The sequence below is a fragment of the Atractosteus spatula genome, chromosome 3 (genome assembly GCF_055471065.1).
Source record: "Atractosteus spatula isolate fAtrSpa1 chromosome 3, fAtrSpa1.hap1, whole genome shotgun sequence".
Taxonomy (NCBI): domain Eukaryota; kingdom Metazoa; phylum Chordata; class Actinopteri; order Semionotiformes; family Lepisosteidae; genus Atractosteus; species Atractosteus spatula.
Genome location: NC_142708.1, coordinates 67,493,700 through 67,634,712, shown reverse-complemented (window position 1 = coordinate 67,634,712; position 141,013 = coordinate 67,493,700). Strand labels below are relative to the sequence as shown.

At 52.2% G+C, this 141,013-nt stretch overlaps 10 protein-coding genes across 13 annotated transcripts in view; 4 read left to right on the top strand and 6 right to left on the bottom strand.

Moving 5' to 3' along the window:
* mink1 (misshapen-like kinase 1) overlaps window positions 1-582 on the top strand; it is a 52,263-nt gene extending 51,681 nt beyond the window's left edge. For all 3 annotated transcript variants that reach the window (XM_088910078.1, XM_088910076.1, XM_088910075.1), the window contains one exon: window positions 1-582. This exon is cut by the window's left edge and continues 4,810 nt beyond it. The gene's annotated coding sequence lies outside the window, so the exon portion shown is untranslated.
* The window catches only part of hsd20b2 (hydroxysteroid (20-beta) dehydrogenase 2), a 16,175-nt gene extending 1,890 nt beyond the window's left edge, over window positions 1-14,285 (bottom strand). The window contains exons 1-12 of one of the 2 annotated variants that reach the window (XM_088910098.1): window positions 13,993-14,285; window positions 8,390-8,436; window positions 7,953-8,028; window positions 7,528-7,638; window positions 6,596-6,663; window positions 6,387-6,431; window positions 6,184-6,218; window positions 5,985-6,066; window positions 5,171-5,236; window positions 4,318-4,467; window positions 3,515-3,687; window positions 1-205 (exon numbers count right to left, since the gene is read on the bottom strand). The exon at window positions 1-205 is cut by the window's left edge and continues 1,890 nt beyond it. In XM_088910098.1, the coding sequence (XP_088766224.1) occupies window positions 3,550-3,687; window positions 4,318-4,467; window positions 5,171-5,236; window positions 5,985-6,066; window positions 6,184-6,218; window positions 6,387-6,431; window positions 6,596-6,663; window positions 7,528-7,638; window positions 7,953-8,028; window positions 8,390-8,436; window positions 13,993-14,164 (990 nt within the window). In that variant the 5' untranslated portion in view covers window positions 14,165-14,285 and the 3' untranslated portion in view covers window positions 1-205; window positions 3,515-3,549. Of the gene's footprint in view, window positions 209-3,514; window positions 3,688-4,317; window positions 4,468-5,170; window positions 5,237-5,984; window positions 6,067-6,183; window positions 6,219-6,386; window positions 6,432-6,595; window positions 6,664-7,527; window positions 7,639-7,952; window positions 8,029-8,389; window positions 8,437-13,992 lie in introns of both variants that reach the window. The other variant, XM_088910099.1, reaches the window with a different exon arrangement.
* Window positions 14,286-25,153: 10,868 nt separating this feature from the next.
* Window positions 25,154-42,891, bottom strand: gnb2 (guanine nucleotide binding protein (G protein), beta polypeptide 2). Its single transcript, XM_088910096.1, has 10 exons — window positions 42,123-42,891; window positions 32,721-32,824; window positions 31,734-31,772; window positions 31,445-31,551; window positions 30,942-31,005; window positions 30,271-30,433; window positions 28,811-28,877; window positions 27,438-27,639; window positions 26,570-26,786; window positions 25,154-26,051 (listed from the first exon to the last, which is right to left on the bottom strand). The coding sequence occupies exons 2-10, from the start codon at window positions 32,775-32,777 to the stop codon at window positions 25,945-25,947; spliced, it is 1,023 nt and encodes a 340-aa protein (XP_088766222.1). The 5' UTR covers window positions 32,778-32,824; window positions 42,123-42,891; the 3' UTR covers window positions 25,154-25,944.
* Window positions 42,892-49,808: 6,917 nt separating this feature from the next.
* Window positions 49,809-59,821, top strand: actl6b (actin like 6B). Its single transcript, XM_088910092.1, has 14 exons — window positions 49,809-50,088; window positions 52,022-52,098; window positions 52,575-52,740; window positions 53,304-53,404; window positions 53,692-53,789; window positions 54,133-54,227; window positions 55,120-55,226; window positions 55,467-55,556; window positions 55,750-55,811; window positions 56,812-56,926; window positions 57,067-57,147; window positions 58,576-58,671; window positions 59,075-59,161; window positions 59,364-59,821. Exons 1-14 carry the CDS (start codon window positions 50,064-50,066, stop codon window positions 59,442-59,444), a joined length of 1,281 nt encoding a protein of 426 aa, XP_088766218.1. The 5' UTR covers window positions 49,809-50,063; the 3' UTR covers window positions 59,445-59,821.
* A 4,123-nt stretch (window positions 59,822-63,944) lies between these two features.
* Window positions 63,945-65,510, top strand: LOC148838365 (SPRY domain-containing SOCS box protein 2-like). The gene is made up of 2 exons (XM_088910105.1): window positions 63,945-64,665; window positions 65,353-65,510. The coding sequence occupies exons 1-2, from the start codon at window positions 63,945-63,947 to the stop codon at window positions 65,508-65,510; spliced, it is 879 nt and encodes a 292-aa protein (XP_088766231.1).
* Window positions 65,511-66,819: 1,309 nt separating this feature from the next.
* Window positions 66,820-90,514, bottom strand: gucy2d (guanylate cyclase 2D, retinal). Its single transcript, XM_088910110.1, has 19 exons — window positions 89,704-90,514; window positions 85,569-85,870; window positions 84,641-85,004; window positions 84,015-84,099; window positions 83,247-83,343; window positions 82,870-83,001; window positions 82,315-82,398; window positions 80,362-80,538; window positions 78,876-79,032; window positions 77,979-78,128; window positions 77,523-77,671; window positions 76,572-76,735; window positions 75,824-76,016; window positions 74,883-75,057; window positions 73,873-73,971; window positions 71,625-71,719; window positions 71,340-71,425; window positions 70,726-70,819; window positions 66,820-70,621 (listed from the first exon to the last, which is right to left on the bottom strand). Exons 1-18 carry the CDS (start codon window positions 90,512-90,514, stop codon window positions 70,735-70,737), a joined length of 3,405 nt encoding a protein of 1,134 aa, XP_088766236.1. The 3' UTR covers window positions 66,820-70,621; window positions 70,726-70,734.
* Window positions 90,515-99,983: 9,469 nt separating this feature from the next.
* cntrob (centrobin, centriole duplication and spindle assembly protein) lies at window positions 99,984-124,035 on the bottom strand. The gene is made up of 21 exons (XM_088911755.1): window positions 123,734-124,035; window positions 122,650-123,097; window positions 122,113-122,197; window positions 121,390-121,468; window positions 121,139-121,295; window positions 115,324-115,440; window positions 114,763-114,879; window positions 113,431-113,529; window positions 112,201-112,416; window positions 111,508-111,654; window positions 111,136-111,269; window positions 110,498-110,623; window positions 109,919-110,078; window positions 108,537-108,747; window positions 107,992-108,354; window positions 104,554-105,452; window positions 103,659-103,758; window positions 103,069-103,200; window positions 102,809-102,947; window positions 102,537-102,624; window positions 99,984-100,112 (listed from the first exon to the last, which is right to left on the bottom strand). The coding sequence occupies exons 1-21, from the start codon at window positions 124,033-124,035 to the stop codon at window positions 99,984-99,986; spliced, it is 4,248 nt and encodes a 1,415-aa protein (XP_088767881.1).
* LOC148838363 (uncharacterized) lies at window positions 118,337-121,107 on the top strand. Its single transcript, XM_088910148.1, has 8 exons — window positions 118,337-118,472; window positions 118,721-118,861; window positions 119,108-119,167; window positions 119,352-119,501; window positions 119,665-119,805; window positions 120,172-120,291; window positions 120,354-120,443; window positions 120,953-121,107. The coding sequence occupies exons 1-8, from the start codon at window positions 118,337-118,339 to the stop codon at window positions 121,105-121,107; spliced, it is 993 nt and encodes a 330-aa protein (XP_088766274.1).
* A 2,498-nt stretch (window positions 124,036-126,533) lies between the features above and the next one.
* LOC148838361 (uncharacterized) lies at window positions 126,534-131,074 on the bottom strand. The gene is made up of 3 exons (XM_088911231.1): window positions 130,065-131,074; window positions 128,698-128,874; window positions 126,534-127,486 (listed from the first exon to the last, which is right to left on the bottom strand). Exons 2-3 carry the CDS (start codon window positions 128,722-128,724, stop codon window positions 127,067-127,069), a joined length of 447 nt encoding a protein of 148 aa, XP_088767357.1. The 5' UTR covers window positions 128,725-128,874; window positions 130,065-131,074; the 3' UTR covers window positions 126,534-127,066.
* A 4,911-nt stretch (window positions 131,075-135,985) lies between these two features.
* eif4e2rs1 (eukaryotic translation initiation factor 4E family member 2 related sequence 1) overlaps window positions 135,986-141,013 on the bottom strand; it is a 5,946-nt gene continuing 918 nt past the window's right edge. Inside the window, exons 2-7 of the mRNA XM_088910983.1 lie at window positions 140,579-140,687; window positions 139,829-139,963; window positions 139,587-139,691; window positions 139,346-139,498; window positions 138,188-138,324; window positions 135,986-136,378 (exon numbers count right to left, since the gene is read on the bottom strand). Coding sequence (XP_088767109.1) covers window positions 136,339-136,378; window positions 138,188-138,324; window positions 139,346-139,498; window positions 139,587-139,691; window positions 139,829-139,963; window positions 140,579-140,687 — 679 coding nt within the window. The 3' untranslated portion in view covers window positions 135,986-136,338. The remainder of the gene's footprint in view (window positions 136,379-138,187; window positions 138,325-139,345; window positions 139,499-139,586; window positions 139,692-139,828; window positions 139,964-140,578; window positions 140,688-141,013) is intronic.

Sequence of the window (141,013 nt, the reverse complement as noted above, 5' to 3'; positions counted from 1 at the left end):
GAATCAGTCCTGCCATCAGGAATTCTGGACCCAGTCCCTGCCCTAAGCTGGGAAAGGTCTTGGAATTTGTGATGGTTTTTTTTCCAGTTTGGGGCGAACTCTTGTCTGCCTGTCTGTGCCGTCTTGTGTGCCCGGTGGGAACCGTGGAGCCCAGGCCTGGCCAGTGTTGAATGTAAATGATGGATTTCAAAATGATCTCTGCAAACTGCTGTAATGAAAAGAGAAAAGAGATAATGACATAGATTATATATATATATTAATACAAATTAAGCTTGATATTTTGTAAGTTTACAATCTTATGTGAATGGATATATGGCGTTTTCTGTTTTCTTTATTTTAAAAAAAATCTTTTTTGATGTTCTGTTGTGAGCCAGGACAGAGGTCAAAGGTGAAAGTTGATATCCTTCTTTCTTTTTTAAAACCAGAAAAAAAACTTTGTAGTAAAGAAGAAATCTTTTTTAATGTAATTGTTTTTAGTTCTTTGATTTTTTTGGAGGGGATACTTTAACGATTGTGTTAAATGGACGAGCCAGTCTTAAGATATTTATGCAGAAAAATGAAAAATATATATGTTCAAAATGTTTGATTGTTTTTTTATATACACATAACTCTTAAAAGACCATAGTTCTAACAATGCATAAACACATGGATTACAACAGCACACTGGCCACTACAGTCCATTAACACTGCACTGAGAGAGACGGAATCAGGCAGGAATTATTTAGTCAGACAGACACAGAGAAACCCAGTCACGGTACAGTGACTCTTATTGCTCTGTGCCATGGAGTCTCAGTATATGATCTGGGGCTCCTCTTTATGTTGGACACCCAAGACTGAGCACAGGAGCTGCACAGGCTCAGGGGTAACGAGAGTGAAAACCTGACTGAGGGCGTTTTGTCATCTCATGTACATGGGGGGCTTCAGTTCGACTTCAGTTCTTCACTGGTGTACAGACGCCTACTGACTGTGCGAGGGTTTAATCCAGTCAGTGCTTAACTGTGCATTTCACACTGTGTGTAGAAAACTCTTTCACACCTGAATTTAAAACAATGCACCCCTCACACTTCTGGGTCCTGCAGTGTTTATGCCTGCTCTGTTTTGTGCTTTGTATTGTGTGATACACTTCATCTCTGTTTCACAACACCTTCGACAGGGCTTCATATTCCTGTTCCGTCTGCAGTGTGTTTCCTACTATATGTTTAACAGAAGAGGGTTGTGCACCATGTGCATGAATAATCTACTGCACTGCTCAGTGCAGGTAAACGCATTCAGACGAGGCCAGTAGTACCGCTTGGAGCAAACTGCTAGTCTCGAGCAGCTGGGAAATGGCTATAAAAGAAGCCCCAACTCTGTCCTTTGGGTCTGCTGTTAAGAGAGGCATGGTTACTGGTGACATGGCCACCCTGTTGGGAAGTCCGGGGGTTCGGGGAAGAAACAGAATACCCGAAGGCGGCAGACGGAGTTCTCTGACACACGCACTTGCTCCTTCAGGATAAAGATGCTGGAAAAAAGCAGAGTTTGGTGGCGTCCATATCACAAGAACACGCCATTGGAAGGAGCCTTTCGGCCTGTCAGAGTTCTGCCTGTTGTGAAAAGGGCGATGCTCAAGCTGAGCAAACTCCCTCGATCGCTGTGAAAAAGGATAGGATGTGTTCTGTCCTGTCTGGATGTGTAAATTCTGGAGCCCTTGTTGGGAACTGTTGAGGAATTATGAGCTACAACATGTACTGGGGGGTGTTGGCCTGGTTTGATTGTTCCCTCTGCAAGCCGCTGAAATTTGTCTAAAATTGGACATTTCAGCAAGAAAAGGATCCAGCCCACATGTCCAATTTCAAGTGGACAAATCCATGGTCAGCTGCACATGAAATCAATGACCAGAACAGGAGCCCGTGCATGCATTTTCATGCAGAAAAGTGGATTCAAACAAACACCTTCTGTGTCTGCTCAGAAATGATAATATGTATAGTTTGAGAGAAATCAGATAGGAGTTCCTGTATTGTTAATTTGTAAAAAATCTAGTTTGGGCTGTGAAAAACTGAGGCTAATTGATAGCACCCATGTGGACAGTTTGAGCAGGCAGGATTCACTAAATAATCTGTGAAAAAATACATTTCCAACATTCAATTTGTACCAAACTCCTCCCTGAAAATGAGGAATCCAAATAAAAGGTCAAACCCCAACAGACAGCATAGCACAGCAGTTCTCTATGAAGCTGCGACACTTGGATTATCGCGTCTCCTACCTTGCTAATGTATTTCTGGAGGAAATTTTCTCCAGCACAGGTTACTGAAACACTTTTTTTTTAAATGGCACACAACATAGTGAGAATACCAGCTTCTGGCCACCAGGTGTCACTGTTTGTACATGAGAAAAAAAATGCAAGACAAAAAAAAATGTCTTCAAGGATTTTAAGATTCACCATCAAGAGATAATGATTTAGACACAGCGTGTTAAGAATAAAGGAATTGTTTTTTTTTGTCATCAAGCAGAGCTTACATCCTTATTTCCATCATCACCACCACACCATACATCAGATCAGAGTTCAGACCCCCCCCGGGGGAAACGACTCGTGTGACTGGGATTACCCCAGCCTGAGCACCAGAGACGATCGACTGGGACAGACAGTAAGAGCTCTAAGTGGTGCGGCGCCCCCGCCTGGACATGTGCAGGCGCACAGTGCAGTCGGTGAGAGACACCACTGTCCTCCAATCTGCGCTGGTCCTCTGGGAAAGGGTGGAGGAACCTGGGATGTGTTTCAGCCTGTGATTGGCTTGAGGGGTGGCAGGATGGGGCGGGGCTTAGCAGGAGTCACTCTCCCCTGTGTGCAGTCACAGGGTTCGAGGAAGAGGGCCGAGGTGTAAGAAACACAGTTGATGCTCCCAGACTGGGCGCATGCAGCACTAATAACTAGAGATTCTAAGCTTCAATAAAAAGCACCGCTCTTGAGGATGGGTTATTGATTTTATTAATCTCAGTGCATACCTCTAGCGGAACATTTGTAAGGATTTGGTCTCTTGCATTGGGCAGATCCAGACCTCATAAAGCAAGGCCTCCTAGCCCACCAGCCCGCCACCAGGGCGGTGCTATTGCACAGTAAGCCAGGACTACCCTGGCATCCGACCACCTCGTCACGACTCAGTCGAGGCTGGTAGAAAGTTTGAAGGTGCCTTCTGCTTGTCGTGGGGGGGGGGGGCTCCTAGTGCAGGGCTCCCCAACTCTCCTCCACGCAGCTGAAGCTGATAAGAGCAGAAAAGGAGGGACGCACCAGTCCTGCAGGATCAGGACTGCTCTGACTGGCCTCACATCCCATCACCGTGATCTCTAACACAGAGCTCATCCTCACTCACAGTGGCAGGCTGGGAAAGCATTCATACAGCAGGGCATCGACCCCAGCGACCGGAGTGCAGCTCCTGGAGTCAGCCATCTGGGCACTGAACCCGAACCCCCCCACCCCCCCTCAGCCCCTCCCCCTCGCAATGCCCTTGCAGAACTGGTGCAGGTGAGCCAGTCTCACCCCAAGGCTCCAGCCGGTCTCCTGCGCTCCCTCCATCACTCCTCTTTCTTCGCTGTTTGAACCATCATCTCCTCGATCGACCGCCGCGCGCTGCTGGCGTAGCTCTCCGTCAGTCTCATGCACAGGCTGGACAGCCGGTACCATCCAGGGAAGAAGATGGACAGAGCAATGTGCTGCAGGGAGAGAGGGGTTAATACAGACACACTGGACACTACAGTCCATTAACACTGCACTGAGAGAGAGGGGTTAATACAGACACACTGGACACTACAGTCCATTAACACTGCACTGAGAGAGAGGGGTTACTACAGACACACTGGACACTACAGTACATTAACACTGCACTGAGAGAGAGGGGTTAATACAGACACACTGGACACTACGGTACATTAACACTGCACTGAGAGAGAGGGGTTAATACAAACACACTGGACACTACAGTACATTAACACTGCACTGAGAGAGAGAGGGGTTAATATAGGCACACTGGACACTACAGTACATTAACACTGCACTGAGAGAGAGAGGGGTTAATACAGACACACTGGACACTACAGTCATTAACACTGCACTGAGAGAGAGGGGGGTTACTACAGACACACTGGACACTACAGTACATTAACACTGCACTGAGAGAGAGGGGTTAATACAGACACACTGGACACTACAGTCCATTAACACTGCACTGAGAGAGAGGGGTTAATACAGACACACTGGACACTACAGTACATTAACACTGCACTGAGAGAGAGGGGGGTTACTACAGACACACTGGTAGCGTCTTACTGTTTTCTAAGTCTGACCTGCAGGGCGTGAGACAGACAGCCGCTGGTGAAGGTGCTGTGCCCCACTGTGCTGAGCGCCTCCCGTGCAAAATCGCCCGCGTCCTTCACCAGCATGTTGGGCGGCATGTTGTGGGTCATGTTGGTGGAGACCATGAAGGGGGCAACACACTGGTAGCAGGGAGAGAGGGAGAGGAGGACAGGTGGAGGGTCACACACAGAGGCCTTGCCCACACACTGTTGCTCCGGTCTCCTCCCGTCCAGAACACTCTATTCCCTATAGGCTATTGAACTGCTTTTGTTTTTTTCCACGTTTCTCTGAATTTCTCAGGTTCTTCTTCCCAGCACTGGCTCCCAGTGGATTTCAGAATCCACCTGAAGACAGTCCATCAGGGCCCGGGCCCCCCATGAGCCCCCACACAGCCCCCTGCTCTTCACACGCTGGCCCTCCTGCACCTCCCACTGAGAGGCTCCAGGCACTGGGACACCCCGGGAGACATGGGACACCCCAGGAGACATGGGACACCCCAGGAGACATGGGACACTCTGAATGACCTGGGAGACACTGGGACACCCTGGATGACCTGGAAGAGGACAGGACACTCTGAGTGACCTGGGAGGCGCTGGGACACTCTGAGTGACTTGGGAGAGGCTGGGAAACTCAAAAAAACCCTGAGAGACCCTGTCCTGACACAGCACATGATGAAAGGAAGAGGCCGGGACACTCTAAGTAATCTGGGACACTATAAAAATAAATAATTATAAAATGCCATATAAAATAAATAATTACAATTATTCTTATTAAACCTATGCAGGGAGGCAAATACAGCAGAAAGATGAGGGTCTGTACTGTGACTCCTGTGTGATGGCTCACCTGCACTGTAATACCACGAGACCTGTATTCTGCGTTCAGACCCCTGGAGAAATAGGTAATGAAGATCTGTAACAAGACAGTACAATACATTAATACTGCACTGAGAGAGGGGTTAATACAGACACACTGGATACTACAGTCCATTAACACTGCACTGAGAAAGAGAGGTTAATACAGACACACTGGACACTACAGTACATTAACACTGCACTGAGAGAGAGGGGTTAATACAGACACACTGGACACTACAGTCCATTAACACTGCACTGAGAGAGAGAGGGGTTAATACAGACACACTGGACACTACAGTACATTAACACTGCACTGAGAGAGAGGGGTTAATACACACACACTGGACACTACAGTACATTAACACTGCACTGAGAGAGAGAGGGGTTAATACAGACACACTGGACACTACAGTACATTAACACTGCACTGAGAGAGAGAGGGGTTAATACAGACACACTGGACACTACAGTACATTAACACTGCACTGAGAGAGAGAGGGGTTAATACAGACACACTGGACACTACAGTCCATTAACACTGCACTGAGAGAGAGAGGTTAATACAGACACACTGGACACTACAGTACATTAACACTGCACTGAGAGAGAGGGGTTAATACAGACACACTGGACACTCCAGTCCATTAACACTGCACTGAGAGAGAGGGGTTAATACAGACACACTGGACACTACAGTACATTAACACTGCACTGAGAGAGAGGGGTTAATACAGACACACTGGACACTACAGCACATTAACACTCTGTCGCTCTGGGGTGAGAAGGTGTTTATAGCGCCTCACCTTGGTGGCGGAGTAGAGTGTGAGCATTGGTTGGGGCTCAGAAGCTGCTTCTGATGAGAGGTTAATGATCAAACCTCGACCTCTGTGTGGACACAGTGAGAGACAGAAAGACGTCTTGTTCTGGCTGGTCAGACCTCTTCTACACGGCCAAAGTTCAGATATTTATTCATGCATAGAAATATATGATTCCTTAAAGTACCTCTCAACCATCTGTGGAAGAATGATTCTGGTCATCTGCAGAAAGACAGAAAGGCAGTCAGAGAGGCAACCATGGTGTCAGGCTGACAGAGAGAGACAGGGACTCAGGCAGGAATTATACAGCGAGACAGTCAGAAATCATGGGAGACAGAAGTACACAGACAGGCCGTCAGAGAGGCAAAGAATTACACAGACAGGACTCACCTGTGTGACTGACAAGATGTTACAGCTGATGACATCACTTATTCTCTGCAAGAAAACAGTGGAGAGTCAGTAACACTGAACAGAGAGCAGACTGACAGAGTCACACTGCACTGCACAGTCAGTCAGGGACACAAAACAGAGAGCACAGTAATAGAGTCACCCAGCACTGCGCACTCTGAAGTGTCCCCGATACTGTGAGCAGGACTTACCTGTTCAGGATTGGGAACATCCAAGAAGTGAACCAGCATTCCAGCATAATTCATCCCAACGTTGTTCACTATGAGATAGGGAGGGATATTTAAAGAGAAGCAAATTGATCTCAGGGTGAGCATGAGAGGAGAGGGACAGCAGTGGCTCTAGCAGTGTCTACAGTACAGTCAGGTGTGACAGTGTGTGTGTGTGTGCTGGTGAATTCAGGGTGAGTGTGAGAGGAGAGGGACAGCAGTGGCTCTAGCAGTGTCTACAGTACAGTCAGGTGTGACAGTGTGTGTGTGTGCTGGTGAATTCAGGGTGAGTGTGAGAGGAGAGGGACAGCAGTGGCTCTAGCAGTGTCTACTGTACAGTCAGGTGTGAGAGTGTGTGTGTGCTGTTGAATTCAGGGGGAGTGTGAGAGGAGAGGGACAGCAGTGGCTCTAGCAGTGTCTACAGTACAGTCAGGTGTGACAGTGTGTGTGTGCTGGTGAATTCAGGGTGAGTGTGAGAGGAGAGGGACAGCAGTGGCTCTAGCAGTGTCTACAGTACAGTCAGGTGTGACAGTGTGTGTGTGTGCTGGTGAATTCAGGGTGAGTGTGAGAGGAGAGGGACAGCAGTGGCTCTAGCAGTGTCTACAGTACAGTCAGGTGTGATAGTGTGTGTGTGCTGGTGAATTCAGGGTGAGTGTGAGAGGAGAGGGACAGCAGTGGCTCTAGCAGTGTCTACAGTACAGTCAGGTGTGACAGTGTGTGTGTGTGCTGGTGAATTCAGGGGGAGTGTGAGAGGAGAGGGACAGCAGTGGCTCTAGCAGTGTCTACAGTACAGTCAGGTGTGACAGTGTGTGTGTGTGCTGGTGAATTCAGGGGGAGTGTGAGAGGAGAGGGACAGCAGTGGCTCTAGCAGTGTCTACAGTAAGGTGTGACCAGCAGCAGCAGGGTTGAGTACTGACCCAGGATGCCGATCTCCAGCCCAGTCAGTTGCTCACTAATACCAGGGTAGATGGTGGCCCCCTCAGTGAAGTCTGCCTGGATGACGCGTGTCTGTCGGCCAAACTGGGCTTCTGAAAGACAGACAGGTCCTTCTATCCTCTTCCCACTCCCACACTCCTTTACCCCATCACCAGCCCCGCCCTCCCCTCCCTCCATATCTCCATCATCCCCCCATCTTCTCTCCCCTCCCTCCGTCTCCCCATCATCCCCCCATCATCCCCCCATCTTCCCTCCCCTCCGTCTCCCCATCTTCCCCATCATCCCCCCCTCCCCTCCCCTCCTTCTGTCTCCCCATCATTCCCTCTGTCTCCCCTCCTTCTGTCTCCCCATCATCCCCTCCGTCTCTCCCGTGACCCCCCCCCCCCTCTCCTCCAGCCCCCCTCACCTATGTGTGTTGCCACGGCCATTAGCTTCTTTTCTGACCTGCTGATCAGAACCAGGTCCAGACCCCTTCTGGCAAGCTGACCAAAACACAGCACAGTTCAAGCTCACTCCACTTCCCACACCGGCATTCACACTCAATTCACTTCCAAACTGAATTCCACATTCCCACTTTCACTGTGATTCATATCTGAAACAGATCATGCCAAAGACTGAGACATGGCTAAATACACGGATACACAAACACAGAAACACACACACAGAAACAGCCAGGGACAAGAGTGTCTGTCAGCCTGTTTCAGTGTGCCAGCCTGTCTCTCTGTCTGTCTCTGTCAGTCTCAGTGCGTCTGTCTGTCTCAGCCTGTCTCTCTCAGCGTCTGTGTCTCTCAGCAGTTTATCCTCAGCGCTTGCTCTCGTTGTCTTGGTGAAGGGGATGCTCACCTCGATGGCGTAGGCCTTCCCTATCCCCGAGGTTGCTCCGGTTACCACTGCCAAACAACAACAACAGCAGGAACAGGATTATCATTGGAGCAGTGCAGCCCTGGAGGCTCCTACTGTTCCAGGAAAATCCCACTGGCACGGTTTGTGCTCTAACCTCCAGGACAATCCCAATCTCACAGGCCCGACTCTAACCTCCGGGAAAATCCCACTCTCATGGCAGTCACATACTCTCATAGTCACACACTCAGACACTCTCAATCTCACAGTCAGACACTCTCTCTCACACACAGTCAGACACTCAATCCCACAGTCACACTCTCTCTCACACAGTCAGACACTCAATCTCACAGTCACACTCTCTCTCACACAGTCAGACACTCTCAATCTCACAGTCAGACACTCTCTCTCACACAGTCAGACACTCAATCTCACAGTCAGACACTCTCTCTCACACAGTCAGACACTCAATCTCACAGTCAGACACTCTCTCTCACACAGTCAGACACTCAATCTCACAGTCACACTCTCTCACACACAGTCAGACACTCAATCTCACAGTCAGACACTCTCTCTCACACAGTCAGACACTCAATCTCACAGTCACACTCTCTCTCACACAGTCAGACACTCAATCTCACAGTCACACTCTCTCTCACACAGTCAGACACTCTCTCTCACAGTCACACTCTCTCTCACACAGTCAGACACTCTCTCTCACAGTCACACTCTCTCTCACACAGTCAGACACTCTCAATCTCACAGTCACACTCTCTCTCACACAGTCAGACACTCTCAATCTCACAGTCAGACACTCTCTCTCACACAGTCAGACACTCAATCTCACAGTCACACTCTCTCTCACACAGTCAGACACTCTCTCTCACAGTCACACTCTCTCTCACACAGTCAGACACTCTCAATCTCACAGTCAGACACTCTCTCTCACAGTCACACTCTCTCTCACACAGTCAGACACTCTCAATCTCACAGTCAGACACTCAATCTCACAGTCACACTCTCTCTCACACAGTCAGACACTCTCAATCTCACAGTCACTCTCTCTCACACAGTCAGACACTCAATCTCACAGTCAGACACTCAATCTCACAGTCACACTCTCTCGCACACAGTCAGACACTCAATCTCACAGTCACACTCTCTCTCACACAGTTAGACACTCAATCTCACAGTCAATTCAATTTAATTCAAGGTGCTTTATTAGCATAACCGATGGGTACAATCAGTGTTGCCAAAGCAAATAAAAATAATAAAATTAACATGTAACAAAACAACAAATAAAAGTAAAATAAAATCTACAGACATATTACAGACATCTACAACAGAGACATATCATAAAATATTTACATATACTGTAAACATATGGAGCATTATTGGGAGACAGACTCACTGTTCCTCAGGCTGTGACAGGAGATCACATACTGGGCTGCCAGTTCAACTGAGTTCCCTCCTCCCTCTCCCAGTAGGATTGGGACCTGTCCTGATTCTGGCAGGAGTGGGAATTCTGGGATCCGATTTGTTATTTTAGGGAAGACTGTTTCTCTAATCCCAGAGTATCTGTCACAGTGCAGTAGGAAGTGCACCTCTGTCTCTAGTTCTCCCCGCTGGCAGTGGGAGCACAGCCTGTCCTCTCTGGGCAGCCAGGTCTGCCTGTGTCGCCCAGTTTCTAAGGCCAGGTTGTGGTCACTGAGCCTGTACTTCGTCAGTGTCTGTTTCTTTTTGCTGTTACTTATGTTGGTCAAATATTCGGCTAGTGTGTATTGTCTGTTAAGGGTTCCGTAGCATTCCAGTTCATGTTGTGCTTGTGTGTGTGTCCCAGTGTGTGAGATATTGCTGTTTGATCTGTGCTGTGATGTGCTTGGGTCTGAGTTGTGGTGCTCTAGCAGTGCTGTCCTGAGGCAGGCTGGTGTCGGTGATCCTCAGGACCAGCTGGCTCAGGGGGCTCTGTTTTGGCGGTAGGAGTTTTGGTCGCTGTTTTCGCTCTCACTTGCGAGGTGTTACATGCAAGAACAAAGTAGAAACATAAACTCTCCTTTATCAGATCTCACAAAGAGTATGCAGCCCTCTCCCTTTTTTCACTCTCCGACTAATCTCTGAAGTGCAAACTGAAAGACTGCTATTGGCATGACTCATGAATCACAGGGCTGCCAAACAATTAGTTAAACATTTACAGACACTCAGCATAATAACCTGATGATGATTATTATTAACAACCAAGATATATAATAAGAAGCATTGTTGTCTCACCAGTCAGCAGAAAGTACTTGTCATGCCCTCTCTGACTCCCAGTGTGATTTCTCTCTATCTTTTCTGCCTCCTATCTCCCTAGCTCTCCAGCCCTCCGCTCTGTTCTCCGTCTCTCTTACCAGCTCTCTCGGTTCAATTCAAGGCGCTTTCTTGGCATGACCAACGAGTAAAATCAGTGTTGCCAAAGCAAAACAAACACAATTAACACAAAACAAAAATCTACAGGCATTTACAGTCAAGGCACAATCATGAAATATTTACATATTAAACTATCTCTATATAAAATCTCTCTCTCCGCCCGTCTCCAGCATCGCCGCTCGTCCTGTCCCGCGCGATCCGTCTCGGGCAGCGGGGGCGCGCGTGTACGCCAGTCACGGGCGCGGCTCGCGAGCGGAGTGCACTCTCTCTTTATTTTCAAACTTTCATTCAACATCAAATAGTAAGAACAAAGAAAAAAGGTATTAAAAAATGTAAGGTAACAGAAAAACCACACAAATCAATACGCTGGCATAGGTATTTAGGAGTTAGCACACGGTCAGTTCAATTTTTTCCGTACATCACGCGGAGTTCACGCCCGTTTTATCTCCGTGACGTCAGCCGGTGAAACCGCGACTCCAGCGTGTTTACAACCCATATTGACCGCGAATCGTTTACACTCACAAATGTGCTATTTCTCCTCAGAAGATCTGACAGAAGGATAACCGCCAACAAACGTCTTCCCAAAGGCTAAAGAAGACGAGGCCCAGCTGACCGAACGGTTCGACCGCGCGGGCGTGTTGTTGAAGTTGTTGTTGCCAATACTCTGGCTGCATTCCAGATACAGCGGGTGGGGTCCTGCGATTAATTAACTACTAACGCACGGGATGGGTCTCACGGCCTGTTCTTGTGTTCTCTCAGAGGCTCCTGCAGGCCGGGCCGGCAGTGATGTCAGTGTGAGACGTGCCCAGCTCCTCCAATCGTCTCTCGCTCTCCTGCGCGTCGCGGTGGGGCTCTCTGCGCTCACTGAGGGGACTGGCTCCGCCCTCCTCATTCTCACCCCATACGGCTCTGGGAATCACAGTGAGCGGTTCTGTACCAGGCGGGTCCAGGAGTCACAGCACATGGTTCTGTACCGGGCGGGTCCAGGAGTCACAGTGAGTGGTTCTGTACTGGACGAGTCCAGGAGTCTCCGTGAGAGGTTCTGTCCTCAGCGGGTCAGGGAGTCACAGTGAGAGGTTCTGTCCTTAGCGGGTCCAGGAGTCACAGTGAGTGGTTCTGTACCGGAAAGGACCAGGAGTCTCTGTGAGAGGTTCTGTCCTCAGCGGGTCAGGGAGTTACAGTGAGCGGTTCTGTCCTCAGTGGCTCCAGGAGTCTCTGTGGGAGGTTCTGTCCTCAGCGGGTCAGGGAGTTACAGTGAGCAGTTCTGTCCTCAGTGGCTCCAGGAGTCTCTGTGAGAGGTTCTGTACCGGGCGGGTCCAGGAGTCGCAGTGAGTGGTTCTGTCCTCAGTGGGTTTGTAAAAGCTGTATTTTCTCCCGGGCCCGAGCACCTTCTCCCTCTGTTCCTTTAAGAATGTTCTGTTAGCGTGTCCTGTTAGCGTGTCCTGTTTAGCGTGTCCTGTTTAACGTGTCCTGTTTAGCGTGTCGAACTGCTAGCAAACAGGTGACTGCAGCAACACCGGCTGTTTTATTCCAGTTTTATTTTTAACGATTGAGGTTAAAAGATTAACCTTAAAGGTTAAAAATTAATTGAAATGACTGCCGGCGAAACCAAGCCTCAACTCAACTCCACTCAGACTCTGAGTGTTTCTGTTCCTGGAGGCAGTTATAATCCAGACCGGAGGCCGGGGCTGGAAGAAAGTGCCGCTGTTACTGCAGGACAAGAGCACCGCCGTGTTTTGGCCCACTGTCTCCCCGCAGCTTCTTGAGAAGGAGCAACAGTCCTTTTCTACAGGCTGTCCTCACCCTGCCCATCATCCCCCGCTGTCTCAGCAGCTTCGTGCACCATCTCCAAGCACTCTGTGGGCTCGTTAGTGGAGCGACTGTGTTGCCAAAGCAGAAGCAAGACACGTCACCCGCTGCTCAGACAACTAGAGAGGTGTTAGGACGGTTCAGTCCCCGAGCCGAATCACACCTCCATCAGAGCACAGAGGCTCTCGGTAAACTGCAGTACAGCACAGTGAAATCGGGGCAAAAGCACAGTAAAGTGCAGTACAGCACAGTGAAATCGGGGCAAAAGCACAGTAAAGTGCAGTACAGCACAGTGAAATCGGGGCAAAAGCACAGTAAAGTGCAGTACAGCACAGTGAGATCGCGGGAAAAGCACAGTTAATTACTGTGAAATCACAGTAAAAATACAGTATAATGCAATACAGAACAGTGACGCCAGGATAAAGGCATAGTAAAGTGTAGTTGGAGTAGCTGTGTCAGCATGCACAGGCTGCAAGGCAACAAGTGACTGGAACAAGGAACAAGGAAGAGAAGGTTTATTCCACTCTGAGAGAAGAAAGGAGACACCCGAAGAAGGCTCCACAGCCGAAACGTTGTGTCTCCTTTCTTCTCTTTTCAAGTGGAATAAACCTTTACTTGTTCCATAGTAAAGTATAGTAAACCACAGTGAAATCAGTGTAAAATCACAGTAAATTGCAGTAAATACAGTAAAGGTAGGATAAAACCACAGTTAAGTACAGTGAAATCGCAGTAGAATACAGTATAGTGCAGTAAAGAACAGTGAAAAGGGATAAAAGCACAGTGAAGTGTAGTAAAGCACGGTAAAGTGTGGTAAAAAAATCAGAATCTGTTCGTACGTAATAGAGGCATCACACCCGAAGAAGGCTCCACAGCCGAAACGTTGTTTCCTTTCTTCTCTTTTCTGTGTGGAATAAACCTTTACTTGTACCGTTGCAGCCTACACCTGCTGACGCAGCCCCCGACTTGAACTACTCTGATAGAGACATCATGCACGGAGGGCTTCTGAGCAACAGATTAACCGCACAGGCGCTGTATCGCTTTCTGTGCATCTGACTTTTGTCCGAAACCAGCAATTTCTTTTTAACCATTTAAACATTTTAACAGCAAACACCTTGCTTTCCCAGTCGTTTATTGTCTTCAGTCAGCGCTCAATAACATCTTCACCAAAGCACCGCAGGACCGATCCCTGGAAGACCGGCACTTCCTGACCAGGGTAGGATCATTCTCCCCCTCTCGGTCTGGGTCTCTCCGGCTCCTGGTCACTGGTCACTACCGGGCGAATTAATTCACCTAAACTTCAACAAGCTACAATTCCGTGCGAGCGCCAAGCCTTCTGGAAAAAGAACTGCACTGTGGTCTTTTTAATAGTAAGAAATGCATTCTTGACTCACCTGCCCATTGTCCATAAACTTTGAGATCGGTTTTCCAGTAGGCTGACAAGACATAACTACGGAAACCGCACCAGACACCCCAAGACAATTTCAAAAGCTGAAACGTCACCGTGACAGCGCCTATAGCAGCCAGCACCTGGAGTGACTGACCCGATTCCGTTTCGAAAAACATCCTACTGTTCTTCGGTGAAAACAATTAAAGTGAATAATGTTTTGGTCTTGAAGTTCTGACGGATCGTTAACAATAGATCGGTCGCCACACCTGTTTCTTTCAGAAGTCAAAGTACGACTACAGGACACGTTGTTCTCACTACTTACAGCCTGCCTCCCGCCCCCGTCCACCCTCTCGCTTTCTGATCGGCTCCACGTTGTGATAGACAACCGATCCTGACCACTCACCGAGGACAGGGGTGGGGTCTGCGTAGATGGGCGTGGCAGGACACGCCCCTCCCGGGCTGGCCGTGTCCCTGCGGTTTCTGCAGGTGTCACCGCTCGCGCGTGAGTTTTTTAATTACTATTATTATCCGTCAGTCAAACCGTCCCAGGAGACAACGCGCGGCTGTTTTGATTATGGAGTACACTGTGTTCTTCGGAGCTGCCGTTCTGGGACCAGTGTCCGTGTGACAGGCACAGTAAACAGGGAACCGGTGGTAAAAGCATGGTAAACTGTGAGGAAGTTGTGGTGAGGTTTTTAAGGACCGCAGAAACTCCTCTCCTCCAATATTAAGGACCATAGTAACCTCCTCTCCGTATTAAATAACACAGTATCTTTCTCCTCTCCAACATGTTACAGTGTGGGAGTTGGAGCATGAGCAGCAATAGTGTTGTAGTATTAACAGTTGCTGTAACGTTACGGTTCTCCTGTACTGGGACTGTAGCTCCTATTGGAACAGGACTGTTCTCCTGTACTGGGACTGTAGCTCCTATTGTAACAGGACTGTTCTCCTGTACTGGGACTGTAGCTCCTATTGGAACAGGACTGTTCTCCTGTACTGGGACTGTAGCCCCTATTGTAACGGGACTGTTCTCCTGTACTGGGACTGTAGCTCCTGTTGTACACTGTTCTACTTAACTAAGAGAGATGACAGATCTGTCAGAAAAAGGATGCTAATCCTGATTAATTAATTGAGTAACTAAGTGGTTCTGTGATTGCTTGCTGTACAATGTGTCAGTGTGTCAGGATGTGAAGTGGTAAAGCACTCCTCCTTATATTACTACCAAATTATATTATATTTCTATCAAATGCTTGCCAAAGCAAAAATAATTAACCAATCATTTACAGTAAAAACATTATTGCTCATTTACAGACATCACAACAGTCATCACCATGAGACTGGCTCAGTGGAAGCACTGAGCAGTCTGGACCAGACACAGAGGCTTGGCTCCAACTCTGTTTCTCAAATTTAGGTTCAAGGTCACACATTTCACTGGAACAAGTCAAACAGGTCCTCCGAGAACAGATTAATTTTCACGATACACCCCCACAAAAAGAACAGATAGTCATATCGCTCTCTGTCTTTATCTTTTACCCTCTCCTCTCTCCTCGCTGTGCTTCATGACTCCATCTGCCCCTCTGCCTCTGGAAACAGCACCCTCAGCCTGTCTCTCTGGCCCCTGCCAGGGCAACATTCACTACCAGCAAGCACTTCGATTCCTCTCGCCATGGCGACAGCAGGCAAGCACAGCGTCTCGAGGGGGAAGAGGGGCAGGAGGCACAGAGAGACAGGCAGGGAGGAACAGAGAGGGAGACAGGCAGGCAGGAACAGAGAGGGGCAGGACTGAGAGAGGGACAGGCAGGAAGGAACAGGAGACTGAGAGAGAGACAGGCAGACAGGAACTGAGAGGGGCAGGACTGAGAGAGAGACAGGCAGGCAGGAACAGAGAGGGGCAGGACTGAGAGAGGGACAGGCAGGGAGGAACAGGAGACTGAGAGAGAGACAGGCAGAGGAACAGAGAGGGGTGAGAGACTGAGAGAGAAACAGGTAGGCAGGAACAGAGAGAGAGACAGAATACATTGATGTAATTATGTCGGACACTTTGCCCCCTATGCCACTTTGGAGTAGTTTATAAAACAATCTTTCATGCCAAATCGAGTCAAATGCTTTTTTTTAAATCGACAATGCAGGCAAATTTTTTTCCTTTGTCTTTCTGGTGGACGTGTTTGTCTATCAGTGTGTGTAGGGTGTAAATGTGATCAGATGTGCGGTGATCTGGTAAGAAGCCAATCTGACTCTTGCTCAGGACATCGTGTTCAGTAAGGAAGTGTATTCAGGATTCTGCAGAATACCTTCAAGGGGGAGATACAGAGAGAGAGACAGGCAGAGGAACGCCATTAAAAAACTATAATATAAGAGTAAATGTGGTTACACAGGATGTAAATATCATGTTTGGTGAATTAGCTTTGAAGTCAAAATTAAAAGAAGAAAATCGAAACACATTCAAATGTTGTTCTGAATAGCGTGTGTGAAAATACCAGAAAAGCACTCTGTGAACTTTCGAATCCAAAACACAGACAACCGCACGAAACAGATAAGCTCCTCAGACGCTGCGCGATAGGAGAACACAACAAACACACTCTTAAAAAAATTCAAACACAACACGAACAGAAATCGAGGAGGAGTTAAAACTGTTTCTGGGATTTAAAGTGAAGTACTGTGCTTTAAATAAATCAAAGAACTGACCGTTTGGAACTGACAATGGAAGAGTATCAGAAACACATTTAGAAGTTTTTTTTTTTAGCAAGAGTTTGTTTCCCCAAATCCAGGAGCACGACACCCACAACGTTATGAAAAATTAGCCAAACTGTTGGGGGACGCACAGTAGTAACAGCACACTTACCACAACAGGTCGCCAAATACTACTCTCTGTTATAAATTCCCTGGGGGTCAACTGCAACGACTTTCGGATTTAGCACGCAGCCGCGTAGTACATCGCGGGCTAGTTAATACGGTACTGTCCGGGGATCATCTACAGCTCAGTAAGTGGATATGTAGGCCAGAAGCCATAATCCATACGTTTTCTGTTTCGGTGTCCCTAACTGAAAGTCCCTGGCCATTTCCTGTTAGTTTTTAATTTAAGAACGGCATTTAAAATAGACCAGATAAGCCTACTGTGCGTACTGTAACCACGAATGCCCTGCTCAACTGCAATTAGTCAGGAAAACACACCAGGACAGCAGCCGCGAGTCTGAGTCTGAACGTCTGTTGCAGCCCGTTTGATTTCCATTGATATGATACGGATTCATACGGAGGTCATTCCGACGAAGACGACAGCACATTGCTCTTTGGGTTTTAGGTATAGACCACATCTGCGTGTAAAAATGCAAGTTTTATGCCGTTTCAGGGGCTACATTTGCTGCGCTTAGTCTCAGAGCGTTTTTGAGATAGATGTTATAAGTATGTTGAACAATGAGTGACAAAAGGCCTGTACTGTAAGATTCCTTACAGCGGAGTTGGCAAATCGTTACGAAAAGCACCAGCTGTCACGATCACGGACTGAAATCCGTGTCAGATCTTGTAGAAGACCCTATGCGATGCGGTAAGAGCTGGAGAAAACAGGAGGCGTGGTAAAAGGGAACACACGGGGGTTTAATAGTGCACAAAATAATAGTGACAATCCGTGAGACAGTGAACGGGGAAGACAAAACGGCATCCAAATCCAGACGGGTCCAAGGGCAGGTCAAAGCACAGTCCGAGAGTCCATCAGCGAGTGATCCATCCTGGGACGCGACAAAGTTAAAATCCCCGGGAGGGGGGAGCACACGGACAGACAAAACATGGAGGTCCAAGGGTGACGGGGCGAGATCCTCCAGACCCCGGGCTCAGGAAGCGGGAGGTGTCGGGGATGAGGCCTATGCCCTCAGGAAACGGCCGTAGGGTTTCCTGGTGCTAGGCGGGCCTCGCGACATTTTACCCTAATGATGAGCGCCGAGGACTGGAGGAGCTGGTCTTTAAATAATAACTCTAAAAGGGTACACCTGGAGAGCTTAATCACACGGACAATAATGGGAGCAGTGGAGCGCCCTCTAGGGAGGGATGTCGGGCGTGACACCAGCTAATTGTTACGCCGCGGAAAGGCGGAGAGATTTCACAGACGGCCGCTCCTCGTCGTGCATAACTCGCAACTGACACAGAAAGGCAAAAGGCCGACAAGGCACCCAGGTGCCGTAAAGCGGTGACCCCACCCAACCAAAGTGCAACAGCGTCCTAAACCCCAAACGGACGCTGTGCGCGACATAACACAGTCACAGTCCAGTAGGGTTAGCGATTTGATTATAATAATAATAATAATAATAATTATAACACCTTTTTATTAACCCTTTACAATTTCTTGCATTAGGAATTTGTCTTTTCGCATACCCCAGCTCACTCTCTATGAGGTACACAGACAGGGAGAGCACATGGTGTCAGGTGCAGGGTCGGCCATTGTACAGCACCCCTGGAATAGGTGGGGTTAAGGGCCTTGCTCAGGGGCCCAACAGAGTAGGATTCCTCTGCCGGCCGCAGGATTTGAACCAGCAACCTTCCAGCCACAGCTGCAGATCCTGAGCCACAGAGCCACCACTCCGCCCCTTACCCACTTCCTCCGAATTCGCATTAATGTGAGGTGTGGGGACACGGGAGTGGATTTCATCTGCAAGTAAAAAGACTCATTACATTTGCAGCTCTAGAAAGGTAAGCTGGCCCTCCGGGGGCTCAGATGAGGACCCCTCATTGTCTGGGAAGAGGGGTAGAAAATAAGTTCATATAAAGAAGGACGTTATTTGTTTCATTCGTAGAATGCATGACCGTATAATTTTATTTAGCTTTAGCTGCAGACACTCTGGCTCAACTAGTTTGTACAAATTGTAGTGCATATAAATAAATACCACACAGAATTCAAAATTCCAAAATGTATGATACAAATAAAAAACCCCATAAAGATGGCACAATTGTATGTGCACGACGCGAGAGTTGTTATTAAAACTGTTATTTCAAAAGGGCCTGGTGTAATTATTTCTCTGCAAAGCTTTCAATTAAGGCAGAAAGATCCAGCTTCTGTGCTGCTGTATGTCACAATTAATACTGAGCATAGCGAGGCCACTGAGACGCTCTTGTGCCCGTTGTAGATCGCTGATGGTTTGTCACTTGATTTAGTACACTAGAGGAGCGCTCTCTTGATGCTACGGAACCGGGCAGACATAGAAATATTCGCATTGCAGTGGTCACGTTTGGAAACACACGGTCTCATCTAACAAACTCTAGAATTCGTTCAAAAATCTTCTTCTGACTAGTGCCACGAGTTTTGAGATGTTTGTCATAGATTCGTTTGAGAAACAGCATGTCGTCGACGACGTGCTCCTCAGATACATGTTCTGAATACTTTTGTTGGAAGTTTGTTGATTTTCTGTCATTTTCTCTTAGGCGGGGTATTGAAATCCCACAGAAAAGTGAAAAGAGAACATACTGTATGTTCCTCAAAGACTCAGATCGTCCGTCCACACCACTTCCACTACCATCAGTGAGCACCAAACACACGTGCTTTTGAAACTACTCTTCCGTCTCCTTTTCAGTGGGGAAGGTACGTCTTGTGGAAAACTCGGGCGAGATAGCGATCCTTTCTGCCACATGTTTGCACTCGATCAGGTTTGCATTCCGCTGGTCACGAAAAAATGCCAAACCTCTTTGATAAGGCTCTCCATGTTGTTTTGTCCTTGAGCTCAAGCGTAGCTGTGCACGATTCCAGCACGAGATTCGCCCGATGGATCAGCGTCGGCGACTTCAACCGAACAGATGCCAGCGCCAAACGCTCGAATGTTGACAGATACTTTTCAATCCCACGGATTTCTGTTTTTGGCGTGTGCAGGAAGAGCGAGAGACTGGGCCTCCGCCAGTGCAGCCCGCACTTCTGCGGTCTGGCTTGCGATGGCTTTCACAGTATTTACTTGGGCGCTCCAGCGCGTATCTGATAGACCGTGCAATGACACCGGCAGGTGTTTCTTCAGAATTTCCCACCTCTGTGGAGCACGGCTGAAAAAGTTAAAACGGTTGCCGGATCGTTCCGAAAAAAGTTATCGCTGCCTTGCATGATGCAGCAGAATCAAGACCAGCAAGGCTGAGTGTATGATCACCGCAGCTGGACAAAACGGCAGTGGGCTTTTTGTCCATTAAAACTGCTTGGGCTCCATTGTACCTGCTCCGTTGTCATACCCTTGTGCAGTGCAGAACTGGAAGATGCGGTTTGCAGTGTCTTCTCCTGCTTTTCGTGGAAGTTGTCAACTAAAACCAATCTTTCTTGAATGGTGCCCTCCGGCGCATCCTGCACTTGTGCTTGAATAGCAGAATCGCCTTGTCCCTGGGGGTCGTGTTCGAGACTCAGTCGCTTTCCTCCTGGTTCTGATGGCGATGATGAATCTTCACTCGCTGGACCTGGAGTTTTCTGAGTAAATAAATCACTTATTGGCTTGTAGACACTCAGTGCTTCTTGACTTTTCTTCCTTTTTACACCGTTTATTCGCTCCACTTTCAAAACCCCTTTTCATTTGGGCTTCTGAAGCAATTAAATAAAAATGAGATCAAAAATCACAGAGATGAATAATAAAAAAATTCAGTGGGTGAAGTATCACCTACCGCATAATTGATTGATCAGATACTAAAAAAGCTCAAGAAAAGTCAAAAGAGGTTTCGAGGAAAAGTCATGAACCTCTGGAAGGATCTGAAAGGCTGTCTCATTCAAGGAGGGGTAGTAGACTATCACTATCACTGGGAAGAGACCTACAGTAAGGTCACATTCCATTGGACAATTAGAGAACAAAAAGCAGAAGCCAGGCTGTACTCTTTGTAGCATGAGTCCAGCACAGTATAAGGAAAAGGAGGTTGCAAAACAGAGCAGACTGCCCCCTTCTGTGTGTAATTCCACGTTTTGAGATGTTTCATAAGAACAAAGCATTTAAAAGGTATGCCAATGTGAGCAGGCTTTATGGCGACTGAATTTTTTCACGAGTTGTGAACAGTTTCATTTTCTGACACTCTAGCTAAAAATGGAGATGATGCAGCACGCGGCGTGATTGTTTACTGTTCAACAGTGCTGCACAGCCAGCTACAGACACACGGACAGAAGTACAGTCCTTCTGAGCGTGCGTCCGCTATTTCTCAAAATCATTTTGACAGGCTCTCCGATGGAGCCCAGAACTGTACTGTATTCCTTGACTTTAACAGCCCTGTCGGGTGTTGCAGAAGGGCCGGCGGGTCCGAGCCAAGCCAACATCGTGTTTCACCAACAAAACCAAAAAACCTTTACAGAAAACCGAAAAAAAATCAATCGAAAATAGACAACTGGAGTGTCACAAAAGCGAACTACACCAAGGCCTTCGATCACAAGAACACATTTTTACCTGGTGACGCACTTCAGCAAACTTCCAAAGTGCGTCGACAAGTAATCAATAGGCCAGCAAAACATGACCGCAAAAACCAGCAGAAAGGAATATATCCCATGTTTTTACCATGTCTGGGGCATCCGTAAGACCAGTAATGTATCCACAGAAGGCTAACCTTACTCATCTCCAGACCTGGAGAAAACTGAAGGGTATTATCTATTGAAACTGACCGGCCCAAAAAAGCTGGTCTGACTGGTGAAAAACACTGAGACCTCCTCTGGGAGCCTTTGGCTGCCTTCTACCTGCTTCCCAGCTGTCAATTATTCCACATTCGACTCGTGGAGAAACACAGCCAGAGGGTTCGAGTGGAGACAACGCACCCTTGGCTGAGGTGAGGCCCCCCAGAGAGGTGAGGCCCGGGCCTGGCCCCCCCCGTAGAGCCTGAACGCAAGAGACTTTGTAACAGATCTCTTCGGATCACTCCAGCGCTGCTCCTGTGACCGCGTGAGCCCTCGGCGTTGTAAACCAGCGTTTCGCTCGCCTCTCGTTGGCCTGTGTGCCACGAAGAGCCAGCGCCGCCGCGGAGGCAGGTGTGCTCCCACACGCTCCCCGTCGTCTGGACACGCGGCACACAGCGACGGTTTCACCACAGCCACTGCCCTGAAGAACCGTCAGACATGATCGCTTTTACCTACACGGCTTGCTCTCTGTGCCCCCAACTCCTTCACACCCCTGCTTCCCCTAGAGAACCCCAACCGGAGAGTCCCATCACCGTAAAATACACCAAATCTGTCCATGCAACACACAGACGTGACAGGACCCACCGAGGACTTACGGCCTATTTAAATGTGTCTCTCCTTCATTTCAGCTCGCCGCGCTCCCCAGGATACCTGAACATTCACCCCCGCTTCCTAAAGGCTCCGCCCCACCAGAAAGGATAGACATTGACCTCCCTTAGTGACAAATGACCCTTTTGTCAATAAGCTCCACTATGAATAATCGTGGCGTGACCGGAAGGAAATTTTAGTTGAATATCACAATAACCTTCAAGCAACGGATACTTAGCGGCGATGTTGTATCCACCACTGCGGTGCTTCAGCCAAGGGAAGAGGAGGAGTCTCCTACTTCACTGGCCTCCACAGGGCAGCAGCTCTTCCTCTGGGGTCTTGCAGTTGAGAACAGGTCCAGTTGGGGGTCACGGACAGATTTCAGCCGGCACGTTCATTGCAATCCGTCCTGCAGCTACGGAGCCGCGTGCCGACCCCTGGTCTGATCCGTTAGTGCGCTGGGCTCAGTTCACTACAGCCGACCCTGGGTCACTGAGGGGGAAGTCAGTTTAGGGGTTACAGTGCTCATCTCTACTGGGGCAAGTAGTGGTAAGTGTGAATAAAAAGAGGGGTTCACAGTGACAGTGGAGGCTAGGAGGTAAGGAGCAATAATAATAATAAAGATTTATTTGGGATAATTCGAGCTATTGGCCTATTTATCCATTTCAGATAGGTAGAAAGTGATCGCTAGACACAGACAGATACAGCAGTTTTTATTCGCAATACAAGTCATATCTATACTATTATTAGTACCTTCAAGGTACGTTTTAGGTCTTCTTAATTGGTTCCTGCTTTTTAAGGAGAGTAGCTGATTCAAAATCACTCATTCAATTTTTTCAGTGAATAAATAGTGTCGGAACAACAAGCTCGGTGCCCAGCATCATCATCATCATCATCATCATCATCATAAGCTTTTTTATAGCGCCTTTAAAAGTGAACAATAAACTTTAAAAAATAAACAGTTATAAGGATAGCAAATTACAAAGCAAACCCATATAGAAAGACAATTAGAAGTGCAGCAAAAGGTAGGAAATGGAGCAGACACGTAAAAGCCCTTCTGGAGAAGAAGGTTTTGAGTCTGGCTGTGAAGCGACTCTGGTGTTTTATATTTTGGGGGCTAGATCTCCAGAGTTTTGGGGCACAGCAAGAGAGGGCCCAGTCACCCACAAAGTGGAAGCGATCCAGGGGGACAGACAGGAGGCCAGAGCTGCGCCGCGGGGGGTAGGGTGGTCATGAGCCAGACAGGTGCTGCAGAGCCTTACAGGAGAGCTGGAGGACTCTGACTCTGCGATCGACTCGACTCCGGTCTCTAACCTGTTCAACTCCTGCAGACCGTCACGCAAGAACCTCCTGTTTTGAGCTTTTAGAGGCAAGGGGATAAAATTGAGCTTGTGCTTCAGACCCTGTGTTAGAGCTGTGCTGCTCTCCTGTGCAGTTTCCTGGTCTGAGAGTATCTTTCAGCTCAGCTTGCTGGGTTCTGCAACAGCCTGGAGATCCTTTGGTTCGTGGGAATGGGCGCCTGCTCGTCCCTCTTTCTCCCCAAAACACAACCTTGCAACCCAGCGTTCTCTACCCTACCGTCTGTTCCCCTGGATCTCATCCTCCTGGCCTTCCGGGAATGACCCCAGGGCATCGGCTTCGACTGCATGGCTGGGCAACGTGTTCCACACACCCACCACCCTCTGTGTAAACCGGGGGCCCCTGTCCTGGGTCTCGAGCGGACTCCCTTGGAGTTTCTTCCTTCGGCGTCTGGTTCGTGCTTCACCGTGGACGCTGAAGGTTGGCTTCGGCAGCGAACTGGGGGGGATCTGAAAGGCCTGCAGTCGCTCTCCTCTGCCCAGGACTGGAGAGGTTCAGCATGACTGAAACGATTCTTCCCCTCCGGTTCTCAGAATGGGAGGCCCTGGGGCACATGTCCATCAATCTCCACCCCTCCATTTTCTAACCACGTTATCCTGTTCATGGTTACAGGGGAGCCGGAGCCCATCCCAGCAAGCAACGGGGCACATGGCGGGGTACACCCTGGGCGGGCCGCCAGCCCATCACAAGGCAGACAGACACAGACACTCACGCCAGGGCCAGCTTTCCCAGAAGCCAATTAACCCCCCAGCCTGTCTTTGGACTGTGGGAGAAAACTGGAGCACTAGGAGGAAACTCACATGAACATGAGGAGAACATGCAAACTCCACACAGACAGCAGGAATACTTACCACCGGCTCCAGTGCGTCTCTCTCCATCAAACCCCAGGTAACAGGAATCAGCCTGCTACTGGTGCTGGTTCCGACACAAACGCAGGACATGGTGGATTTTGATAAGGGTTTGATAAGGATTTTGATAATGATGGTTTGTCATTTGAAGTGATTTTCTTACTTTGTTTTCTTCCATCAAGAATGTAACCTATGTACCCGAGTGCAGGGCTTCATCGTTAACAGCAGCTGGTCCCGAACCCAGCTGGAGATGTTCGGGTCTGACCCGGGCCTGCCTCGATGCCCAGAACCGTTTGCGGCAAAGACACTACTCTGGCGCTGAGCTAGGCCCGAGCTGATCGATATTCACATCCCCACAACTCACAGCAGCGGCTGGCTCTTATACAGGAAACACCTGATAGGTGATTACAGATAGGTGTGAATATACAGCACATACACACAGGTATTCACTGTCAGTACCCTCCCTTGTCACCACCATCATCGTCACTTTTCTACTGGAGAAAGGACTTTCCAGTAGACCTCAGACCGCTGTCCTCTTGCTGACTGGCCAGTGCGACCAGTTGTCTAACAGAAGGTGCCAACACCACCCGTGTCCACCAGAGGGCGGTAACACCAGCAGCACACACCTATATTGCCTCTCCCCTCCGCCAGAGGGCGCTAACATCACCAACACACATACAACGCTTTTTACATCCACCAGAGGGCGCTAACATCGACCACACACACACACACACCGCCTTTCTCATTCAAGGGCACGTCTCTCTGAAAACCGGTTTCTATTCAGATTTCATTTTATTTTTTTTTTCATTTAAAAGTGATCCGAGGCACACAGGAAACAGGAATAAAATACCATTAAAAAAAGAAAAAAAACATCTAAAAACAAAAAAATGATTATATATATATAAAACCATAAACAACAAAAAGAATTCAAAACGGGACAAACTGATTAGCTAAGCTGTAGACACAACCAGCTCGAGCTCAAGTTACCCTCGCCGTCCGTCCCCGGTCCGTTCACCCCTCCTCTTCCTCACCCCTCCCTCAGGGGAGCCCGGAGCCCCGAACTGTCTCCCTGCTGCGCTCACGCACAGCGCCCCAACCTGGGGTCTCCGATTCCCCCCGTCGGAGTGTCCAGAGGAACAGGGACACGGTCTGGACCTCGTCCCGTCCTCTGAAAGCCGGAGCATCGCCGAGGGGGGCGCAGAGAGAGGGAGGAAGAGGGGGAGGGAGACCGGAGGTGCTGTTTGTCTCCGTCTGTCCCATCCTCTCCCCTGAGACAGCCCAGGGGTGCTCCCGGCGACCCCGGACTGGCCCGCACGGGTCAGCGTGGGGCGCAGCCTGTCGGCCCAGAACCGGACTGTGCCATGTTCACTGTAGGCGGGCCGTCTGCGCCAGGGCTAGAGAGCCCCCCCACGCTGACCAGGCCCCAGGAGAGGAAGGGGTCCCGAACGTGTCTGCCCTGTGTTAGTTGTGCGTTGGCGTACGGTGTTCCTTGTGAGTGCTGTGGTGTGTCTGGCCTTGCCCCCGCCCCCGTCTCCCCCCCCCACCCCCTCGCTGGCGCCCCCTTTCAGTTCCAGATTTTAAGGAAGCTATCCCATGATCCCGTGCAGACCGCCATGCCGTCAGTGGTCACCCCGAGGCAGCTGACCCTGTTGTCGTGACCCGCGAGGACACCTGAGACACAGACACAAGGAGAGGGAGAGAGAGGTCAGTGCAGACACTCAGGTGGACACCTGGAGTGGATCAGACTGCTGGGCAGCAGGAGTCTGGTGACAGTGTGAATCCTGGAGTGGATCAGACTGCTGTGCAGTGGGAGTCTGGTGACAAGACTGTAAAACCTGGAGTGGATCAGACTGCTGGGCAGCAGGAGTCTGGTGACAGTGTGAATCCTTGAGTGGATCAGACTGCTGTGCAGTGGGAGTCTGGTGACAAGACTGTGAATCCTGGAGTGGATCAGACTGCTGTGCAGTGAGAGTCTGGTGACAGTGTAAAACCTGGAGTGGATTAGACTGCTGTACAGTGAGAGTCTGGTGACACTGTGAATCCTGGAGTGGATCAGACTGCTGTGCAGCGGGAGTCTGGTGACAGTGTGAATCCTGGAGTGGATCAGACTGCTGTGCAGCGGGAGTGTTCTCTACAGTGAGTCAGTGTGGTACATCAGTGTGTACGTCGTGCTGTCAGCCAATCCTCACCCGCGCGATCCCCCTTCATGGAGTCCCAGATGTTGCAGTTGAAGTCGTCATATCCCGCCAGAAGCAGCCGGCCGCTGCGAGAGAAGGCGACGGATGTGATTCCACAGATGATGTTGTCGTGCGAGTAGAGACCCAGCTCCTGGTCGGCCCGTAAATCAAAAAGGCGACATGTAGCGTCGTCACTGCCTGTTGCAAATGCACTGCCATTGGGAAAGAACTGAAAGAGAGAGAGAGGGGTTAATACAGACCCACTGGACACTACAGTCCATTAACACTGCACTGAGAGAGAGGGGTTAATACAGACCCACTGGACACTACAGTCCATTAACACTGCACTGAGAGAGAGGGGTTAATACAGACACACTGGACACTACAGTACATTAACACTGCACTGAGAGAGAGGGGTTAATACAGACACACTGGACACTACAGTCCATTAACACTGCACTGAGAGAGAGGGGGGTTAATACAGACACACTGGACACTACAGTCCATTAACACTGCACTGAGAGAGAGGGGTTAATACAGACACACTGGACACTACAGTACATTAACACTGCACTGAGAGAGAGGGGTTAATACAGACACACTGGACACTACAGTCCATTAACACTGCACTGAGAGAGAGGGGTTAATACAGACACACTGGACACTACAGTCCATTAACACTGCATTGAGAGAGAGGGGGGTTAATACAGACACACTGGACACTAAACTACATTTACACTGCACTGAGATAGAAAGGAAGGTAAGAGACCACTGAAGTTTCAAGAAGACAATCAGATCTGAGAACTGTCTACATCTGTAAGAGAGACTGACAGATGAACAGCTACTGGATAAGTCACAAGATGGTCAAACAGGTACTCACACAGACAGCATTGATGTCGGACTCGTGTCCAATGAAAGTTTGTCGGCACATGCTGTCCCGGATGTCCCAGAGCTTGACGGAGGCATCACATGCACCCGACACAAAACAGCGTGAATCCGGAGAAAGAGACAAGCTCATCACATCCCCACTGTGTCCGGAAAATACTGTCGTCTGCTGGCCTGTTTCTATATCCCAAAGAGCACTGAGAGAGAGAGAGAGAGGGGTTAATACAGACACACTGACTGGACACTACAGTCCATTAACACTGCACTGAGAGAGAGGGGTTAATACAGACACACTGGACACTACAGTCCATTAACACTGCACTGAGAGAGAGGGGTTAATACAGACACACTGGACACTACAGTCCATTAACACTGCACTGAGAGAGAGGGGTTAATACAGACACACTGGACACTACAGTCCATTAACACTGCACTGAGAGAGAGGGGTTAATACAGACACACTGACTGGACACTACAGTACATTAACACTGCACTGAGAGAGAGGGGTTAATACAGACACACTGGACACTACAGTACATTAACACTGCACTGAGAGAGAGGGGTTAATACAGACACACTGGACACTACAGTACATTAACACTGCACTGAGAGAGAGGGGTTAATACAGACACACTGGACACTACAGTACATTAAAGAGCAACTGCAATGCTTCTTTTATATTTTGGGGTTATAAAGAATCATGGATGAGTGCATTTCAACCCACAATAAAAATAAAATGTACACAGTAACTTGTAAAGCCTCCAATTTACATCACAAAACAGACTTAATTTCCAGGTATCCGCAGCGCCATATTCTGCAATTCAGAACGGGGCAACTCAACTGCCGGGGAGGTGAAGCGGCCTTATAACATTGTAAACAGGCAGGCTTGTGAACACACCTCTTTTAATCCAACAGAAACACTGCTCTCTACTTCGAGACACTTTTACAGACAAATACTACTTACAGTACCTGTTAACTCTGCATGCAGACCACATTGGAACATGTCTGCTTCACAACCCGTCCTTATTCGCTCGCACATCACATGCCATTAGTCCTGACAGTGACTAGCGAGCAGGAAGGGCCGCATCACGCCGCAGTTCATGGGACCTCTCGCTCTTGCCCGTGGAGAGACCAGGGCTTGTGACGACATGGCGACTATCCAGTACTTTCACAAAGTTCACAATTTTGTCAAATTTTTCTATACCGTCAATGAATTGATTTTGTTACTGAGATTCAATAAATCATCTGAGAAATTGGGACTGCAGTTCCCCTTTACCAGCAGTATGCAGTGAGAGAGAGAGGACTCGAAGGGCTTTAAGACAGCCAAGGGGAGGGAGTAAGAGGCTGAACTTGGATGTGAACACTCACCAGGTCGTGTCTCCTGAACTTGTAATGATCTGATTGTCGTCTAAGAAACGGCAACAGGACAGATACCCTGTAGGACAGACAGATCATGTCAGGGCGCTCTCTCCCCTCACAGGGAAAGAATGTGAAACACCAGAATAATAAAACACTTTATCCAGAGTGTGTGGCAAAAACAGAGGCTAAACCTGAGACCCTGATTAACACAGTCAACTTGAAGTGCTGAGTCACTAGGCTTATGGGGGCAATAGTCTCTGCCAGCTTCCTCTCCTCCTTCCCAATGTCTTCTCTTCCTCCTCTACCTTCTCTTCTGTCTCCTCCTAATTTACTATTTACTCTGCTTGCTGGACCGACACCTGCTTATCCTGCTGCACCGACACCTGCTGCACTGACACCTGCTCCTTCTGCTGCACCGACACCTGCTCCTCCTGCTGCACCGACACCTGCTCCACTGACACCTGCTCCTCCTGCTGCACCGACACCTGCTGCACTGACACCTGCTCCTCCTGCTGCACCGACACCTGCTGCACTGACACCTGCTCCTCCTGCTGCACCGACACCTGCTCCTCCTGCTGCACCGACACCTGCTCCTCCTGCTGCACCAACACCTGCTGCACCGACACCTGCTCCTCCTGCTGCACTGACACCTGCTCCTCCTGCTGCACCAACACCTGCTCCACTGACACCTGCTCCTCCTGCTGCACCGACACCTGCTCCTCCTGCTGCACCAACACCTGCTGCACCGACACCTGCTCCTCCTGCTGCACCGACACCTGCTGCACTGACACCTGCTCCTCCTGCTGCACCGACACCTGCTCCTCCTGCTGCACCGACACCTGCTCCTCCAACACCTGCTGCACCGACACCTGCTCCTCCTGCTGCACTGACACCTGCTCCTCCTGCTGCACTGACACCTGCTCCACTGACACCTGCTCCTCCTGCTGCACCGACACCTGCTCCTCCTGCTGCACCAACACCTGCTGCACCGACACCTGCTCCTCCTGCTGCACCGACACCTGCTCCTCCTGCTGCACCAACACCTGCTGCACTGACACCTGCTCCTCCTGCTGCACCGACACCTGCTGCACCGACACCTGCTCCTCCTGCTGCACCGACACCTGCTCCTCCTGCTGCACCGACACCTGTTACTAGTGTTGCTGTTACTATGGTTAATAGTTCTGCAGTTCTCTCCTACAACTATTACTACTGCCATTACAAGTGCAGCTCCTGCTGCTGTAGCTGCAGTGCACCGTGCAGCTGTGATGCTCCAGTCTCCTCAGACTCTCTGCCTCCCTCTCCCAGTAGACAAAGACACAAGAAGCTCCAGTATTAATTACAGAGGACTGTAATTAACAGACCTGTGTGCTAATTAGAGGAACAGATCCATCCACTGAGACACAAAGCCTGAACGCCTCCGAGCCCCACTGCCAGCAGCCAGCTGGGAACTGCTCACAGCTCAGGTGTACCTGTGTGCCCAGGTAACTCTCGGCTCACTCGCACGTTGCCCTCGCGCGTCTTCAAGCTGTAGATGGAGCAGATGTTGTCCAGGCCGCCGCACGCCACGTAGTTCCCCGAGGGAGCGTAGGCGCACGTCATCACCCAGGAGGACCGCAGAGGGATCGCATGCATCTGTACAGGGCCGGAGGACGCGGAGACAGACAAGGGGAGACAGACAGGACAACACAGACACAGACAGGGGGACACAGAGACAAACACAAAGACAGACAAGGGGAGACAGACAGGACAACACAGAGACAGACATGCAGACAGACAGGGAGATAGAGACAGACAGGACAACACAGACACACAGGGGGACAGAGACAGACGGCACAACACAGAGACAGACAGGACAACCCAGACACACAGGGGGACAGAGACAGAAACACAGACAGGACAACACAAACACACAGGGGACACAGACAGGGGGACACAGAGACAAACACAAAGACAGACAAGGGGACAGAGAGACAAAAAGACAGACAGGGACCACGAGAGAGACACAGGCACACAGAGACAGATGGCGAAGGGGACAGGAGGACCAAAACAAGAAACAGGTTAATTGTTTTTCAGTTTTAAAGAATTACTCACTATTCCTGAAAGACAGATAATCTACAGAGGCAGGAAATCAGGAGCTTGCCTTGTTAGTGGTGTAGCTGTCCCAGATGATTAATTTTCCATCCTGGGAGGCACTCACAAGCAGCCTGGGAAGGGAGAGACGTTACCAGAGATCATATAGGAGTACACGCGTTACGACTACAGGACAAGAGCATGGCTCTTCTAGTGTATAAAGACTAGTTATATGATGTACACCCAGGCCACGTGTCCAGCTAGGTGTAACACCTGGCAGGTTACAGGTGTGAACACAGTAATCACCTGGACTCGGAGCCCCAGTGCACGTCTCTGATCTAGGACAGGTGTCCAGTTTACTTCACACAGGTTACAGGTGTGAACACAGTAATCACCTGGACTCGGAGCCCCAGTGCATGTCTCTGATCTAGGACAGGTGTCCAGTTTACTTCACACAGGTTACAGGTGTGCACACAGTAATCACCTGGACTCGGAGCCCCAGTGCATGTCTCTGATCTAGGACAGGTGTCCAGTTTACTTCACACAGGTTACAGGTGTGCACACAGTAATCACCTGGAATCGGTACCCCAGTGCATGGCGTAGATCTTGGCCAGGTGCCCTCTCAAGGTACGCCGCGTCCTCATCTGGATCCTGCCCACAGGGTCGAGCCCCGCAGTGATCTGAGAGACAGGCAGAGGGGTGAACAGAACTGAACCTCTTCAGCCTTCGACACAGGAGACAGTGAAAGACACAGGACCCAAACACAGGAGGAGGGGGGGAGGTAGAAGTCCAGCTCAATGTGGCCCCCAGGGCGGGGCAGAGGCACAGGGAGAGGAGAGTGAGTGTGTGTGTGAAAACTCACCTGTGTAAGTGTCGAGTCTCCACATGCTTTCCTGGCATCCTGAAAAAACAGCCAGGACACTGAGTGAGAACTATCCCTCCCCTCACTCTCACCCAACCCCCATCTCTCTCTCTCTCCACCCTCTTCCTCTCCTCCTCTCTCTTCTCCTGCCTCCTCCTAATTTACTATCTTCTCCTCACAATCCCCTTGGCCCCACCTGTCCATCCTCAGATCTCCTTTCTTCATCCCCTCTCCTCTCTCCCTCCCACTCTCCTCCCCTCACCCCTCCCATCCCTCCTTCCCCTCTTCCCTGTCCCTCCCTCCCCTCTACCGTCTCCCCTGTCCTCTCCCTCCCTCCCGTCTCCCGTCCCCTCCCTCCTTCCTTCCCCTCTCCCCTGTCCCCTCCCCCCTGTCCCGTCCCCACTCGCTTCCTCCCCTCTCCCCCGTCCACTGTCCCCACTCGCTTCCTCCCCTCCCCCCCGTCCACTGTCCCCACTCCCTTCCTCCCCTCTCCCCCGTCCACTGTCCCCACTCGCTTCCTCCCCTCCCCCCCGTCCACTGTCCCCACTCCCTTCCTCCCCTCTCCCCCGTCCCCTGTCCCCACTCCCTTCCTCCCCTCTCCCCCGTCCACTGTCCCCACTCCCTTCCTCCCCTCCCCCCGTCCACTGTCCCCACTCCCTTCCTCCCCTCTCCCCTGTCCACTGTCCCCACTCGCTTCCTCCCCTCTCCCCCGTCCACTGTCCCCACTCCCTTCCTCCCCTCCCCCCCATCCCGTCCCCACTCCCTTCCTCCCCTCTCCCCCGTCCCCTGTCCCCACTCCCTTCCTCCCCTCTCCCCCGTCCACTGTCCCCACTCCCTTCCTCCCCTCTCCCCCTTCCACTGTCCCCCGTCCACTGTCCCCACTCCCTTCCTCCCCTCTCCCCTGTCCACTGTCCCCACTCCCTTCCTCCCCTCTCCCCTGTCCACTGTCCCCACTCCCTTCCTCCCCTCTGCCGTTCCCTCTCTCACTCTGATTTGGTTCCTTAATTGCTCCGCCTCCTGGCGCAGTTGTTCCAGCTCACTCATTGTTGATCTACTGTCCAAGTGCCTCTGCAGCCCAAGCAATCGGCAAACTAGAAAACAGAACACATGGGGCAGTTGAAATAAACTGTTTCATCACCATCAGATCTGTAGAGACTGTAAAGACACTCAGTCCAGCTCATCTGTATCTTCACACTCACACTCATCACCATCAGATCTGTAGAGACTGTAAAGACACTCAGTCCAGCTCATCTGTATCTTCACATTCACACTCATCACCATCAGAGCTGTAGAGACTGTAAAGACACTCAGTCTGATCATCTGTATCTTCACATTCACACTCATCACCATCAGATCTGTAGAGACTGTAAAGACACTCAGTCCAGCTCATCTGTATCTTCACATTTACACTCATCACCATCAGATCTGTAGAGACTGTAAAGACACTCAGTCCAGCTCATCTGTATCTTCACATTCACACTCATCATCCTCAGATCTGTAGAGACTGTAAAGACACTCAGTCCAGCTCATCTGTATCTTCACATTCACACTCATCACCATCAGAGCTGTAGAGACTGTAAAGACACTCAGTCCAGCTCCTCTGTATCTTCACATTTACACTCATCACCATCAGATCTGTAGAGACTGTAAAGACACTCAGTCCAGCTCATCTGTATCTTCACATTCACACTCATCACCATCAGAGCTGTAGAGACTGTAAAGACACTCAGTCTGATCATCTGTATCTTCACATTCACACTCATCCCCATCAGAGCTGTAGAGACTGTAAAGATTTACTAGCTCTCACACACAGCATGACGTTAACCTAATCTCTAATCCTAATCTCATTGCAGATCACAGCATTGACTGTGAATAACTGTCAGGATTATATTCTTCAACAGATTACAGCAGATTAAATATTAATAACACTTAGTCAGACAGAAGAAGCTTTTATTAAATAAAGGAACATATGGAGGCCAGGTGGAGGTGAGCTGGGGCAGCAGCTGCTGCAGCTCCACTGATACTGACCCAGAGTCAGACAGCCAATAGTCAAACAGGCACACAGACTGACACACAGGCACACAGACTGACAGATACACACTGACACACAGGCACACAGACTGACACAGGCACAGAGTGACACACAGATACACACTGACACACAGGCACACAGACTGACAGATACAGACTGACACACAGGCACACAGAGTGACACACAGACACACAGATACACACTGACACACTGACACACTGACACACAGGCACACAGGCACACAGGCACACAGACTGACAGACTGACAGACTGACAGACTGACAGACTGACAGACTGACACACAGGCACACAGGCACACAGGCACACAAGCACACAGAGTGACACACAGGCACACAGACTGACAGATACTGACACACAGGCACACAGAGTGACACACAGATACAGACTGACAGACTGACACACAGGCACACACACTGACACACAGGCACACAGACTGACACAGGCACAGAGTGACACAGGCACAGAGTGACACAGGCACAGAGTGACACACAGATACACACTGACACACAGGCACACAGGCACACAGACTGACAGATACACACTGACACACAGGCACACAGAGTGACACACAGATACAGACTGACAGACTGACACACAGGCACACACACTGACAGATACACACTGACACACAGGCACACAGAGTGACACACAGATACAGACTGACACACAGGCACACAGACTGACAGATACACACTGACACACAGGCACACAGAGTGACACACAGATACAGACTGACACACAGGCACACAGACTGACAGATACACACTGACACACAGGCACACGGAGTGACACACAGATACAGACTGACACACAGGCACACAGACTGACAGATACACACTGACACACAGGCACACAGACTGACACACAGGCACATAGACTGACAGATGCAGACTGACACAGGCACACAGAGTGACACACAGATACACACTGACACACAGGCACACAGACTGACACACAGGCACATAGACTGACAGATGCAGACTGACACAGGCACACAGAGTGACACACAGATACACACTGACAGATACACACTGACACAGACTGACAGATACAGACTGACATACAGGCACACAGAGTGACAGATACAGACTGACACACAGACTGACAGATACAGAGTGACACACAGGCACACAGAGTGACACACAGATACACACTGACAGATACACACTGACACACAGACTGACAGATACAGACTGACATACAGGCACACAGACTGACAGATACAGACTGACACACAGGCACACAGAGTGACACACAGGCACACAGAGTGACACACAGATAACACACTGACAGATACACACTGACACACAGACTGACACACAGGCACACAGACTGACAGATACAGACTGACACACAGGCACACAGACTGACACACAGGCACACAGACTGACACACAGATACGGACTGACACACAGGCACACAGACTGTCAGATACAGACTGACACACAGAGTGACAGATACACACTGACACACAGACACACAGACTGACAGATACACATTGACACACAGACTGACAGATACAGACTGACATACAGGCACACAGAGTGACACACAGAGTGACACACAGACTGACAGATACACACTGACACACAGGCACACAGAGTGACACACAGATACACACTGACACACAGGCACACAGACTGACAGATACTGACACACAGACTGACAGATACACACTGACACACAGGCACACAGACTGACAGATACAGACTGACACACAAGCACACAGACTGACAGATACACACTGACACACAGACTGACAGATACAGACTGACATACAGGCACACAGAGTGACACACAGATACAGACTGACACACAGACTGACAGATACAGACTGACACACAGGCACACAGAGTGACACACAGATACACACTGACACACAGGCACACAGACTGACAGATACACACTGACACACAGGCACACAGACTGACAGATACACACTGACACACAGGCACACAGAGTGACACACAGGCACACAGACTGACAGATACACACTGACACACAGGCACACAGAGTGACACACAGATACACACTGACACACAGGCACACAGAGTGACACACAGGCACACAGACTGACACACAGGCACACAGACTGACAGATACACACTGACACACAGGCACACAGACTGACAGATACACACTGACACACAGGCACACAGAGTGACACACAGATACACAGATACACACTGACACACAGGCACACAGACTGACAGATACACACTGACACACAGGCACACAGAGTGACACACAGGCACACAGACTGACACACAGGCACACAGACTGACAGATACACACTGACACACAGGCACACAGACTGACACACAGGCACACAGACTGACACACAGATACACACTGACACACAGGCACACAGAGTGACACACAGGCACACAGACTGACACACAGGCACACAGACTGACAGATACACACTGACACACAGGCACACAGAGTGACACACAGGCACACAGACTGACAGATACACACTGACACACAGGCACACAGACTGACAGATACACACTGACACACAGGCACACAGACTGACAGATACACACTGACACACAGGCACACAGAGTGACACACAGGCACACAGACTGACAGATACACACTGACACACAGGCACACAGACTGACAGATACACACTGACACACAGGCACACAGAGTGACACACAGGCACACAGAGTGACAGATACACACTGACACACAGGCACACAGAGTGACACACAGGCACACAGACTGACACACAGGCACACAGACTGACAGATACACACTGACACACAGACTGACAGATACACACTGACACACAGGCACACAGACTGACACACAGGCACACAGAGTGACACACAGGCACACAGACTGACAGATACACACTGACACACAGGCACACAGAGTGACACACAGGCACACAGACTGACACACAGGCACACACACTGACACACAGGCACACAGACTGACACACAGGCACACAGACTGACACACAGATACGGACTGACACACAGGCACACAGACTGACACACAGGCACACAGACTGACACACAGGCACACAGACTGACAGATACACACTGACACACAGGCACACAGACTGACACAGGCACAGAGTGACACACAGGCACACAGACTGACACACAGGCACACACACTGACACACAGGCACACACACTGACACAGGCACACAGACTGACACACAGGCACACAGAGTGACACACAGGCACACACACTGACACACAGGCACACAGAGTGACACACAGGCACACAGACTGACACACAGGCACACAGACTGACACACAGATACGGACTGACACACAGGCACACAGACTGACACACAGACACACAGACTGACAGATACACACTGACACACAGGCACACAGACTGACACACAGGCACACAGACTGACACACAGATACGGACTGACACACAGGCACACAGAGTGACACACAGACACACAGAGTGACACACAGGCACACAGACTGACACACAGGCACACAGACTGACACACAGATACGGACTGACACACAGGCACACAGAGTGACACACAGGCACACAGACTGACACACAGGCACACAGACTGACACACAGATACGGACTGACACACAGGCACACAGAGTGACACACAGGCACACAGAGTGACACACAGGCACACAGACTGACACACAGACTGACAGATACAGACTGACACACAGGCACACAGAGTGACACACAGGCACACAGACTGACACACAGGCACACAGAGTGACACACAGGCACACAGAGTGACACACAGGCACACAGACTGACACACAGATACACACTGACACACAGGCACACAGACTGACACACAGGCACACAGAGTGACACACAGGCACACAGACTGACAGATACACACTGACACACAGGCACACAGACTGACACAGGCACACACACTGACACAGGCACACACACTGACACACAGGCACACAGACTGACACACAGGCACACACACTGACACACAGGCACACACACTGACACACAGGCACACAGACTGACACAGGCACACAGACTGACACACAGGCACACAGACTGACACAGGCACACAGACTGACACAGGCACACAGAGTGACACACAGGCACACAGAGTGACACACAGGCACACAGAGTGACACAGGCACACAGACTGACACACAGGCACACAGACTGACACACAGGCACACAGACTGACAGATACACACTGACACACAGGCACACAGACTGACACAGGCACACACACTGACACACAGGCACACAGACTGACACACAGGCACACACACTGACACACAGGCACACACACTGACACACAGGCACACAGAGTGACACACAGGCACACAGACTGACACACAGGCACACAGACTGACACAGAGGCACACAGAGTGACACACAGGCACACAGACTGACACAGGCACACAGACTGACACAGGCACACAGAGTGACACACAGGCACACAGACTGACACACAGGCACACACACTGACACACAGGCACACAGACTGACACAGGCACACAGAGTGACACACAGGCACACAGAGTGACACACAGGCACACACTGACACACAGGCACACAGAGTGACACACAGGCACACAGAGTGACACACAGGCACACAGAGTGACACAGGCACACAGAGTGACACACAGGCACACAGAGTGACACACAGGCACACACACTGACACACAGGCACACAGGCACACAGACTGACACACAGGCACACAGACTGACACACAGGCACACAGACTGACACAGGCACACAGACTGACACACAGGCACACAGACTGACACACAGGCACACAGACTGACACAGGCACACACACTGACACACAGGCACACAGACTGACACACAGGCACACAGACTGACACAGGCACACAGACTGACACACAGGCACACAGACTGACACAGGCACACACACTGACACACAGGCACACAGACTGACACACAGGCACACACACTGACACACAGACTGACAGATACAGACTGACACACAGGCACACACACTGACACACAGGCACACAGAGTGACACACAGATACACAGAGTGACACACAGGCACACAGAGTGACACACAGGCACACAGGCACACAGAGTGACACACAGATACACAGAGTGACACACGCTCAGCTCATTTGCAGGAGATCTGCACACCCCGCTCCTCTAGTGGTAAAAGGGCTTTTCTGCTTTGCCTTAACCATCCTGTTCACCCCCAGGACATCGCAAAAGAGCTTTTACACTGCAGAGAGCAGAACAGCTCCTGTTGATCTGCTTCTGCCTGCTGGTCCCCAGGTCTGCCTTCAGCAGAGAGATTTCAGATCTGCGCAGGTGTCTCGAATTTAAGAGCCCCCCCTCCCCTCCCTCTCAGCACTGGGAAGCAATTAGCAGCATCCTTGTTCCCTGAGGGACTCTTCTAACAGCCGGACCAGAGCACTAATGGAGGGTGGCGGGGGAGACATTAGGCAGCAGAATAAAATCCCAACAGGTGGCAGTCTTGGCAACAGAGGGTGCCGAGGGACAGGCGGCATCCTAGTAAAAAAGTGCCTGAATCTCATCGTTGGGCTCTCCTTCCTACACTTCATCACATCTGCGCATCCCTGTCCGTATCGGGTGCTGTGGCTCGCCTGCGGGGACACCCCACCTGTTTCAGAACAGCTCTTGAGGGCTGCCACCTCCGCGCTGCCTGCCTGCGTCTGAAACAAGGCCGCCTGCTTCTCTTGGCAAGTACTGTGATTCCAGAGGTCCTCTCTGGTCAGAGAGCTGCCACTTTGCCAACAGGGACCTGTAATCTGCCTGAATCAGAGCTGCATCCCAGTCCAGAAAGCCTCGAGATCAGCGTCAGGCTCCCCGTCACCTGCGGCTTTATCGAATCTGTGCATCCCCGTCCGTGGCGCGTGTGCGTTACACCGTTATACGGCTGGCTTCTGGGGCGATAGGGGCGCTGTGCCGGGGGGAATCGGGGTCTCGGTGGAGCAGTGGCAGCTCCTGCAGGCAAACGGTCTCGCCAGAAGCTGAAAGGACAGCCCTGCCCTCTCCCTGTCCCACTATGGGATTGTGCCCCCTGCAGTCAGGAAGGCTGCATGACACTGCCCCAGCTGTCCCCACTGCTGCTCCAGCTGTTGACACAGCTGTCCCCACTGCTGCCCTAACTGTTGACACAGCTGCCCCAGCTGTTGACACAGCTGTCCCCACTGCTGCCCCAGCTGTTGACACAGCTGTCCCCACTGCTGCCCCAGATGTCCCCACTGCTGCCCCAGCTGTTGACACGGCTGTCCCTACTGATGTCCCTACTACTGCTCCAGCTGTTGACACTGATGTCCCTACTGCTGCTCCAGCTGTCCCTACTGCTGCTCCAGCTGTTGATACAGATGTCCCTACTGCTGCCCCAGCTGTTGATACAGATGTCCCTACTGCTGCTCCAGCTGTCCCCACTGCTGCTCCAGCTGTTGACACAGCTGTCCCTACTGCTGCTCCAGCTGTTGACACAGCTGTCCCTACTGCTGCTCCAGCTGTCCCTACTCCTGCCCCAGCTGTTGACACAGCTGTCCCTACTCCTGCCCCAGCTGTTGACACAGCTGTCCCTACTCCTGCCCCAGATGTCCCTACTGCTGCTTCAGCTGTTGACACTGATGTCCCTACTGCTGCTCCAGCTGTTGACACTGCTGTCCCTACTGCTGCCCCAGATGTCCCTACTGCTGCCCCAGCTGTCGACACTGCTGTCCCTACTGCTGCCCCAGATGTCCCTACTGCTGCCCCAGCTGTCGACACTGCTGTCCCTACTGCTGCCCCAGATGTCCCTACTGCTGCCCCAGATGTCGACACTGCTGTCCCTACTGCTGCTCCAGATGTCCCTACTGCTGCCCCAGATGTCGACACTGCTGTCCCTACTGCTGCCCCAGCTGTCGACACTGCTGTCCCTACTGCTGCCCCAGATGTCCCTACTGCTGCCCCAGATGTCGACACTGCTGTCCCTACTGCTGCTCCAGATGTCCCTACTCCTGCCCCAGATGTCGACACTGCTGTCCCTACTGCTGCTCCAGATGTCCCTACTCCTGCCCCAGCTGTTGACACAGATGTCCCTACTCCTGCCCCAGATGTCCCTACTGCTGCTTCAGCTGTTGACACTGATGTCCCTACTGCTGCTCCAGCTGTTGACACTGATGTCCCTACTGCTGCCCCAGATGTCCCTACTGCTGCCCCAGCTGTCGACACTGCTGTCCCTACTGCTGCTCCAGATGTCCCTACTGCTGCCCCAGCCGTCGACACTGCTGTCCCTACTGCTGCCCCAGATGTCCCTACTGCTGCCCCAGATGTCGACACTGCTGTCCCTACTGCTGCTCCAGATGTCCCTACTGCTGTCCCTACTGCTGCTCCAGATGTCCCTACTGCTGCCCCAGCTGTCGACACTGCTGTCCCTACTGCTGCCCCAGATGTCCCTACTGCTGCCCCAGATGTCGACACTGCTGTCCCTACTGCTGCCCCAGATGTCCCTACTGCTGCCCCAGATGTCGACACTGCTGTCCCTACTGCTGCTCCAGATGTCCCTACTGCTGCCCCAGCTGTCGACACTGCTGTCCCTACTGCTGCCCCAGATGTCCCTACTCCTGCCCCAGATGTCGACACTGCTGTCCCTACTGCTGCTCCAGATGTCCCTACTGCTGTCCCTACTGCTGCTCCAGATGTCCCTACTGCTGCCCCAGCTGTCGACACTGCTGTCCCTACTGCTGCCCCAGATGTCCCTACTGCTGCCCCAGATGTCGACACTGCTGTCCCTACTGCTGCTCCAGATGTCCCTACTCCTGCCCCAGATGTCGACACTGCTGTCCCTACTGCTGCTCCAGATGTCCCTACTGCTGTCCCTACTGCTGCCCCAGATGTCCCTACTGCTGCCCCAGCTGTCGACACTGCTGTCCCTACTGCTGCTCCAGATGTCCCTACTGCTGCCCCAGCTGTTGACACAAATACTGCATTTCCTACTAAAGCCAGAATCACCGTTACAGCTGCAACTATTTTTGCTGCTACTGCTAATCACAAATATGTTACCGACACATGCACAATGAGCAGACGCGGAGGCACACAGTGTACAGACAGACGGCCGGGGAAGGGGACGAGTCGGGAAAGCGCGATCCAACAGCTCCCGTCCGCGTCAGGCTGTGCGCCCGCTGCTCGTCTTGAGCTTCAGCGAAAAGGGAACGGAATCAGTCGCTTGCGCTACAAGTTGCACAGACCTCCCCCCCTCCCCCGCGTCACCCGTGGCCTCGGCGGCCGTGCGTTTCCCTGCCCGCCGGGCTCGGATGTGCTCGGCTGTGGGGAACGACCTCTCGCTCGGCCGCAGCGGAGAGCGCGCCGGGCTCGCGGGAGGGGGGCGCGTACCTCGCTCGTGGCTCTGTCTCGGCGCCGACGCTCGCGCGGGTGCTCTCCCAACACGCGAATCTCACACGATCACAAAAAAAAAGAAAAAAATTATTCAGCTTTTTCTTTCCAGGGTCGTTTCGTCTGAGACGTCTTCAGAAATCGTTTTCGCCCCTCTACTTGTCGGAGACCAAAAATAAATAAACCCTCATATTCCTCGTCTGGAGACAATCCGCTTTCTCTCCAAAATGTCTGGGTTTTTTTTTAAGTTCTTCTTCCCAAAAGCAGAGGCGCTGGTGTCCGCATAAAACTCCCGTGTAACATTTAACGATACGTTCTGATTTTCGCCGTAGCTACACATACATCATGCTTTTGAAATCTTAATACTTATTTTAAAAGCGCTTCCTGTGTCGTTGCGGTTTTTCTAATGGTGTTTTGAAATTTAAAAAAAAATGTTTCTTTCGCTCGCCCGTTTCCCGTTTCCTCTCACTCTCCGCTCCCGCTACGCCCTCGGTCTTCTGGTACAAAAATGAATTATTAAATAAATTCCGGCCCACAGGAGAAGGAAAGACAAGGCTCACGGATTAAAGACAAAAATACAACTCGGAGCCTGAAACGACCTATCGTCGTGCCCTTTAGCTACAAAAAGAAAAAATATACTGATGTATAGATATCACATATTTATAAATATGTACACAAATGCTTTATCTTAATGATTAAAATCCCCCATTGTAAACCTATATACAGTGTGCAGACGTCGCTTCTCTCCGAAGCAAAGCTCAACCACACCCATTCAACGGGGACTGTACCATCTCCGGACACCGCTTCTTAAAGAGGGGGAAACAGCAATCACTTCAAAAGACAAGTCACATTTACTGTCCTGATCGACCCACGCTAACGAAATTAGGCTTTCAAAATAAGTTCGAATTTCCAATGGGCGGGGGACTCGTTATTATATTTTATATGATTACGTGGATAGCGTCTATAAGGACTTATACCCCCCTCTCGCTTTCTCCCAAGTGAGATAGGCCCATGTGTCTGCAGACCGGAGGTCATGTGACTGATCGCTACTGTACGAATTAACTCCTTTAAATTCGCCAATGTCAGTTTAAATGCATAGATGTAAAAAGATTAATACTACTATATTATTATGGCCTGTATATATATTTCAAGCGTTTAAATAGACGTGCAACAAAATGTAGACACTGCTAGTGCCACTGCTGTCTCTCGCCTCTCACACTCGCCATGAATTTACCAGCACACACACACACTGTCACACCTGACTGTACTGGAGACACTGCTAAAGCCACTGCTGTCCCTCTCCTCTCACACTACCCCTGAATTCACCAGCACACACACACACACACACACACACACACACTGTCACACCCGACTGGACTGTAGACACTCCCAGAGCCACTGCTGTCCCTCTCCTCTCACACCCTGAATTCACCAGCACACACACACACTGTCACACCTGACTGGACTGTAGACACTGCAAGAGCCACTGCTGTCCCTCTCCTCTTACACTCACCCTGAATTCACCAGCACACACACCGTCACACCTGACTGTACTGTAGACACTGCTAGAGCCACTGCTGTCCCTCTCCTCTCCCACTACTCCTGAATTCACCAGCACACACACACACAGTCACACCTGACTGTACTGTAGACACTGCTAGAGCCACTGCTGTCCCTCTCCTCTCACACTCACCCTGAATTCACCAGCACACACACACTGTCACACCTGACTGTACTGTAGACACCGCTAGAGCCACTGCTGTCCCTCTCCTCTCACACTCCCCCTGAATTCACCAGCACACACACACTGTCACACCTGACTGTACTGTAGATACTGCTAGAGCCACTGCTGTCCCTCTCCTCTCACACTCACCCTGAATTCACCAGCACACACACACTGTCACACCTGACTGTACTGTAGACACTGCTAGAGCCACTGCTGTCCCTCTCCTCTCACACTCCCCCTGAATTCACCAGCACACACACACTGTCACACCTGACTGTACTGTAGACACTGCTAGAGCCACTGCTGTCCCTCTCCTCTCACACTCACACTGAGACAGTGCAGTTATTCTGGCCCAGTGAGCTTCCTAGTTATTCCAGGGATAAGCCCCAGTGTAGGAGTTCTAGATCAGAGCACAGGGGCCCTGCCTTTCGGCTGGTGGTTGAAGCTCTCGTGCTGGCAGAGAGCAGGAAATCTCGTCAGGAAGAGAGGAGGGGCGGGGTTCAGCGCAACAGGAAACAGGAAGTCCTTCCTTTCACCCATTCAACCAATGGAGGCCCCCAACTTCCTCCTCCCCTCACCACAAGGCAGGGGGGCAAATGGGCTCTTAAAACAGACATAGAAAGAGGAGACCAGGAAACAAAGAGATTCTCTCGCAGACGTCCTGGAGCTGCAGGGCCTGGGGTCATGACAGGGGCCTTGGCCATCCTTCAGCGGGACTTCTAGACGTGGTCCAAGAACGGTCAATGTCTCCAGAGGTGATGGAGACTCCTGGGAGACCTGCCAGAGTGCGAGTAGCACAGGGAGAAACGGGCGAACTCCCGGCCTGAAGGGGGCGTCGCACTCAGACAGCCTCAGGGAACCACATCTCTTCAGTCTTTGTAGCCAAAGAGACGAAGACGTGAGAGCATTCAGCCTGCAGGCCCTGAGGGCTGATGGGACAGGTGGGAGTGGCCTTAGAATAGCCAGATGAGATCCAGTACAACCTCCCCAACTCTGCCATTGGGAGAGAGAATGGGAGAGAGATCAGGAAAGACATTGGGGGAGAGACACTGGGAGAGAGATTGAGAGAGAGAACAGGAGAGATCAGGAGAGAGATTGGGAGAGAGAACAGGAGAGAGATCGTGAGAGAGTTCGGGGAGAGATCAGGGGAGAAACATCAGGGGAGAGATCGGGAAAGAGATCGGGAGAGGCATCAGGGGAGAGATTGGGAAAGAGATTAGGAGAGAGATCAGGAAAGACATTGGGAGAGAGAGAACAGGAGAGAGATCGTGAGAGAGATCAGGAGAGAAACATCGGGGGAGAGATTGGGAGAGAGATCAAACAGAGGAGCAGGACTGGGAAGCCTGGAGCTCCTCACTCCAGTGGCAAAACCCCTGTGATCCCTGGTGAATCTGGCAGGGAAGTCCGGTGCAGGGATAACTCGCGCGTGCCGGAGTCATAGACAACCGGGATGCGAATTCCGTAAAAGACTGAGAGACGGATCAAGGTATGGAGTCCGGAAGAACTCCCGCCTGAATCCAGGAGGGATTTTAGAGGAGATGCTGGAGCATCAGCAACAAATGGCAACGTCTCTCGAACAGAGAGGAGGGGAGGCTTTGTACCCGGACCGAAACACAGCAGGGCACAAGGACAGATAAATCGTACTGAACGGCCAATCGAGTGTTTCAGTCACAGCAGATCCGTCGTCACCCGCTGGGCCCACAGGACGAGGAGTGAGGAGTGACCAGGGGGCGGCTGCAGAGGTGCACATGGGGGCAGAAAGACGTGTGCGAGGGAGAGAAGGCGAAGACGTGTAGTATCGCTCACTTCTTAGGTGAGAAAATGAGCCCCGACACAAACTCACTGGCAGCTGAGGCCGACTGAGTCCGGCTGCTGTCATTCCTCCCAAACGTCCGTCAGGAACTTCATATCAATGGATCATCACACACAGAAAGAGGTACACAGGCCTCTATATCCCACTGGAGCGCTCAGCTGCAGCCGGCTGGCATGAGTGAGCGTTCAGTAAATTTAGAGGAGGCATCACTGCTACGCCAGTGCAGTTCGACACACAGGACCTACTAACTCAGACAGCGAGCCGCTGCATTTCTGATACGGGGGGGGGGCTTCATGACCACTGCTGTATATGACCTGCCTCTTTGTGTGCATGGCTCCATGAACCATCGCCTCTCCTCTTCAGTGGAGGGGGGCTGGGAAGGGATGAGAAGACCATGTGCAAATGCAGACGGGAGGTAGCTCCTATATTTTCAGAAGCAACACACTCCTCCCCCCTCCCCCCCCCCCTGCCTGTTCAGTAATGGTATGGCCCACCTGCCAAGTTCTCCAGGCTGCCTCATTAGGGAGTGTAGTAACGGAGGCTGGGTTGCCTAGCAACAGCCTTAGCGATGGTTCTAGGCTGGATGGATGGGCAGAGGCTGATGGAAGGAGAGAGAATCAGTCCAACGCGCACAGACACACACACACACACAAGCCCACAGACATGCACACGCACAGACATACACAAGTGCACAGATACGCACATGCAAGCACCGATGTACTTACAGACATGGTCACACACAATGACACAGAAACACAAATTCCAATACACCTCTCTCTCAGTCTACACAGCCTCCCGTATACAGAGAACATAATGTCCAGAGCACACAAGAGAAGGAAGAGGTATCACAGAGCAGCCTTCCAGGAATATGCAGGATTCCTCCTCTGCAGGAGGCGCTATAATCAATTTCCAATTCACCCCATCCCACCTTCACCCGTTTCCAAAGCTGGGGCCCTTCGATAAAGATGGGCTGACTGGAGCAATCAGGGCATCATCAGTAAAACACACGTTAGAGACTCGAACCCGCAACCCTTTGAGTGCCTGTAACTGGAGCTTAACAGAGCGCCCCTGCCTGCAGCACCAGGAGTCAGAGTGACAAGCGTCTGGCTAATCCCGTCAGCAAGCAGAGATGCAGCACAAGTAGAGACAAGGCCTCACCCCTATCGGTCAGACAGCCTTGTCAACCACTGCTTCCCACCCTGCCCCCTACAGGAAAGACGGAGAACAACCCATTGTGTTCACTCTGTGAGACATCTGCTTCCCGTCACACTGACACAGAGAGGTGCACACACACTGACTCAGGCACTGACACACAGACACATGCAAACTGACACTGATATCCACACTAACACAGTGACATGGGTATCAACACACACTGACACAGAGACCAACACAGACACAGAGACACACACACTCACACACAGATACATGCATACACTCACAAATAGATACATACACACACACTGACACAGGGACAAACACTCACACACAGATACATGCATACACTGACAAGTATGAAAAAATAAATACACACACTGACACAGATATATACATGATCACAGTGACACAGACGGATACTGTACATGCACACTGACAAAGATTCACACACACACTGACACACAGATACCATGCATACACACACACAGATATATGCACACACACACTGACACACTGATACCATGCACACACACACACATACACACACTGATACCATGCACACACACAGATTCACACACACACTGACACACTGATACCATGCACACACACACTGACACACAGATACATGCACACACACAGATTCACACACACTGACGCACAGGTACTGTACATGCACACACACTGACACACAAATTCACACACACATAGATATATGCACACACACACAGATACATGCACACACACAGATTCACACACACTGAAACACAGATACTGTACATGCACACACACTGACACATAGATACCATGCACACACACAGATTCACACACACTGAAACACAGATACTGTACATGCACACACACTGACACACAGATACCATGCACACATACACAGATTCACACACACAGTGACACACTGATACCATGCACACACAGATTCACACACACACATAGATACATGCACATACACAGAGATACATGCACACACACACAGATACATGCACACACACTGACACACAGATACTGTACATGCACACACACTGACACAATGTCGATCGCTGGACCCTCAGCTGGAGCAGGAGGGACCCAGAGACACGATCTGCCCCAGCCCGTCAGGGATACTGATGCCCCGGAGCGAGAAAGAAGCCGGTCAGGCCAGGCCAGAGGCGAGGGGCACTCCAGCACAGCGTCGCCTTTTTAATCGGTGATGAAATAGCGGCGTATTTACGGGATTGCAGGACTGGGACACCCTGGCAGAAAATAATACACACCCACCCGAAAATAAGCACCTGCCCAATTGCTCTCCTTCTAATGAGCGCGGTCCGGACACAGTCGGACTTTCCAATCCAGCCGGACGCCCACTCGTGAACAGCAGCGGACAGGTCTGCCAGCGGAGACCGCGGCAGCACCAGTATTGATCCGCGAGTGACTGCGCTCCTCTCGTCATCTCGCTGCCCGGCGCCCGGCGTCTCTTACCTGATCCGCGCCCGTGCCTCTCTCCCTCTCTCCCTCTCTCACACACAGGGGGCCTTTCCCGGGACCGTCCACCCCAGGACAAGAGTGACCGATTCCCCCCCTCCTTCTCCTCCTACCCGTCTCTTCTGGAGCGGGACCGGAAAAAAAAAACACCCACCGCGTCACCTGCCTCCGGCGCCGCAGGGGTTAAGTGTTCGCGGCTCCCCCTCTGCTCCACACTGCCCCCCTCTCCCTTTTCCTCCTTGTCCGCCTCCTCGCGGAGTCTGCCAGGACACGCCCACCAGGACCGCATTGTTCCAGACTGACAGGGGGAATTGTCCAATCAGAGGCAGAGATGACCACTGAGGGGGCGGAATGCGGCTATAGACGTAGAATGTGCCAATGAACCACGCGATGATAAACCAAACTTACTCTGAGCCCATCATGGAGCTGCAGTCCCAGTACAGGAGAACAGTCCTGTCACAATAGGGGTACAGTCCCAGTACAGGAGAACAGTCCTGTTCCAATAGGAGCTACAGTCCCAGTACAGGAGAACGGTCCTGTTCCAATAGGGGCTACAGTCCCAGTACAGGAGAACAGTCCTGTTACAATAGGAGCTACAGTCCCAGTACAGGAGAACAGTCCTGTTCCAATAGGGGCTACAGTCCCAGTACAGGAGAACGGTCCTGTTACAATAGGGGCTACAGTCCCAGTACAGGAGAACGGTCCTGTTCCAATAGGAGCTACAGTCCCAGTACAGGAGAACAGTCCTGTTACAATAGGAGCTACAGTCCCAGTACAGGAGAACAGTCCCATCACAATAGGGGCTACAGTCCCAGTACAGGAGAACGGTCCTGTTACAATAGGAGCTACAGTCCCAGTACAGGAGAACAGTCCCAGTACAGGAGAACAGTCCTGTTACAATAGGGGCTACAGTCCCAGTACAGGAGAACAGTCCTGTTCCAATAGGAGCTACAGTCCCAGTACAGGAGAACAGTCCTGTTACAATAGGGGCTACAGTCCCAGTACAGGAGAACAGTCCTGTCACAATAGGGGTACAGTCCCAGTACAGGAGAACAGTCCTGTTCCAATAGGAGCTACAGTCCCAGTACAGGAGAACAGTCCCGTTACAATAGGAGCTACAGTTCCAGTACAGGAGAACAGTCCCATCACAATAGGGGCTACAGTCCCAGTACAGGAGAACAGTCCTGTTCCAATAGGGGCTACAGTCCCAGTACAGAACAGTTCTGTTACAATAGGAGCTACAGTCAAGTACAGTAGGACAGTCCTGTTACAATAAGAGCTACAGTCCCAGTACAGGAGAACAGTCCCAGTACAGGAGGACAGTGCTGTTATAATAACGGGCAAATTGAAGTCGGGTGAAATTAATTCTTCTCGTTGCCTTGGAGACCAGAACCTTTAAGGTACAGCCTGTCCGCCCACCCATTTCTTCTTGCCAGCCAATGGCGTGCGTCCACACGGCGCTGTGATTGGTGGGCTGAGGAAGAACAACAGCGGGAGAAAGAGCGAGTGTGCTCGTGCATGAGGTGGGGGGGGGGGGCGCGAGCCTCAGCCGTCCAGCTTCGCCTTATTCTGCACAGTTGTCACCCACAGACCCCCGTCCCCCAAATCCTTCCTGCACAGACAGATCTTTTTAATTTCACCCGACAGTTACGCAGTAGGGATATTTGATCAAATCCGTGCTGTCCTGACCTCCTGTCTCTTTTTTTTCAGGGTTCTGTTTAATTGATGTGACAGCTCGTTTTGTGGGGGGGTGGGTCTAGGCGCCGGTATGAGCGGCGGAGTGTACGGAGGAGGTAAGGAGCGACCGTTTCGTCTGCGCGCAAAAACCCGTTTCAGAGACGGGTGACACCTGAGGACCGAGTCTCGGAGATAAAACCCCCCCGTGAGCGAGACAGGGGGTGTGGGAGAGAGCGAGCGGGCGGACGCGAGCTTGGCCGCGTCCATGTCGTGCGACACTTGGCGTGTATCGCGACACAGGAATGCAGACTCGAGAGACTGAGCAGCAGGATAATATACTGCTGAACGCGTCTGCCTCCGTGCCCGTATTTCCATCCGTGTCCGTATCGGTGTTGTCTGTGCGTCTCTTGTCCGGAGCGGTGCTCGCAGCTGCCTGCGCCTTCACCCGTTACCCGTGCCCACGGCCGTGTCTTTGTCCCACCGCCTGTCCACTGTGTCCGTGTGCGTGGCGCTGCTGTCAGCGGGGTCTCCGCCGGTGGCAGGGTCTGTGTCGCCGGGTACGGGGGCGAGCGGGGGCAGCGTGCGGCGACGGGGGGACACGGCGAGGGGATGCGGGCCCGCGTGGGTGACATCCCGTCGCAGGAAAAGCCGGGGTTCCGTGGGGTCAAGTCAATCCCGACACGCGCGTGTGGGAAGCCGTGTCGGGAGGGAATGTCGGCCGCAGATGCGTTAAAGGAACGGAGTCTCTTCAGTTGTCTGCAGCGCTGTAGGAGACTAGGAGGTGGGGCTGTTCACGAATTCAGCTGTCAGTTGCTGACAGCCTGAACCCAGAGCATTGTTCTGTAACAGGAACACGAGGGCACAACAGTTACAAGCATTGTATACAAGCCTGAGAACAGGGAGCACGTCCTTACACAAAGGCTGGTGAGGGTGTGGAACAGCAGCCCCAGCACTGTTGCTGTTGTTGAAGGAGATTCCCTGGAATCCCTCCAAATCATCTGGATGACTTGGGGAACGAATGGCTATTGAGCAACCAAACTACCCCTGTCCCTTGCCCAGCCTGTGACTGTTGCTCCAGTTTGCAGAGGACCGGTGACGAGTGGGAACACTCACCCAGCAGGCTGGGGTCCCTGGGTCCTGCACCCTGGGTAGTAAGAGTTTCCCACAGGGCAGTGTGTTATGGCAGGCAGGATTGGCTGGAGCTGAGCATGGGGCTGATTCCTGTCAGGGTTCAGGGTTCGAGGACCACTTGGTCCCAGCGAGACAGAGAGCTCAGCAGCCACACCTCCTTACCTGCAGCTGAGAGAGGGGTGTCTCTCTCTCCCTCTGCCTGTCTCACTCCTTCTCCCTGTCTCCAGGTGTGCCCCTGTCTCCAGGTGTGCCTCTGGCTCACTCTCCCTCTGCCTGTTTCACTCTCTCTCCCTGTCCACAGGTGTGCCCCTGTCTCACTCTCCATCTGCCTGTCTCACTCCCTCTCCCTGTCTCCAGGTGTGATTTGTCTCTCTCTCCCTCTGCCTGTCTCACTCCCTCTCCCTGTCTCCTGGTTTGCCTCTGGTTCACTCTCCCTCTGCCTGTCTCACTCCTTCTCCCTGTCTCCAGGTGTGCCCCTGTCTCACTCCCTCTTCCTGTCTCCAAGTGTGCCTCTGTCTCTCTCTCCCTCTGCCTGTCTCACTCTCTTTGCCTGTCTCCAGGTGTGCCCCTGTCTCACTCCCTCTCTGCCTGTCTCTCTCTCCCTCTCCCTGTCTCCAGGAGTGCCCGTGTCTCTCTCCCTCTTCCTGTCTCCAGGTGTGCCCCTGTCTCACTCTCTCCCTGTCTCCAGGTGTGCCCCTGTCTCACTCCCTCTTCCTGTCTCCAGGTGTGCCTCTGTCTCTCTCTCCCTCTGCCTGTCTCACTCTCTTTGCCTGTCTCCAGGTGTGCCCCTGTCTCACTCTCTTTGCCTGTCTCCAGGTGTGCCCCTGTCTCACTCCCTCTCTGCCTGTCTCTCTCTCCCTCTCCTTGTCTCCAGGTGTGCCCCTGTCTCACTCCCTCTCCCTGTCTCTCCCTCTCCAGATGAGGTCGGGGCTCTGGTGTTTGACATCGGCTCGTTCTCCACCAGGGCGGGCTACGCTGGCGAGGACTGCCCGAAGGTACCGCACGGCTCCTGCCCGCTCACCCCTCTCTCCGCCCCGGCCATTCCTGCCCGGAGGATAAGCTGAACACTTGCTGGTTTTCCAGTGCCAGTCAGCCCCTTCCAGCACGCAGTGAAAAACCGCTTCCCCCAGAGCAGTGCATCGTGGTCCGTGTAGAACTGGGACTATGAGAAAAGTGGTTCACAAGAGTGCACACCAGGTGGCGCCCCAGGGCTGGGCTCTGTCTGGACGCTGTTACAGCGGCAGGCCCTGTTCGTGAGCCTGAGCTGTCCACGTCGCCAGCAGGGCGTTCCCCATGGCCTCTTGCCATGTGAGGTCCCAGCCCCACTACGCTGCAGTGGTCAGGCTGCCTGGCTGGCCCTCCTCCAGCGGCACTGCAGTTCACCTCGTATCCACTGTCCCCTTCACCCCCTCCCCCTCTCTGTCTCTCTCGCTGACCTCACCTCACCCCCCCCCTCTCTCCTTCTGCCCAGGCGGATTTCCCCACCTCCCTGGGAGTGCTGGCCCAGGAGGAAGGGGGAGCGGAGCTGGGGGCAGACAAGGAGAAGTCGTCGGGACGCACGTTCTACATCGACACCAACGCCTTGCACGTGGCCCGCCCCGGGGTGGAGCTGGTGTCCCCGCTGAAGAACGGCATGAGTGCGTGATGCCGCCTGCCCACGATCCCACTGCAGCTTCATCAATAGGAGCCGTGTACCTTCGAAACCACAGGGGGGCTCCCCCTAGTGGCCAGCTGGGGAAAACACTCTTTCAGAGTGTCGCTCCTGCAGTCTGCACTGATGTGTACTACTCAATATATAATATCATTACATATTAATATATAATTAATATATAAAACATTAATTATATATCAATACATAATGATACTAATATGCTTTGAAACTGATATAAACAGCTACCGATAATATACTGAAAATTATACATACCGATACTGATCTATACTGAAAATTATATGTACAGATACTGATAATACTGCTACTGATCTATATATACAGAAACTGATATGTAGTGATTTGAAATATGATAGCAATACACAAGGAGACTAGTATGTAGAGAAACTGGTATACACCGAAACTGACACGATCGGGTACTGGTAATAAGCTGATGTGTACGGATACTGATACGCTGCAGTACTGATCCAGGCCTGCTCTTACAGCGGTCACACGAATGACACCGGCGCTGTTGATGCTGTTTGTTTGCAGTTGAGGACTGGGAGAGCTTCCAGGCCATCCTGGACCACACGTACTGCAAGCACATCAAGTCAGAACCCAGCCTGCACCCCGTGCTCATGTCAGAGGCTCCTGTGAGTACTCGCCCCACAGGCCCTCAGCCGCACAGCGCCGCTGTTAACGCCAATACTGCCCTCGCTGCCCCGGGAAATACCGCTCCTCAGTCTCATTCTCGTCGCGTCCGGTGCCGCCAGTGCTACCAGGAATGCGGCTGCTTCCGAGAGGACTAGGGCCGAATCCAGTTGTAGTGGCTGACAACAGCCGTGCTGATGGCGGCAGTGTTGGTTGTGTGCTGAGCCTGCGGGTTATGCGAATGACGCTGATGTTGCTGGCTCTGTGTGTGTGTGTGTGTGTGTGTCAGTGGAACACGCGAGCCAAGAGGGAGAAGCTGACGGAGCTGGTCTTTGAGCACTACAATATCCCAGCCTTCTTCCTGTGCAAGACCGCCGTGCTCACCGCGTATCCTTCACTGTGTGACCACCTGCGTCCACCCGCGTTCGTCTGTGTCCAGCTACGTCCATCAGTATCCACCTTGGTTCAACTGTGTCCATGTGCATCCACCTGTGTCCAGCTATGTTCACCTGCGTTCAACTGACTCCAACTGTATCCACCTGTGTCCATGTGCATCCACCTGTGTTCACCTGTGTCTAGCTATGTCCACCTGCGTTCACCTTTGTCCACCTGTATCTATCTGTATCCACCTGTTTCCACCTGTGTCCATCTGTATGTTTAACTATATCCGCCTGTACTCACCTGTGTGTCCACCTGCGCATCAGTCAGTGACTCCTTGACACTGCAGCAGGTTTGCTAATGGCCGAGCGACAGGTCTGGTATTGGATAGTGGTGCCACACACACTACCGCCATACCTGTGCATGATGGGTATGTTCTGCAACAAGGTGTGTATCGTACCTCTCACCTGCACACACTGGCCAACCTACCCAAATGCATGCTAACAAGCTACACTACATCATATACACTGGTAAATTATACAACATGCCACATGGGCAAACATGAACCTCTTTTTACACAGACACACAAATACACACACTGCTTGCTGACTTGTGGTGTAAGTGGTTCGGTGTATATAAGGTGAGTGAAAGAATGGAATGTGCGAGTGTGTCTAGATGTGTGACTGCACCATATATATGACATATCTGACTAGTCCAGGTATGTGATTTATTCTGGTGTGTGACAGGTCAGGTGTGTGACAGGTCAGGTGTGATGTGTGAGTAGCCCAGGTGTGTGACAGGTCAGGTGTGTTGTGTGAGTAGCACAGGAGTGCGACAGATCAGGTGTGATGTGTGAGTAGCCCAGGAGTGCGACAGGTCAGGTGTGATGTGTGAGTAGCCCAGTTGTGCGACAGGTCAGGTGTGTTGTATGAGTAGGCCAGGAGTGCGACAGGTCAGGTGTGTTGTGTGAGTAGGCCAGGAGTGGGATAGGTCAGGTGTGTTGTGTGAGTAGCCCAGGAGTGCGACAGGTCAGGTGTGATGTGTGAGTAGCCCAGGAGTGCGACAGGTCAGGTGTGTTGTGTGAGTAGCCCAGGAGTGCGACAGGTCAGGTGTGTTGTGTGAGTAGCCCAGGAGTGCGACAGGTCAGGTGTGATGTGTGAGTAGCCCAGGAGTGCGACAGGTCAGGTGTGTTGTGTGAGTAGCCCAGGAGTGCGACAGGTCAGGTGTGATGTGTGAGTAGCCCAGTTGTGCGACAGGTCAGGTGTGTTGTATGAGTAGGCCAGGAGTGCGACAGGTCAGGTGTGTTGTGTGAGTAGCCCAGGTGTGTTGATTCCTCCAGGTATCGTGAAGTCACCCCTGGCTGGAGACTTCATCACCATGCAGTGCAGAGAGCTGTTCCAGGAGATGAACATCGATATCATCCCTCCTTACATGATCGCTGGCAAGGTAATCCCATCCTCTCTCCTCTCTCCCTCTCCTGCCCAGCTTGTCTCTCTCATGCCTCCTCCCCTACCTCTGTCTCATTCCTCCTCTTTCTACCTTCCTCTCCATTCTCCTCTGCTAGGAATCTCTTCGTTCCTTGCTGGAATAAGATAGGTGTCTGGAAAGTCTCTGTCCATTTAACAGTTTGTTTTTTTCCATCCCTCTCTCCCTCTGATCTACATCTGAATTTGTCTCTGCACTTAGGAGCCTGTGAGAGAGGGAGCGCCTCCCAACTGGACGAAGAAAGACAAACTTCCTCCGGTCACAAAGTCCTGGCACACCTACATGTGCAATGTAGGGGATCCTGTATATTCACATTGCAATCAGTGTTGCACAGTTGCCCAGCGCAGTGCTCAGTACAGCTCTGACACACAGTTACACAGAGCAGTGCTTAGTACAGCTCTGACACACAGTTACCCAGTGCAGTGCTCAGTACAGCTTTGACTCACTCAGCACAGTGACCTGAGCCCATATTCTGTCTTTTCAGGAAGTGATCCAAGATTTCCAAGCCTCTGTCTTGCAGGTGTCAGACTCCCCCTACGATGAACAGTGAGTGGTGCAGTCTTTGCCAGTCTGTTTCATCCAGGGCTCAGACTCCCCCTGCGATGAGCAGAGAGTGGTGCAGTCTTTGCCAGTCTGTTTCATCCAGGGCTCAGACTCCCCCTGCGATGAGCAGAGAGTGGTGCAGTCTTTGCCAGTCTGGTTCATCCAGGGCTCAGACTCCCCCTGCAATGTGCACAGAGTGGTGCAGTCTTTGCCAGTCTGGTTCATCCAGGGCTCAGACTCCCCCTACGATGAACAGTGAGTGGTGCAGTCTTTGCCAGTCTTTTTCATCCAGGGCTCAGACTCCCCCTGCGATGAGCAGAGAGTGGTGCAGTCTTTGCCAGTCTGGTTCATCCAGGGCTCAGACTCCCCCTGCGATGTGCACAGAGTGGTGCAGTCTGTGCCAGTCTGGTTCATCCAGGGCTCAGACTCCCCCTGCGATGAGCACAGAGTGGTGCAGTCTTTGGCAGTCTGGTTCATCCAGGGCTCAGACTCCCCCTGCGATGAGCAGAGAGTGGTACAGTCTTTGCCAGTCTGGTTCATCCAGGGCTCAGACTCCCCCTGCGATGAGCAGAGAGTGGTGCAGTCTGTGCCAGTCTGGTTCATCCAGGGCTCAGACTCCCCCTGTGATGAACAGAGAGTGGTGCAGTCTTTGCCAGTCTGGTTCATCCAGGGCTCAGACTCCCCCTGCGATGAGCACAGAGTGGTACAGTCTTTGCCAGTCTGGTTCATCCAGGGCTCAGACTCCCCCTGCGATGAGCAGAGAGTGGTGCAGTCTTTGCCAGTCTGGTTCATCCAGGGCTCAGACTCCCCCTGCGATGTGCACAGAGTGGTGCAGTCTGTGCCAGTCTGGTTCATCCAGGGCTCAGACTCCCCCTGCGATGAGCACAGAGTGGTGCAGTCTGTGCCAGTCTGTTGGGATTGATGGGGGGTCATATGAAGTCAGAGTGAATGATTAGACTGCTCCTCCCCTCTCCACTCCTCTCTCACTTCCTGTGTGTCTCAGGGTGGCTGCCCAGATGCCCACAGTCCACTTCGAGATGCCCAGTGGATACACCACTGACTATGGTGCCGAACGGCTACGGATTCCAGAGGGTCTCTTCGACCCCTCCAATGTCAAGGTGCCATCATTATTATTATCATCACTATTGTTGAGGCTGACTGTTCCTCGGGCTGTGACAGGAGCTGTGAACGCCTGGCTGCAGTTTGGTCTACTGAGCTTATTCTTCTTTCTCCCTCTCTGTCCCCTCTCTCTCTCCAGGGCCTGTCGGGAAACACCATGCTGGGTGTAGGTCATGTCATCACCACCAGCATTGGGATGTGTGACATCGACATCAGGCCTGTGAGTCTCTCTTTCACTCTGTGCCCACCTCACCTCACCCCACCCAGCCCATCCATCACCCCATCACTCTCTCCCCTGTCACTCCCTCATCGCCTCACTTTCGCAATTACTGCATCACCCTGTCACTCCCTCTGTCTGTAACATCACCCCATCATCATCTCTCCCTTAGACTTACTCTTTCACTCCATCTTCATTTGTATCTCTCCCTCAGCTGCTCTCTTCCTCTGTCCTTCAGTGTGTCTCTGTCTGCTGTCTGTCTGCGGGCTCTGTACAGTGTCAGTCTGTCTCTCTCTCAGTCCTTCAGTGTGTCTCTGTCTGCTGTCTGTCTGCGGGCTCTGTACAGTGTCAGTCTGTCTCTCTCTCAGTCCTTCAGTGTGTCTCTGTCTGCTGACTGTCTGCGGGCTCTGTACAGTGTCAGTCTGTCTCTCTCTCAGTCCTTCAGTGTGTCTCTGTCTGCGGGCTCTGTACAGTGTCAGTCTGTCTCTCTCTCAGTCCTTCAGTGTGTCTCTGTCTGCTGTCTGTCTGCGGGCTCTGTACAGTGTCAGTCTGTCTCTCTCTCAGTCCTTCAGTGTGTGTCTGTCTGCTTTCTGTCTGCGGGCTCTGTACAGTGTCAGTCTGTCTCTCTCTCAGTCCTTCAGTGTGTCTCTGTCTGCGGGCTCTGTACAGTGTCAGTCTGTCTCTCTCTCAGTCCTTCAGTGTGTCTCTGTCTGCTGTCTGTCTGCGGGCTCTGTACAGTGTCAGTCTGTCTCTCTCTCAGTCCTTCAGTGTGTCTCTGTCTGCGGGCTCTGTACAGTGTCAGTCTGTCTCTCTCTCAGTCCTTCAGTGTGTCTCTGTCTGCGGGCTCTGTACAGTGTCAGTCTGTCTCTCTCTCAGTCCTTCAGTGTGTCTCTGTCTGCTGACTGTCTGCGGGCTCTGTACAGTGTCAGTCTGTCTCTCTCTCAGTCCTTCAGTGTGTGTCTGTCTGCTTTCTGTCTGCGGGCTCTGTACAGTGTCAGTCTGTCTCTCTCTCAGTCCTTCAGTGTGTCTCTGTCTGCGGGCTCTGTACAGTGTCAGTCTGTCTCTCTCTCAGTCCTTCAGTGTGTCTCTGTCTGCTGTCTGTCTGCGGGCTCTGTACAGTGTCAGTCTGTCTCTCTCTCAGTCCTTCAGTGTGTGTCTGTCTGCTTTCTGTCTGCGGGCTCTGTACAGTGTCAGTCTGTCTCTCTCTCAGTCCTTCAGTGTGTCTCTGTCTGCGGGCTCTGTACAGTGTCAGTCTGTCTCTCTCTCAGTCCTTCAGTGTGTCTCTGTCTGCTGTCTGTCTGCGGGCTCTGTACAGTGTCAGTCTGTCTCTCTCTCAGTCCTTCAGTGTGTCTCTGTCTGCTGTCTGTCTGCGGGCTCTGTACAGTGTCAGTCTGTCTCTCTCTCAGTCCTTCAGTGTGTCTCTGTCTGCAGGGTCTGTACAGCAGTGTGATCGTAACCGGTGGCAACACGCTGCTCCAGGGCTTCACTGAGCGGCTGAACCGCGAGCTGTCCCAGAAGGCCCCCCCGGTGAGTGACATCCCCCCCAGCACAGTCTCTCAGCTCCTACCAAGTCTGTCTGTGTTAATCCCCTCTCCTCTTCTTTCCTCCTCACCCTTCTGTCCACCTCATGGTTCTGTGCTGGTCTCCCCCTCTCCCCTGTCTCCTTCTCCCTCACCCTATCTCCTGTCTCTCTATCCCCATCCTTCTCCCTTTCCCTTACGCATCTCTCTCTCTCTCCCCATCCCCATCCTTCTCTCTCTCTATCCCTGTATCCCTCTCCCCTGTCTCTCTATCCTCGTATCCCTCTCCCCATCCTCCTCTCTATCCCTTTCCCCTATCTCTCTCTCTCTCCATCCTTCTCTCTCTCCCCCCCTCTCCATCCCCATCCTCCTCTCTATCCCCGTCTCCCTCTCCCTATCCCTGTCTGTAGAGCATGCGGTTGAAGCTAATTGCCAGTAACAGCTCCATGGAGAGACGCTTCAGTCCCTGGATCGGCGGCTCCATCCTCGCATCCCTGGTGAGACACCGAGGAGACAGTGTGTCCAGCGTGTCTCACACCTCTGTTAGTGTGTCCAGCGTGTCTGTCTCCTGTGTTGGTCAGTGTGTCAGTGTGTCCAGTAAATCAGACAGTGTGTCCAGGCTGTAGACAAGTGTGTTCATTGCGTTAGGGTGTTCATTATGAAGACAGCATGTCCAACAGCATGTCCACTCTTTTCCAGGGCACATTCCAGCAGATGTGGATCTCCAAGCAGGAGTACGAGGAGTGGGGAAAAGAGAGTGTGGAGAGGAAGTGTCCCTGAGCCGTCCACCTCCTGAGCTGCTTGTCCACCACACCCACGGCCCTGCGGGTGACAGTGAGAGGGACAGGGTCCCTCCCTGCTGGAGGAAACACATCACCATGCAAAATAATGGCCATCTTGTCCATCTCACCACCTCTCTCCCTGGACTCTCCCCTCTCCCTCTCTCATTCCTACTCCTCCCTCTGTCGGTGCTCCTCCTTCCTCCTGCTGGTCTATAACTCTACCCTTCTCTCACCCCCACCTGCCCTGACCCGTCCACCCCATCGGTCAGTCCGGCTCTGTGTTGTGAGCGTCTGCTGTCCATCTGCCCACCCACATGACAAGAGCATAGCATCACAAAAAAACACACGTATCAATAAAAGATGAAAGCGTCTGTGAGACAGTGTGTCTGCTGACTCTCCTGCGCTCTGCTGGGCGGCAGCTGGACAGGGGTCAGGCTCAGACACCGCTGCCAGGCCCCACGCTGCCCGCCGCTGGGCACAACACCGCAGCACTTGCAGCACGGCACAGCAGTCGGGGGGCTTCATGCTGGATCCAGGTGCAGGCAAGGGTAGGTGGTCTGCCAGGCGAGAAGCCAGAATGAGACCGGTCCAGAACCACAGTGGGTCAAAGAGAGTGACAGGAGCACACCGAGATGAGCTCAGGATAGCTATGACTGAGCACCACGCAGAGGAGAGTACCAGGAGCACACCGAGACGAGCTCAGGATAGCTATGACTGAGCACCATGCAGAGGAGAGTACCAGGAGCACACTGAGATGAGCTCAGGATAGCTATGACTGAGCACCACGCAGAGCAGAGTACCAGGAGCACACCGAGACGAGCTCAGGATAGCTATGACTGAGCACCATGCAGAGGAGAGTACCAGGAGCACACCGAGACGAGCTCAGGATAGCTATGACTGAGCACCATGCAGAGGAGAGTACCAGGAGCACACCGAGACAAGCTCAGGATAGCTATGACTGAGCACCACACAGTGGAGAGTACCAGGAGCACACCGAGACAAGCTCAGGATACCGAGCTCGGGAGACCAGAGGACACAGAGAGGAAGATCCATATGGCTGGTCTGGGCAGATGTGACATCAGTAAGAGAAGGACTGCCTCTCCAGTTGGCTAACACTGCTGTAGGCGTGGTATGGTATCTGGAATCTCATTCTAAAGAAGAGCAGCTATTTTTTTTAAATGTGTCACTTCACTGCAGTACAGTTCACCCTCATGGCTCCTTCCTACAGCCCCTGGCGTCACCTAGTGGGGAGGACCTGGAATTGCATGCTTTTTACAAAAGGCAACCTTCAGCAACCCCTCAGTGTTGTGCTTCATTTAAGGGGATGGCTTGGCAACCCCCAAGCTTCAGCTGGCTTTTTAAATCACCTCCAATAAGAGCAGAGAGAAACGAGAGGAGGTCGTCACCTGTTAGGAAGTTAGCGGCCAGCTGCCATATCACCCTGCCACTCACAACTGGCAGCCCCACTGAAGCTCAGACAGGTGTGAGCCTGGACAGTACCTGGATGGGTGACTTCGTGGGAAAAACTAAGGTTGCTGCTGGAAGAGGTGTTAGTGGGGCCAGTAGGGGGCGCTCACCCTGCAGTCTGTGTGGGTCCTAATGCCCCACTATAGTGACGGGGATATGATACTGTAAAAAGGTGCTATCCTTCGGATGAGACGTAAAACTGAGATCCTGACTCGCTGTGGTCACTAAAAATCCCAGGGCATTTCTCGAAAAGAGTAGGTGTGTATCCCCGGTGTCCTGGCCAAGCTTCCCCCTTGCCTTTACCAGTCATGGCCTCCTAATAATCCCCCTCTCTGAACTGGCTTCATCACTCTGTTCTCCTCCTCACTGAGAGCTGATGTGTGGTGGGTGTACTGGTGCACTATAGCTGCCATCGCATCATCCAGGTGGGGCTGCACACTGGTGGTGGGGGAGGGGATCCCCATTACCTGTAAAGTGTTCGGAGTGGAGTGTCCAGAAAAGCACTATATACACTGTAAATGTAAGCAATTATTAATTATTAGTAGCAGCTAATTGATCCTAGCATCTCATCAAGCCATTTCAAACATGACTGGGGACCATGTTCCACACTCCCACCACCCTTTGTGTAAAGAGGTGCCTCCTGTCCTGGCTGGAGAAACTGATTTCAGCAGTTCTAGAAAGAAGCCAGGGTATCAATTTCAACATGGTTGGATCGCTCGTTCCACACTCCCACCACCCTCTGTGTAAAGAGGCGTCAGTTAGTCTTGGTTTCAAAAGCACTTGCTCATACGAGTTTCTATCTGTACATACTCCACTGTTGATTCTAATGAATTCCAGTAGGTTGTCTTTGTTTGAGTACTTTAATAACATCCCCTTGTACTCTCCTCTATTCAAGACTAAACAGGTTTGGTTCCTTCATCCTGTCAGTGTAGGACTGTGGTCTAAACACAATTATGTGCACTATTCTAAAAGAGGCCTTGCTTAGTTATTAATACAACTTTATTCATGTATAATCCCTTGATTTTAAACTCTGTCCCTTTAACAGGATATCCTAACTCTCAGTTGGCCTTTTTAAATGCTTCTCTACATTGCCTAGAAGATGTGAATGTGTCGGTATAAACACCCCAGTTTGTTTCAGGTATAGTCTCTTCAGACTGTGTGTCTTTTTGTAGTAGTTTAGAGTACAGTAATACTCTGCACTTGGGTGGGCTATAGAGCACGCTACACTGCATCACTTCCCTACTGTAGTTCATCTTCATGAGCTGTGGTGCCATGTGAACCCTATAGTCCCATGGCAAACTGGTGTACAGCAAACTATGAAAATAGACAGACTATAATTTCACTGACAAGTCCTGGTGTACTGTAATAGTCTAAAACCTTGATAACATAAGATGAAAACATCTTGGTTTTTACAGTACTATAATACTCTAAAAGCCATCACACAGGCTCTTGCCACAGAGCTGTTGAGATGTTGACAAATGAGCACAGCACAGAACCAAGGCAAAATAAAACACGTCATATTGACAAGTTCTGACGTCACTGGCTCCTGGCCTCCTGGAGGGAGAGACCGTTTCCGCTGCGTCATCCCGGTGCACTCTCGCGACCACCCGGCACGGGACAGCACAGCCCGTCCTCTCCCCACACTGACGTCACCTCCGTGTAGGTATCTGCACTCGTGGGAAAAACGGAGAATCTCTCCAAGAGCAAAGAGACCTGTACATCGTCCGAAGAGTATGTTCTGATATACAGATGAAACGTACTTACTGTAACAAGTAACTTAGATATTTTGCACGTGAAAGAAAAACAAATCTCTATTCTATTGAGAATACCATCTCACTTCTCTAGCGACTGGGCCTGTAGCTATGAGTTATGCGAAATATGAATACAATATTAATAAGCCATTTACCAAAGCTGAGAACCAGTGAAACGGAGACCCGTATAAAAAGCCGACTAAGTCCGCACAGGCTAGCATTAAATCAAAATCAGTTTTGAGAAGCACCGCTTTTTTCAGGGTTAGGTGTTTGGGAGCACAGAGAAATCAGAATTAAAGGCTCTTTCCGAGAACTTTCTAGTTGTGTGAAAAGGTTCGAGCTAGTATTCATATACTTCATAATCACACCGCGGATCAAGGCAACTCCGCACGCGTGGGCTCATGTTCAGTTTGGACACTTACGCCGGGATCCGACCTTGACGCAGGGGCTCCGGCTGACGTCACCGCTGCCGGTAGGGATCCTGCCGCGCGGGGCTGGGAGCACGCGCGCTGCAGAACAGCACGCGGAGCCGATAAGGCTGAGTTTAAAACTCACCCTGGCGGCGCACCCGCCCTCAGTCCGGCAGAACCGGCCGAGGTCCTGAACTTCTGTCCGGCCCGACCCCACCAGAACCTGCCGAGCTCCTGACCTTCTGTCCGGTACGACCCGGGAAGTAAAACAAGCCTTCGCTCCACCAGAACCAGCACAACAAAACCGGAAAAGCTCCTGAACCTCAGCAATTCTTCTTCCTCCGCTCGGATAGTGTTTATTTGCCGCTCTCGGTGAACAGCCCTGTGCCCGATATGTGCCCGCTCAGTTCTCAGACAGTCTTTCTGAAAACAGACGGGCTTCAGAGCACATCGGCTTTATAGGCGCAGAGCAGAACCGGAAGTCTCTCAGACCCACTTCCTGCAGGGCTCTCGGTTACACAGCGGGTCTAGTTATTCAATTACCAGCGTGACTATGAAAATGACAAACGGGGCTTGAATGTGCTTGAAGGTAACAGTACTTTTCCTGGATTGCACTCCTACAGTAACCAGCCTGGACCCCGAGAGCTCGTCGTTATAGACGGTTTGATTAACACTCCTGTCTGTAACCAGTAGAGATCCTGTCAGCACAAGCTCTGCTCATTTCTTTTCTTGGGACAGAGCAGGTAGAAGGATCTCCTTGGAGCGGACTGTGTCAGGTGTGCCTGCAGTGCCAGGTGTCCCAGAGTGCCCACTGTACCAGGTGTGCCTGCAGTGCCCACAGTGCCCACTGTGCCCGCCGGTCAGTGTGCTATGGGCATGGCTCTCAGTCGATGGCTCGGCTCCCCCCGGCTTAAGAAGACTGACCTCCAGTCCTGCAAGTCCGCCTCCATGTTTTCCCGCTACAGCACGCCGGCCCCGGCCCGGCTGGCCTGGATTCTGGACTCCGCACCCCTCCCTGTCCCCGGGTCCGAGATGGGGGTTCCCAGCGGCGGCGACTGGAGCCCCCAGCACTGCTCCCCCAACTTCTCCGTCTCGTCCGACGGGCATTGGGTGCGCCGCCGGCCCGCAGAGTGCAGCACCGACGTGGCGAGGGGTTCGAGGGGCTGGGGGTTAGGGCTGCACGTATGGGAGGTGCGCTGGGCCCCCGGGGAGAGGGGCTCCCACGCTGTGGTGGGCATCGCCACTGAACACTGCCCCCTGCAGGCGCCTGGGTACACCGCGCTTCTGGGCCACGATGCCGAGTCCTGGGGCTGGGAGCTCGGCTCGAACGAGCTCCGCCACGGGGCCATGCTGGTGGGCCGGTACCCCTGCACCCTGGGAGAGGAAGAGGGGGCGCCAGAGCCGCCCCTCGCAGTGCCCCCCACCCTGCTGGTGGTCCTGGATGCCGACGCCGGCACAGTGGGCTTCGCCGTGGACGGGCACTTCCTGGGCGTGGCGTTCTGCGGGCTGCCGCGACGACCCCTGTACCCGGCCGTGAGCAGCGTGCGTGGCGACAGCACGGTGACGCTCCGCTACCTTGGGGGAATGCCACGTGAGTGCTGGGCCACATGCCAGACTGCAATGGCAAACCACACTGGCACAACACGTATGCACACTGGCACACTGCAGGGGTTAGACTCCCACTGCACAGCAGTCTGATCCACTCTAGGTCCTGTAGTGTTCTCAATCACACTCCCACTGTACAGCAGTCTGATCCACTCTAGGTGCTGTAGTGTTCTCAGTCACACTCCCACTGTACAGCAGTCTGATCCACTCTAGGTGCTGTAGTGTTCTCAGTCACACTCCCACTGTACAGCAGTCTGATCCACTCTAGGTCCTGTAGTGTTCTCAATCACACTCCCACTGTACAGCAGTCTGATCCACTCTAGGTGCTGTAGTGTTCTCAGTCACACTCCCACTGTACAGCAGTCTGATCCACTCTAGGTCCTGTAGTGTTCTTAATCACACTCCCACTGTACAGCAGGCTGATCTGCTCCAGGGATTATAATGTTCTCAATCAATCACACTTCTACTGCAAACCACAGGGTGTGACAGTGACAGTGATTCTGATGTATCTTGTTATTCCTGTTTCCAGTGTCATGAAGCCCCATGAAAGAGCTCAGCTTGTCAGAATGTGTTCAAGTGCAACTTTCCAAATGCCAACAGGGCTCTAATTAAGACCATTGTTAAAACGAGGTGACCTCTCAGTGGGATTAACTCTCTGCTCCGCTGTTCCCAGGCCAGCCGCTGGCTCTGACCTCGATGTGCACGCTGCGCATCCGGCGGATGGCCGGGAACGACAAGCTGCTCCTCCCTCCCAGACTACGACAACTTGTTCAGCCCTGCTCTGCGTGTCATCAGGAAGACTCTCCTCTCTCTACTGCCAAAACACCCTAATGGTACTGTCCATGGACAGGCACTCCCCCTGCCCTCCCCTCTCTACCATCCGAAGAGCACGGTGGTACAGTCCAGGGACAAGACTGCACTCCCCCTGCCCTCCCCTCTCTATCATCAGTAGAGCACAATGGTACAGTCCAGGGACAAGACTGCACTCCCCCTACCCTCCTCTCTCTATCATCAGTAGAGCACAATGGTACAGTCCAGGGACAAGACTGCACTCCCCCTACCCCTACCCTCCTCTCTGCATCATCAGTAGAGCACAATGGTACAGTCCAGGGACAAGACTGCACTCCTCCTCCCCTCCCCTCTCTATTAGCAGAAAAGGACGATGGTACAGTCCAGGGAGAAGGTAGATGCTCAGGTGGTCGGTGGAGGGAGTCCTAAAAACTCGTGAACATGGGGACACCATGCAAACTCCATTATGGCAGGCCCCCAAGTCCAAAATTCAGCCCAGGACAGGTGCTCATCACCACCGTGCCGTAGCTGGCCCACCTGATTCAGCACGAGCCCTTGAAAAACAGGGGAGCAGCAGAAATGTCACAAACGGTAGGGAGCAGAGGAGTGCCAGTCAGTCCCAGGATCTCATCTAGCTGGATCCCATGGAATCTGTTTTTACAACACAACGATTTTGTTCCAGACTCCCATCACCCTGTCTGTAAAGAAGAGCTTCCCAAATGAATGTCCTCTAAGTAACCCTCTGTAGTAGCCAGTAGCCCCTTGGAGTGACCAATAGGCCACTGGGGTTGATATCATTCTCTAGATTTACTTGTCATTCCATTGATTGGCTTGTTTTTCCCTTGACTGACCTGCAGTTCCCTTGATAGACTTGTATTCCCTTGGGAAATCACACTGGTTTGACTACAAGTTTACTAGTCAGTGTTTTATACTGTGGATCTTTACTGTGCCTTGTGCCAGACACGGGAAGGAGCCTTGAAAACATGCTCACTCGCACAAGAGAGAACATACAAAACTCCTACTCAACTTACACACAGCCTAAATACTAACAACATTATTTCACACAGATTACTAAAGTATCAACTTGAAATGCTTACTGCGTTGATCAGAAAAAGACTGTTCTGTGACTTTGTCTTCTGCATTGTAGATACCGCAGAGGCATTGCAGCGCGTTGCATTGTGGGATGGCTCGCTGTAATCTGACGCCATTTTGTTAAGGGGAAAAGGGGCCTCAGACCCCAGACTTGTATCTTCTCTGGGGTGCAAAAACATTTATAATAGTTTTAATTTCAGTGGGGAAAGAATACAATAAGAAGCATATAAACTGTAAGCTTAGAAGCAAAACCCAGACTCCTCTAAAACAATATTTTATTTACACAAACACAAAAAAAATCTATGCATTTACAATTCTGCCCAAACGATCAACATGTTACGATTTTCCAATTTTTAAAATTTTCTTTACAATATAAAATCTACAGAGATTTGGGACAGTGTTTCTTAAATGACCATAACTGATTAAAAAAAAGTTTCCTCCTTTGTCCATTAATACTGTATTTTGAAATATTCCCTGTCTTATCTTGTAACAGTGAGGACAGGTGATTCCTTTACATATATCCCATATGTAGACATAAATAGAGAGATCAATGACGATTAAAAAAGTACAATGTGGCTTGATATTCACTTCAATAGATGCATACATGACAGAATTAAAATAATGAAATAAACTGAGGAATCAGAGAGAGGGTACCTTTTTTCTTTTTCTTCCCACATGTTGTTGTCATGCTCAGCTCTCTGTCTCCGCTCAAGAAAGACTCAGTCTATCCTGCCAGAAAGCTGAGAGGAATCTCAGATGTGTGGATTTAGGACTTCGGACTTAGGCCATCCTTTAGGCAGAATCATTTATACCAATTTTTTTTTTACACAGCTGTTTATTATAGTGGAACAATTCAGGTGAAGCCCCCTGCTCAGTGGTACAGCAACAGCGTCACAACTGGGATTTGCACCCACAACCTCCTAGTGTCAAGTCCAATCCCCTAATGACAGCTCCACACTACAGCTCTCAGGCCCACCCCAACGGGCAGGCTGGACCCAGGCTAAGGGGAACCCAGCACCCTCTACCTCTTCCTGAAACACAGCGGAGCTGAGCAGTGAGTGTCAGCAAGGGGCTCCTTGCACACCTCCTGCAGTGACACTGACAGATCCTGTGAATCAGTCCCAACACCCTATAAAACAAAAACTCACTATGAATCAATTACAGAACATCAGGAAGTCAGAGGGGCAACAGACACGAGGCAGCAGCCTGGCCCATCCGACTGCCTCTGGCCTGGATTGAAATCCAGACGTCTGCACCAGTAACCCTCATCCTCATGAGGGCCCAGAGCCTCCTCCCACACAGAAGGAACTATGTCCATGTCCAGTTTGTCTTGGACGTCTGGCGCAGGTTCTTTGGTCACGGCAACTGTATTTTACAAACAGACCCAGCCCACAGCCTACAGCTGAAGAGGACAGGGGTGGGGTAAAAGACACCCCCTCTATAAGGATGAGGACTGAAAGAGAAAAAAGTCTGAGATTTCAAGAAAACTACAATATTTCCGAGCAACTTGAGGGCTTTCTAAAGGGAGCAACTTGGGAGCTATTTAAAGGGAGTTAAATTATTAACAAGGTCAGGTTAAAAAATGGGCTCAGCAAGAGGGTGGAATGAACTGTCCTGACAAATCGACAGGAAGTGCTGGCTTCTTGAGGAGGAGATGGATCTCACACTGGGAAATTCGAGATACCATGGGAGTTGGGACCTGCCCTTGAGAGATGAATATTAAGAAAAGAACAAGAAACTTTCATGCTGCTTAAAAGAGACCGGAGAAAGGATAACAGCACAAATAGAGAGTCATTCAGACTAAAGTCATAAGAGGTGTGGCTTTGGACCGTGGCCCGGCTCCCCACCCACGGCTCTTTTCCATTGGTCACACCTCCAGTCAGGCTGCCATATATGCTAGATGACCAAAGAGAGGGTAGAGCCTATCAGGAGAGAGTTTTACAGCAAACTATTTCCAATAAGGAGTACTGGCATACAGCTCTCCCAGACTGCAGCCTCTGAACTGTGTGTGCACGGCCCCTCAGGCCCCTCAGGTTGTAGAGCATCTGCCTGCCCTTTAAACTGGTTTCGATCCCAGGCGGCATCTTTAAGTGAGCCAGGACCGGCCCTGGATGTCTCAGCCCATGGAGGAGCTTTCTTGTTCTTTTGTCCACTGTTCCTGGGGCTCCGCATGGGTGGCTGGAAGCTCTGTGGTCTGGGTGACCCTTGACCTGTCATGCCTACGTCGCCCCCTTGCGATCTGCTGGAGGTACCTGAGAGCTTGCAGCCCTGTCAGAGAGAGCAACATCACTTTGTCAATCGACCGAGCTGAAGTCTGCTTTGGGCACTGTGGAGCTCACATGCAAGAAAACCCAGCTTAGGGCACAGTATTCTCACCCCCCCACAGGGGGCACCACAGGTGACTCTGGCTCCCATTCATGTCTCTGGGCTGACTGGAACAATCAGAGTGAGCGCCTGGATCCAGAAGACAAAAGCTGCAGCCAGATTGGGGACTGTGTGTGCGTGTTTGAGTGAATGAGTGCGAGTGTCTGAATGAGTGTGTGCCAATGAGTGTAAGAGTCCTCTCTGTCTGGTCATTCAGTGTGTGAGTGTCCTCTCTCTCTGATCAGTCAGCATGTGAGTGTCCTCTCTCTCTGGTCAGTCAGTGTGTGTGTGTCCTCTCTTTCTGGTCATTCAGTGTGTGAGTGTCCTCTCTCTCTGGTCAGTCAGTGTGTGAGTGTCCTCTCTCTGGTCAGTCAGTGTGTGTGTCCTCTCTCTCTGGTCAGTCAGTGTGTGAGTGTCCTCTCTCTCTGGTCAGTCAGTGTGTGAGTGTCCTCTCTCTGGTCAGTCAGTGTGTGAGTATGCTCTCTCCCTGGTCAGTCAGTGTGTGAGTGTCCTCTCTCTCTGGTCAATCAGTGTGTGAGTGTCCTCTCTCTCTGGCCAGTCAGTGTGTGAGTGTCCTCTCTCTGGTCAGTCAGTGTGTGTGTCCTCTCTCTCTGGTCAGTCAGTGTGTGAGTGTTCTCTCTCTGGTCAGTCAGTGTCTGAGTGTCCTCTCTCTGGTCAGTCAGTGTGTGAGTGTCCTCCCTCTGGTCAGTCAGTGTCTGAGTGTCCTCTCTCTCTGGTCAGTCAGTGTGTGTGTCCTCTCTCTCTGGTCAGTCAGTGTGTGAGTGTCCTCTCTCTCTGGCCAGTCAGTGTGTGAGTGTCCTCTCTCTCTGGTCAGTCAGTGTGTGAGTTTCCTTTCTCTGGTCAGTCAGTGTATGAGTGTCCTCTCTCTCTGGTCAGTCAGTGTGTGAGTGTCCTCTCTCTCTGGCCAGTCAGTGTGTGAGTGTCCTCTCTCTGGTCAGTCAGTGTGTGAGTGTCCTCTCTCTCTGGCCAGTCAGTGTGTGAGTGTCCTCTCTCTCTGGTCAGTCAGTGTGTGAGTTTCCTTTCTCTGGTCAGTCAGTGTATGAGTGTCCTCTCTCTCTGGTCAGTCAGTGTGTGAGTGTCCTCTCTCTCTGGCCAGTCAGTGTGTGAGTGTCCTCTCTCTCTGGTCAGTCAGTGTGTGTGTCCTCTCTCTCTGGCCAGTCAGTGTGTGAGTGTCCTCTCTCTCTGGTCAGTCAGTGTGTGAGTTTCCTTTCTCTGGTCAGTCAGTGTATGAGTGTCCTCTCTCTCTGGTCAGTCAGTGTGTGAGTGTCCTCTCTCTCTGGCCAGTCAGTGTGTGAGTGTCCTCTCTCTCTGGTCAGTCAGTGTGTGTGTCCTCTCTCTCTGGTCAGTCAGTGTGTGAGTGTCCTCTCTCTCTGGTCAGTCAGTGTGTGAGTGTTCTCTCTCTCTGGTCAGTCAGTGTGTGAGTGTCCTCTCTCTGGTCAGTCAGTGTCTGGGTGTTCTCTGCAGGGTCCCTGAGTGCTGTGACTGACAGAACAGGATCTCTTCTCCAGCAGCTCTCTTCTCCCTCAGATGTGAGTGTTGGTTCACCAAGTAGGAACTGGGGGAACGAGGTACAGATTTTGGGAGTCACAGGACTCCCTAGATTCTTCCTGATCTTCATGTTCACCCAACACCCCTGAACCCTGAGCAGATGACACCTGGGTAGGCGTGCTGCACATCTGGAGAGAAAAAGAGCAGCACAGTAAATACAGCGCCGCCCTGCTGGAGGAGACTGAAACCACAGGGCGTCAAGGCTTGGCTGCAACTCATCTGTCCTGCTTACCTTTGGATCCTATTTCATATTTTTCTGTCGATCGATGAATTTCTGTCTCCGGTCGGCAGGAATCTCATCCAGACTGATGCCGTGATTACTAGCCCTGCATACACAGAGACAGGTTAATGCAGAAACACTGGACACAACAGTACATTAACACTGCACTGAAAGAGAGAGGGGTTAATACAGACACACTGGACACTACAGTACATTAACACTGCACTGAGAGAGAGGGGTTAATACAGACACACTGGACACTACAGTCCATTAACACAGCACTGAGAGAGAGGGGTTAATACAGACACACTGGACAGTACAGTCCATTAACACTGCACTGAGAGAGAGGGAGGTTAATACAGACACACTGGACACTACAGTACATTAACACTGCACTGAGAGAGAGGGGTTAATACAGACACACTGGACACTACAGTATATTAACACTGCACTGAGAGAGAGGGGTTAATACAGACACACTGGACACTACAGTACATTAACACTGCACTGAGAGAGAGGGGTTAATACAGACACACTGGACACTACAGTCCATTAACACTGCACTGAGAGAGAGAGGGGTTAATACAGACACACTGGACATCAACACAGAGAGTCAGGTGTCCTACCCTGGTACAATGTCAGGCGGGATGGGAAGGGGTTTGGTGAATCCTTCTCTCCCAACCAACCAGAATGTGTCCTCAACACCTTTACCCTACGGGAACATAGGCCCAGTACCTCAGATCCAGTTTACCACATGTCTGCCAGTCACACGCTCACACCACCACAGATGACTACACTTCCTGTTCCAATGTGCTCTTTACTATGGATACTACACTGAGCCCTGAGGAAAGAGATGGCTGAGGCTGCAATCAGGATACTGATCGGTATCGATTGACCGCAGTGCCCGGTACCTTGAGTTCGGTCTTGCCCCTGACCTCCAGCCTGTACCCCATTTCCAGACTCTGCAGGATGCTGACGGTGCTCTGGTTCACATGGATTCTGTAAGCTGAGGAAGAGAGAACACAGCTGTGTCCGAGGCTGATGGCATACAGGTGCAGAAACCTGCCCTGGGCACATACAGTAGAGGCCGCTGCTAGCAACTTGTTGCCTCAACTTCCACACAACACCAGGCAACGTTCAATGCACAAGGGCTGTTGCTACAAACAGAGTTAGCCTCTCAAGAATACTACTACCATTATTATTTTTTAATAATAATAATAGTTATTAAATTAATAGGAATTCATTATTAGTAACTATTAAATCTAAGTTATTTAATATAAATTATGAAATTCACATTAAATTATATATTATACAATTTATATAAATAATAATACAGGTGGCACAGTGCAGCAGTGGTGATCATTGTGCTTCACAGTGCTGGGGCACTGGGCTGTCTGTGTGGAGTTTGCATGTTCTCCCTGAGTTTGTATGGGTTTCCTCCCACAGTCCAGAGGCATACTGGTAGGGTAACTGGCTATTCGGAAATGTGGCCCTGCTGTGAGTGTGTGTGTTTGTGTCTGTGAAGCTGTACTGTGATGAACTGGTGTCCCGTCCAGGGTGTACCCTGCCTTGTGCCTGTTGCTTGCTGGGATAGGCTCCGGCACTCCCATGACCCTGAAGTGGATAAAGCGTTAGTACATAGATGATAATGTCACTGTTGTAAAAGTTTACTATGTGCTATTGATTTGGCAATACTAAAATTCAACAGAACCCTTGAATAGGGCTCCTTGAATTGCCTGAATTGAAATTTCAGAGAGGGGTAGAGGGAGTGAGAGAGAGAGTGGCAGAGATGCAGGACAACGAGAGGATGGGGAGAAAGACAGGGTGAGACGGGTGGACAGAGAGATCAGGGCTGGTGAGCCAGAGGATGAGGTAGTAATCTGTGCAGATTGTTGGCTAATTCAGATGAGAGAATTAGAGGATTAGATTGATTCTCAGAGCTGTAAATCTCTCTGAGCCGACCTCATCCACACAACTGCAGTACTGCTGCTCCCCTCCCTGTTTTAACCCCTCTCTCTCAGTGCAGTGTTACTGTACTGTAGTGTCCAGTGTGTCTGTATTAACCCCTCTCTCTCAGTGCAGTGTTAATGGACTGTAGTGTCCAGTGTGTCTGTATTAACCTCTCTCTCTCAGTGCAGTGTTAATGTACTGTAGTGTCCAGTGTGTCTGTATTAACCCCTCTCTCTCAGTGCAGTGTTAATGGACTGTAGTGTCCAGTGTGTCTGTATTAACCCCTCTCTCTCTCAGTGCAGTGTTAATGGACTGTAGTGTCCAGTGTGTCTGTATTAACCCCTCTCTCTCAGTGCAGTGTTAATGGACTGTAGTGTCCAGTGTGTCTGTATTAACCCCTCTCTCAGTGCAGTGTTAATGGACTGTCTAGTGTGTCTATATTAACTCCTTTCTCTTTGTTATGTAAACCCTACGTATGAGCCCTGTGGCAATGACGTCTTTGACTGGTGTTTTGTAATTGTATTCTAAGCTCTGTCTCTGATGATAAAGGACTTTTAAGTGGTTAAATAAATCAGGCTGCTGTAATCAAAGCTGGTCTGTTTCCAACTGGATTAGTCTGGCCTCACCCCAGCCCACACACGTCACTCTCCACTCCCAGCTTCCGGGATAAGAGAGTGCCTGGACCATCTCTTTCCATCTGCCTTCCTCTTCTCTTTGTTTCACCCCACTATCTCTCTGTCCTTGTCTTTCTCTCTTGCCCTCCTGTGGCCCCGCCCACCTCTTCACCTCCTGCCCTCCTCTCTCTCCTGTGGCCCCGCCCACCTCTTCATCTCCTGCCCTCTCTCTGCTGTGGCCCCGCCCACCTCTTCATCTCCTGCCCTCCTCTCTCTCCTGTGGCCCCGCCCACCTCTTCATCTCCTGCCCTCTCTCTGCTGTGGCCCCACCCACCTCTTCATCTCCTGCCCCCTCTCCCCTGTGGCCCTGCCCACCTCTTCACCCCCTTCCCACTTTATCATGTGACCCCACCCACCTCTTCACCCCCCGCCCTCCTCTCTCTCTCCTGTAGACCCGCCCTGCTGCTGCCCCAGGCCCAGGATGCAGACTAGGAGCTGGGCAGGTGATCTCATGGCAGTGCTGCGAGCAGTGCAGTGGGATACTGTATGAAGGTGGCTGCGGTTTCAGGCGACTTGTGTTGTTGTTTGTACTCACGCAGCCCCGTCGACTCCATGCGGGAGGCGGTGTTGACTGTGTCTCCAAACAGGCAGTATCTGGGCATGGTGAGGCCAACCACCCCGGCCACACAGGGACCTGCACAGGCACACACAGACAGACACGCACAGACACGCACACACAGACACGCGCAGACATACAGACATGCACAGATAGACACACACACACAGACACACACACACACAGACACGCGCAGACATACAGACATGCACAGATAGACACACACAGACACGCGCAGACAGACAGACAGACATGCACAGATAGACACAGACAGACGCACACACAGACAGGCGCAGACAGACAGACATGCACAGATAGACACACACAGACACGCACACACAGACACGCGCAGACAGACAGACATGCACAGATAGACACGCACACACAAACACGTGCAGACAGACAGACATGCACAGATAGACACAGACACGTACAGACATACAGACATGCACACACACAGACACAGGCATACACACAGACAGAAAGACAGATACACACTGATTAAAGATCAAAGGCTTTTTTGTAGCTCATCACTCCTGGGGATACATGTGTATTATTTTGAACTCTCCAGCCTTGATCTGATCTTTACGACACAGTAACACCTGCAGCCAGCTGCTGATGCAGTTAAAGGGAATACAGGAATCAAGATGGGAGCTGCTGCACTGACGCCTTTGAGTGATTCCTGCAAAATTCCGATATCCGTATGGAATCTCCTGGACTCGGGGAAAAAGAAGTGCAATCCAACTGTGTTAGACTTGTGTGATGTCTTTCAAGACACTGGCAAAACAATTCCTGCGAGACTGCTTCTGCCAGAGACTGGAAATGGGATTAAAGTCTGGGTATAGGGAATATTTAGCAAACTACTGTTGTGTGTTGTGTTTCAGGGTATCTGGCCACAGTTCGGTGATTCTGTGTCAGGGTGAGTGGAGTGGGTGCCCAGGCCACTCAGGAGCGCCCCCTGTCTGGAGCAGGAGCGCGCGCGTGCTCACCGGAGTGCAGGCCTATCCGGATCTTGACCTTGACGTCCGGCATGTGTCTCATCCTGAAGGCCCCAATGCAGTGCAGGATGTCCAGGGACATGTTGGAGATCTCGGCTGCGTGGCGGTTCCCGTTGCGGTTGGGCACACCTGACGCCACCATGTAGGCGTCGCCGATGGTCTCCACCTGTCCACCGCGCACACAGAGACACACACGCACGCGCACACACACACACACACACACATACTGTGACTGTGCTGAAGATCACGTGAAGCTACTCCCTCTCTCCCACCTCTCCTAAACTCCTCCACTCCTTAACCCAAACACTCCTACCCTCTCTCTAACTCTCCACACACTTCCAGGCTGTGGTCACTGAGCCTGTCCTCTCTGGAGAGCCAGGTCAGTCTGTGTCCAGAGTCTGTGCCCAGGCTGTGGTCACTGAGCCTGTCCTCTCTGGACAGCCAGGTCAGTCTGTGTCCAGAGTCTGTGCCCATGCTGTGGTCACTGAGCCTGTCCTCTCTGGACAGCCAGGTCAGTCTGTGTCCAGAGTCTGTGCCCAGGCTGTGGTCACTGAGCCTGTCCTCTCTGGACAGCCAGGTCAGTCTGTGTCCAGAGTCTGTGCCCAGGCTGTGGTCACTGAGCCTGTCCTCTCTGGACAGCCAGGTCTGCCTGTGTCCAGTTTCTGTGTCCAGGCTGTGGTCACAGAGCCTGTCCTCTCTGGACAGCCAGGTATGCCTGTGTCCAGTGTCTATGTCCAAGCTGTGTTCACTGCGCCTGTCCTCTCTGGACAGTCAGGTCTGGCTGTGTCCACTGTGTATGTCCAGGGTGTGGTCTCTGAGCCTGTACCTCAGGTGGTCTGTTTGTCCGTGCTGTCTCTCGCCCTGGTCAGACACTCGGTCAGTGTGTACTGTCACTCAGAGCTCGGCCCCACCTGTCCCTCTCTCTGCCTCACCTTGTACACATCGTGGGAGCCGATGATTGCGTCGAACAGCGTGTAGAGGTCATTGAGCAGGTCGACCACCTCGATGGGCTCGCTGAGCGCGGAGATAGTGGTGAACCCCACGATGTCGCTGAAGTACAGTGTGACCCCGTTGAAGTACTCTGGCTCCACTGGGGTACCGGTCTTCAGAGCATTGGCAACTGAACTGAGAGAGAGGAGAGAGGGAGACTGATGTGACATGAAGAGAGAGCAGAGTACACATCCTCCATAGAGAGAGAGGAGAGAGAGGAGAGGAGAGAGAGGAGAGGGGAGAGGGAGGTGAGAGAGGAGAGAGAGGAGAGAGGGAGACTGATGTGACATGAAGAGAAAGCAGAGGGGAGAGGAGAGAGAGGAGAGGGAGGTGAGAGAGGAGAGAGATGGGATGGGGGAAGGAGGACAGAGGACAGACAGAAAGTAAGACATGACAATGCACTCAGACTGGCAGACGCACTCAAACAGACTCTCAGATAGACAGACAGGCTGACAGTCTCTCAGACAGACAGAGAGACAGACAGTCTCTCAGATAGTCAGACAGACAGACAGTCTCTCAGACTGGCAGACAGGCAGTCTCTCAGACAGACAGACAGTCTCTTACACAGATAGTCTCTCAGACCGGCAGACAGACAGACAGGCAGTCTCTCAGACAGTCTCTCACACAGATAGTCTCTCAGACCGGCAGACAGACAGACAGACAGGCAGACAGACAGACAGCGTGACTCACGGGGGGAGCATCTGTGTGAGCAGGCGATCGGTCTTCTGCTTCTCCACCTCCAGCTCCTCGGTCCTCTCGCGGATCAGGTCCTCCAGGTTGCTGCTGTACTGCTCCAGCATGCGCAGCATCGAGTCGATGATGTTGGTCTTCTTGCCCTTGTTGATGTTCTTGAACTGCAGGGGGTCAGAGAGGTCTTAGACTGGAGGGGTCTTCTGAGTCTCTCACTGGCCCTCAGATCCCCAGAACCTCACTCCAGTGTTCCTGCTTCAGTAGCAAAGCTGGGCTGCCAGCCGTGACCCCTGGGGTACCCCAGGGAACCCCACGCTCTCGTCTCACTGTCGATCCTGAAGGGCAGCCGGTCACATCGCGGTCTGACCTCACTTCTGGGCTGTGGATCTCCCACCTCCCAACCTCCCTTAGTGTTCCCATAACCCTGAAATTCCCATAACCCAGAGGGCAAAGACACACTGAGAAACTGATGAGCCTGCCTGAAAATGAGCGAATGAGGATTTGTTCAGTCCTACCTCTGTAACTGCTGACTGACGTACTGCAGGCAGAGGGACAGAGGGACAGACAGGCAGGCAGACGGACAGACAGGCAGATGGACAGACAGACAGGCAGGCAGAGGGACAGATGGGCAGACAGACAGGCGGATGGGTAGAGACAGACAGGCAGGCAGATGCACAGACAGGCAGGCGTATGGACTGACAAGCAGACAGATGGACAGACAGGCAGACAGATGCACAGACAGGCAAGCGGATGGACAGACAGGCAGGCAGATGGACAGACTGGCAGACGGATGGACAGACAGGCAGGCAGATGGACAAACTGGCAGACGGATGGACAGATGGACAGACAGGCAGGCGGATGGACAGGTAGACAGACACGCAGGCAGACAGATGGACAGACAGGCAGGCAGATAGACAGACAGGCAGGCGGATGGACAGGGAGACTCCTGACCTGGTCGAAGATCTGCTCGAAGTTGGGCCGCCTCTCGGGCTGCTCGCTCCAGCACTGCTTCATGATCTGAATACACTCCATCGGCGCCTGGTCCACCGACACCGAGGGCCGGCACAGAGGGGGGGGCCTGCGCACCTTCTTAATGATCTCTGAGCACACAGACCGGCAGGCCGGAGAGAGACAGGCACTCAGGCGGGGGGAGAGTCAGACACACAGAGAGACAGACAGGCACAGAGATACAGAGTCAGAGCCGACACACAGACAGACAGAGAGACAGACAGGCACAAAGATACAGAATCAGAGCCGACACACAGACAGAGAGACAGACAGGCACAGAGATACAGAGTCAGAGCCGACACACAGACAGACAGAGAGACAGAAACACAGACAGTCAGAGCAGACAGACACAGACAGTCAGAGAGACAGACAGGCAGGGGGACAGACAGGCAGGCTCACCCTCTGAGGGCATGTCCAGCATGCAGTAGGGGGTGCTGCGGCAGATGACCTCTTGCATGATGATGGAGAAGCTGTAGACGTCACCCCGAAATGTGCCCTTCCGCTCCAGACTGGAGTCCCTGAGCAGCTCCGGGGCAGTCCAGAACAAGTCTGTGTGGACAGAGGAGACAGGAGAGAGGGAGAGGAGGGGAGTGGGGCAGAGAGAGGAGAGAGGAGAGAGGAGACAGGAGAGAGGGAGTGGGAGTGGGGCAGAGAGAAGACAGGAGAGAGGGAGGGGAGTGAGAGTGGAGCAGAGAGAGGAGACAGGAGAGAGGGAGAGGAGTGGAGTGGGACAGAGAGAGGAGTGGAGGAGAGAGGGAGTAGGAGTGGGGCAGAGAGAGGGAGTGGGGCAGAGAGAGGAGACAGGAGAGAGGGAGAGGAGTGGAGTGGGACAGAGAGAGGAGTGGAGGAGAGAGGGAGTGGGAGTGGGGCAGAGAGAGGGAGGAGAGAGGGAGTGGGGCAGAGAGAGGAGACAGGAGAGAGGGAGGGAGGGGAGTGGGAGTGGGGCAGACAGACAATGGGAGAGGAGGAGATGATGGATACAGTGAGTGAGAGAGCAGAGAGAAAAAGAGGTGAGGAAGAGGGCAGCCTGTATACTGTGGGTTAAAGGGCAACTTATAACTATTATAACAGAATGCTCTGTGGCTTTTTTAGTATATCTTTATACATCTGTAAATGTTCATTTAAATTCACACTTGCACGTATACTGTCCCATCCATTAAAAACGTTCTTTCACAGCTGAGACCGTCTCCGAAGGCCTTGACCAATCCGGAGTCTCCCGGTCACGTCAAGACAGCTAGACTCCGAATCCTGATTGGCCTGCTAGCTGGGGAACTGGTCAGGGGGGAAGACGCTCACCCTCCGGCCTGCCGTCTATGTGTGGCATCTTCTGCGTGTCCAGGATCTCGTTGTAGCCGTAGTCGGTGACCTTCAGGACGAAGCGTCCATCCACCACGCAGTTCCGCGACTTCAGGCGGCCATGGACGACGTCGCGGTGGTGCAGGTATTTCATCGCCTGCATCGAGAGGTGGGGGGGGGTGGTGAGTTGCTCTGTGGGGGAACAATTTATGGTGCCCCACCCGGGATAGTGGGACCGCTCAGACTGGTATTGGGCGAAGACTCTACAGGTGCAGCAGGACAGCAGGGGGAACACCTGTCATGGACAATCACTGTGGACACCGCAGAGCGCTGCTATATCCAGGGCCCACCAGAGGGCGCTGCCTTCACTGTGGACACTGCAGAGCGCTGCTATCACCAGGGCCCACCAGAGGGCGCTACCTTCACTGAGGACACCAAAGAGCGCTGCTATATCCAGGGCCCACCAGAGGGCGCTGCCTTCACTGTGGACACCAAAGAGCGCTGCTATATCCAGGGCCCACCAGAGGGCGCTGCCTTCACTGTGGACACCACAGAGCGCTGCTATATCCAGGGCCCACCAGAGGGCGCTGGCTTCACTGTGGACACCACAGAGCGCTGCTATATCCAGGGCCCACCAGAGGGCGCTGCCTTCACTGTGGACACCACAGAGCGCTGCTATATCCAGGGCCCACCAGAGGGCGCTGGCTTCACTGTGGACACCACAGAGCGCTGTTATATCCAGGGCCCACCAGAGGGCGCTGGCTTCACTGTGGACACCACAGAGCGCTGCTATATCCAGGGCCCACCAGAGGGCGCTGCCTTCACTGTGGACACCACAGAGCGCTGCTATCTCCAGGGCCCAGCAGAGGGCGCTGCCTTCACTGTGGACACCACAGAGCGCTGCTATATCCAGGGCCCACCAGAGGGCACTGCCTTCACTGTGGACACCACAGAGCGCTGCTATATCCAGGGCCCACCAGAGGGCGCTACCTTCACTGAGGACACCACAGAGCGCTGCTATCTCCAGGGCCCACCACAGGGCGCTGCCTTCACTGTGGACACCACAGAGCGCTGCTATATCCAGGGCCCACCAGAGGGTGCTGCCTTCACTGTGGACACCACAGAGCGCTGCTATCACCAAGACACACCAGAGGGCGCTGCCTTCAATGTGGACACCGCAGTGCGAAAGGAGAGTGAGGACTGTGCACACCCTCCTTTGACACCCTCTACAGATCATTCACCCTGCGATTCAGCCTGAAAGGACAGACGTGACACATCTCCCACTAACAGCACAGCAAGATGGCAGTTGCCCTTGGCCAGTCAAAGAGCCGGCACTGTGGTACAAAGGACAAGGGCATCGTGGCTGACTCAAACCTTCACCACTCTGGCGATGCTCAACTTGCTGTGATCTGCCACCCAGGAAACCCCAGCATCTGTCCAGGCGCTGTCCTGTCTCTTGTCCTTGAACCCGGCCACGAGTGGTCACCTTGATAAGGTCCAGCAGCAGGGAGGACTTGAACATCCAGTCGAGCTTCATGTCGGTGTTGTGGATGAGGTCCTCCAGGCTGCCGCGAGAGCAGTGCTCCGTCACGATGGCGAACACGCCGCAGTCGTGGAAGAAGCCCAGGAACAGGTTCAGGTTCTCATGACGAAGATCTCTCAGCTGTCGTGGGAGAACATAATCACTGCCATCGCTCTCACCACAGTCACAGCCATCGCTCTCACCGCAGTCACAGCCATCGCTCTCACCACAGTCACAGCCATCGCTCTCGCCACAATCACAGCGATCACTCTCACCTCAGTCACAGCCATCGCTCTCACCACAGTCACAGCCATCGCTCTCACCGCAGTCACAGCCATCGCTCTCACCACAGTCACAGCCGTCACTCTCACCACAGTCACAGCCATCACTCTCACCGCAGTCACAGCCTTCTCTCTCACCACAGTCACAGCCATCACTCTCACCACAGTCACAGCCTTCTCTCTCACCACAGTCACAGCTGTCACTCTCACCACAGTCACAGCCTTCTCTCTCACCACAGTCACAGCCTTCTCTCTCACCACAGTCACAGCCGTCGCTCTCACCACAGTCACAGCCGTCGCTCTCACCACAGTCACAGCCATTGTTCTCACCACAGTCACAGCCTTCTCTCTCACCACAGTCACAGCCGTCACTCTCACCACAGTCACAGCCATCGCTCTCACCACAGTCACAGCCGTCACTCTCACCACAGTCACAGCCATCACTCTCACCACAGTCACAGCCATCACTCTCACCACAGTCACAGCTGTCGCTCTCACCACAGTCACAGCCGTCGCTCTCACCACAGTCACAGCCATTGTTCTCACCACAGTCACAGCCTTCTCTCTCACCACAGTCACAGCCTTCTCTCTCACCACAGTCACAGCGATCACTCTCACCACAGTCACAGCCTTCTCTCTCACCACAGTCACAGCTGTCACTCTCACCACAGTCACAGCCATTGTTCTCACCACAGTCACAGCCATCACTCTCACCACAGTCACAGCTGTCACTCTCACCACAGTCATAGCCTTCTCTCTCACCACAGTCACAGCCATCACTCTCACCACAGTCACAGCCATTGTTCTCACCACAGTCACAGCCGTCACTCTCACCACAGTCACAGCCGTCGCTCTCACCACAGTCACAGCTGTCACTCTCACCACAGTCACAGCCATTGTTCTCACCACAGTCACAGCTGTCACTCTCACCACAGTCACAGCCGTCGCTCTCACCACAGTCACAGCCGTCACTCTCACCACAGTCACAGCCGTCACTCTCACCACAGTCACAGCCTTCTCTCTCACCACAGTCACAGCCATCGCTCTCACCACAGTCACAGTCGTCACTCTCACCTCAATCACAGCCATCGCTCTCACCGCAGTCACAGCCATCACTCTCACCACAGTCACAGCCTTCTCTCTCACCACAGTCACAGCCGTCACTCTCACCACAGTCACAGCCGTCGCTCTCGCCACAGTCACAGCCGTCACTCTCGCCACAATCACAGCGATCACTCTCACCTCAGTCACAGCCGTCACTCTCACCACAGTCACAGCCATCACTCTCACCACAGTCACAGCCGTCACTCTCACCACAGTCACAGCCGTCACTCTCGCCACAGTCACAGCCGTCACTCTCACCACAGTCACAGCCGTCGCTCTCACCACAGTCACAGCCATCGCTCTCACCACAGTCACAGCCGTCGCTCTCACCACAGTCACAGCCTTCTCTCTCACCATAGTCACAGCCGTCACTCTCACCACAGTCACAGCCGTCACTCTCACCACAATCACAGCGATCACTCTCACCTCAGTCACAGCCGTCACTCTCACCACAGTCACAGCCGTCGCTCTCACCACAGTCACAGCCATCGCTCTCACCACAGTCACCCCCTGCCCTGCGCTGCCCGCTCACCTTGCAGAAGACAGTCTTGGTCGTGGGCTTGATCTCCATGTTTTTTCCTCCTACAGGAAACTTCTTCAGCCAGACCCAGTCGCCCTGGAGAAAGGGCAGGAGGTGGGAGTAAAGACCACTGTGCCCCAGGAGCTCAGGGTAACTCTACCACAGCAGCACACAGTACTACGGCCCAGTAAGAGACTCATATTCTCCAGGTGAGGGGATTGTATATAAGCAAATGGACTAAAATACCCTGGGAACAGGGTTCTCCCACCCCAACGACACAGTAACAGATCTATCATCCCCAACAACAGAATATTGTTACCCAGAACCCAAGTATAGTTGGTTTAATGTCCTCCAAAAAGTGTACAATACTCCACAGTATATATACTGTCCACAGTGTTACGGCCTGTTCCCAGCCTGGACAGTCCTATTCCAATGCCCAAAGTACTGTATATACCCCTTATCTTCTTCTGCCACATGACCCAGAGTATTGTACCCTACTCAAAATGTCTCCAGCCACATAACCCAGGTGTTATATCCCCTGCTGAAGGTCTGTCGCCACCCGGTCACCTCGTAGATGGCCACGTTGGAGCTCTCTGGTGTGGCGGCCGTCAGGCTGCGCCCGGATACTGAGTGACGGGGTGTCCTGTTGCTCTTCACATCCGACAGACTCCTCCCGGCCACGCTGTCCTCGTTCATCTTCTACAGCACAGAGAGAGGGAGACAGCGAGGGGTGGGACCAGTGTGAGCAGCACTCTTCAATATGTCTCTCAGTGAGCCAACAGAGCTGTGGGAACAGGTTTCTTCTTCTTCTTGTATAGCAGTAGTATTAGACAGGAACGCTGTCTGCTGCTCAGGCTGTGACAGGAGCTGTGAGCACACAACAGGAAGGAGAGGGAATTCTGGGGTATTATTTTGAGACAGCCCTGCCTCTTGCTCTGACTGACCTTCTTGCTGAGCTGGGCGTTGATGAACACCAGGTCGTCCAGGGTCAGCAGGATCTTGTTCGGACCCTTCATCAGCTGGGACTGCTGGATCCTCCTCCTGCACAGTGAAAATGGCAGCAGTGGGTCTGACCCGGTCCCAGCAGGCCAGCGTGTGTCAGTGGGAGTGTGTCAGCGGGAGTGTGACAGTGTGTGTCAGTGGGAGTGTCAGTGTGAGTGTGTCAGTGTGTAAATGTGTCAGTGTGTGTGAGACAGTGTGTTAGTGTGTCCGTGTCAGTATGTCAGTGTGAGTGTGTAAGTGTGTCAGTGTGTGACAGCATGTGTCAGTGAGTGCGCGTCAGTGTTAGCGTGTCAGTGTGTAAGTGTGTCAGTGAGTGTGTGTGTCAGTGAGTGTGCGTCAGTGTTAGTGTGTCTGCGAGTGTGTGTGTCAGTGTGAGTGTGTCAGTGTGTAAGTGTGTCAGTGTGAGTGTGTGTGTGACATTGTGGCAGTGTGAGTGTGTGAGTGTGTCAGTGTGAGTACGTGTGTCAGTGTGTAAGTGTTTCAATGTGACTGTGTGTGTGACAGTGTGGCAGTGTGTCAATGTGACTGTGTGTGTGACAGTGTGACATTGTGGCAGTGTGAGTGTGTGAGTGTGTCAGTGTGAGTGCGTGTGTCAGTGTGTAAGTGTTTCAATGTGACTGTATGTGTGACAGTGTGGCAGTGTGTCAATGTGACTGTGTGTGTGACAGTGTGGCAGTGTGAGTGTGTGAGTGTGTCAGGGACACCCCTACCTGAGGAAGTAAGCCAAGGCCACCCCTCCTACAGCCAGGCCTGTGATCAGCACAAAGATCAGCAGAACAAAGACTGGATCCACTCCTGGAGAGAGGAGGAGAGGAGGAGAGGGAGAGAGGGAGAGAGACAGGGAGACAGGGAGGACAGAGAAGGAGAAGAGTCAGAGAGACAGGGAGTAGAATGGGAGGAAAGAGGGAGGAGAGAAGAGGTGAGACAGAGAGACAGGGAGTAGAATGGGAGGAAAGAGGGAGGAGAGAAGAGGTGAGACAGAGAGACAGGGAGTAGATAGGGAGGAAAGACAGAGAGAGGGAGGAGAGACAGGGAGGAGAGGGACGGAGAGAGAGACAGGGAGGAGAGACAGGGACAGAGGGAGGAGAAGGGGAGGGAGACAGAGAAACAGGGAGGAGAGGGAGAGAGGAGAGACAGAGAGAGAGGCAGGAGAGAGGGAGGAGAGACAGAGAGAAAGAGGGAGAAGGGAGACAGGGAAGAAAGAAAGGGAGAGCTGAGTTTAATCCGTGTGCTGTGTGAGTGACAGAGACAGAGATGGCGAGGAGGACAAGCCGAGAGACAGAAGGACAGGGGGGAGTGGGTGAGGACGACAGTGGGGGAGCAGTGCGACTCTCACCCCCAGAGCAGATGGTGTTGGAGTCGAACCAGCAGCCGGAGTCGGTGCCTGGCGTGGAGCCCCCAGGGAAGTGCACGCCGCGGCCGGTGGGCACAAGGGACCCGCCGTGAGTGCTGGGTGTGAACGTGTGCGTGGGGCGCAGCGTGCTGCCCCAGCCGTCGCTGTCCAGAACCACGAACCGGGCCCGCAGCCCCGCCCCCTCCTCGCCCACCCACAGCCGCTGGCAGAAGCCGTCGAACTCGAAGCCCCGCGCGTGCTGTGCCACCGACGTGCCGGACACCCAGCGCCCGCTCCGCCGCCCACGCTCCACTGCGTTCGCCACGAAGAGCAGGGAGTTGTAGATGGTGCCAAAGAGAGGCGACACCTAGTGGTTGAGAGGCGGAATTACATCAAGAAGAGAAAGGGGATTCAACTGGTTTTACCGACAGAGAGACAGACAGAGCTAAGAGCTTCAAACACAAGACAAGCTTATTCCTCCAAATGTTCAATCTGCCACAGCGCTGTAACGCTACTCCACTAAGGGGGTGCAGAGTGCAGGGACGCCCCCACACTGTAACATTACTCCAGTAAGGGGGTGCAGTCTGCAGGGACACCCCCACACTGTAACGTTACTCCATTAAGGGGGTGCAGAGTGCAGGGACGCCCCCACACTGTAACGTTACTCCATGGGGGGAGGGGGTACAGAGTGCAGGGACGGCCCCACACTGTAACGTTACTCACAGGGGGGGTGCAGAGTGCAGGGATGCCCCCACACTGTAATGTTACTCACGGGGGGGGTGCAGAGTGCAGGGACGCCCCCACACTGTAACTTTACTTACGGGGGGGGGCAGAGTGCAGGGACGCCCCCACACTGTAACGTTACTCCACTAAGGGGGTGCAGTCTGCAGGGGCGCCCGCACACTGCGCTGGGTCCCCGAGCCGGACTTGCCTGACTGGGGTGCCAGCTGGAGCGGATCTCGTAGGAGTCCTGCGCGTCGCGGAAGGCCTCGGTGAAGGAGCGCTGCTCGCAGTCCACGGTGACGGTGAGCACGGCGTCGTAGGCCTGGCGCAGGGCGGAGTCGTTGGCCAGCAGCGGCTGCGGCGCGGCGCGGTAGGGCAGGCTGTACAGCAGGGTGTCGTAGGGCAGGAACACGTAGCTGCCGTCCGTCATGCGCAGGTCCTGCGCCGTCTTGAGGAGCAGCCGCTGCTCCTGCCCGCCGATCAGCGCCGAGTGCATGCACATGATGATCACTGAGGGACAGGCACACACACAGGCCAGTTACCGCTCACGCCCCCAGGACTTCGCGCCGGAACTGGGCATCTGTGATATCGCCACCCAGTGTGCAATCGCCAGCTCTCTAACTGGCTCCCTGTGCCCTCTCCAGAGAGGGAGGCACACTGACACACCCCTCTCCAGAGAGGGAGGCACGCAGACACACCCCTCTCCAGAGAGGGAGGCACACTGACATACCCTTCTCCAGAGAGGGAGGCACACAGTCACACCCCTCTCCAGAGAGGGAGGCACACTGACACACCCCTCTCCAGAGAGTGAGGCACGCAGTCACACCCCTCTCCAGAAGGAGGCACGCAGACACACCCCTCTCCAGAGAGTGAGGCACACTGACACACCCCTCTTCAGAGAGGGAGGCACACAGTCACACCCCTCTCTAGAGAGGGAGGCACGCAGACACACCCCTCTCCAGAGAGGGAGGCACACTGACATACCCCTCTCCAGAGAGGGAGGCACACAGACACACCCCTCTCCAGAGAGGGAGGCACACTGACATACCCCTCTCCAGAGAGGGAGGCACGCTGACACACCCCTCTCCAGAGAGAAAGGCAGGCAGACACACACCTCTCCAGAGAGGGAGGCACACAGACACACCCCCTCTATAGAGAGGGAGGCAGGCAGACACACTCCCTCTATAGAGAGGGAGGCACGCAGACACACCCCCTGTGTGCATGTGCAGAGAAAACTCCTCAAATTTATGTAGGACCAAATTAGACCAATACCCATAATTAATAAACATACAGAGGAGAGCAACCAAATTCTGGTTACGGAGGAACTCCAAGCACCACAAGGCCCTGCTGAGCCAAGAGCCCCCTCAGCCAGCTGGTCCTGCAGCTCGCTGACACCAGCCAGCCTCAGGGCAGCACTGCTAAAACAACACGAATCAGAATCAACCGAAACACAACACAAGCCGAACAACACTACCTCACCCACTGGGTAACAACACAAACAACACAAACTGGAATGCTACAGAATCCTAAACAGACAATACACACTAGCATAATATATGACCAGGGTATGAAATAGCAAAGAGAAACAGACCCTGACAAAGTACAGGCTCAGTGACCACAGCCTGGCCATCGAAACAGGGTGACACAGGCAGACCTGGCTGCCCAGAGAGGACAGGCTCAGTGACCACAGAGGAGAGCAGAGTAATGAAGCCAATTCATAGATGTCTGTAGATCTGATGAATGTCTGTAGATGATGTCTTAATTATATATGCTTTGGCAACACTGTAATTCATCAGTCCTGCCAAACAAGCTGTTTGAATTGAAAGTGAGAGCGAGAAAGACCTAGAGTGAACAAGGAAAAGCGATAGTGAGGTCAGGGAACGTGAGAGTGAGGTCAGAGAGAGCGAGAGTGAGGTCAGAGAGCACAAGAGTGAGGTCAGAGAGACCGAGGGTGAGGTCAGAGAGAGCGAGGGTGAGGTCAGAGAGAGAGTGATGTCAGAGAGCACGAGAGTGAGGTCAGAGAGAGCGAGGGTGAGGTCAGAGAGAGAGTGATGTCAGAGAGAGCGAGAGTGAGTGAGGTCAGAGCAAGAGTGAGGTCAGAGAGAGAGAGCAAGAGTGAGAATGAACACGACTTCTTGTCATCTAACCCCAACCATATCCCCCACAGAGCCAGACTGACGGTGCCCTGCTGCTTCCTGGGCACAGCCAGCTGCACGACTCCGGCTCAGACTAACCACTCAGGAACCATTTATCCCTCAGGTCCGGGGTGGGCACTGACTCCAGCACATTCCTAGAGCGACTGGGAGTTTCCTAAACTGTGCATCTTAGAAATGATACATTATACAAACACAAATGACCAGGAAATGAAAGGTAGCGAAAGCAGTCATGCTGGCAGTATCAGTCTTCGAATCACCATTGTCAAGGACAGAGGTGACACAACAAGGGAAGGCCAATCATCTCATCCTGCTCAATAGGATGCTAATAGCTAACTAACTGATCTGAGGATCCCAGCCTGCTGGTTCTCGGTTGATCCCAGGGAATTTGCTTCAACAGCATGACGAGACAGCTTGTTTCAGCTGGCAGTACTACCAGTGTGAGAGCAAGAGCCCATGCCAGTGTCTGTAACTGGGCCACAGTGACAATCAGCATCAGCAACAGAGCCAGGGACATGACCGTAATCAACATCAGTATGAGAATCATCATCAGCAGCAACAACACTCCTGTCTGTATCAATAACAAATAAGCGCACTCTCACCTGTATGATAATCAACATCATTTTCCTTAACAGCTGTATTTCTACCAATATGGACATTAGCAGAGTAGCATTGTAGGTAACAGTAGTAGGTAGCAAAATCAGCAATATCATTATCAGTAGCTATATCACTAGTAGTTTAAATGTCCATATTTATATCAAATACAGGTAGGAAAAATAGTTTGTGTAATGCTATCCAAATTAGTAACGATAATGACTCCTAACTCCTAACTGCACATTCTGTAGTAACAGTATCAATGTTATCAATAACTGTAATGGTGATGTCACTCTCTATTGGTATTGGTAATACTATTGGTATTGGTATTGGTAATACTATTGGTATTAATATCATTAGCATCAATACTAACATTTCTAGTCTCAGTCTAAGTGTCAGTGATAAGTAAGAGTGTGCCTTTTAGCAACAGTATCAGTATTAAAATAAATTTCAGTAACAGTGTGCCTGTTAATAACAGCAGCAGTATTAATATCACTGTCAGTAACAGTGTGCCTGTTAGCAACAGTAAAAGCATCAAAATCACTGTCAGTAACAGTGTGCCTTTTAGCAACAGTATCAGTATTAATATCACTGTCAGTAACAGTGCGCCTGTTAATAACAGCAGCAGTATTAATATCACTGTCAGTAACAGTATGCCTGTTAGCAACTGTATGAGCATCAAAATCACTCTCAGTAACAGTGTGGCTTATAGCTTCAGTACTGGTATCAATCAATGTGATCCTTAGTGTGAGAATGTGACACAGATCAGTAACAGTGTGGCTATTACAATCTCTGTCTTAGTCTCAGCATCAGATATGACTCCCAGTATCAGTATCAGTATTAGTGTCAGTGTCAGTTTCAGTGTCAGCACCAGTGGCAGTATCAGTGTCAGATATGAGTCCTAGTCTCAGTGCTGGCATCAGATGAGTTCCAGTCTCAGTACCAGCATCACTCTCAGTCTTGGTATCAGTTATCAGTCTCAGTACAGGTATTAGCTAACAGTCTCACTCTACGTATTGGTATCAGTACCAGTTATTAGTTATCGGTCTCAGTACAGGTATCAGCTATCAGTCTCACTCCAAGTATTGGTATCGGTATCAGTATAGGTATCAGCTATCAGTCTCACTCCAAGTATTGGTATCGGTATCAGTACAGGTATCAGCTATCAGTCTCACTCCAAGTCTCACTCAAAGTACTGGTATCGGTATCAGTACAGGTATCAGTTGTAAGTCTCACGCTAAGTATTGGTATCGGTATCAGTACAGGTATCAGCTATCAGTCTCACTCCAAGTCTCACTCAAAGTACTGGTATCGGTATCAGTACAGGTATCAGTTGTAAGTCTCACGCTAAGTATTGGTAACAGTATCAGTACAGGTATCAGCTATCAGTCTCACTCCAAGTATTGGTATCGGTATCAGCTATCAGTCTCACGCTAAGTATTGGTATCAGTACAGGTATCAGCTATCGGTCTCACTCCAAGTATTGGTATTGGTATCAGTACAGGTATTAGCTATCAGTCTCACTCCAAGTATTGGTATCGGTATCAGTTATTGGTTATCAGTGTCAGTACAGGTATCAGTGGCATTTCTCCCTACCTCTTACTTTGTCAGCCCGTTTGATGCGCCGCAGGGCCTCGCTCGGGCCGTTGCCCTCCGTCTCCATGGTGACCACCACGCTGACGGGCAGTCCGAGATGGCGCAGCGAGGTTGCGAGCTCGTGGCCCGTCTCCACCCACAGGTCGCTGTCGGCGGTCACGATGGCGGCGTGCGCCCAGCGGAAGTAGCGCAGCACGGCGAAGAGCACCTGCGAGGAGAGCGGGAGGGGGCGCAGGAAGGTGGGGTAGCCCCCATCGTGCAGGTCGGGGTTCAGGCAAGCCCAGGACACCACCGGCTTGTTCCAGTTCTTGCCCAGGAGGGCAGCCGCCGTGCAGTAGCCCGGGTTGGTGGGCCCGACGAAGGCGGAGCCGTAGCTCTCGCTGTTGATGAAGGTGGACAGGGCCCGCGAGGTCTGGCAGTCCTCGTTCACCAAGACGTAGTCGTACCAGTAGCCTTTGTTCAGGAAGGGGTCCTTGTTGATTCGGCTGGTGGCCAGCCGGGCGGCCACGTCCGGCAGCGCTTTGGCGAACAGAGGGTCACAAGTCCAGGGCCCCACCACAGCAATCTTGTAAGTGGCCGCTCTGCCTTGGGAGAGCAAGCAGGATGCGACCAGGAGGGGGAGCCACAGCCATTTGCCCCAGCTCCAAGAACATCCTCTGCTGCATCCCATAGCATCCAAACCTGCTCCCCCATTCCCTCTAGCATTCCCAATCCGATTCCTGGTCCTGGCTGTGTCTACGGTTTGGGACCACCTGGGGTGGTAGGATGAGGTCAGCAGAAAACTCCACAAGCCATCAGGCTGGACAGCCATGACCCCACCGCTGGGTGTCTTGCGGAACGGGCTGGGAATTCCCAGGCTTGAGGGGTTGGGGGGTGGGACTGGGCTTTAAGAGAAGGGAAAGAGGGAGAAAGAGGAAGGGTGGTCAGGGATGGAGTGTGGTGTGTGGAGTGTGGCTGCTTAGACCTCTGCCTTGGTGCGCAGTCTGTCCAGCCTGGCAGAGCAGGCACTATTCCAGGGTTGGCACCATATGTGAGGAGCCCACTGTCTCATTGAGCATGATGGGGAGCTGAGAGCTCTGCCTGGAAAGAGAGAAAGAGGTTAATACAGACACTCTGGACACTACAGTACATTAACACTGCACTGAGAGAGAGGAGTTAATACAGACACAGCCTTTCTCCTTCTCTGATCTTGTGAGGAATTAAGTGTGTCATTGTGCGTGTCCCAGCTTGGCTGTGCCTGGCCAGATTATCCCAGGTGGTGTTGTGCTGGGATGTGGGCAGGCGTCACATGTGTCTCCAGGTCCCACTGCTGCCAAAGAACATGAGGCTACATATGGCCGCAGCTTAGCTACTCAGTGACCTTGCTGTCAACTGCCCAATCCAGCCCAAGGAAAAAGGGCTTCCACTCCTCAGCATTTTCTCAAATTGGAACAATTAAAGATGATGTTAATTCAGAACTTCACATCAACACTCATCACCATCAAATCTGTAGAGACTGTAAAGACACTCAGTCCAGCTCATCTGTATCTTCACATTCACACTCATCACCATCAGATCTGTAGAGACTGTAAAGACACTCAGTCCAGCTCATCTGTATCTTCACATTCACACTCATCACCATCAGAGCTGTAGAGACTGTAAAGACACTCAGTCCAGCTCATCTGTATCTTCACATTCACACTCATCACCATCAGATCTGTAGAGACTGTAAAGACACTCAGTCCAGCTCATCTGTATCTTCACATTCACACTCATCACCATCAGATCTGTAGAGACTGTAAAGACACTCAGTCCAGCTCATCTTTATCTTCACACTCACACTCATCACCATCAGATCTGTAGAGACTGTAAAGACACTCAGTCCAGCTCATCTGTATCTTCACATTCACACTCATCCCCATCAGATCTGTAGAGACTGTAAAGACACTCAGTCCAGCTCATCTGTATCTTCACATTCACACTCATCCCCATCAGATCTGTAGAGACTGGAAAGACACTCAGTCCAGCTCATCTGTATCTTCACATTCACACTCATCCCCATCAGATCTGTAGAGACTGGAAAGACACTCAGTCCAGCTCATCTGTGTCTTCACATTCACACTCATCACCATCAGATCTGTAGAGACTGGAAAGACACTCAGTCCAGCTCATCTGTATCTTCACATTCACACTCATCCCCATCAGATCTGTAGAGACTGTAAAGACACTCAGTCCAGCTCATCTGTAACTTTAACAACCACACTGTATGTAATGCATAATGAATTCTTCCTCACATTCATCCCCTCATTCTTCCTGAACAGGGATTCAATTTGAAAAGCACCAATTAAAAAGTTATAAATGTTTTATTTGAAATATAAGACTGTGTGAGGGAACACGTATTGAGCAGGAGAGGTCCTAATGTGCAGAATGAGGCATAGAGCTCAACAGAGGCTCCTGGAAACACATACTGTACACCCCCTCCCCAGCCCAGCAGGGGGTACAGTACAGGTCTCTTCAAACCCCCGCCTCTCGAGATACAGGAGAAGCTGCTGGTTGTCTAATTTAGCAACCTTGCTCAGCTGGGTAGTTCAGAGCTCAGGTACAACGAGGATGGGAAACCTGGCCTGTGAGGACAGGAGCTGGGCCTCTCTGAACAAGAGGACACAGATGAAATGGGCCCATCTGGGCCATCTGATATTTAGTAGCTGATTGGTCCCTGGATCTCACCCAGATGTTTCTGGAAGGAAGACAAAGTATCGCCTTCAACCACATGGCTGGGTAGCTTGTTCCGCTCTCCCACTACCCTTTGGGTAAAGAAGTGCCTATTCTCTCAGTTTTCACAGCACTTCTGCATAGTTTCCACTTGTACCCTCTGGTTCAGGTTTCACTGTCCATTCTGAAGAAGCCCACTGTATTAATTTTGTCAGTAAAATACACAACAGAGAAACTGACACTGTACACCAGCCCTAAAGAGACACTGACACTGTACACCAGCCCTACAGAGACACTGACGCTGTACACCAGCCCTACAGAGACACTGACACTCTACATCAGTCCTACAGAGACACTGACACTGTACACCAGTCCTACAGAGACACTGACACTGTACACCAGCCCTACAGAGACACTGATGCTGTACACCAGTCCTACAGAGACACTGACACTGTACACCAGCCCTACAGAGACACTGACACTCTACACCAGTCCTACAGAGACACTGACACTGTACACCAGTCCTACAGACACTGAAACTGTACACCAGCCCTACAGAGACACTGACGCTGTACACCAGTCCTACAGAGACACTGACACTGTACACCAGTCCTACAGACACTGACACTGTACACCAGCCCTACAGAGACACTGACACTGACACTGTACACCAGCCCTACAGAGACACTGACACTGACACTGTACAGCAGCTCTACAGACACTGACACTGTACACCAGTCCTACAGAGACACTGACACTGTACACCAGCCCTACAGAGACACTGACGCTGTATACTAGTCCTACAGACACTGACGCTGTACACCAGTCCTACAGAGACACTGACACTGTACACCAGTCCTACAGAGACACTGACGCTGTATACCAGTCCTACAGACACTGACGCTGTACACCAGTCCTACAGAGACACTGACACTGTACACCAGCCCTACAGAGACACTGACGCTGTACACCAGCCCTACAGAGACACTGACACTGACACTGTACACCAGCCCTACAGAGACACTGACACTGACACTGTACAGCAGCTCTACAGACACTGACACTGTACACCAGTCCTACAGAGACACTGACACTGTACACCAGCCCTACAGAGACACTGACGCTGTATACTAGTCCTACAGACACTGACGCTGTACACCAGTCCTACAGAGACACTGACACTGTACACCAGTCCTACAGAGACACTGACGCTGTATACCAGTCCTACAGACACTGACGCTGTACACCAGTCCTACAGAGACACTGACACTGTACACCAGCCCTACAGAGACACTGACACTGTACACCAGTCCTACAGAGAAACTGACGCTGTACACCAATCCTACAGAGACACTGACGCTGTACACCAGCCCTACAGAGACACTGATGCTGTACACCAGTCCTACAGACACTGAAACTGTACACCAGCCCTACAGAGACACTGACACTGTACACCAGCCCTACAGAGACACTGACACTGTACACCAGTCCTACAGAGAAACTGACGCTGTACACCAGTCCTACAGAGACACTGACGCTGTACACCAGCCCTGGAGAGAGAGGTATGCTATATACATACATTTGAATGTATCAAATACATTCACTGAGACTCTATGCAAGTTCTGTCCAAAACACTGTCAGAAACCTTATAAAGACCAACACACTGTAAAAACCCAGTAGAGACATAGACACTGTATTCACTGTGCACCCTGATATCATACACACACTTTATATGCACTCTGAAAGTCTGAAGAAGTCCTAGGATGAAGAAATTAGCAGCAGAACTTGGCACTCAGGTGTAACAGTCTGGGCTTACTCCAGTTGGTAGAGGGCAGAAAGAGTCCTCTGGCGCCCTCTTGTGCTCAGATGTTTTATCATTTAACTGCCAAAACCTCTACTGTTCTTCAATAGAGAGAGGAGTTCACTCCAGGTCAGATGCCATTATTATTATCCGTCCATCCATTTCTAAACACTTCTTCCAATTCAGGGTTTGCTGGGGAGCCGGGACCTATCCCAGCAAGCAACGGGTGCAAGGCAGGGTACACCATGGGCAGGACACCAGTCCACTGCAGCCCAGACAGACACACACTTTTCCCAGAAGCCAGTATGTCTCTGTACTGCTGGAGGAAACCGAAGCACCTGTAGAAAACCCATGCGAACGCAGGGAGAACATACAGACTCCACACAGGCAGCACCCAAGGAACTGAACCCAGGGCTCCAGTGCTGCAAGGCAGCAATGCTACTGAATAGGGTGTCCTTGGGGGTGACTCCTGTGCCTTGTTCAGTGCAATGTCACAGTGTCAGGGACACGAGTCTCTGACCACAGAGCCGCGGTCTGTTAGAGTGGACACATCCGATTCTACAGGAAAGACTGCTTAGAGCCACAGCACCAAGAGCTCATGGTTTCTGAGCTGCGCGAAGCACAGGGAACGATCAGCTAACGGCTACAGGGTGTGGATATTCTGTCTCTGGATTATAAAGAGATTATTACAGTAAGCCTGTGTCACTGGTCAGAGGTGTCCACATCACGCTGTTGAAACAGACACAACGTGTCTGCGTGACATCTCCACACACGAAGCCGTATTGCTGGTGGCGCTGGAGACTTTTTTATGCAGAGAAGCGCTCGGGGTTGATTAATGTTCATTAACCCCGGGGTATCGATCTGTCTGTCTCTTCTGGAGGGGCAGAAGTACTCAGGGCCGGGGGAACTGGCTCTGAACCATGGCTTCATTCAGCCCCAGTGAGCCCGCTGTCCAGCTGTTACTGGCTGCGTTCAGCGGAGTCATTTCACGATCGTTTAGAAGAAACGGCACAATCTTCTCCAGGACCAGATTCCTTCAGTGAACCTTCACTTCCTCCACTGATCAGATAGTCAGACAAGTGTTCCAGGGGATTTGGGGTGACCTGTATTAATAGCTGCACTGGGACTCTTCGGGACCAGAGCTGGACATCCCTGTACTGGCCAGACCAGAGCTAGAGACCCCTGTACTGATCGGACCAGAGCTGGACATTCCTGGACTGACCGGACTGGACCAGAGCTGCAGACCCCTGTACTGACCAGACCAGTGCTGGAGACCCTGTACTGACCGGACCAGGGCAGGAGACGCCTGTACTGGCCAGACCAGGGCTGGACATTCCTGTACTGACCGGACCAGGGCAGGAGACTCCTGTAGTGGCTGCACCAGGGCTGCAGTCCCTGGACTGACTGGACCAGGGTTAAAGACCGCCAGCAGCAGGAAACTATCCTTACACGCACAGCGGTGATGTCATCGAGTTGCACGTGCAGGTGGGACCTGCGGTGCTTGTCGTGGTTGACGTCACGCTCCGTGCCCCGTGCCAAGCCAGTGGCCTCGGACCACGACACAGCAGCCGCCATGCGCCGTGGAGAGGGTGGGACCGGCTCCGCTCACTGCGGGGCTGCCACCTCCAATTAACCCGGCCGGGATGACGCCAGACACCGGCGGCACAAGCCGCGGGCCGACGACGGGCCGTCGCGTCCTCTTCCGTGAAACACCCACCCGCGATCGCCACTTCTTCAGTGAAGACCAAGCCCGCCTGTTGCCCTCTCCACAAGTGAAGAGCACCCCAGGGCGAGTGACCCCCCCCACACCCCCACACCGCCGCCCCTCAAAGAGGACAGACGCGGCTGCGATTCCGCCGGGACACTCCACGAGGTGCTGGACACGGGGCGTGGGGCCCCTCTCTCGCGGACAGCGGGGCTGGGCTGCTCTGGGCCGATACTGTGCGTGTATGTGTGGACCGGCTTGAGACCTGGTTGATGTCCAAAGAGCGCCTTGCTTCTCTACACCATTACATCCAGGGCAAGAGTCGCCTTTACAACCCAAAACGTCAAAACATAAAACGGGTGGGAGACGGGACAGGCGCGCTCGCGCTGCGGTGGAAAAACCACCCGTGGGCGCCCCGGCGAGTGTCTTGCGACAAGAGCAGCCTCTACGGGTGCAGGAGCCTGCAAGCAGGGCCACCAACTCACCTGCTGTCCGGGCTGAGCGCGCATGTCGCCCCCGGCCCCCCGCGTCCGGCGGATTCCGCTCCACGGGAACTTCTCAGCGCTGGGGGTAAACTCCCAAGTCACCTCGAAACAGCACAACTCATCAGCCCGACAGCCGCGACCGAAGGAAACAGAAACGCGAGCGCATCGTGCGCTCCCGGAGCCGAGGATAAAACGAAGACGCACTCCTCGTCTCAGTTGGAAAAGAAGTTTGTTTTTTTTTTCTCCGCCGGCCGTGTGGTTCGCCGGCACTCCGAGCGCTGCGTGTCGGAGAGCCGCCGGGAGGTGCGGATGGGAGGTACTGACTCCTCTCGCCGGCTGAGAGAGGCTGCGCTCTGCCTCCGCCGCTCCGTCGCGCGCCGTTCGGACCCACAGCCTCGCTCGGGGACGGCCTCTCGCTGGCGCTCAGCGCGACTGAACTAGAGAGAGGGAGGGGGGACTGGGGACTGGGGAGGGGGGAGGGGGGGATGACACAGGGACAGGGAGAGAGGGAGGGGAGAGACCCGGCCCGGCTGTGTGATATGACTGCGCTTCTACAGACCGTCACGTACTGTACTTTTACCGCTATTCTTTTGTGCTTTACAGCGCTGTACTGCGCTTTTACGCTGATTTCACCGGGCTTTATTGCACTGTACTGTGCTTCAATCCAGATGTCACTGGTCTTTACTTTATTGCACTTTACTGTGTTTTTATTCTGATGTCCCTGGATTTTACAGCACTTTACTGTGCTTTTACCATGGTTTTGCTGGGAGAATAAGCTCTGATAGACGCAGCTCTCACTGACAGCACTGAGAGACCACAGCAGAGTGAGCACTGACTGGAGGAGAGACACAGCTCTCACTGACAGCACTGAGAGATCACAGCAGAGTGAGCACTGACTGGAGGAGAGACAGCTCTCACTGACAGCACTGAGAGATCACAGCAGAGTGAGCACTGACTGGAGGAGAGACAGCTCTCACTGACAGCACTGAGAGATCACAGCAGAGTGAGCACTGACTGGAGGAGAGACACAGCTCTCACTGACAGCACTGAGAGATCACAGCAGAGTGAGCACTGACTGGAGGAGACACAGCTCTCACTGACAGCACTGAGAGATCACAGCAGAGTGAGCACTGACTGGAGGAGACACAGCTCTCACTGACAGCACTGAGAGATCACAGCAGAGTGAGCACTGACTGGAGGAGAGACGCAGCTCTCACTGACAGCACTGAGAGATCACAGCAGAGTGAGCACTGACTGGAGGAGACACAGCTTTCATTGACAGCACTGAGAGATCACAGCAGAGTGAGCACTGACTGGAGGAGAGACAGCTCTCACTGACAGCACTGAGAGACCACAGCAGAGTGAGCACTGACTGGAGGAGAGACAGCTCTCACTGACAGCACTGAGAGATCACAGCAGAGTGAGCACTGACTGGAGGAGACACAGCTCTCACTGACAGCACTGAGAGATCACAGCAGAGTGAGCACTGACTGGAGGAGACACAGCTCTCACTGACAGCACTGAGAGATCACAGCAGAGTGAGCACTGACTGGAGGAGACACAGCTCTCACTGACAGCACTGAGAGATCACTGAGCCACACCGACACTAACCAGCCTCAGGACAGCACTGCTAGAGCACCACAACCCAGACTCAACCACATCACAGCACAGATCAAACAGCAATATCTCACACACTGGGACACACACACACAGACACAACATAAACTGGAATGTTACAGAACCTTAAACAGACAATACACACTAGCTGAATATTTGACCAAAATAAAAAATAACAAACAGAAACAGACCCTGACGAAGTACAGGCTCAGTGACCACAACCTGGCCATAGAAACTGGGCGACACAGGCAGACCTGGCTGTCCAGAGAGGACAGGCTGTGCTCCCACTGCCAGCGGGGAGAAATAGAGACAGAGGTGCACTTCCTACTGCACTGTGACAGATACTCTGGGATTAGAGAAACATTCTTCCCTAAATTCAGAAATCTAATCCCAGAGTTCCCACACCTGCCAGAATCACAACGGGTCCCAATCCTACTGGGAGAGGGAGGAGGGAACTCAGTTGAACTGGCAGCCCAGTATGTGATCTCCTGTCACAGCCTGAGGAACAGTGAGTCTGTCTCCCAATAATGCTCCAGCCGCCTACAGAATATGTCAATATTGTATAATATGTCTTTGTTGTAAATGTCTGTAATATGTCTGTAGATTTTATTTTACTTCTATTTTTGTTTTGTTTCATGTAAATATCATTACTTTCATTTGCTTTGGCAACACTGATTGTACCCATCGGTCATGCTAATAAAGCACCTTGAATTGAATTGAATTGAATTGATCACAGCAGAGTGAGCACTGACTGGAGGAGAGACGCAGCTCTCACTGACAGCACTGAGAGATCACAGCAGAGTGAGCACTGACTGGAGGAGACACAGCTCTCACTGACAGCACTGAGAGATCACAGCAGAGTGAGCACTGACTGGAGGAGACACAGCTCTCACTGACAGCACTGAGAGACCACAGCAGAGTGAGCACTGACTGGAGGAGACACAGCTCTCACTGACAGCACTGAGAGATCACAGCAGAGTGAGCACTGACTGGAGAAGAGGGGGTGAAATGGGACTGCTGACCTGGCTGTTGAAACTGAGGGTGTTCTACTGCACAAAGCAGCCAAAGGTCACACTGACCTCCCCCTTACACACACTCACGCCCACACGGCAAATTAAAAGGGATTATGACTGGCTGTTAAAATACAGGGTTTGGCGGGATTACAGCCGCGGTGATCAGACTGCAGGGATTAGCCAGAAGTGCGACAGAGTGAGAGCTGTCCGGACACGCTGATCTGAGAAACAAGCTCCAGAGCGGACCAAGTCATGACACAGGCTTGCTGTACTGGCTTTGAAAGAAAAAAGTTACTGTTTCATCCTTCTTACGCAGAGGCAGGAGGCAGGTGTAGAGGAGAGAGAATGAAGAGGTCCAGGCTGACAGAGATGTCAGGAGCAGAGCGTCCACTTTGCTATGACTTCAATTTCACAGTCATCTGAAGAGTAAAACACAGCACCATCGCCCATACTGTCACACCTGACTGTACTGTAGACACTGCTAGAGCCACTGCTGTCCCTCTCCTCGCACACTCACCCTGAATTCACCAGCTACAACCCATTTGTATCAAAACTAGATTATTTTATTGACCAATATAGCCTTAAAACACAAACACACATGCAGACGAAAGCTCAAACAAGGTGCGTACAAACAGAAATCCAGGAAAAGGACACCTGCTCTGGATGTTGTGGGTTCAAGTCCGGAATGCTTCACTCTCCGACTGTGACTGGGAATGGAGTGGTCATAGAGACCCAGAAAGGACTGCGCACGCAAGGAGCCTCTTTTCCTTCTTATTAAACATAAGGAAATAAGCACAAGTCTACTTATTCTCAGTAAAAATCACATTTATTAACATTTTAATTACAACTTGCTCAGCTATTATCAATAATTAATGCAGCAGATGAATAAAAAATAGAGATTTCTATAAAACAAGCTACTGAAAAAAGGTCTTAAAAAACTCCCCACCCCCTCCATCCACCGCCTCCTGTTATCTCCACACTGTCCCCCTGGTGGGCTGTCCCATTTTGGACTGGGCCACGGCCTTCCGGACCTGTTTGCTCTGGCCCCTGTCGCCCCCTACTGGTCGAGCTGATGGGGCGCGGCGCGCTGGTGGTGCCTGCAGATCACAGGAGAACAGTAACAGCAAGGTGAGCAAGCAGTGGTGGAAAGCGTGGACTGACCTGCCCGACTGCGCAGGGCTGGACTCCAGGTCTTCTCCGGCCCAGCAGACCTGAGAACCGGGCTGTTGTCTGTAAATGAGGTTATTATTTAGCCGATATGGGCTTCTAGCCCTTAACACAAACAAGAGGAGGGCATTCAGGCCATCTGGCCCATTAGGCAGTTAGCAGCTAAGTGATCCAGATTCAAATCCAGCCATTTCTTGAACGAAGACAGGGTATCGGCCTCAACAGCACCCCTTGTGTAAAAACGTGCCTCCGTTTCTGAGTTTTAAATGCATGTTTTAATAGTTTCCACTGTGTGGGTTGATTGCTGTGACAAACCTCATTCTGATATTATTATACAGTGCCTTGCACTTCTTCAGTCCCATGCACAGTCTTGTTTTATTGCTTTAAAGTTTGTACTCACAGCGTTTTGAAACAGCAATTCATGGGTTGTGTACACAACCTACTCCACACATTTAAAGTAAAAAAAGGAAAATGTATACGATTAAGTTCGAGTAGGGGGCTGCATCAGCAGGTGTAGGCTGCAAAGGAACAAGTAATGTTGTTCCTGTATATGATTAATATGAAGGAAAAATGGAAAAGTCTTTGCCAACACTGTGCTGTGGTAAACCTAAATTAATTTAGGTGCACTTAACGAACCACACAATTAGCTGAGGGGCCGCTGCAATAATCCTGGTTCAGGTGATTTCAGGACAAATGAGGAAGGCTCACTCTCCAGCATCTCGACCTCACTACAGGCCATGCGGAACCCAGAGGTGACCTGGAAGTAGTCCACAGAGAAAGCAGCAAGGATCTGCATCTCCGGTTTGGAAGCTTCTGATGGGAAGGTCGTGAGAGATCGGCAAGGGAAGAGGAACTGAGGGGAACACAGGTGGAGCAGAGTGTCTGCAAGGTCCCTCAGTCAGGTAGCGAAGCTCAACCCTGAGCACCAAGGAGCTTCCAAAACAACAAGGGGTGAAGCTGTAAAACGGTACGGACTTGAGAAGGGTATACAAACATTTCAAAGACCCTAATTCTCCTTGAACACGGTGAAGATCGTCCCCAAGCAGGGGAAGCTATCCAGACCAGGCGAGAAGAGAACGGGCGAGAGACACCCCTGCGAGGCCAACAGCCGCTGTGAAAGATTTAGGCGATGAGATGGCAGAAAACGGCCAGGGGTCAACACCTCTCGGTCACTCCACAAAGGGGCTCGTGTGGAACCGGAAAAAAACCCATCTCAAATTCCTCTTGGCTGAGTGGTCACACAAGACAGACTGGAAATTTTTGGTATGAAGTGTTATGTCCGACACAAACCGGTCAGAGGAGCGGTGGCTCTGTGGCTAAGGATCTGCACCTGTGGCTGGAAGGTTGCCAGTTCAAATCCCGCAGCCGGCAGAGGAATCCTGCTCCGTTGGGCCTCTGAGCAAGGCCCTTAACCCCAACTGCTCCAGGGGCGCCGTACAATGGCTGACCCTGCACTCTGACCCCAAGCTTCTCTCCCTGTCTGTGTCTCATGGAGAGCAAGCTGGGGTATGTGAAAAGATGAATTCCTAATACAAGAAATTGTATAGGGCTAATAAAGCAACATTATCATTATTTATTATCATTAAACCTGACTTGGTGCATCACTCGGTCACGATCACCATACTGTCGAGCACAGCGGCAGCAGTCTGTTCTAGTTCTGCTTCTCATCAGCAGGGCCTGGGAGCCTCATCGGGACTGATGGGAACACAGACGGAGCAAAGTCCTGGCAAATCCTTGAGGCAAACCTGCATCAGACCTACAGCTGGGACAAAACTCACCTTCCAGCAGGACAATGACCCAAAGCAGGTGGCCAGTTCTACACCAGAGTGGCTAAGAACAAAAAAAGCAACTGTCCTTGAGTGACCCAGTCAAGGTCCCAGCTTGAATCCTAGTGAGAATGTGGGAAAAACCTCAAAACTGCTGTCCGTGTGTGATGCCCGAGCAACCTGAGAGAGCTTGACCACATCTGCCAAGAACAGAGGGCACAAATGGCACCAAGCCAGCGTGCAGAGCTGGTAGAGGCATACTCTTAGATATCTTCAGAATGAGCATTCAGGTGGTGAGTGAAATATGATGATAAATGTATATGTATCATTGGGACACAACAGGAAGGATCTCAATACTTCTGCAAGTACTGATTATTTCATATCAGTTGGGATATTAAGGCAAGGATCAAATACTCCTAAAATCTTAAACAGATTCTCAGCTTTCACTGGGAAACGTCTGAACAATCCTGTCCCCACCACCCTGTAAAAAACCTATAATCAGAATTTTTTTTTGTACACTCTCAATTCCAAATTGCCAGCTGTTCATCGATTCGGCTCGTCCCCCAAACATCTGGAAAAACGACTTGCCTCTTTCATCACACCCTGGCTCGACTGGAGGCTGTGGGATCTGCGCGCAGCCGGAAGACATACACTCCCCCCCTCTCCCTGGGAACACCTGCGGAGAGAGAGAGAGCCATGAGCTGTGTGGCTATGAACGTACTGGCTGCCCTGGCGACGCCATCAGTCTGTCCCAGGTCCTGGAGCTGGGACTGCGAACACTGGCTGCTTCCAGGGATGATAAAAGGCGGCAAAATGCAATTCTAAATGCCACCGCAATCAAGAGCCTCCTCTCTTCTCACCTGGCAGAGTCGACGCTCCGGAGGTAAGTGAGGAGGTCTTCCAACGATGGCGCTGCTCTGTTGGGTTGAGAGTGGCACTGTGTCAGGAGGCGGGAGAGCTGTCCAATCTGCTGTGGGGAGAGGATACCATCCACTGGACCTGTAAAAACACCACACACACGCCACTGTGACACTGCAGACACTTACACAGCACTGTGACCCTGCTGACACCAACAGAGAGCCGTGACCCTGCTGACACCAACACAGTGTGTGCGACTCACCAGCGACCTCACGACTGGTCTCAGGAGGGGAGCAGTGTAGTTTGGTCTTGAGGACGCTGGAGGAGGGGTGGAGGCAGGGGGGAGGGTGTCCTGACACTGACTGTCCTGTGGGCTGGGGTCTGACACTGTCCACTGAAGTGGACAGACACAGAGAGGAGGAGCAAGAAAAACAGGGGTGAGGAGGAGGAGAGATTATTATTATTATTATTATTATTATTATTATTATTATTAGACAGGCTGTTAATGGGGGAGGAAGTTTCCTCCCCCATTAGGATTGGGAGCTCCTGATTCTGGCAGGAGTGGGAATTCTGCGATTAGATTAGTTTTTTAGGGAAGAATGTTTGTCTAATCCTGGAGTATTTCTCCCAGTGCATCAGAAAATGCATTTCTCTCTGTGTTCCTCCCTACTCACAGTGGGAGTGTAGCCTGTTTTCCCTGGACAGCCAGGACTGTCTGTGTCCAGTTTCTATGTCCAGGCTGTGGTCACTGAGCCTGTCTTCCCTGGCTGTGTGTCATCCTGGTCTGGATGCATCGTCTTTCAGACAGGAGACCTGACCAGCAGGCTGAGCAAGCAAGGCTCAGCTCTGTACCTGTCTGCCTGCTTGGGGACTCCTCCGCTGTTGATGTCTCTCTCTGTCCTGGTGCGGGCATCACAGAGTCCACTGGCTCTCCAGGCGTGCGGTCCAACAGCTGACAGAGGGACAGGGAGAGCAGGGATTAAACTGTGCCAGGCCTGAGAGAGTCAGGAACATTAACATTGACTGGAAACTAATGAGTCACAGAGTGACTGACAGAGCCAAATCAAGAGGGAGAGAAGGGGTAATAGCACATATACACTTACTGAGCAGATATTACTGCACCATACAAAGAGAAACAGAATGAAGGACAAACACAGAGAGAGACAGGGGTTATAACACATACACACTTACTGAGCAGACATCACTGTACTATACAGACCCACAGAAACAGCCAGTGACAGACAAACACAGAGAGAGAGACAGGGGTTGTAACACATACAGTATACAGTTCCAGACATGTACACATACATATATAAATACTAGAAAACCACCAGTGTTACCGAGTGGAAGCAGTTTGCCACAGAGGAAGGGGCTAAAATTACTACACAGCAATGTGTAGTAATGCAGCTATGGCAGCGAAAGGTGGTTCAACCAGCTACTGAGGGGACATTAACTGTTCCACACAGGAACAAGAAAATCTGAAAAGGGGCAAATACTTCTCCCCAGAGCCATACGCTTACAGCAGGGTGTGTGTACTGCACAGAGAGAGTGACAGAGGGAAAAACACACAGACATACAGAAGCAGGGAGGCAGGGCGACAGGGGGGTTAGTACATGAACAGCCTGGACACTTCACCCCGATTTACTAAAGTCTGAAACAGAACGAGACAGACAAAACCGCAAAGGAGATGGAATGACAGGGAGAGAAAGTGATAAAAGACAGACAGGAAGGCAGGGACAGGCCTCACCAGCTGGATGTAGTACTGCAGCTCGCTCTGCCGGCCCTCCCTGTCCCACTCCAGCAGGGGGCGCACTTCGTCGAGCTCCAGGCTTGGGCCACTAACTCCTGGGGCCCCCTGAGGGGTGAGGACTGAGCTGCAGCCACCCAGCCCCTCCTTGCCGCCTCCTGCCCTGGCCCTCTGCAGGCCCTCCGAGTCTGTCCCGCTGCTGTGTCCACTGAGCTGTTGTTTAATCCTGAACCCACTCTCCCCCTCTCTCTCCCGCGCAGTGCTGGTCCCACTGTGCCCCTGTGTCCACATTTGTGTTGTTCTAGAGCTGTTCTTGCCTAGTGACCCGGGGCTGTGCCCACTTTGTTCCTGTACAAATCTGTACCCACTGTGCCCCTCTCTCTCCCTGGCTGTGCTGTACCCACTCTCCCCCTCTCTCTCCCTGGCTGTGCTGTACCCACTGTGCCCCTCTCTCTCTCTGGCTGTGCTGTACCCACTGTGCCTCTCTCTCTCCCTGGCTGTGCTGTACCCACTCTCCCCCTCTCTCTCCCTGGCTGTGCTGTACCCATTGTGCCCCTCTCTCTCCCTGGCTGTGCTGTACCCACTATGCCCCTCTCTCTCCCTGGCTGTGCTGTACCCACTGTGCCCCCCTCTCTCCCTGGCTGTGCTGTACCCACTGTGCCCCTCTCTCTCCCTGGCTGTGCTGTACCCACTGTGCCCCTCTCTCCCTGTCTTGTGCCCTTGCTTCAGTAAGTCCGTGTTGTTCTGGCTGCTCTCTCCCAGTGATCCTGTGCTGTAGCCACTGAGCTCCTGCAGAGACCTGTGCCCGCTGTGCCCCTCTCTCCGTCTCTCTGCACTATACCCGCTGTCTTCACCCAGGGGTTGCTCCACCAGCTCCTCCAGGTCACAGCTGCCAAGCGCTGAGAGATAAAGAATGAGACCACGGACAAAGAAACTGATATGTACTGAAAGGCACCAATAACAAAAGCAACAAACACTATCAGTTCCAACAGTAGTGTTTTTAAGACCTCTCAGAATACATACACACCCGGATTACATACTGTACACGGTGGTTCAAGGCCTTGGTCCTGGAGGAACACCATCTCTTCTGAATTTTACAGTATATCAGCTGAGGTCTTTATCACAGGCTGACTGATTCAGTTTTGAATTAGGGGAAGATTAGTGATTTAAAACTCTTTAAACTCTTAAAAAATACCACATGGTATCTGTAATTAGTACCATACCATTTTCTGAGGTTCAAAACTGCCTTCATTTAGATGTGCAGTCACATGCATAAGTATATATATATAGAATCACTCGTGCTGTGGGCGTGTCTGATAAAGAATCACTCCTGTTGTGGCTGTGTTTGACACAAAGACACTTTTATTGTGGGTGTGTCTATGTTATTCCAGGAGCAGGGCTGGGAACCACTGTTGTACAAAACACACTGTATACACAGTATAACTGTGGTGTATATACAGCACACTGTACACTTGCTGAAGAGATACTGCACACCTACTACATATATATTGTACATGTGATGCGTACATACACTGTGTGCACTCAACACCTGCTCTATATACCACACCCCTAGTACACACATACCGGACACCTGCTCAAAAGTGCTGCATGAACTAAAGGCAATAATGTTGATTGTACTGACTATAGCCCTGCTGTACGTGTGTATATATCCGTATGTGTACTAGTATGTAGAGTGCACCCTTCTCCTACTCTACTCAATAAAACATAACCCCCCATAACTGAGCCTCCTTTAGTTCAGGGTCCTGTCAGCCTCACCCCAGCAGGCAATGGAAAGAGGTCATGCAGTTATACAAGCACACCCCCCCCACTCCTCCCCATGCTGTGCGGCGCCCCCTGTGGCAGGGAAGTAATTACCACAGGAAGGAGGTGGTTACCCCTCGCCCCAGGAGCATCCTCAGCAAGGTCAGGCCTGGCAAATTCCCATTCCCATTCTGGTAGTGTACGTGGTCTGTCTGGACAGAGCCTGCAAAGCCTGTGGCTCCCTAGGAGCCGGGCAGGAGGGTTCACACAGCGTGGCCAGCAGCTGCAGGGCTCGGACTAAACTCCTCAACACTGAGGGGCTTGTGGGAGTCAGCACTACGCTTCAAGGAGCGCACAAGAGGCTCACTGTGAAGTGAAGGGGCCTGTGCAGAACACAGCCTGAGCCTCACACACCTGACAGAGGGGGAGAGGCAGTAAGGGAGACAGGTCCAGAGAGAAAGACAGGGACAGGGATAGGGTAGAGAGAGATAGAGACAGACAGGCACAGGGGGAGAAATACTGTAGAGACAAAGACAAGGAGAGAGGGAAAGATTTAGACAGGGACAGAGAGATAGACAGAGGGAGACAGGGGGGAGATACAGACATGGACAGAGAGAGAGAGGGGGAGACAGGGACAGTAAGAGAGAAAGGGACAGGGGAGACATAGAGACAGAAATAGGAACAGAGAAAGGGAGACAAGGTCAGAGGGAAAGATAGACAGAGACAGGGACAAAGGGAAAGACAGAGAGAGAGAGACGGCACCTAAGCTGAGATAAACAGGCAGAGAGAGAGAAAGAGAGACAGAGGGAAGGAGGCGGGGGGTGAGCGGAACAATTCTACAAGCCTGCACCAGGGGAGGCCCTCTTCAATTAGCCGTGACATTTCCAACGCACCCCTGTCAGTCTTTGATGTTTGTATGAAAAGCTGCGCTTTTAGTCGTCCTAATTGAGATCACTCCCACAGCTTCAAACGCACACGGCCCTGGACCCCCCATCACACACACCCCACCACTGTCGCGCACAGCTGTTCCGCACAGCTGCTCACACAGGCAAGGGGCTGTCAGAGCCCACAGCTGTGCGTCCATCCCCAAAGTCACAGCACAGCGTCTGAAATCCTTATCCAGCTCCTCAGAGGAGCGAGTGATCCCTCTTCTAAATTCATCGATCTTTCTCATCCCCGCCAGCGGCCAACTCCTTAGAGTCACAAGAGGCCAGTGGTCTCCAGGAGTGCCAGGAATCCCATCAGGCCCACCGAGACTGACAATCCCAAAGGTTTAATGGGTAACTACTACATTAGTGTTACTGTCAGCCCCACTTCCACTGCTGGTGCTTTTGAAACCACAGATCACACTCAATAGCCATCCAGGGGGTCTTGCTTGCAATGGCATCAGTGAGTTCATTCACAAAAGCATCTCGGATGCCACTGGCTCGAGAACAGGCATCGTGGGTAAGCAAGTCAAATGCACGACACACAGGAATTCAGGCACAGTACAGCTTTGTTTCAGGTACAAGTGGCTGCTCTGTGAGTCTGTATGGGGTGTTCAGCTAGACAAGTGTGTTTTATAGGTATTTATTCAGTGTGAAAATGTGTGTTTTTAGCATAAAAGTGTGTGAATAAGTGTGGAAAGAGAGTGTACTCTGAATAAACCTGTGTTTAGTACACAGGGCTGCGACTCACCTGTATGAACTGTGTCGTCCAGGTGTGGCTCCAGAGGACGGAAGCTCTGATTGGTTGGAGAGAGAGTGTGGAAACTCTGATTGGTGGTGGCAAGGGGCTGAAGGCTCTGATTGGCTGGGGAGAGAGGGTGTAAGCTCTGATTGGTACTGGAAAGTGGGTGGAAGCTCTGATTGGCTGGGGAGTGAGACAAAAGCAAGCTGAGGTCCTGGGAGGTATGCAGGAGGCCTGCTGTAGGGGGAGCTGCTTTGCTGATGTGACCTCCTGCAGAGTCTGGAGCGACTCCTCCACCTCTCTGCCCTTCCCTTGGGGTGGGCAGGGAGAGCTGCACTGCGGCATGGAGGGGGATCGCCCTGGGGAAACCCACTGGGGAAAAACACAGAGAGAGAGAGAAGAGGAATTCAAAAAAGGCACTGCACAACACAGTACTGAAAGTAAAGAGGAAGAAAGAGTGAAATTAGGGAGTGTGAACGGTAAAGAGGGAGGAAGGGAGATGCGAGAGAAAACGACATAGCAGGAGAGGAAAGGTCTCGCCTGGCTTGCTGTACCTGTTTCTCTCTCCCAGCCGATGGCCCCTGTCCTGTCTGATGATGCAGCCAGCAGAGCTGAGCGGGGCCCAGTCTTCTCCGCACTCTGTGACCTCTTTAGCTCCTGGACCTCTGCTTCTCCCAGAGGCCTGCTGGGCTGCAAATCCAGTCTGTCCCACAGCCAGGACTCAGAAGACAGGAGCTGGGCCGGGTCAGATTGGGACTCTTCTCCCTGACATGAGAACATCAGCTCAGTGTCATTTCCGCGACATTTCTTTCTTCACGCCCCACAAAGTTCAATCTGGGTGCTTCTAGGTAGTGGTCGTGAAAGGGCAGAGGGCACGAGGGCGACAGGAACTGCGTTGTTGTCATCCTGCTCGCTGGAGCTGCTCAGCAGCGAATCAGGAGTATTGCGCCTGACCTCTGGCTCCTGTCCGCAGCCTGCGGGTGAAGACACTGCTGTACAGTGTACGATCTAGCGCTGTCGGGAACTTGTTGGGCACCCAGGACCGCGGTCAGGGCACCTCATGTCTCCAAAGTCTCTCTTTTGAGGCCCCCTTCAGACACCCATCTGTGTGGACTCTGCATGTTCACCCTCTTGGGTTCACCCCAGAAGACAATCAGGCGAGGGTATTTGGCTACAATGAGTTGTCCAGCCCTTGGGGGTGGGAGAGGTGTTGGACGACTCGCCTCATGAACCTGTCACAGGACTTCAAGAATGGGTTGCTATGTCGCAAATGAAGGCACTACAAGTACAAAAAAATAATCTAAGGACTAATAGTTACAAGCAAAAGGAGACCATTCAGACCACTAAGATCCAAGAATCTCATCCTGCCCTTTCTTGAAAGAATTCAGGTCGTTGCCTTCATTTAAATGGATAGGTAGCTTGCTCCACACTCCTACAACTATTTGGGTAAAGAAGTGCCTCCGGTCCACAGTTTTAAATGTAGGTTTGCATAGTTTCCACCTGTGACCTCTGGCTCATGTTTTTGTTTTTGTTGATGCAACGTGTCGTAGCTATTTTGATATGTCTTTGTAAAACAAGCTATAGTCTCAACAGGTTTTCTAAACCTAGTTAAAAAACAAACTCTATTACAGATCCCACCCTGCTGAATGCATCAGAGGACTGAGGCCCAGGTCCGTGCTGCAGACGTGTCAGTGCCAGTGATGTAAGCTGGCGTGTCAGTGATGTAATCTGTTTTGGGTATGAGATGTAATATCCCACAGAAAAATGCATGTTATCATATTTACTCATCATAAGACGTTACAAGCTTTAGTATGACAATTCACAAGAACACATAATCTTAAATCTACTGAGGCACCTGATTTCTTGCCCAGGAGATGTTAAAGGTTTATCTGTTGTGTCTGCTAAGCAACACTGTTTTTGCTGCATTTACACACACCTGACTGTGGGGGGTGCTCTGAGCAGCCAGCAGCTTCAGGGCCTCGGCCCAGTGGGAGCGCAGCAGGCCCTGCAGTCTCGACACCAGCTCTGTCCGCTGGATCTCTAGTCTCCGCCTTGCGGCCTCCACCCTCAACACCTCCTCCTGCTTCTGGGACAACCTGCAGACAGGCGATAAAACTCAGACGCACGGATGGAGACAGACAGAAACGGTCACTGTCAGACAGTTAGTCTGTCACAAAGTCAGACAGTCAAACAGTCACACTGTCAGACAGTCTGATGGTCAGATAACTACAGATCAGACATCCCCAGCGCAGAATGTTAGTTTGTGTTACTGTTAGTCAGTTGCATGGACAGATGGTTGAACAGTCACAACTGTCAGATAGTCAGACAAATACTCAATCACGCAGCCAGATGGTCAGCCACTCTCACATTCAGATGGTCAGATAGTCCAACAGTTAGATAGTCACACAGTCAGATAGTCAGACAGTTTGTCAGACTGAATTAGTCCATCATATAGTCGGATGGTCAGATATCCACGCAGTCATATGGTCAGATGGTCAGTCATTAATGCAAGTACTTGTTCTCGTAGTCCTCGGTCAGCTTGCGTAGCTTCTCCTCCCTCTCCTGCAGCTCTGTCCTGAACTGAGCTAGCTGCGCAGACAGCTCTTTCTCGTGCTGCGTGCTGGCCTCCAGCATCTGCTTCCTGAAACACAAGAGTCCCCTGGGTGAATGGCAGCAAGACCGCACCTGTGCGTCTCTCTCTCAGACAGTACCTGTGTGTGCCTCTCTCTCTCAGACAGTACCTGTGTATCTCTCTCAGACAGTACCAGTGTGTGTGTCTCTCTCAGACAGTACCAGTGTGTGTGTCTCTCTCAGACAGTACCTGTGCGTCTCTCTCTCAGACAGTACCTGTGCGTCTCTCTCTCAGACAGTACCTGTGTGTGCCTCTCTCTCTCAGACAGTACCTGTGTATCTCTCTCTCAGACAGTACCAGTGTGTGTCTCTCTCTCAGACAGTACCTGTGTGTGCCTCTCTCTCTCAGACAGTACCTGTGTGTGCCTCTCTCTCTCAGACAGTACCCGTGTGTCTCTCTCTCAGACAGTACCAGTGTGTGTCTCTCTCTCAGACAGTACCAGTGTGTGTCTCTCTCTCAGACAGTACCTGTGTGTCTCTCTCTCAGACAGTATCAGTGTGTGTCTCTCTCTAAGACAGTACCTGTGTGTCTCTCTCAGGGCAGTTGTGGCCTTGGTGTTCTCCTCCTGTATCTGTCTCAGCCTCTCAGTCACCTGCTGCTCCACCGACACCTTCAGCTCCACCTCCATCTTGGTGCGCTCCGCCTCAAAACGCGCCTGTGTTGCACACACAGGACACACGCACGCTCACCACAAGATCCTCTGCTCGAGCCCCACACGTGTGTACCCAACCCCCACTCTGCTGTGCTGCTGTTCTTCCACATCCCCGGTGGCCCCGAGTGTGTGTGCTGAGGATGACCGGGGACAGCCCCTTCCAGAGACAGGCTGGCCAGGTCATTCGGACACACAAAGAGCACCCACACCCCTGAGACGCAGAGAGGGGCTCCGGTCCCACCTCGGCCAGCGCCCTGTCCATCGCCGCGCTGTCCCGGGCCCTCTGCGCTTCCTCCAGCTCTCTCTCTGCACGCTGCACCTCCTCCTGGACTGACGCCAGGACCCTCTGGGTGTCCTGGGCCCGCTGAGCCTCCCGCTCTCGGCTGGCCTGTGGGGAGACGGGGAGGGCGTCAGTGCGCAGTAAACACACCGTGCCCTGCAGTGACCTCTCGCACTGCACTGCAATCAGCTGGAGTCTGCACCAGACTGAGTGCACTCTGTGTTCACAGTGTAGTCTCAAATTGCCAGAATCCAGCAATACACCATACTGATCAATACTGCATTACACTGGACTGTTACTTTACTGCATAATACTGATCAATACTGCACTACACTGGACTATTACTGTACCACGCCATACTGATCAATATTGTACTACACTGTATTGTTACTGTACTACGCCATACTGATCAATACTGCACTACACTGTATTGCTACTGTACTATGCCATACTGATCAATACTGCACTACACTGTACTTAATGTACTACACTATACCAATCAATACTGCACTACACTGGACTGATACCGTTATACACCACCCTGATCAATTCTGTGTTATCCTGTACTACACTGTACTGTACTGTACAGTGTACCACACTGCAGTATACTGTATCATACTGTGCTGCACAGTATCACACCCTGCATGGCCATACCTTCTCGTTATTGAGCTGGGCCATAAGCTCTGCCTCCTGCTGGGCGAGGCGGTCCTCCAGCTCCCTCTCCCTCCTGTCCCAGGATGCTCTGTGCTGGTCAAGGCTGGCATGTGCCGCCTCCCTGGCCCTGGTGGCCTCGTCTCTCTGCTCCTCCAGAGCCTGGCAGCGCCGCGCCACCTCCTCCAGCCTCCGGGAGAGCTCGCCCACCTGCTGCTCCTGGGGAAACACAGCAACCGCTGCCGTCACGGCGACAGCCATCATCTCCAGGACAACCCCAGTGACCAGAGGACCCGGGGGGTGTGGAGAGGGGACAAGCATGTGTGGGTTTCAATGATGGCCGCTCACAACATACCGAAACGAAACACCAAACACGACCATGACGTTGACACGCCTGCTGTGCCCGTACAGGGAGAGGAAGAGGAGGGGTGTGCAGGCTCCTCTGACACGCTCACACACGGACAGGAGATGAAGTGCCACCTAGGGGAGCAGCACGCCTGTTGTCTACGTCACCGTGACCCAGCGAGAAGGCCGTTTCCAGCCCTCACCTCACGATCTGGGTGCCCCAGGGCTCGTGACGTGACACTTACAGCTCAGCCTGCACTTGGGACAATGAGAGCCGAGAAGACCATCAGGAACAACTTACAAGCAACCCCTTTCTTCAGAAACAGGTTTAGGGTGACCGGGAGCCCAGGTTTCCACCCTGAACCTGAAGGACCCTGAGACCAGCTGACCTCTGACCCCTTCCTCAGCAACTGGCATCAACACTGAGCCAGACTCTGGCTTCTCCTGCCCTCGGTCTGGGTGGGAGTGTAGGTCCCTGGGCCCCTGCAGGACAGTGTTGCCTTCTCTCTGGCTGGGAGAGTCTGATCCAAGAGTGCCAGGATGTCTAGCAGGCTGAGCCGAGGCTGGACACAGCGCTGATTGCTATTCGTCTTGGGAACAATAGATCTTCTTCCAACCGACACTGAGCGCAGACACAGGCCTGTCCTGGGACAGAGCTCTGAATGCTACTCAAGACGGCTGCTTTTATTCCAACTGACAATTGACACTGACATCACTGTACAGTTATTACTGCTCCTTCTGCCTCTGTTATTAGAGCTGCTGCAGCACATGCACAACACAACACCAAGCACGACAAGGAGCAGACACTAGCACGGCTCAGTGAGTAAGCTAGGCAGGTCCACACGTGCAGGTGGCTCTGGAAGCGTGGCGGTGCGATCCCTCACTCACCAGCCGCTGGTTCGTGGCCCGCAGCTCTTCTGCCTGCCTCTGCTCGCGATCCAGGGTCTCGGCGGCCTGGGCCAGGCTCTCCTCAAACCGTGACAGCATCTGCACAATCGCACACAAACCCGATCAGACCTGAGCGGCACCACTCGCTCCCGGCTCACAGTGTTCACTCTGAGTTTCAATCCCAGAATTTCAGAAGCTGAAGACATGATCTTTGCAGGTCCTAAAGATAGACAGACAGGTCCCATGAGAGTGGACAGTGAGGGACAGACAGGTCCCAGTAGAGTGGACAGTGAGGGAGGAAGATAGACAGGTCCCAGTAGGGTGGACAGTGAGGGACACAGGCAGACATGTCCCAGTAGATTTGGACAGTGAGGGATGGAGACAGATGGGTACCAGTAGGGTGGACAGGGAGGGACAGACAGGTCCAGATAGAGAGGACAGTGAGGGAGGGAGATAGACGGGTTCCAGTAGGGTGGACAGTGAGGGACACAGATACACAGCTCCCAGTAGAGTGGACAGTGAGGAAGACCGACAGATTGATCCCGGTAGAGTGGACAGGGAGGGAGGGAGACAGGTCCTGGTAGAGTGGACAGAGAGGGACAGACAGGTCCCGGTAGAGAGGACAGTGAGGGAGGGAGACAGACAGGCCCCAGTAGAGTGGACAGGGAAGGATACAGTTTGTAGAAGACAGGGGAAGGTGTTAATGAAGCACACAGTTGTGTAGATGGATGGACAGAGGGACAATCTGATGAGAGGGTCAGACAGAGAGATGACCAGATGGACAGTCAGCGTTGATCTGACTGACACAGAGCTGACCAGACAGACAGCAAGTGCTGTTGTGATGGACACACACAGAGCTGACCAGACAGACAGTCAGTGCTGTTGTGATGGACACACACAGAGCTGACCAGACAGACAGTCAGTGCTGTTGTGATGGACACACACAGAGCTGACAGACAGACAGTCAGTGCTGTTGTGATGGACACACACAGAGCTGACAGACAGTCAGTGCTGTTCTGACACACACAGAGCTGGCCAGACAGACAGTCAGTGCTGTTGTGATGGACACACACAGAGCTGACCAGACGGACAGTCAGTGCTGTTGTGATGGACACACACAGAGCTGACCAGACGGACAGTCAGTGCTGTTGTGATAGACACACACAGAGCTGACCAGACAGACAGTCAGTGCTGTTGTGATGGACACACACAGAACTGACCAGACGGACAGTCAGTGCTATTCTGACACACACAGAGCTGAGCAGACGGACAGTCAGTGCTGTTGTGATGGACACATAGAGATGACCAGATGGACAGTCCATGGGCTCCCACCTCCTGCTGCTCAGCCTGCGCTCTCTCTGCAGTTTCCTTCTCCTCCTGCAGTCGCCTCGCGGCATCACTCTTGTCTGCCTCGTGCTTCCTCCAGCCCTCCACCACCTTCGCCAGCGTCTGAGAGAGTCCGAAGGAGGTCAAGAGTCACACTTCTCCTAGACCTCTGATCCCGCCCCCCCGACCCTAAACACACATTCACACCCCCCCAGAACCTAAACACACTCCCACACACTCCCCAAACCTAAACACACACCCACACTCCCCGGCCCTACACACACCCCCACAACACCCCAGCCCTAAACACACCCCCACACACCACCCAAACTTAAACACACCCACCCCAAACCTAAACACACCCCCACACACTCCCCAAACCTGAACACGTCCCCACACACCCCCCAAACTTAAACACACCCCCACACACACCCCAACCCTAAACACACCCCCACACACAGCCTGACCCTAACCCCACACACCCCAGCCCTGAACACACCCCCACACGTCCCTGCTCCTAACCCCACACACACCCAGTAGCAGCAGTCTCTGCCCAGCCCTGCCCACCTTGTCCAGCTGCTCAATCATGATGTCCTTCTTCCTGTCAGCGGACACAGCGAGGGCCAGCTGCTGCTGCAGCTCCAGAGTCTTGTTCTGCAGGGTCTGGATCTGCTGCTCGCGGTGCTGAAAGCATGGAGACACTTGTTACTGGCACGCTTATTCCAACAGCTATTACTATGTAATACTGTAATATTACTGTTATGCTGATCCAGGGGACCATGCTGATCCAGGGGCACCGTATGAAATGTCTGACCCTGCGCTCTGACCCCAAGCTTCTCTCTCCCTGTCTGTGTGCCTGTGTGTCTCATGGAGAGCAAGCTGGGGTATGCGAAAAGACAAATTCCTAATGCAAGAAATGATATATGGCCAATAAAGTGATCTTATCTTATCTTAATACTGTCTATTACTGTTACACTGTGTATTACTGTAACAGCTACTACTGCAATACTGTCTATTACTGTTACACTGCACACCACTGTAACAGCTACTACTGTAATATTGTCTATTACTGTTACACTGTGTATTACTGTAACAGCTACTACTGCAATACTGTCTATTACTGTTACACTGCACACCACTGTAACAGCTATTACTGTAAGTGTAGGAAGTGCCTTCAGAGTGTGTGTCTTCAGTGTGTGTGATCACAGAAAGTGCAGGAAGTGTCTTTAGTGTGTGTGTCTTCAGTGTGTGTGTATCACAGTGTCTTCAGAGTGTGTGTCTTCAGTGTGTGTGAATCACAGTAAGTGCAGTGTCTTCAGAGTGTGTGTCTTCAGTGTGTGTGATCACAGTAAGTGCAGTAAGTGTCTTCAGAGTGTGTGTCTTCAGTGTGTGTGATCACAGTAAGTGCAGTAAGTGTCTTTAGAGTGTGTGTCTTCAGTGTGTGTGTATCTCAGTATCTTCAGAGTGTGTGTCTTCAGTGTGTGTGAATCACAGTAAGTGCAGGAAGTGTCTTCAGATTGTGTGTATCTCAGTGTCTTCAGAGTGTGTGTCTTCAGTGTGTGTGTATCTCAGTGTCTTCAGAGTGTGTGTCTTCAGAATGTTTGTCTTCAGTGTGTGTGTATCTCAGTGTCTTCAGAGTGTGTGTCTTCAGTGTGTGTGATCACAGTAATAGCAGGAAGTGTCTTCAGAGTGTGTGTCTTCAGAGTGTGTGTATCTCAGTGTCTTCAGAGTGTGTGTCTTCAGTGTGTGTGAATCACAGTAAGTGCAGGAAGTGTCTTCAGAGTGTGTGTCTTCAGTGTGTGTGTATCTCAGTGTCTTCAGAGTGTGTGTCTTCAGTGTGTGTGTATCTCAGTGTCTTCAGAGTGTGTGTCTTAGTGTCTTCAGAGTGTGTGTCTTCAGTGTGTGTGTATCTCAGTGTCTTCAGAGTGTGTGTAACTCAGTGTCTTCATGGTGTTTGTCTTCAGTGTGTGTGTATCTTAGTGTCCTCAGAGTGTGTGTCTTCAGTGTGTGTGTATCTCAGTGTCTTCAGAGTGTGTGTCTTCAGTGTGCTCAGAGCAATTAGCCCCAGTCAGTAAGCAGATTAGGCAGATTGGCTTCTAAAACCAGTGGCTCTGTGCAGAACCTCAGTTCAGATCCCACAAGCCGCTTACAGCCATGTGAGCCTGACAGCCAGGACCTGGACACCGGCGGGCAAGGTCACAACAGCACACAGCAGGGACAGGGAGGCAGAGGGGAACAGAGAAGAGGGGGAGGGAGCAGGAGGAGAGAAGGAAGGGGAGAAGGGTGGGACAGTGATGCAGGAAGGGAGCACAAAGATGTGACTTAAGGGGACAGAAGGAGACTGGAGAAGAATAAGGAGAGGGACAGAGACAGAGTGAAGAGGAGAGGATGAGAGTGAAGGATGGCCTGTAGAGAGGAAGTGGAGGAGGGGAGGGGTAGTGAGGAGCCAAACAGAGACACTGCGTCATTGCTACGCTCGCAGGAAGTGAACTCTACCTGCTAATTCAGCACTAAGAAGAAAACTAATTTTAAATGTTTTAGCTGGGGCTGCTGACGTAGAGTACAGATTAGTAGCGAGCAGCGTCACAGCAGCTAAACATGGACCAGCCCTAGCCTGAGGGGATCGTGCCAAAGGGGTATCGGTCACTGAGCCCCGCTGGGGGGGGGGTATCGGTCATTGAGCCCCGCTGAGGGGGGGGGGTATCGGTCCTGTGCCCCGCTGGGGGGGGTATTGGTCACTGAGCCCCGCTGGGGGGGGTATCGGTCACTGAGTCCCGCTGGGGGGGTATCGGTCACTGTGCCCCGCTGGGGGGGGTATCGGTCACTGAGCCCTGCTGCGGGGGTATTGACATTAAAACTGGATACAGACTGACCTGACTGCCCAGAGCAGACAGGCTCAGTGACCACAGCCTGGACATAGAAACTGGACACAGGCAGACCTGGCTGTCTAGAGAAAACAGACTATACCCCCACTGTGAGTAGGGAGGATCACAGAGAGAAATGCATTTTCTGATGCACTGGGAGAAATACTCCAGACAAACATTCTTCCCTAAAATAACTAATCTAATCCCAGAATTCCCACTCCTGCCAGAAACAGAACAGCTCCCAATCCTAAAGGGGAAGGAAAGCAGCAGTCAGCCTGTCTTATAATAATAATAATAATAATAATAATGTTACTTGTTTTGAATTTGGATTGGAGAGCGGAAGGGAGTTAGTGGAGCCATGGGAGTGGGCTGGTTTCCTCCTCCAGCACAGAGAAGGGTGAAAGAAAGTGAGAGAGGGGGGCTGGGAATTCACATGGCCTGTCCTGCCTCTCTCCTCCCTGCTTTCTTAATGCGCTCTTAGTCAAAGCTTGTTACATCACATCTCTGCGGCTCAGCGGGGCAGCGGGCAGCCCAAAGCCGATTTCAGCACCGCCCGAAAGTCAGGTGACTCCATTAAAGATATTGGGGCTGCCCGAGAGCAGCAGCCTCCCGGGACTAATCCCACAGGGATCACCTGGAAAGTCTGGAATTACCATTGGTGGGAGACGGGGGGAATGTGAGAAGATTCTAGCGAAAATTCAGGTCGGGAAAGCGGGATGGTGGGAAACGTGCCCATACAGGGTGCCAGTGAGATGCCAAACTGCAAGACAGTACACACTCAGGGCACACAGCAGGCTGACGCTGCCCCCTGGTGGATACCGGTGATGGCCGCGCGCCCTGTGGCTGTGCCAGGTTTGGTCTCTCAGCGCTGTATAATGGCTGATGACTGAATGCCTGGTCTAGAAATACCAATACTTTTTCTAATTTGGACCTCTTGCCTCTCTTAGCTCATTTATACAGGCAGCAGATTTCCCTGCTGGGAGGCTCAAGGCTCTCTTCACAGTCATACCAACAGCTCAATCCACTTTACAAGCACACTGGAGCAGAGCTGCTTCCCCAGGGTTTGGCAGTATCATACTATTCGCCCCAGTGTTTGGCAGTATCATACCATTTGACCCCAGTGTTTGGCAGTATCATACTATTTGCCCCAGTGTTTGGCAGTATCATACTATTTGCCCCAGTGTTTGGCAGTATCATACCATTTGACCCAGTGTTTGGCAGTATCATACTATTTGGCCCCAGTGTTTGGCAGTATCATACCATTTGACCCAGTGTTTGGCAGTATCATACCATTTGACCCAGTGTTTGGCAGTATCATACCATTTGGCCCCAGTGTTTGGCAGTATCATACCATTTGGCCCCAGTGTTTGGCAGTATCATACTATTCGCCCCAGTGTTTGGCAGTATCATACCATTTGACCCCAGTGTTTGGCAGTATCATACCATTTGGCCCCAGTGTTTGGCAGTATCATACCATTTGGCCCCAGTGTTTGGCAGTATCATACTATTCGCCCCAGTGTTTGGCAGTATCATACCATTTGGCCCCAGTGTTTGGCAGTATCATACCATTTGGCCCCAGTGTTTGGCAGTATCATACCATTTGACCCAGTGTTTGGCAGTATCATACTATTCGCCCCAGTGTTTGGCAGTATCATACCATTTGGCCCCAGTGTTTGGCAGTATCATACTATTTGCCCCAGTGTTTGGCAGTATCATACCATTTGACCCCAGTGTTTGGCAGTATCATACTATTTGCCCCAGTGTTTCGCAGTATCATACTATTTGCCCCAGTGTTTCGCAGTATCATACTATTTGCCCCAGTGTTTGGCAGTATCATACTATTTGCCCCCAGTGTTTGGCAGTATCATACTATTTGCCCCAGTGTTTGGCAGTATCATACCATTTGGCCCCAGTGTTTCGCAGTATCATACTATTCGCCCCAGTGTTTCGCAGTATCATACTATTCGCCCCAGTGTTTGGCAGTATCATACCATTTGGCCCCAGTGTTTCGCAGTATCATACCATTTGCCCCAGTGTTTGGCAGTATCATACTATTCGGCCCCAGTGTTTGGCAGTATCATACTATTTGCCCCAGTGTTTGGCAGTATCATACTATTTGCCCCAGTGTTTGGCAGTATCATACCATTTGACCCAGTGTTTGGCAGTATCATACTATTTGGCCCCAGTGTTTGGCAGTATCATACCATTTGACCCAGTGTTTGGCAGTATCATACTATTTGCCCCAGTGTTTGGCAGTATCATACTATTTGACCCAGTGTTTGGCAGTATCATACCATTTGACCCAGTGTTTGGCAGTATCATACCATTTGACCCAGTGTTTGGCAGTATCATACCATTTGACCCCAGTGTTTGGCAGTATCATACCATTTGGCCCCAGTGTTTGGCAGTATCATACCATTTGGCCCCAGTGTTTGGCAGTATCATACTATTCGCCCCAGTGTTTGGCAGTATCATACCATTTGGCCCCAGTGTTTGGCAGTATCATACTATTTGCCCCAGTGTTTGGCAGTATCATACCATTTGACCCCAGTGTTTGGCAGTATCATACTATTTGCCCCAGTGTTTCGCAGTATCATACTATTTGCCCCAGTGTTTCGCAGTATCATACTATTTGCCCCAGTGTTTGGCAGTATCATACTATTTGCCCCCAGTGTTTGGCAGTATCATACTATTTGCCCCAGTGTTTGGCAGTATCATACCATTTGGCCCCAGTGTTTCGCAGTATCATACTATTCGCCCCAGTGTTTCGCAGTATCATACTATTCGCCCCAGTGTTTGGCAGTATCATACCATTTGGCCCCAGTGTTTCGCAGTATCATACCATTTGCCCCAGTGTTTGGCAGTATCATACTATTCGGCCCCAGTGTTTGGCAGTATCATACTATTTGACCCAGTGTTTCGCAGTATCATACCATTTGGCCCCAGTGTTTCGCAGTATCATACTATTCGCCCCAGTGTTTCGCAGTATCATACTAACTGAACTCCAATTTTTGTAGTGGAAACTACGTGGTAGTGCATCTACAACAGAGAGCGGGAGGAACTTCTTTATACAAAGAGTACTGGGGGAGTGGAACAAGCAGCCTGGCCATGCTGGTGAAGGTGGGTGACCCTGGGAACAATTAGCTACTCGCAGCCTAACGAGCGGGATGGGCCGCACGGCTCCTCTCGTCCGCCACCTCGTGTCCTGGTGTTGGGAAGCGGGCAAGTCTACAGACGTACGAAACAGAAGCCCCCGCGTGTCTTAAGTAAGAGGAGGGAAAGGTTAACAGAGGGAAGAGAGTTAAGTAGTTTTGTCCCCCCTTTCCCTGCAGGGATAAGGCAGGGCCTCTCTCCTGAAGCCCAGCCTGCTGCTGCTCCTGCTGTCTCCAGCGCAGGCAGGGAGGGGCAGGAGCAGCAGGGAGAGACAGAGGAACAGCAGGAGAGGGCCCGGAGTGGATCGGACTGCTGGGCCTCTCTGTCCTGCTGACCCCGAGTTTTGGGAACAGGACGGCCTGTACCTTGCGCCTCGTCCTCTCCCTCTCCAGGCTGTCCCTCAGCATCTGTGTCTCCGAGGACACTGCGGCCCCGTCCAGCCGGAGCCGGGAATACCGCGGGAAGAGCTCCTCCAGGCCGCTGGCCGACAGCGGGGGCGACACCTCCGCCAGGGGATGCACCCTGAGGGGGGGGAGGAAAGGTTTCAGCTGGGAAGACAAGCGACACGCGTGTCGACACGAGTGACTCCTCACCCTCGCGGCTCTGCACGTCTCACCTGAGCAGGTTGGCTGTGCTGTCACTCTCGAAGGAGTCCTCCTCCCACCTCTCGCTGGCCCCAGGAGCAAGGGCGCCCTCTGCGGGACAGAGCAAGGGCTTGGTCAGCTCGAGTGGCCAGGGGTGTACAACTCCCACACATGTCTTTACAGCACTGAGCAGAGCCCACACACGAAGCGAGCAGCAGAGAGTACTCGATCCCAATCGAAGAAGTGCAATGAGCACTTTAAACAGAGCGCACTCTCCCCTGTCTCACCTCTGTTCATCAAGCCCTCACAGCAGGTGTGAATCAGCTGTGTGCCTGGGCTCTGGGGTGGCCCTGCCTATCTGCAATGCTCTCGCTCACCATGGGCTCTGCTGCCACACCCTGGTGGAAGGCATGAACTGCAGCCCTGTTTCCCAGAAGACACACGCCCGGCAAACCTTCGCTGTGCTCGAGGGTTCGATCGGCGTGGCTGGCTCGGGGTGCAACAGCCTGCCAGTCCCACGATCAGACCAGCCCCATTTCCATGCAGGGGGCCTTTTACACCCCGTCCCTCTGCACACAGCGCTAGAGCTGGGACCGGGCTGGGGTGGTTCAGGAGCAGGCCTGGCACCCAGGAGGGGCTGCGTTGCCCTGCATGTCCTGTCTGACCTCAAGGAAGGTACTGATCCTCAGGGACCCAGCGCTGACCGTCTGCCCAATGGCTCGCGATCACTAGCACTGCGACACGGTGATACTCACGAGCGGCCGGATCGCCGGACGTCCCGAGGATGGCGCGCAGGTGCGAGCGCACAGACTCCATGTCCAGGATGTGTCGCGTTCCGTTCTGTTACCAAGAGGAAGACGACAGCTGTGAACACGCATGCACAAACACATGCAAAAATATCCACTCAAACACAATTATACACAGACACACAAATTCCAAATACCAAAAAACACCCACACAAATACACACACAAACACACACACACAGACACACAAACCACACACCAATATGTACACTAACGCACGTGAGATTCGCACAGAACAGCCCAGGTAAGGGGGTGATATCCTGCAACCAGTCAGCAGTAGCTCCCTCACTGCTAGTGCGATTGCAAGAGGCTATTTATCACTTTTTATAACTGCACTGTCTCAGAGTGGACTCCGCACACCAAGCAGAGGGGTCTCTGACAGATCAGGCGCTTTTACTGCCTCAGTATATACTCCACTCCGTCCTGACTCGGGTGTCCGCTGTCTCCTGCCGAGGGTACAGGAGTCAGAAAGACGGCACAGGCTCACCGCGGCCACCGGCACAGTGGTGCTGTTCTCCACCCCCGCCTGCAGACTCTGGCTCAGCTCCTCAGCCAGACCCCCCGGGGCGTGCCGCGCCACCCCCCCTCCCACGGGACTGGCTCTCCCTGGCAGGGCTGCCTCTGGAGACGGGCAGGGGGAGAAGGGAGAGAGGGACGAGGCCAGGTGTGTAGTGGTGGGGGTGGAGCCCCCCAGCTTGCCCCCAGTGCCAGGAGCAGGTCTCTGATGATCAAAACACAGGGACGTGCCCTTCCTCCGACCTCCCTGACTGGCCAAAGACTGGGACTCGTCACTCCCCCAGTCTCCCTCATTGGTTGAGGGGAGGGGCGTGTCTTTCCTCCATGCTCTGTGATTCGCTGACGTGGTACTGGGAATGGTCGAGGGCGTGTCCTCGTCTTCGTGGAGCTCAGAGGAAGACAGCCTGAATGTCACCTGCCTAGAACACAGAACACTGAAATCACTGCTCTTAATTTCCCATACTGCCAACATACTGAGCAAACTGTTTAGAATTTGTATATATTCATAATAATAATCCCTACACTGATATAGCACTTTTCTGAACACTCAACTCAAAGCACTTTACAGGTATTGGGGACTCCCCTCCACCACCACCAGTGTGCAGCCCCACCTGGATGATGTGACAGCAGCCATAGTGTGCCAGTACACTCCCAACACACCAGCTATCAGTGGGGAGGAGAACAGGTCGATGAAGCCAATTCATAGATGGGGATTATTAGGAGGCCATAATTGGTAAAGGCAGGCAGGTGAGCGCCCCCTACTGGCCCCACTAACATCTCTTCTAACAGCATTCATAGCTTTCCCAGGTCTCCCAGCCTGGTATTGGCCAGGCTCACGCCTGTCAAGGATCAAGGGGTTGCCAGCTGTGAGCTGCAGGGTGATAAAGCTGCTGGCTATATCATACAAATAAAATGGCTCTTTGAGCGCAAATGTGCGTACGAGGTTTGCAGAAGTCTAGCTGTTCCATAAAAACAACACCACTGCAGAGAAACAGATTCTGGTCCACCCAGCCAGACCCAGGGAAAAAGGAGAGCCACAGCCACAGGGGGTGTACCTGGGTCTAGGTCTGTCGCTGTGTGCTGTGGGGGTCAGAGCAGGGTCGTGACCTCTGCCCTCCAACGCCCGGCTGTCCTGGAGCGAGGCGTACAGGCGTGCAGTCACCTCCCGGGAGGCGGTGAGCGAAGGGGAGGGAGAGGGGGGCCAGGAGCGAGCCAGGGACGGAGAGAGGCTGGCCGGGGGGAGCCCATGGCGAGAGGGGGAGGAGGAGGAGAAGGAGAGGCGGGGCGAGGGGGGTGCTGAGGTGGGCAGGGGCTCCACATCACTCATCAGATCCTCGTTCTTCAGGCAGGAGGCCATCACCGGAGTTCCTCTGTCTCTTTCTCACAGGTCCAGGCCGCCTGGCAGTCATTCACCCCTCCCTGCCACACACAAAGAATTCATACAGAAAAACTGTTATTACATTACATTTAGAGCCCTCCAGTCGCGGATGTCTCGTATATACTGTACTCATGAAGCAAACAGGCAAGTATTTTCATATTACCCATATCACTAAAATATATAACCTGGAATGGATCAGACTGCTGTGGATTGGGAGTCAGACTGACAGCACTGTAATCCTGGAGTGGATCAGACTGCTGTGGAGTGGGAGTCAGACTGAGAGACTGTAATCCTGGAGTGGATCAAGCTGCTGTGGAGTGGGAGTCAGATTTACAGCACTGTAATCCTGGAGTGGATCAGACTGCTGTGGACTGGGATTCAGACTGACAGACTGTAATCCTGGAGTGGATCAAACTGCTGTGGACTGGGAATCAGACTGACAGCACTGTAATCCCAGATTGTTCCAACCACTGTGGAGTGGGGGTCAGATTGACACCACAGAGTTTAGGAGTTAAATCTGCCAGCAGGCTCCAGATGGACTTGATCATGTGAGACAGCACTCTCACAACGAATCAAATGAACACAAAGGCTTGATCCTTAATTGTTTTCTGCACTGGTATTATTTCTTACTTAAGGCCATGAGATAAAACCCTCTAAGGAAAAGCAGTCTTGAGTGTTGTTGTTGTGCACGATCTGATTGCATTGGTATTTATTCTCCAGCTGTCCCGGAGACGAGTCTTCCTTTAGACAGGGTACGGACATGGTGACTGACGCCGATTATGTGTTGAGATCTTCGGACCACAACGAGGAGCATGAATCGAGCGACTTCATCTAGCATGGCTTTTTAAATACCAAGCAAACTGCCTTCAGCTTTAGCCAGCTAGCCTTTCCCCGACCTGTGCTCCCATAACCCCAGAGACACGGTTCACAGATGCTAATCACGACAGATGCGTTTTCAGGGGCACCCGCGGCAAGTCCACGGTCCACGGACAGGAGTGGGACCCGTGAAAAATACAGATGGACCTTCATCTAACCTCGCTGTCAGGCGGCGAGACCTTGAACAGGAGGCACTGCCTTGATGTTGCTCATTTTACTTACAGTTTGCACCTTGGGATACAAAGTTTTTTTTTAAATAAAACCGCAGTCCCTCCTGCCTCAGGACAGCCCAGGTTCGGGATCAGCTGGCAGACAGACCCGGAGTGGGTGGACCGGACTGCAGAACCATGGAGAGACTCTGATCCACCAACTCAAAACTTGCAAAGACTTGACGTCTTTATTGATAACTTACCGCAGGCTCTCTGGGTAACTCCGTTTGATTTCTAAAACGTTGAGAAATCAGCACAATTCCTCCCGGTCTCTTATTACTCAATCACTATGCCAGGTCCGTTGAAAAGAATAAAAAAAACTGAACCGTTTTCTGAGACGGTTCTCGGGTGAACACCCTGTCGAAAAGCTGCCACTTAAGAAATTAAAAAGACGGGATGGAATTCAGTTGGGACCAAAACAGAGCACAGCCTCCCCAGTTTCAAACGCGCCATGGCAACCGCGCCACTGGTGCCGTCATCAACCGGCGCCAAGGAAAGCGGCAATCTTCCCCTTCTTACTCTGCGCAAAGAGCGTAGTGCGAATCCTAGGTTCGAACAAAGCTGTGTCTTACGTACGCAGACTGTGTTGGGGAATACAAATGTGCCCGCAATGAATATTACGGTTAAGAAGGAAACGGAAAGTGCGCGGAGTTCAGAAAACAATATGCGTTTCTTTGTGTAGAAAGTTACAAAATCGTGTAATAGTCGGTAGTGTTGTTGTGCAAACGAAAAACACGGAATAATTCAAATAAAAGTGAAAAGGCTTATATGAGAATGAAACCGGAAATACATTATCACATCTGAAATGGGGTACGAAAGACGGTAGAAATTAAATTACAATTTTGTGCAGAAGTACAAAAAAAAAGAAGAGGAAAGGTCTTCATTTAACATGAAAAACCTGGCAAAACACGGTCTGCGTCGAGAAACATGACGTCCAACTAAACTTGTTTTACTGACAGTTACAGACTGTATGTGACTACCCAGTATATTTGTCATCTTGTTTGTTTTTGTCTTACAGTACCGCTCAAAGTTAAGAATAGCCGTGATATAATCTTTTTTTCAGAGGAATGCACTTGTTTTTTGCAGACGTGGTGACGCAATTTACTCAATGATACTCTCGTTTTCGCTTTTGTGTTTCCTTTGTTTTTGCTCTTCAATGTCACCGTAGTGTGGATCAATGCATAACACAAATCACCTATATTTACTTTTAAAAAGACATTGATTATAATTAAAAGGAACTTAACTATAATTAAAACTGTTATTATCAGGTATAGAATATAATGTTTCCATTTATTAAATAAATATGTGCAAAGATGACTTGCACTTTTTATATACTTGCACACATTATACTTCGTGTAATATTAATAATAAAAACCACAACAATAAGAGTTGTTTTCCTTTAAATCTTATTACTTTTATTCAAAGAAAGCAACTCTTCAGAACACAGCAACTCACAATCTGGCTACTTTAAAAAAAGATTTTTTAACAGATTTTCAAAAGGATCATCAATCATGTCTACTGCAATGAAGAAATTAATTATTTCAATAGATCAGCTACAAGAGAACTCAACACAGATATTAAGGTTCATAAGTCTTCAAAAGGCCTCAGTGTAGGAAGAAAGTGTAATTGGACAAACAGACCAGTTAAAGACACCAGTTTTCTCTGGGGATGAAGATACAGGGTGTCCAGTCCTGGTCCTGGGGGGTCAGTGTGTCTGCAGGGTGTCCAGTCCTGGTCCTGGGGAGTCAGTGTGTCTGCAGGGTGTCCAATCCTGGTCCTGGAGGGGTCAGTGTGTCTGCAGGGTGTCCAGTCCTGGTCCTGGAGGGGTCAGTGTGTCAGCTGGGTGTCCAGTCCTGGTCCTGGGTTCTCATTAGAAGAGGTTCTGTGCTAGTGGGTCACAGATCTCCTGCAGCAGATCCCAGCTCTTACAGCCCCAGTGCTTTGAGCGCCTTGCTGTTGTCCACGATGGAGCAGGAACTACAGTATCCGGGTTTCAGGCAGCGGAAGCAGAACCCTATTCCACACTGTGGGCACCTGATGTTCGGGCAGCCGACCCCGTTGTGAGTGAGCAGAGCGTGGCAGCCTGGGCACGCACGGAAGTAGGGACAGCCATACACCTGGCTCTGCTGACCCACGTCGACATTCCCACGAGAAATAAGGGCCGCCCGCAGCCCGCAGCCTGGCTGGCCACAGCTATTCGTGTTGTCCTGAGAAGACGGGGGCACCCACTCCCGCTGGCACGCCCCGCAGAAGGAGTAGATTTGTCTTTCACGGGCGCAGTGTGTGCACACCACACGCAGGCTAGCATCCTCGGGCTTCCTCATGTCTGTGTGGCAGTGCGGGCACTGCAGTGGGTGGGAAACAACCAGAGAGAAATGTTTTTATAGACGCACCTGCCAGTCTGATTTACTGACAGCACTGAGAGATCACAGCAGAGTGAGCACTGACTGGAGGAGAGACGCAGCTCTCACTGACAGCACTGAGAGACCACAGCAGAGTGAGCACTGACTGGAGGAGACACAGCTCTCACTGACAGCACTGAGAGATCACAGCAGAGTGAGCACTGACTGGAGGAGAGACACAGCTCTCACTGACAGCACTGAGAGATCACAAGCTCCCTGTAAGCCCTGTAGCATCATGGCTGTCCAGCTCCAAAGCCTCAGGCCCTGCCTGCTCTCAGACAGTGGCAGCAGTGCAGATCTTGCCCCTGTCCACATCAACAGGACTGAAGTGGAAAGGGTCAGTAACTTCAAATTCCTTGGTGTCCATATCACCAAGGACCTCACATGGTCTCTCAACGCCACCTGTCTGATCAAGAAAGCACAACAGCGCCTGTACCTCCTAAGATGGTTGAAGAAGGCTAAGATATGTCCCCAGATCCTCACTAACTTTTACAGATGCACTAAGCATTATGACAAGTTGCATCACAGCATGGTAAGGCACTGCATTATTGTTGACCGCAAAGCCCTACAGCGGGTGGTGAAAACTGCCCAGTCCATCACTGGGGTTGCCCTCCCATCTATACAGGACATTTATGACAGACGGTGCTTGAGGAAAGAGCTAAGCATCATCAAAGATCCCACACACCCCAGCTACAGACTGTTTGACCCTCTGCCATCTGGAAAACGGTACCGGAGCATTCGGGCCCGGACTACCAGACTCAGAGACGGTTTTTACCTCCACACTATCAAACTATCAAACTATTAAACTCCCAGCCTCTCTCACCTACGATCTGAACCCTTACAGTGCCTTCTCTCGTCATCAAAACTCAAACACACATTGAAATCTACCTCTACCTCACATGTCAAGAAGTTCACTCCCCAAAATTTTGTATCCTTTATTTCATTCTGTTGACGTATGATTTTGTTTTGCACATTGCCTGTTGTTGTTTTACACACTGCCTGTTGTCTCTGTCTTTCTTTTCTTATACAACTGTATTGTTGTTTTTTGTACTACTTATCGTCTGAGAGCTAGCTAAATAGTATTTCGTTATACCATATACCTGTGTATGAGTATAATGACAATAAACTTGAACTTAAACTTAACTTAATCTTACCCGTGTCAGTATGGTAAGCTTACTCATGGCCTCTGTCCAGGATAAGTGTCACCAGAGGGCTTGGCGCCGAGTCCGTCTCAGTGCAGAACCAGGAAAGAACCAGTCTTGGTGCTTCCGGGTGCCTGTTTCACTGACTCCCTTACTGCAGTAGCACTGGTGATCCCAGAGAATACAGAGCTGAAAAGGACCAGTGAGTGAAAACAGAGCATGATTCCAGAGGGAGAATTAATCATGCCATATTCTGTACATAATTATACACTACTGTCCCTAATACTGACATTACTGCTCTTAATACTATCAGTACTACTGCTGCTACTACTGTCCCTAATACTATCAGGACTACTGCTAATATTGTACCTTATACTATCAGGACTACTGCTGCTACTATTACTGTCCCTAATACTATCAGTACTACTGCTAATATTGTCCTTAATACTATCAGTACTACTGCTACTACTGTCCCTAATACTATCAGGACTACTGCTAATATTGTACCTTGTACTATCAGGACTACTGCTATTACTATAACTGTCCCTAATACTATCAGTACTACTGCTAATATTGTCCTTAATACTATCAGTACTACTGCTGCTACTACTGTCCCTAATACTATCAGTATTACTGCTGCTACAATTACTGTCCCTAATACTATCAGTACTACTGCTAATATGTTGAAAAGAGAAGAAAAGAAACACGTTTCAACTGTGGAGCTTTCCTCGGGTGCCGGGTGACACCCAAAGAAGGCTCTACGGCCAAAACGTTGTTTCTTTTCTTCTGTTTTCAGCACAGGAATAAACCTTTACTTGTTCCTTTGCTGCCTATGCATGCTGACACAGCCCCCTACTTGAACTAATACTGCTAATACTGTCCCTAATACTATCAGTGGATGTCTGCCTGTTGTGCCTTCCATCATGCAGGGCAGCAATATCCTGTTGCTGTTACCGTAACATTGGTTTTTACAGTACAGGGTTCTTAGCCTCCAGCATGGAGGACCTGCCGCCCTAGCTGGGACACAAACCTACTAGCCTGAGATTATGAGTCTCATGTTCTACCAACAGAGCTAGTTGGGACCCTAAGGCTATCAGTACTACTGCGAATATTGTCGCTAATACTATCAGTCCTGCTACTGCTACTACTACTACTGTCCCTAATACTATCAGTACTACTGCTAATATTGTAGCTAATACTATCAGTCCTACTGCTGCTGCTACTGTTACTACTGCCCCTAATACTAGCAGTACTAATACTGTTACTATTACTTTTCCTAATACTATCAGTACTGCTGCTGCAATTGTTTTTCCTAATACTATCAGAACTACGACTAATAAGTATAATAGGAAAAGTAGACAAAAAATATTAATACCGACCTGATCGATGGTTACTTCCTCCTCAGAGCCTGACTCTTGGCTGTGCAGTTCCACTTTCTGTTTCTCTCTGTCTCCCCTGTGTCTGCAGGATGTTCTTTCTGTCTCCCCTGTGTCTGCAGGCTGTTCTCTGTCTCCCCTGTGTCTGCAGGCTGTTCCCTCTGTCTCTCCTGTGTCTGCAGGCTGTTCTCTGTCTCTCCTGTGTCTGCAGGCTGTTCTCTCTGTCTCTCCTGTGTCTGCAGGCTGTTCTCTCTGTCTCCCCTGTGTCTGCAGGCTGTTCTCTCTGTCTCTCCTGTGTCTGCAGGCTGTTCTCTCTGTCTCCCCTGTGTCTGCAGGCTGTTCTCTGTCTCCCCTGTGTCTGCAGGCTGTTCTCTCTGTCTCCCCTGTGTCTGCAGGCTGTTCTCTCTGTCTCTCCTGTGTCTGCAGGCTGTTCTCTGTCTCTCCTGTGTCTGCAGGCTGTTCTCTGTCTCTCCTGTGTCTGCAGGCTGTTCTCTGTCTCTCCTGTGTCTGCAGGCTGTTCTCTCTGTCTCCCCTGTGTCTACAGGCTGTTCTCTGTCTCCCCTGTGTCTGCAGGCTGTTCTCTCTGTCTCTCCTGTGTCTGCAGGCTGTTCTCTCTGTCTCTCCTGTGTCTGCAGGCTGTTCTCTCTGTCTCTCCTGTGTCTGCAGGCTGTTCTCTGTCTCTCCTGTGTCTGCAGGCTGTTCTCTCTGTCTCTCCTGTGTCTGCAGGCTGTTCTCTATGTCTCTCCTGTGTCTGCAGGCTGTTCTCTCTGTCTCTCCTGTCTGCAGGCTGTTCTCTGTCTCTCCTGTGTCTGCAGGCTGTTCTCTCTGTCTCTCCTGTGTCTGCGGGCTGTTCTCTGTCTCCCCTGTGTCTGCGGGCTGTTCTCTCTGTCTCTCCTGTGTCCTGTGTTGTATCCGTCTCACACACGGAGAGATTCTCCTGACTGTGGATTGCGATTTTGGGCACCTGCTCAGTACTGCACGTCTCCTGTCTCTTTCACTTTCACTATGCAATGGAATTCCCCACCAGGTGGAGATTTAAACACGATTCAACCAGAACAGGCCGAACGAAAACAAAAGAGGACGAGAGAAGGGTCAGTCCCGTGACATCCTGACAGAAATAACAATCTCCATTACCAGCAACAATACAGAAATATAATACCATTATAACTTGATTTATTCCACACTGAATAGAGAAGAAAAGAAACACAACATTTCAGCTGTGGAGCCTCTTTTCAGCGTGGAATAACCTTTACTTGTTCCTTTTCAGCCTACGCATGCTAACACAGCCCCCTACTCGAACTATTATAACTATAGTATCCACATCACAACATCATTAAATATTAATTAACAATTAATAATAACAGAAAATAATAACAATACCTTACATTTATATAGTGGACACTCCACTCAAAGCACTGACTCCCCTCCACCCCCACCAGTGTGCAGCCCCACCTGGATGATGCGATGGCAGCCATAGTGCACCAGTACACCCACCACACATCAGCTCTCAGTGGGGAGAACAGAGAGATGAAGCCAGTTCAGAGAGGGGGATTATTAGGAGGCCATGACTGGTAAAGGCCAGGGGGAAGCTTGGCCAGGACACCGGGGTAACACCCTAACTCTTTTCAAGAAACACCCTGAGATTTTTTATGACCACAGACAGTCAGGATCTGTTTTATGTCTCATCCAAAGGACAGCGCCTTCTTACAGTCTAGTGTCCCCGTCACTATACTGGGGCATTAGGACTCACACAGACCGCAGGGTGAGCGCCCCCTACTGGCCCCACTAACACCTCTTCCAGCAGCAGCCTCAGCTTTCCCAGGAGGTCTCCCATCCAGGTACTGACCGGGCTCACACCTGCTGAGCTTCAGGGGGTAGCCAGGTGCGAGTTGCAGGGTGATATGTTGTAACATCCAGCGTATCCCAGAAGAACATGGGACAGAGCACCCAGTGGATTGTGGGGCACACAGACATGCGCAGGGTCAATTTGGAGATTCCAATTCAGCCGGGGAGCAGGTCTTTCTTCATGAGGAAACTCATGGGGAGAACATGAAACTCCACACAGAAGGACCCCCAGGCTGATGCCAGGCTCTAACGAACCCACTGGCACACAGGCACAGCTCTATCAGCTTGAATGTTATAAAGCAGAATGAACGGAGTAATGAAGAATCAGTGTATGTGAAATAAGAAGTGAACCCCTAGCTTACTGAACATAATTAAGGGAGCTCATTAGAATCGGGAGGTTTAATAATTGGGTAACAGGTAAACAAGGGCTGAGCTTGGGCAGAACCTCCTGGAGTTTGGTCAGGATGTACAGGATGTTGCAAAGGAAACAGGTCACGCCCCGCTCGAAAGAGACTCCAGAGCAGCTCACAAGAAGGGAACGTGATGCTTTTCTGCCTGGAGAGGCTTACAGAACCGTTTCTGTCTGCCTGGGGCAAAACCCCCCAGACCCCCCCTGTCAGACAATTCAAGACCACTCTCCTCGGGCCCAGTCGTCCTGTCGAGATCGCCCCAGGAGGAGCGGAGACCCCCACAGTCACAGGGAAGGGCCTGCAGCCCCCTCTCGCTCTGCGGGGTCTCCACACACGGACAGCCTGACAGGCACAGCGCACTCAACACAGGAGGGCAGCGGAGCTCCTCCAGCCCTGGGCAGAGCAGACTGCAGTGGGTGAGACACAGTAATTCAGCATCCCGCAAGTGATGTACATACACAGCAGGCATATATATTCCCTCACTTATCACAAACAGCACGGAAGACAATTTCATTTTCAACCGCCCGATACTGGATTCAACCCCACGCTTCGGAAGCAGATAAACGCAATGAACTCTTTGTATCCCAGGAACAAACAGGCCCCTTCAGAAACGAGTCTTTATAAAGTATCACCTGTGCTCCAGCCCGATCAATGGAATTATGGAATTTGTTGATAAATTTGTGATGGTAATATCACACAACTGGTCATTCAAGTCAATGTGTTGCCTTTCCTGTAGCCGACCGGTACACGAGGACACAGTGCCCAGCGTCCACAGTGAGCCGACCGGTACACAAGGACACAGTGCCCAGCGTCCACAGTGAGCCGACCGGTACGCGAGGACACAGTGCCCAGTGTCCACAGTGAGCCGACCGGTACGCGAGGACACAGTGCCCGGCGTCCACAGTGAGCCGACCGGTACACGGGGACACAGTGCCCAGCGTCCACAGTGAGCCGACCGGTACGCGAGGACACAGTGCCCAGTGTCCACAGTGAGCCGACTGGTCCGCGGGGACACAGTGCCCGGCGTCCGCAGTGAGCCGACCGGTACACAAGGACACAATGCCCGGCGTCCACAGTGAGCCGACCGGAACACGAGGACACAGTGCCCGGCGTCCGCAGTGAGCCGACCGGTACGCGAGGACACAGTGCCCGGCGTCCACAGTGAGCCGACCGGTCCGCGGGGACACAGTGCCCGGCGTCCACAGTGAGCCGACCGGTCCGCGGGGACACAGTGCCCGGCCTCTGCAGTGAGCCGACCGGTACACGAGGACACAGTGCCCGGCGTCCACAGTGAGCCGACCGGTACACGGGGACACAGTGCCCGGCGTCCACAGTGAGCCGACCGGTACACGGGGACACAGTGCCCAGTGTCCACAGTGAGCCGACCGGTACACAAGGACACAGTGCCCAGTGTCCACAGTGAGCCGACCGGTACGCGAGGACACAGTGCCCAGTGTCCACAGTGAGCCGACTGGTCCGCGGGGACACAGTGCCCGGCGTCCGCAGTGAGCCGACCGGTACACAAGGACACAGTGCCCAGTGTCCACAGTGAGCCGACTGGTCCGCGGGGACACAGTGCCCGGCGTCCACAGTGAGCCGACCGGTACACGGGGACACAGTGCCCGGCGTCCACAGTGAGCCGACCGGTACGCAGGGACACAGTGCCCGGCGTCCACAGTGAGCCGACCGGTACGCGAGGACACAGTGCCCAGTGTCCACAGTGAGCCGACCGGTACACGAGGACACAGTGCCCAGTGTCCACAGTGAGCCGACCGGTACACGGGGACACAGTGCCCGGCGTCCACAGTGAGCCGACCGGTACACGGGGACACAGTGCCCGGCGTCCACAGTGAGCCGACCGGTACGCGAGGACACAGTGCCCAGTGTCCACAGTGAGCCGACCGGTACGCGGGGACACAGTGCCCGGCGTCCGCAGTGAGCCGACCGGTACACAAGGACACAGTGCCCAGTGTCCACAGTGAGCCGACCGGTACGTGGGGACACAGTGCCCGGCGTCCACAGTGAGCCGACCGGTACGCAGGGACACAGTGCCCGGCGTCCACAGTGAGCCAACCGGTACGCGAGGACACAGTGCCCGGCGTCCACAGTGAGCCGACAGATACGCGGGGACACAGTGCCCGGCCTCTGCAGTGAGCCGACCGGTACGCGAGGACACAGTGCCCGGCGTCCACAGTGAGCCGACCGGTACGCGGGGACACAGTGCCCGGCGTCCACAGTGAGCCGACCGGTACGCGGGGACACAGTGCCCGGCGTCCACAGTGAGCCGACCGGTACGCGGGGACACAGTGCCCGGCGTCCACAGTGAGCCGACCGGTACGCGGGGACACAGTGCCCGGCGTCCACAGTGAGCCGACCGGTACGCGAGGACACAGTGCCCGGCGTCCACAGTGAGCCGACAGATACGCGGGGACACAGTGCCCGGCCTCTGCAGTGAGCCGACCGGTACGCGAGGACACAGTGCCCGGCGTCCACAGTGAGCCGACCGGTACGCGGGGACACAGTGCCCGGCGTCCACAGTGAGCCGACCGGTACGCGGGGACACAGTGCCCGGCGTCCACAGTGAGCCGACCGGTACGCGGGGACACAGTGCCCGGCGTCCACAGTGAGCCGACCGGTACGCGAGGACACAGTGCCCGGCGTCCACAGTGAGCCGACCGGTACGCGGGGACACAGTGCCCGGCGTCCACAGTGAGCCGACCGGTACGCGAGGACACAGTGCCCGGCGTCCACAGTGAGCCGACAGATACGCGGGGACACAGTGCCCGGCCTCTGCAGTGAGCCGACCGGTACGCGAGGACACAGTGCCCGGCGTCCACAGTGAGCCGACCGGTACGCGGGGACACAGTGCCCGGCGTCCACAGTGAGCCGACCGGTACGCGGGGACACAGTGCCCGGCGTCCACAGTGAGCCGACCGGTACGCGGGGACACAGTGCCCGGCGTCCACAGTGAGCCGACCGGTACGCGAGGACACAGTGCCCGGCGTCCACAGTGAGCCGACAGATACGCGGGGACACAGTGCCCGGCCTCTGCAGTGAGCCGACCGGTACGCGAGGACACAGTGCCCGGCGTCCACAGTGAGCCGACCGGTACGCGGGGACACAGTGCCCGGCGTCCACAGTGAGCCGACCGGTACGCGGGGACACAGTGCCCGGCGTCCACAGTGAGCCGACCGGTACGCGGGGACACAGTGCCCGGCGTCCACAGTGAGCCGACCGGTACGCGGGGACACAGTGCCCGGCGTCCACAGTGAGCCGACCGGTACGCGAGGACACAGTGCCCAGTGTCCACAGTGAGCCGACCGGTACACGGGGACACAGTGCCCGGCGTCCGCAGTGAGCCGACCGGTACACAAGGACACAGTGCCCGGCGTCCACAGTGAGCCGACAGATACGCGGGGACACAGTGCCCGGCCTCTGCAGTGAGCCGACCGGTACGCGGGGACACAGTGCCCAGCGCCCCCTACTCCAGCCACCCCCCACGGCGAGGAGGTGTACCCCCAAATTCTGAGGGCACTGCACCAGAGGCTCTTCTGGCACCCATCTGCCCCCACCCTCTCTCTTGCTGTCTGTCCCCCACAATCCCCTGTCCTGCCCTGGCAGAGTGGGGCGCAGCGCCCAGGAATCTGACAGTGCAAGACTGGGACTGACTGCTGAGCAACGGGGTTTATTTCAGGGGAATCAACACAAAGCAAACCAGAAGGAAAAAAACTCCAAAAAGGACAAGAAAAAAACACGAGTCCTGGGCTGTGCCGAAAGAGTCTGCGAGCGGCCACGAGCGCCCCTCGAGCCGGGGTGGTACAGCACTGCCCCCTGCTGGTCCCTCGGGGAATCTCGCCCTCCGTCCCCAAAAATCACTCCTTCTGCACACCCCTTTGCTGCTCCACCCTCCTGTCCGGAGGCTCTGGAGCGTGTAGCTGTGGTGGACAGAGAGGGGGGCTTGGGGGCTCCTGCCTCTCTCCCCGGCTCAGTGCCCTGTCCAGTCTCTCCTCCCGCGCCGGCGCTCACAGAGCGATCTTCGTGTTGCGGAAACTCGAGTTGTCCCTGCGAGCCAAGCAGAACAAGGTGCTCATGTGAGCGGACGCACAACTGGAAAAATCCATTCGTGTGTCAGTGTGTCAGCACGTCACTCAGCGTGTCAGCCAGCAAGCGTGTCACCCTCTCAGTGTGTCAGCCAGCGATCGTGTCACTCTCTCAGTGTGTCAGCACGTCACTCAGCGTGTCAGCCAGCAAGCGTGTCACTCTCTCAGTGTGTCAGCCAGCGATCGTGTCACTCTCTCAGTGTGTCAGCACGTCACTCAGCGTGTCAGCCAGCAAGCGTGTCACTCTCTCAGTGTGTCAGCCAGCGATCGTGTCACTCTCTCAGTGTGTCAGCACGTCACTCAGCGTGTCAGCCAGCAAGCGTGTCACCCTCTCAGTGTGTCAGCCAGCGATCGTGTCACTCTCTCAGTGTGTCAGCACGTCACTCAGCGTGTCAGCCAGCAAGCGTGTCACTCTCTCAGTGTGTCAGCCAGCGATCGTGTCACTCTCTCAGTGTGTCAGCACGTCACTCAGCGTGTCAGCCAGCAAGCGTGTCACCCTCTCAGTGTGTCAGCCAGCAATCGTGTCACTCTCTCAGTGTGTCAGCACGTCACTCAGCGTGTCAGCCAGCAAGCGTGTCACTCTCTCAGTGTGTCAGCCAGCGATCGTGTCACTCTCTCAGTGTGTCAGCACGTCACTCAGCGTGTCAGCCAGCAAGCGTGTCACCCTCTCAGTGTGTCAGCCAGCAATCGTGTCACTCTCTCAGTGTGTCAGCACGTCACTCAGCGTGTCAGCCAGCAAGCGTGTCACCCTCTCAGTGTGTCAGCCAGAGATCGTGTCACTCTCTCAGTGTGTCAGCACGTCACTCAGCGTGTCAGCCAGCAAGCGTGTCACCCTCTCAGTGTGTCAGCCAGCAATCGTGTCACTCTCTCAGTGTGTCAGCCAGCGAGTGTATCAGCCAGCGATCGTGTCACTCTCTCAGTGTGTCAGCACGTCACTCGCCGTGTCAGCCAGCAAGCGTGTCACCCTCTCAGTGTGTCAGCCAGCGATCGTGTCACTCTCTCAGTGTGTCAGCACGTCACTCAGCGTGTCAGCCAGCAAGCGTGTCACCCTCTCAGTGTGTCAGCCAGCAATCGTGTCACTCTCTCAGTGTGTCAGCCAGCGAGTGTATCAGCCAGCGAGCGTGTCACTCACTCAGTGTGTCAGTACGTCACTCGGTGTGTCAGCCAGCGATCGTGTCACTCTCTCAGTGTGTCAGCCAGCGAGCGTGTCACTCTCTCAGTGTGTCAGTACGTCACTCGGTGTGTCAGCCAGCGAGCGTGTCACTCTCTCAGTGTGTCAGCCAGCGAGTGTGTCAGCCAGCGAGCGTGTCACTCTCTCAGTGTGTCAGCCAGCGAGTGTGTCAGCCAGCGAGCATGTCACTCACTCAGTGTGTCAGTACGTCACTCGGTGTGTCAGCCAGCCAACGTGTCAGCCAGCGAGCGTGTCACTCACTCAGTGTGTCAGTACGTCACTCAGTGTGTTAGCCAGCGAGTGTGTCACTCTCTCAGTGTGTCAGCCAGAGAGTGTGTCACCCTCTCAGTGTGTCAGCCAGTGATCGTGTCACTCTCTCAGTGTGTCAGCCAGCGAGCGTGTCACTCACTCAGTGTGTCAGCCAGCGAGCGTGTCACTCACTCAGTGTGTCAGTACGTCACTCAGTGTGTCAGCCAGCGAGTGTGTCACTCTCTCAGTGTGTCAGCCAGCGAGTGTGTCACTCTCTCAGGGCCTCAGCTCTGTGTGTGCGTGTCAGTGCTGGCGCATGTGGGCGTGTGTGCACATGTGCGGCTGTCTTACTTCAAGCTGTCGTTGTGCGTCTTGTACTCCATGATGGTGTTGGGCGGGAGGTTCAGCACACGCCGCAGGGTGTCCCGGATCCGTGACGTGGTCACCTGATCGTTCGCCGTCTTGTTCCAGATGGACAGGATGTCCTCCTGTAAAGGCCAGGGAGGTGTCAAAGGTCACGCCACTTAGGAACTCCAGCTTTATTGCACCTTCCTAATCTATGGCATGAGTGCGTGTCTCTTGCTTCTGAGCAGTGCAATTATTCAAAGTCGAACCCGGGGATAGGGAAGGAAACAGTGGCTCTCAGACTTTGCTGCTGGTTTGAGGAGATGTCTTTGGGGTCTGGCAAGGTAGGACAGAACTGGGCTGTAGGAGAACTGCAGAGGAAACAGTCCCGCTACACGGCTAGGCTATGTGTGTTTCACAACCCTCTGATCCACCCCACGTTTTACAGTGCCGTCTATCAGACTCTCATTGCAGAGCAGTCTGATCCACTCCGAGTTTTACAGTGCTGTCTATCAGGCTCCCATTGCGGAGTAGTCTAATCCACCCCATGTTTTACAGTGCTGACTATCAGGCTCCCATTGCGGAGTAGTCTAATCGACTCTAGGCTTTACAGTGCTGTCTATCAGGCTCCCATTGCAGAGCAGTCTAATCCACCCCAAGTTTTACAGTGCTGTCTATCAGGCTCCCATTGCAGAGCAGTCTAATCCACCCCACGTTTTACAGTGCTGTCTATCAGGCTCCCATTGCAGAGCAGTCCAATCCACCCCACGTTTTACAGTGCTGTCTATCAGGCTCCCATTGCAGAGTAGTCTAATCCACCCCACGTTTTACAATGTTGTCTATCAGGCTCCCACTACAGAGCAGTCTAATCCACCCCACGTTTTACAATGTTGTCTATCAGGCTCCCACTACAGAGCAGTCTAATCCACCCCACGTTTTACAGTGCTGTCGATCAGGCTCCCATTGCAGAGCTGTCTGATCCACTCCAGATTTCAGTAGCTGATGGTGGCTCTTGTATCAGTCCCGCTAAATAGTGTAATAGCGGCCAGAGGGATGTCGACATGAAAACAGCTATTCCAAGACAGTCTGGAGTCTCCGTCCTCTGGGGCTGAAGCCTTCCTCTCCTGCTTGAGCCAGTCCAGAGAGCCCAGCAGGGCAGCCTACCTGGAAGCGGATGGACACCACCACTCCACAGATCTCCTCTCCCACCATGAACTGCTCCCCCAGCATGGCCAAGATGATGTTCTCCCAGAACCGGGAGGCCAGCCCCTTCCGCAGTCGGATAATCCACTTCCCACCGTTCTTATTGGCCTCGTCCTACAGAAGGGATCAAGCCCGTAGAGCAATCAGACCCATCCCGTCACGTCCCGGCTCTTACGCCCTCTGCCATCAGCCCCTCCCTCACCTCCCACATGGGCTTGATGCCCTCCTTGAAGAGGTGGAAGTCGCTGTGTCCAGTCAGGTCCCCCGGCCGCACCAGGTGGCTGTAGAACTTCCAGAACTGCTCCACCTGCGCCAGGCAGAGACACACAAGGAGGGGCACATCTATGACAAATCCGGAGATAAGGCACAGAAACACGCGTGCTGGCAGACGGGCACGCTGGCTCACACACGCTCACTCACAGTGGGTCACACACACTGTCTCACCGAGGCCACGGTGCCGATCTGTCTGATGTTCTGCTCGTAGCTCTGTGTGTTGGCTGGCCGGCTGGGGGTGCGCCGAGAGTACCAGAATGTGTAGTTATACTGGAGAGGGTGTTCCCCTGCCCCTGGAGTTATAGTCTGAGAGAGAGAGGGGTTAATACACACACACTGGACACTACAGCACATTAACACTGCACTGAGAGAGAGGGGTTAATACAGACACACTGGACACTACAGTACATTAACACTGCACTGAGAGAGAGGGGTTAATACAGACACACTGGACACTACAGTCCATTAACACTGCACTGAGAGAGAGAGGGATTAATACAGACACACTGGACACTACAGTACATTAACACTGCACTGAGAGAGAGGGGTTAATACAGACACACTGGACACTACAGTACATTAACACTGCACTGAGAGAGAGGGGTTAATACAGACACACTGGACACTACAGTCCATTAACACTGCACTGAGAGAGAGGGGTTAATACAGACACACTGGACACTACAGTACATTAACACTGCACTGAGAGAGAGGGGTTAATACAGACACACTGGACACTACAGTCCATTAACACTGCACTGAGAGAGAGGGGTTAATACAGACACACTGGACACTACAGTACATTAACACTGCACTGAGAGACTCTGGAATCAGTTATCACAGTAGTCATAGCAGGGAGAGCTCTAGCTTTAGACTAAGACGGCAACAATGATGATGATGAAGATGACAGTCAGTGCTCACCTTCCGCCGGCCGTTGCTGCTGCTGTTGGAAGAGCTGCTCTCCGTCTCTGTCTTCTCGTCCCGGGGGGCCGCGGGGTCATCATGGTCACCACTGTCATCGTCCTTCAAACTGCACAGAGACAGGCAGTGATAAGGAGAGAGCAGTGCACAGGACAGAGAATAAAAAGATACAGGGAGAAAGATAAAGTAGGAGTAAGGGACAGGGAGAGAGAGAGATGGGGACAGTACAAGAGGGGACAGGGAGGGAGAGAGAGATGGGGACAGTACAAGAGGGGACAGGGAGAGAGAGAGAGAGACAGAGATGGGGACAGTACAAGAGGGGACAGGGAGCGAGAGACAGAGATGAGGACAGTACAAGAGGGGGACAGGGAGCGAGAGACAGAGATGAGGACAGTACAAGAGGGGACAGGGAGAGAGAGACAGAGATGAGGACAG

Coding starts and splice junctions, on each gene's coding strand:
- gnb2 (XM_088910096.1), bottom strand. CDS start 32,777: ATGAGTGAGCTGGAACAACTGCGCCAGGAGGCGGAGCAATTAAGGAAC. Junction 31,006..31,444: donor CACTGGGGTACCGATTCCAG/GTGATTACTGTG, acceptor CTCCCTTCCCAG/GCTGCTTGTGAGTGCCTCCC. Junction 30,434..30,941: donor ACAGCTACACCACTAACAAG/GCAAGCTCCTGA, acceptor GGCCCTGTACAG/ATGCATGCGATCCCTCTGCG.
- actl6b (XM_088910092.1), top strand. CDS start 50,064: ATGAGCGGCGGAGTGTACGGAGGAG. Junction 52,099..52,574: donor CTGGCGAGGACTGCCCGAAG/GTACCGCACGGC, acceptor CCTTCTGCCCAG/GCGGATTTCCCCACCTCCCT. Junction 52,741..53,303: donor CCCGCTGAAGAACGGCATGA/GTGCGTGATGCC, acceptor GTTTGTTTGCAG/TTGAGGACTGGGAGAGCTTC.
- LOC148838365 (XM_088910105.1), top strand. CDS start 63,945: ATGGGCATGGCTCTCAGTCGATGGCTCGGCTCCCCCCGGCTTAAGAAG. Junction 64,666..65,352: donor CTACCTTGGGGGAATGCCAC/GTGAGTGCTGGG, acceptor CGCTGTTCCCAG/GCCAGCCGCTGGCTCTGACC.
- gucy2d (XM_088910110.1), bottom strand. CDS start 90,514: ATGGCTGTCCAGCCTGATGGCTTGTGGAGTTTTCTGCTGACCTCATCC. Junction 83,344..84,014: donor GCCTTGGCTTACTTCCTCAG/GTAGGGGTGTCC, acceptor TTCACTGTGCAG/GAGGAGGATCCAGCAGTCCC. Junction 71,720..73,872: donor CATGGAGTCGACGGGGCTGC/GTGAGTACAAAC, acceptor TCTCTTCCTCAG/CTTACAGAATCCATGTGAAC.
- LOC148838363 (XM_088910148.1), top strand. CDS start 118,337: ATGGTGGGAAACGTGCCCATACAGGGTGCCAGTGAGATGCCAAACTGC. Junction 118,473..118,720: donor GCGCCCTGTGGCTGTGCCAG/GTTTGGTCTCTC, acceptor AGTGTTTGGCAG/TATCATACCATTTGACCCCA. Junction 120,292..120,353: donor TATCATACTATTTGCCCCCA/GTGTTTGGCAGT, acceptor ATTTGGCCCCAG/TGTTTCGCAGTATCATACTA.
- cntrob (XM_088911755.1), bottom strand. CDS start 124,035: ATGGCCTCCTGCCTGAAGAACGAGGATCTGATGAGTGATGTGGAGCCC. Junction 111,270..111,507: donor TGGACAGGGCGCTGGCCGAG/GTGGGACCGGAG, acceptor TGTGCAACACAG/GCGCGTTTTGAGGCGGAGCG. Junction 105,453..107,991: donor GGACGACACAGTTCATACAG/GTGAGTCGCAGC, acceptor TTTATCTCTCAG/CGCTTGGCAGCTGTGACCTG.
- LOC148838361 (XM_088911231.1), bottom strand. CDS start 128,724: ATGAGTAAGCTTACCATACTGACACGG. Junction 127,487..128,697: donor AGCTTACCATACTGACACGG/GTAAGATTAAGT, acceptor CACCCACTGCAG/TGCCCGCACTGCCACACAGA.